The following is a 105,327-nucleotide window of genomic DNA, read 5'->3' on the forward strand; positions in this document are numbered from 1 at the left end:
TGCTTGCAACACACAGACTTCGCGAGCAGCTGAGCAGTGATGAATGCTGCTGCTCGAATGGCAGTTCCAGCTCATGGTTCACTGCTGAGGGCCTCCTCCTCTTCCTCCTCCTCCTCTGAATCCGGCCTCAGCAGCCACCACTCCCACCAGGGTAAGTCACATTAGGAAGTGTCAGAACCAGGCAAGCCCAGCAGCCACCCACACCAAACTGGTTCTGCAGCAAGAGCGACAAGCCAGGACAGGCTGGCCGGAGGGTCTTTGGAATCAGACCCTCCTGGTTGCTAGTCCACAGCCCTCCCTGGGCCCAGGAGAGAGCTCCTGTTCTGCACAACCTGAGCCCAGCTTGCCTGGCCTCTTGGTGCAAGGCAAGGCCCTGAGAGTGTGGGTGTGAGGAGCTGGTAGGGGGAACCATGAGCCCCCCCTCCCACACCTCTGGACAAGCCAGTTTTCCAGGTAGTCATCCAACTCAGCCACCCAAAGTGCTGACAGGAGGCCCTGTCATCCAGGCCCTGGAGGATGGAGGGCTGCACCTGGCTGGGATGCCCAGACAGGCCCACAGGTGACAGGCAGCGCCTTATGCCCAAGCTTTCTCCAGCAGCGTTTGCAGAGCCTGCGCTATTTTCGGTTCCTTTGTCATCACTGCAGGCAAACTGGACTGGAGGAGATTGATTAGAAGGGAAAGAACCGGTTTAACAGAGCCGGGGCGTTGGGAACTGCTTCCCCGAGTTGGCACCGTAGTGCCAGGCAGAAGGGCCTGATATCAAGGCTTCTGAGGCTCGGGACTGAGTTAGGAGCAAGCATCTTGTCAGACCAGAGAGACCAAGAGAGGAAATCTGAGGCTCAGGGGCTCACGCTGTAATTCCCGTCCCAGGAATAACCATGACAATAATAATACCTTGTTATAAAGGTGCTTTATGATATCTAAGATACCTCCATAGACATGACCTCATCTGTTCCTCACCGCAGTCCTATCAGGCAAGCAGATACTCCTCTCCCCATCTTAAATAGAAGGACTCTGAGATACACAAAAGTAAGTGACTTGCCCAAGGTCACAATCTTAAGTGACAATGGCAGAGACTGAATCAATTGCCAACAGGGGTTTGGAAACCCGGACTTGCACATCTAGAAGTCTCTGTTGGAAGAGGGGCACTCAGGGAGAGAAGAGCAGCCCTGGGCTTCCGCTGTGGCTACAGGAAATGTGGGCTGCAAGGGTCAGGGGTGAGGAATACCCCTCCCCTCCCCCAGATCCTGCTGGTGGTCTGGCACTCCAGGGCGACCCAGCAGGCACTGGGGCAGCTTCAGCTCCCCTCTTCGTTAGTGGGTGCGAAGGGTTTTTCTGTTTCCCTCCGACCGCCCCCTGAGTCAGCTCTCTGGCATTGCCCTGGCATGTCCTGGGCCCCACGCCCAGGCAGTGAAGAGGTGCTGGCAGATTGCCCGGGAAATGCTGCTGTCTTAACTCAAGCCAAGTCCCAGCGAAGACCCCCTTCCCAGCGGCAGCCCAACAATGGCTGCATTGGGAGCTGTGGCTTGCAGGCACAGGTGAGTCTCCCTTCCCCTTCGGGCTTCCTGGCAGAGGTGGCCTTGGGCATATGCCTCCACCTCAGGGCTGCAGCCCAGGAGGGGATGCAGGGACCAAATACATTTTCTAGACTGGCTGAGCCAGGCTTCCACCCCAGAACCCTGCTTGGGTTTCTGGTCACATCCAAATGGCTGGGGAGGGAGTTGCTTTTGGAACGAAAAGAAGGAAAGAGAGCCAAGACTCCAGCCTGAAGCCACCTCAGCTGTTTCTGGGGCTCTGACTCAGAAGCTGCTTCTCAGGAATGTCGAGCACATGGGCCTCTGAGCCTCTTGTCCAGGCACAGTGCAATGAGCAGCTGGGGGTGGGGCTGCTCCACCCTCCGCTCTCTTCTCTGAAAATACTTCTCCCAGAGGAACCCCACCAGGGGCAGATCCAAGGGAAGGCCCTGCTCACCTCCTCCAGGAAGGAAACCTTCCCAGACCACCTCAGCACCCAGGGATCCACCCCAGCAACCACTGTCTGTAGCAACCCATTTGCACTTATCAAAATGCTACATTTCATGGGTGTCTATCTGTTTCTACCCCTCTCTCTTTAAAAAAAAAAAAAAACTTTATTATTATTATTATTATTATTATTATTGATTTCAGAGAGGAAGGGAGAGGGAGAAAGAGATGGAAACATCAATCATGAGGGAGAATCATTGATCGGCTACCTCTTGCACGCATCTGGGCATATGCCCTGACCAGAATTGACCTGTGGCCTCCTGGGTTGACGCTCTACCCCTCTCTTTAGTGATCTTATCTCCTCAACTCTTGTAATTTCCTTGGCCTCGTGCTTCTGGGGGGCGGGGGGGGGGGGGGGGCGGGGAGGATAAAAAGGATGCCTTGAACGGAAGATTTGATAAGTATTTCAATCAACTGATAATCTGAAAAAAGGGAGCAACGAAGAGAAGGCAAAGAGAAACAGTGAGGAGGCCAGCAGCCTGGGCCACACCCCCAAGTCTGGGGACCACTTGGAGAGAGAGCAGAGAAGCTGTGCGGGGTGGCCTGGCACCTCCTTGCTGCCAGCACCCACGCCAACCCCAGAAGCCCTCAGGTCTGCGGGAGCCTCTGGGAACCCTTCCGTTTCAGAGAGCAGGGGGCTCTGCAGCGATTCTCTGAATGTGGGCAAGGTTCTTTTTTCTGCATCTCACCTTTACTTAATTTCTCTAAAGCAGGTAGCTATCCCAGGGGCTAGTCCCCAGGGAAATGAGAGCCAAGGAGAACCTGGGTCAGAAATCATGTCAGCAGCTTGCCACACAATACGCTAACTTTTTGTTTCATTGCATGCTTCCTTAGATCATGAGAGCTGGGAAGGCACAAACAGAGTCTGTCTTGTTCTCTGAGCTCGTCCCCGAGTTTAACACACCACGTGGTACACAGCAGGCGCTCAGTGGGGTGCTCCGTGCTTGCTTGTTGATTTGGCTAATTGAGGGGCATCTGGAACCTGCCCGTACACTCCTGCTGTCTAGCTCTCATCAGCGACTTTTATTCTGGCGCTAACTCATCCAAGATCCGGGAATCTGGTGGTCTATTGGAAGAACCTGAAGCCAAGGATACTGAGAGGCTGTCTCTGGGGCCTTGGGTTCTAGGGCAGTCTTGGGGTTGAAAATGACTCCTGCGGGGAGTCAGCTGAGTAAGCCACAAGCCTGTTGGCTCTGTAAAACCGGACCTACGGCGCCCTCTAGTGGACAAGCGGAATCACTGCCCTTTGGGGTGGAGGTCCAGCTTCCTCACCTGTGCCCCAAGGACCTCCAGGATCTCCATCCTTGGGCCCAGGGAGTACAAGATGGCACCGCCAGCAAGATAACGGACCATATAGAACAATAGAGCAGCCACCCAACAGGCCAATCCGTTCAAGAGCACCCATTATGTACAGTACATAGTACTCTGATGAGATCTAGGAGGAGAGGGGAAAGGGAGATACAAGAATAAGACAAGGGCTCTGCCCTTAAGAAACCTATGATCTAGGACAGAAGTTAGAAGACAGAACCTACACACAGAACCTAGACACAGAACCTACACAGAACCTAGAGACAGAAGAACTTTGCTGGAGAGAACATGGCAAAAGATCCTGGACAGAAACTGGCCTCAGAACCTAGCGAGAGAACATGGCTGAAGAACCTAGAGACAGAACCTAGCGAGAGAACATGGCAAAAGATCCTGGACTGAACCTGACTACAGAAATTGGCAAGAGAACCTGACTAGAACCTGGTGACCGAACCTGGCTGGAGAACCTAGCAAGGGAACATGGCTACAGAACCTGGCTGGAGAACCTAGTGAGGGAACATGGCTACAGAACCTGGCTGGAAAACCTAGCAAGAGAACATGGACACAGAACCTGGCTGGAGATCCTAACCAGAACTTCACTGGAGATCCTGGCTAGAGATCCTGGCTAGGCTGCTGATCAACTGAACGCTGTCTCCGTGTCATTCCTTCTTCGCCGACTCCGTCCACACCTTTGGGGACCCCTGGACCTGCTGGGGTTGGACCCCAGCAGTGGGGGACATGCAGGAGGCAGCTGATAGGTGATTCTCTCTCATTATTGATGTTTCTGTCTCTCTTTCCCTCTCCCTTCTTCTCTGAAGTTAATAAAGGTATATTTTTAAAAAAAGAAAAGAAACCTATGATCTAATTGAGAAGGCAAAACTAAATTTTGAAAAATCAGACAGCAAGCCTGACCAGAGCTGAGCTCAGTGGACCAGCACAACCTCTCTGTGCCTCAGTTTTCTCATCTGTGAAATGGGGTTTATAAAATTTACCTGCAGGGTTATATGGAGATTAAAGTAAGATGATGGGGAGAAAATATCCCATTATTATTGTTATTCAAGCAGTCTATGTTCATTATTTAAATATTTAGAAAGCTGGTTTGAGGAAGAGAAAAAAATTCACACTACCACCACTCTCAGAGATAAGTTCTATTAATCTAACAATGTACATTCGTCAGCATGTTGAGCATGTCTGCAGAAGCAGGGGCGTTCTGGGAGTGGTGCAGAATCACAAGATTGACTAGAATTGCAGAGGATCCAGACAGTTCTACATGAGTGAGCATTCACACTTCATTCTGAAGGAAGCAGCATTTCAGCAAAGATGTGACCTACTGAAAGTGATAGTATTTCCTGAAGATCTCTGCCTCCATGTTCCCTTAGCAGAGGGGCCTCCCCTGGCCTCTCTATATTACATAGCACCTCCGTCACCTTTTCCTGTTTTAATTTTCTCCATAGCACTTATCACCAACTCACATATTAAATATTTGTTTATAGTTTGTCCTCTCAACAGGAGGTAGCTTCTTGAGGGCAGAGACAGTGCCCTGAAAAGAGTAGGTGTTCAATTAAGAGAGGGGGAGGAAGGGAGGGAAAGGAAAGGAAATATAAAGTGGAGTTGGCCAAGTTAAGAGGGCTACGGCAGTAACTGGAGGGTAAGGAGGCCGAGTCTAGGATGGTAGGAGGGAAATGGAAAAGATGGAATAAATACAAAGACATTTAAAGGAGAAAATATACTGGTATTGGTTTCTAATGATACACAAGATGATGATAATAACAACTACCATCTATTTAGCATCAGTCATTGAGCCATTCACTTATAAATATTATCAGTAAATTGTTTTAACAGCCCTATAGTGAAAGTTAAGACATCTTTATTTTCCCATTGAAGAACATGAAGCTGCCCTAGCTGGTTTTGCTCAGTGGATAGAGTGTTGGCCTGCGGACTGAAGGGTCCCAGGTTCGATTCCAGTCAAGGGCACAGGCCTGGGTTGTGGGCTCAATCCCCAGTAGGGGATGTGCAGGAGGCAGCCAATCAATGATTCTCTCCCATCACTGATGTTTCTATCTCTCTCTCCCTTCCTCTCTGAAATCAATAAAAAATAAATTAAAAAATTTAAAATATATATATATATATACATATATACATATATACATATATATACATATATATGTGTGTATGTGTATATATATATGAAGCTTATAGAATTTAAGTAACTTGCCCAAAGTCACACAACTAGTAAGTGGCAGAATTCAAACCCGGCTCTGCCCGCTAAGTGAGATAAAGAATGAGTCAAAGTTGACTCCCAGATTCTGAACCTAGGTCATTGCCAGGATAATGATGTCACTGTCTGAGCAAAAGAAACTGGACAAGAAAACGAGTCAAGGGTGTTTTGGGGAATAATTATAATAATTAATGTTTATTGGGCCCTTATTGTTTTACTCTTCTTACATGTTAATAATTTGCTTTTTCTAAAACCCGATGAGCCCTGGCCAGGGCTCAGTTGGCTGGGCATCATCTTGTGCCCTGAAAAGTTGCTGGTTCAATCCCAGGTTAGAGCACATGCTGAGATTGTGGGCTTGATCTCTGGTGGGGTGAGTGCAGGAGGCAGCGAGCCAATCAATCTTTTTTTCCCCTTAAGTTTTTAAAATGTTTTTATTGATTTTTAGAGAGAGAGGACAGGAGAGGGATAGAGAGATAGAAACATCAATGAAAGAGAAACATCATCAATGGGCTGCCTCCTATACGCCCCCTACAGGGAATCGAGCCCACAACCGGGCATGTGCCCTGACCAGGAATTGATTCATGGGTCAATGCTCAACCACTGAGACACACCAGCCAGCCCAGCCCATCCATCTTGATCAATATTCTGCTCTCACATCAATGTTTCTCTCTCTCTCTTCCCCTCCTTTTCTCTCGGCCTCTCCCTCCCTCTCTCTCTCTAAAAATAAAATAACAAAAACAAAAACCTGTGAGGTGAGTCCTATCATTATCCCTATTTTGCAGATGAGAAAACTGGGGCACAGAGAAGTTAGAAAACGGGCAGGCTCCCACAGTCAGCAAGAGGCAGAGCCAGGATTTGGCTTCAGTGTTCTTAACCACTGTGATACTGCCGCTCAATCGGATTCATTTGGATTTGGATCATGTTTCATTTGAGGGGACAACGGGACATTCAAGTGGGAATATCCGGTAGGCAATATCTTTAGTTCAGGTCTGGGATCTAAGAGCCTCTGGACCAGCTCTGGAAACCAGAAGGTCGGGCATTGGTCCGTCCTGGGGTCCACCTGGCCTATAAGCGCACCCACAGCTATTTACGTCTGGATGGTCCCCAGCTCATGTCCTGTTTCTCCACTCTCTACACCCTCCTTTCCCACCCCCCTCGCCACCCAGTTTTCCTGCCAAGCCCTCTGTGTTTCGGGGCCTGATTCGCATTCTCCTTTCCACCAGCAATGCCTTACCTGACCTCCACCTCCGCTGCCAACATCCCCCCTCCTTCCATTTCCTCCATGAGGTCTCTTCGGATTATTCCAACTTCTCTGACTGCTCTCCCTTTAAAATTCTCCTCGTACTTTGCCTTTACCTTCCATGAATTGAGTCGTGCGGGGGAGGAAGAAGCTTCCCTCTGCTGATCTAGTAATTAAATTTTTAAAAAGACGTTAACAAGAGAAAATTACCAAATTTAATTACAGACATACATCTGGGAACCCCACGTACATGAGTCAGAGACCCCACCCACACGCAGGGACAGAGAGTTAAAATGAGGTACACATGGCATTCTGAGCTGCCGATGAGGTAAGGTGCCCGGGGGCTTAGAGGGCCATTGCAGGAATGAGAAGTTTGCCCTACCCTGTAGCTGTGTCAGGGAGGGTTATCTCTGATCATCTCTTATTATGAGCAAGTCCCCTACTTCAGATTCTTCTAGGTAGTTAAGGGGGTAGGGACAGAAGCTTCTCTTGAGCCTGCAGGGTCTCAGTTGCCTTTGGCTCTGAATGATCCACGTGCCACAGAAGCACATCTTGGAGTGGCCATTCTGAACCCCTGCGGTACCTACTACGTGCCAAGCGCATTAGACACGGAGGATACCAGCATGACCGTGAGCAGGCGCAGACCCTATCCGCGTGGGCAGTGCTTGAAACAATGGTGACTGGGACCTTCAGGGCTGTCAGTAGAAGGACTTGGTCTGGTCAGTATGCCAGGGAGAGCTGCTATCGGAAAGTGACACCTGAGCAGAGAACTGGAGGCGAGGCCCTGGGGGGGGAGGTATGATTCAAGCAGCATTTGTACAAAGATCCAGACACTGTCTATGTTACTAATCTGTTGTCTTGTACTGTCATAGCATTGTAAGAAGCTAGGAAAATTCCAGAACCAACGGGATGGGGAAACTAAGACAGATAGTTAAACAGCAGTTTGCAGCCACCTAGTGAATCCTATCTTCCCTAAACCAAGGATACTTAAGAGTGAATGGTTTGCCCTTCTTCTCGCCAACCAGAGGGAACTAGCTTCAATCACCCTACAGGTAGCAGAAATCCAATTAGTGCCACTTGCCAACCACACCCAAGGACAGATAAATTAAGAGAATAAATCTCAATTTGGCGCATCAGCAAAAAGTTGATGAATATTCTATTGATCTGCCCCTAAGATCTCCCCTAAATGCCCAGCCTTTAAAACCCCTGAAAATGGCCCAGCCAGTGTGGCTCAGTGGCTAAACGTTGACCCATGAACCAGGAGATCAGGGTTCGATTCCCTGTCAGGGCACATGCCTGGGTTGTGGGCTTGATCCCCAGTGAGGGGCTGCGACTCTCGTCGTCGTTGATGTTTCTAGCTCGCTCTCCCCCTCTCTCTGAAATTAAACCAACAACAACAAACCTGAAAATGGAGGTCCCAGTGCACTCTCCCTCCGGGAGCATGCCCATGCCAAACCCTCCCCCCTCTCCTTGCCCCACTGGCACTCACTGGTACCTCCTAACCTCTAAGGGACCCCATGATATTTTGCTGCCATCAATAAATTATTTCTTGCTTTGCTACACTTTGTCTCTTGATTGAAATCTTGCCCTCAAGAGGTCCCTGTCTTGCTGGTAACAGTACCATTGTTCTATTTTCAGGCTTGTCTTCTTGCCCCCAGTGAGTAAAGCTCCTTTAAGACAGGGCAAGATGTGATTTCATATGATCTTACACAAGCCTGAGCTTCTCTGACCTGTGTAATTGTGTCTCTCCCTCCCCTATAGGAGTTAGGGCTGAAGCTTACCCAGAGCAGGGAGATGGTTGTCTAACAGGACTAAAGGGGCACCGGCTGTTTCTGCAGAACCCCTCGGCACGCCAGCCCCAGAGTCCCCAGAGCTCTGGGAAGTCACCCTGAGTCCGTCTCCCCTCCCCTCCTTGTGTTAGCCAAGGGGCAGCGCCGTTCCCTGCCCCAGGCCCGGATCGATGTCCGTCCTTAATAAAGGTATCTTCTGGCAGTGAGCTGGGTCTCTAGTCTCACGCCTTAGTGGGCGTGGAGGCGGCCTGCCCTTGTGGACGCCCTGTGGCCCGTGGAGTTTGGAGTCAGCACCAAAAGGTGGTTGTGCAACGACAGTGGGTTTACTAAGGCCTCTCAGTCCCGTTCTCCTACTGCTTCCTGCCTTGCCCACTCTGCTCCTGTCACACCAGCCTTCTTCCCACCCCTCAGATACAACGCGACTATTCTCATCTCAGGCCTTTGCTGCTGTGCCTTCCACCAGGAATGCTTTTGTCCCAGATCTTCAAATGACTACCTCCTTGTCATCATTTAGATCTCCCTTGAAAGTCACTTTCTGAGAGCAGCCTGTTTGAGAACTTCAGTTAAAGTAATTCTGTATCTCCCCCCAACTCTCTGTACCACTGTTTTATTTTATTTTCTCTGTAGAATTTAGTCTAAAATGACCTCTTTCTGGGTCCATTGCCTGCCTACAAGAATGTAAATTCTGAGGGCAGGCGTTTTATAGGATTGTTCTCTTGTTTCCTAAGTGACTGGAACAAAGGAGGTGCTCAATAAAATGACATTGAATGAATGAATGAATGAATGAATGAATGACCTCTAAGTGAGTGCCTGGATTTGGGACTGGGACTAGATTGGGATAAATCCACTTTGGGTTTAAGATTCCAATCTAGATCCCATGGGTGGTAGAAGCGTGTCTGAATTGAACCTCCACACCATTTACAACAAAGATCCAGAGGCTGTCTATGCTACTACTCTTTATTCACTTCCTGTCCATCGGTCATCCACGTACTAGTATGAGCAATTTGCCCTTAGGCAAGCCCCTCCACCTTTCTAAACTTCAGTTTCCTCTTCTGTAAAAGGGGCTGAGGCTCCTTACTCTCACAGGGTGATGGTGAGGATTAAAAGGAATAGCTTATGTAAAGTGCTTAGTGCCAGTGTCTAGAATGTAGCAAGCTCTCCCTAAAACTCTAGCTACCATGGTGGTTTTAAGGATCTTCACCTCCTGCTTTCCCTTTGCTCCTTAGCAGCACGCTGTGTGCCTCCGGTCTGCCCACCAGGGGGCCCCACACACTGCTCTTCCTGCCCTGCTCTTTCCTGCTCCTATAGGCAGCCAGCCCCCAGCCTCCTACCTCTCCTTTTCCTCTGATGACAGCTCTGTCACCTCTCCACCAGTGCTCTCTCTCCATCCCAAATATCTTGGTCTCTTGCCCCAATTCTTCATTCATTCCACAAATATTTACTGAGCACCTACCACGTGCCTGCCAGGTTTCATGCTGGGTGTTGAGGATACAAGAACCATCAGATACCCTCTGCCCTGAAGGCGTGCACAATCTAAAGGGGCTTGGTGGAGAGTCGGAGGCCAGGGAGCCCTGGCCTGGGCTTGGGGATGAGAAGGCTGGAACCACACTGCTCTTTGGCGGGAAAATGGGAGTTCCTCACATGACATACTCCTACAAGTCACTTGAAAATCTGAAAATGTTAAGATCCACAAGAAGCTAATCTTTTCAGACAACTTCATCAATGCAAACACCTCACACCATCTGCTTCAGGCCTCACCTCAAATATCCTCAGCCTCTCACCCCCATTTCTCATGCCCTACGCCCAGCCCTTTAGCCCTTCACCTTCATATCTCAGCTTCTCTTTTAAGAAATACAGCAGCCATTGATTTAATCTGCGGTTCTTAATCCTTTTTCTCAGCTCCTTGACACGGGAGGCGTGGGATCACATGTCTTGGTGGGGAGTAGGTCCCATTGGGGATGGGTCATATCACCTTTTCCGTGGTTGTGATTTGATGTGCCTTCCAGGAGAGAGAAGGGCGTCTCTCACCCCCTCCTAAGTTTGGGAGTTGCTTATTTAAATTTTTTTCATTTGTCTTTCCTTCTCTCTCTCTCTCTTTTTTTAATATGGATATTTTTATTGATTTCAGAGATGAAGGGAGAGGGAGAGAGAGATAGAAACATCAATGATGAGAGAGAACCATGGATCGGCTGCCTCCTGTGGATGGAGCCGGAAACCCAGGCATGTGCCCTGACTGGGAATCAAACCGTGACCTGGCTCATGGGTCGATGTTCAACCGCTGACCCACGCCAGCCGAGCTCCTGCTCTTTTCTATCCCCGTCATAACATTTCTCACTCGTTTCAAATGCCTCACCACAAATGATTTTCTCAGAGTCCTTGGAGAGAGGCCATGACCTCATCATCCCTAATTCTCCAAAATTAGTCATAGAATCTTAAAGTTGGAGGGCACCTCAGAAGCCACTGGTCCAATGAGTTTCACACTTCTCTCAGGGACTTTTTTTTTTTTTTAAGTCAGGGACTCTCAACAAAATCTTATGTGGAACCCCAATAGATGCTGAGCAACTGCTAGGGCAGTTGTAGGGTGCTGTGTACTGTGTCTTGGAAAACCCTTCATGGGCACAAAACTGAATTCTCTTCAAATTTATTTTACAACGTCCCCTAACAAGCAGGTAACTAGTCTTTGTTTCCAAGAGTGTCAGCCCCCTTGCATGTAAGCACCTCATTTCCAACTGCTCATTTTCCTCATGTTTGAGGAATAAGTACTTTCATTCTCTAAAACTGCATTCCAAAATTAGGGAGGGAAGCTCCCCTCATTCAGGGCAGTCCCAGGGTGTAATTTTCAGAGCCTTCAGGGAGAAAGATCGGCAGAATGACGGAGGGTCCACCCAGTGGGCCCTCCAGTGATTATCAGGGCATCTATTTCCTGTGTCATTCCCAGCTCCGGCTCAGCGCTGCGGTGTGGCCGGAGTGCTGGTGCTGCCCAGGGGACTGGCTGCAACCGGAACAGCGCAGCTCCCGGACCCCAGGAGGTTGCCATAGATACTGAGGCGCAGGGAGCCAGTGAACTCGTCATTATTTAAATGTATCTTCCCTCTAATTGCTGTGGGGTAGCTGGAGGTTGTGTGGGTGCTATAGCAATGGGGATCAAGGAGGGTGTGTGTTTGTGTGTAAGAGAGGTAGTGAGAGGGGGAGAGAGAAGGGAGGGAGACCTGGGAAGGGAAAAGGAGAGAATGATTTGAGTTTCCTTCTAACTGTGTCAATTCTAATTGTCCACTTTATGTGGAGGTTTCACAAAGAGGCAGTGCCGAGCACATAGTAGGCAGTTGATAAATCGTGTTGAAAGAAGGCTGGGTCTCCTTACTCAGGACTGTGAGGCATCCCTGAGGCCCCAGCCCAATATTTTTCTCACCACTCTTACTGTTACCCAGAAACTCGATGCGAAGCGCTTTATACGGTTCCTCTAAAACACCTAACATGGCTATCCCCTCGCACAGCGGGCGCGTGGGGAAGGTCAGGATGCGGTCCTGCTTGACGGTTCCCCCCAGGGTTCCCTCCGGAACTCCAGGGCAGCCCTGAGTCTGTGCTTGTGCCTGTGCTTGTGCTGACCTCCCTGTCTTTTCACTCCACCTGGTGATAATGGATCTAAAGTTTCAGCATCTGGAGGTCAGGCTTGGGAAAGGCACATTGATGATTAACCACCAGGCAGCCCCTGCTTCGGAGTGCACGCTGCCTGCTGCCTTTACCGTGAACGGCAGGAACTCATGAATGACTGTCATTCCCAGGTGTACACTCTCACTGCCCCGCGCTGGGACTTGAAACCAGGCTCTCACCCGGGTTCAGGAGAGGAAGTGGCCTTGCTCCCCAGCGCCGTACTTCCTGTTGCCTGGGGAGGGGTGGGGCATGGTGTGCTGTCCTCTCTGCCCTCCTCCCAGGCAATCTGCTAAAGTGTCCCTCTCCTGTTTGCTTCATCCTCCCCACTGGGCAGGCTGGGTTTTCGGACTCGCTCCCAGGACTGTTGGGTAAGGATAGGAGCCCCCCTGGGGAGCTTTGCTCCACCCACCCCTCAGGGAGGTGGCCGAGGAGGCTGGGAGGACTCTCAGCCTCCCAGCTGCCTTCTGCAGGCCAGCCAGCCTGCTGACAATGGAGGCCTGACTCCCAGTGGGCGCCCTGCTGTAATCAAGACTGAGCTGCAGCAGTTGGCTGAGCTCTGCCTGCCCAGTTGGGGCTGGCCCCTGACTTGGGGTATAAAGGTCCCGGCAGGTCAGGAACCTGCCCAGCCAGTTTCCCCTCTACCTAGACCAGTGGTTCTCAACCTTCTGGCCCTTTAAATACAGTTCCTCATGTTGTGACCCAATCATAACGTTATTTTCACTGCTACTTCATAACTGTAACGTTGCTACTGCTATGAATCGTCATGTAAATATCTGATATGCAGGATGGTCTTAGGCGACCCCTGTGAAAGGGTCGTTCGACCCCCAAAGGGGTGGCGACCCACAGGTTGAGAACCGCTGAGAGGATGTGCCTGGGTCCTACCATATTCTGACATTGGGGACAGAGGAAGGGATGGTAGCTGCCTCTGCCAGGGCCCCAGGGAGTTCATTCCACAAATATTTACAGAGGTCTGGGGCTGGGTATACACACACTGGTGAACAAGGGAGGCAGAGACCCTGCCTACCGGAGCCTACAATTTAGTGGGGAGGCAAATACTAAACAAATAATTACAGCTGACACTTCTAATTAAGTGCCAGGTACCATTCTAAGTGCTTTACGGTGCCTTAGTCCCTTTAACTCTCACAACACTGTGAGGTGGATTCTATTATTCCTCCCGGTTTTCAGAGAATGTACTTAAAGTTGGGAACGATTGCGTGACTTGCCCTACTTCGCAGAGCTGGTCAGAAGTAAGCGAGTTGCCCAGAAGTCAGAGCCAGGCAGGCTGACCTGAGTTCACTCTTCAGACAACCTTGCTCTAGTTCTCCCAGTAAACAGATCATTGCAAAGCGTGATGCGGGCATAAAATGAAACAGGGTGTCCTGCAAGAAAATGGGGATGTTTTCTCCTCCCGTCCACGGGCTCTGCAAGCCCACAGAGCACGGAGCCCTTCCTGTGCGCCTCCATCGCATCCCTTCCATGACCGGCCTGGGGAGGAACGGCTCCCATCTTCCCGGGTGGCGTGCAGTGCGGCCGCCTTCCACCTGCATCCTCGGCCCGGCCTGGTCTCCCGGAGCCAGCTGTGCCCGAGGCTCTGCGCTCAGACCGACCCCGGCGCGGGCTGACTCCGGTCTAGACCGTCAGCTCCCCGAGGGGAGGCCGCGAGAGCTGGTCTGCAAGGCGGGGGCGCGCGCAGTCCGACTCGGACTTTTGACCTTGGCCTTCGCCCACGGCGCTGGGCACGGGGCTGGGGGCTTGGGATCGCGTGCGGGGCGCCGCTGGAGAGCGCGGAGGTCCAGATCCCTGCCCGCCCCCCGCACGCACACACCGCCCGCCCGGGGCAGGGTCCACCCGGGGAGGAGCCCGGCGGTCGCCACCCGCTCCGTCCCCTCCCGGCGGCCGGTGCAGGGACCCCTCCCCTCCGCGCCCGGCGCGCCCGGCCCCGCGCGGGCGGCTCCCAGGCGGGGCGGGGCCGGCGGCAGGAGGCCCCTCCCCGGAGGCGGTCCGGGGGCCGGGCCGGGGGGCCGGCGGGGCTGGGGGCGGGGCGGCGGGCGGCGCGGGGGTGTCACTCCCTCCTTCGCTCTCCCCGGTAAAGTCTCGCGGTGCTGCCGGGCTCAGCCCCGTCTCCTCCTCTTGCTCCCTCGGCCGGGCGGCGGTGACTGTGCACCGACGTCGGCGCGGGCTGCACCGCCGCGTCCGCCCGCCCGCGCGCCAGCATGGCCACCACCGCCACCTGCACCCGCTTCACCGACGACTACCAGCTCTTCGAGGAGCTCGGCAAGTACGGCCGCCCGCCGCCCGCGCGGCCCCCGGCCCGGCCCCCGCCGCCCGGCGCTCTGCGGCTCCTCGCCCCGCCCCCCAGCCCTGCACCGGCCGCTGCGGCGCCCCCTCGGCCCGCCCCACCCCCCGCCTTTCCCGCCCGCTGCCTCCGGGGCCCCCGCGCCCCCAGGGCCCCGTCCCGCAGCCCCCTCCGCGCCCTGCAGCAGCTGCCCGGGCTGCTGCATCCCGCGCCGCCGCGGGGACTGCAGCCCCCGGACCGCTCCCGGGCGCCCTCCAGCCCCGCCCCTCCCGCACCCTGCAGGCGCCCCTCGTCCCGAACCCGGCTGCTCCCCGTCCCCTCCCCACCCTGCGCAGGAGCTCACACAGCGCCCTGTCCCACGTCCCGCGCGCCCGGCACTCAGGACCCTCCCGGCCCTGCAGCTCCAGCCCCGCTGCGGCGCCCGGGGGTGGGGGGATGTTGGGGGCCGGCCCCGCCCCCCGCCGGTGCCGCTTCCAGGATCCCGGCCCCGCTGCGGGGCTGTGCTGCAGTCCCCCGTCCCCTCCCCCCATCCCTGCAGTGGTCCCGGGAGCCGCGCGCGCCGCCGCCGCATCCCCCTCCCCTCCGCACTGAGCTGGCCGCTGCAGCAGCCCCGGCCCCCCCACCCCCACCCGCAGCGCCGAGCCGGCCACTGCAGCCCCCGCCCTGCCCGCCCCCCTAGACGTTTCCAGAGCTGGAGAGTGCGAGCTCCCTTTGGGAGGGGGAGACTCGAGGCAGAGATCACGGGGAAGGGGCAGGGGGGCTATGGATGAGACCCACGACGGCATCCCCTCTTCCCGGGCCGGCAGTGGGGCCGGGATGCAGTGGGCTGCAGGCGGTGGGGGGAGATCTGAGCCTCACTTTTGCACCTTCCCGGATGGTGGAGGGAGATTTCTCTCTCAGGGGGTTGTACCCTCTTTCTAATCTCTCCTTCCCCTCCCTGCAACTCTTGGTGCTGAGAGCAGGGCAGGGTCTCTGTTCCCTGCCCCGGTTCTCTTGGCCGGACTGCAGGGCTGCCTTGTGATGCAGCAGGTGTGTGTGTGAAGCGTGCCCACCAGCTCCTGATGTGCAGCCTGAGGCTGGGGCTGGGGCTGGGCCCAGTGACTGGACGTGGCGGTGGGAGTGGGGTGGTCCCCCGCACCTCTGTTCAGCGTCATGCAGTGGCCACATCTCCTGGCCCATGTTGGATAGTGATGGTCACTGGGCTGGTGTGTGTATGTGGTTTTGAGGAAAGGTGGATGGGCGCGTCCCTGTCCTCAGACCTGAAGCATGTCTGTGTGACTCTACCGTGCTCCGTGTCCCAGCTCTCTCCCCCTTCTCCCTCCAGGGGTGCTTTCTCTGTGGTCCGCAGGTGTGTGAAGAAAACCTCCACGCAGGAGTATGCAGCAAAAATCATCAATACCAAGAAGCTGTCTGCCCGGGGTGAGTGTTGCCCAGCTGGGCCTCTCCCTGGGGTGTCTCCAGGGGTTATGGCTTCTTCCGAAGATGCTCTAGGAGTTGGGGTTGAGCATTTCAGCACTTGGAGGAGAGTTGGGATTTCAGGGTGGGTGGACGGCGAAGGCCGGCAAGGAGTTGCACGGGAAACCTGAAGTGCTCAGGTGGAAGAGTGAAGCGGGGGTAAGAGATGTAGGTAGCTGCAGGGAGGTGCAGTCCCTGAAGGCTCTAGGAGCTTGGTTTTAAAGAGAGGGGAGACATTGGGAATGTCGGGCGGCATGGAACGGCGAGCTCTCAATTGGGGGCATTTGGAGTGTGTGTGTTTGGGGCAATGGTAGCCACTCCGGGTCTGTCCCAGGCCCTGTGCCCCCGTGGTGACTTAGGATGGAAATGCAGCAAGTGAACAGCTCTGACAGATCAGCCTCCCCCTGCCCACCAGGCGGCAGAACAGACTCCCAAGGGAAGGGAATCTGTAAACATCAGAGGAGGCAGCTCCTGGCGAGGGCTTCTGGGAACAAATCCTGCCAGATGAACTTGATTGCTTTTTTGATCAAATTACAAAGTTGGTGGTGCAGCAGCAGATGCAGTCTGTCCTGGGTGGAGAGTGATGCCTCATGGTCTGGAATTCTCAATGGCCTGGTCTGGGTGGGAGCCGCATCGCCTCAGGGTCTGCGGGTGAGGAGGGGCCAGGCCTTAGAGCCTAGCCTGACTTGTGAGGTCCTCCTGAGCACCTGACCGCACCTGAAGCCAGGAGGGTCAGGCCCTGGCTTTCACACCTCGCACCTACACTCCCTGAACCTTGTCTTGGGTGCTTGCCAAACTCACCTCATCTGATAGGTATAGACCCAGCCGTGTGTGAAGTGCTCTGTGAACAGGTCTGGTGAGTACAGAGGTATGTAGATGGGTTGGGTCATCGAGGGCTGCCGGGTGCAGCAGGGGGACACATTTTATGAGATTCAGAGCAGGGAATTTAGGGCTGGGCAGTAGGATGCCTTAAATACATTAGGAGCCAGGACAGATGCCTGGGGGTAGACAGGGGAAGTCTAGGCTACAGCTAGTCATGACCCAGGCATCTCTAGGGTAAGAGATGTAAGAGATGTCCCCAAGCATTGGGGAAACTATAACATTCCAGAGAGAGGACAGTGGGCTTCTGTCATGTTGACAGTTGTCCTGGGACCTAGTTAGCAGGGTGTCTGCCTCCTGGCTGGGAGGGCCCCTCGCCATCCCCACAGGCAGAGCTCGTCTTGCTTTCGCCCAGCCCCCATCTCTTGCTGCTCCTCTACGTTGGCTATAAAGTTGACTTATTTGTTTGTTTTCTTTCTCTCTGGGTACCTTGAATTGGAGGCAATGGTTACCATAGAGATATGTGGGCAGTCAGATGCACTCCTTCCCTGGGGTGCAGGGAGGGGAGGGTACAGCGCGGTGGGCTGTGCTCGTTGGCAGACATCCTCTGGCCAGGGATGCAGGGCGCGGGCAGAGATGACAGCCTGAGAGTGCGTACCTTCCCGTGTCCACACGGCGTAGCAATGGTGTAGTCTGGTGTCTCCAGTTAATCATGTCATGCTTTGCTTTTCCTCATCTCACCAGTGTCCTCTGACCCAGGGGTGAGGGACGGAGAGATGACTGGGCGCCCAGCTCTGGGGTGTGGGCATAGCTGGTGAGGTGACTTTGTAGAGCTGCCTGCCTTGGGCTGTCGTTTTCTACTCCCTCCCTACCCACCTGAACTTCTCTGACCTGTGTAATCATGTCTCTTTCCCATCCTCACCTCCTCTCAACCTTGCCCTGTCTTTCCCAACTGATAATCGTTCTCTCCCTGCCCAAACTGGGTGAGGTTTGATTTCTCTTTGATTTTTTTTTTCCCCTCAAGAAGGAAATTCTTGTGTAAGATCATATGCTTCAGACAGCAACTCCCCCTCTCTTGAGATGGTTATGCCAAGGCTGGGGCTCTGTTGTATGGCTTGTGTGCCAGGTTGACTTTGGGACAGAGGCCTGCTCCTGGCTGATCGGCACAGATGCCAGCAAGAGGGTCAGGAATATGTAAGTGCCAGCACTGTCTGGAGGTGGGAGAGTGGGAGGGTGTTGTCTTGGAGATGGAGGGAGCAAGCCAGGGGCTGTGCTGTAGGTGTGGGCGTCAGGGATGTGAGCTTTTGGAGAGGGTTGGGCCAGGGGGCCCACGAGGCTGGTGCCCATGGGGTTAGGGAGTGAAGGCCGTGGCTTCCCGCAGCCTCTCAGTTTACGCTGTATATTTTATAAAGGTGCAGTAGCTGGGGCTGGGTTTCATTCGTCGCTGTCTGTCTGTCTAGGGCTCCGCAGGTGTTGGATTTCTGTGTTTGGGAATGTGGTGGGTCCACCAGGGTCACTGTAAGGGTCTGAAGGGGCTTGCGGTGTTTGCAGAGTCTCCCTGCCTGTTCTCTTTCTTGTTTGCGATTCTCTGTGCTGCAAACCGAAAGGAAAGAAAGCGGGCATCGAGCTGCTTCTCCTTGGCATTCATGATGAGGTGGCCCAGGAGGCACGGGGAGAGATCACCTGGTCTTCTGGTGGGTGGAATCTGGATGGAATCCTTCTTTTGCCCTGTTGTTTCTTGTCATTGTGGCCTCGGGCCCATGTTGGTGGCTGGGTTGCAAGGTGGGGAGTTCCTGTGGCTGCACATTGTACACTGTCCTTGTGGCCCTGGCTACGTAAAGTCTCTGAAAGTCACATAACGTCACTCCGTTTGCTTTGGGACAGCAATCGGTGTGGAGTTGGGGCTCTTAAGGGAACCCGTGGCTCCAAGCTGAGCTCTCTGCTGGGCTGAAGGAGGCATTTAAAATAGGCTTGGATGCAGGAGCTAGTGGGCCAGGTGATGGCAATGATAAGTCGTTATTTTAAGATTTAAGAGCACCCCCCACCCCCAGGAGCCTGAGCCCTTATGTCTTTTTTTATTTTTAAATCTTCATATTCCCTTATCTTTATTCATATGCATATAGATTTTCACCTCGTGGTGCATAACATTTTATATCCTGCTCTCTTGCTTACATCCAAAACATTGCCCCATATTGCTACAGTTGAAGGGCAAATGGTCCTTCCTTTCTTCTGCATAGTTTAGGATTTATTCTCGGAACAATTAGCATCTAAGAAACCTCTGTATTTGGACCATTTATCTTCATTCCAATTGCTTTTACTATGATGGATACTTGGCCTTACTATGAGAAGCTACCAGGAGCAAATATTTGAAATCTGTTACAACACTTGCTGTGTGTATGTATGTATGTATGTATACATGTATGTATGTAGTCTGGCTCAGTGGATAGAATGTCAGCCCATGGACTGAAGGGTCCCAGGTTCAATTCTAGTCAAGGGCACGTACCTCAGTTGCAGGCTCGATCCCTGGCCCTTGTTAGGGTGCATACGGGAGGCAACCAGTCGATGCGTCTCTCTCACATCGATGTTTCTCTCTCTCTCTCTCTCCCTCCCCCTCCCTTATTTCCTTCCACTCTAATATCCTCCGATGAGGATTAACAAATGTTTCTCTTTAGTCTGTGTATCCTATGGGAAGTAATTTCTATTGAAGCTAAATGTAAACCAAAAGCTTTCCTCTTCCTAGCGACCTGGGAGGTCACTGGAAGGACCATATCTGTTTCTTTACTACTGTGTGGGCAGGGCCTTGCCAAGTGCCTGAGACATACAGAGCATCTGAATGTCTGAATGAATCGATTATAAAAGGACTACATGGCCCCTCATGGTTGCCTTTTGGCTTTGGCTCTGGAACCTCATAGCCAAGTTGCTGGAACCCTTATACCCTGGTAGTGTCTCGGGTTCCCCCTTTTTGCTCCATGGAGCCAGCCTGTAGGCCTGACAGAGCTGTTGGGAGAGGACGGATGAGAGCAAAGACCTGTGCCTGGGACATAACGCAGGTCGGAGAGGTAGGGAGACAGGGTAGCTTAGGATTCCCTGTCATGAACGGCCGTCTCGGGCAGTGTGGGAACGTCTCAGAGCAGCAGTTGCCAGTTTTAGAGTCTGTAAGGACCACCTTGAGTGCTGGTGAGGACGCAGGTGCCTGGCTCCAGCCACAGAGGTTCTGCTTCTGGGCGTCTGGGGTGGGGTTCTAGAATCCACATGCAGGTGGCCCCTGAGCCGTGCTCGGAGAAATGCCATCTGAAATCAGCGACAGCAGTGACAATTGCTCTTGCCATGCTTTCTGTGATTTACCAGACACATGTTAACCCAGCCTTCTCCAGGTGGCGTCTCTGCCGGCCTGTGGCCATCTGTGCACGAGGGCTGCTCTGTGATTTGGGGCCTCCTTCTGAGCTCCCAGATTGGGGTGTCGGTCCGTGTTCAAGGCTGTGGCAAGCTGAGTGCCTGGGGTTGTGGTATGCTGGCCACCAGAAGGGCAAAGGCTGTCCCTTTCTGGGTCCAGCTGGCCCTGGGGACTGAAATAGGATCCCCCCGGGTGGTGCCAGCTGAGAGTCCCCACCCCCTCAGTGTTGGCCTGAGTAGCCCCCATGACATTTGTGTCCCCTGTGGTATCTCCAAGTGAGACTTTCCTGTTAAGGATCTGGGTGAAGTGAGGGGAGGGTGAAGCAGCAATGGGCGGGGGAGAAGGAAGAGAAATCTAGGCAGCACTGGAATGCTGGGGCTCGGGAACTGGCGGAAGCATTTAGGAGGTTGTACGCAAAACCATGCTTTCCTCCTAAGGAGAAAACAGGCCTTTTTGTGTTGTTTTTTTTTGACAGAGAAATGGACATCCTGTATATAAGTGACTGAGCTCCCCTAACTCTTCCTCCCAGGTGGATTAAGAAGCAGCCTGGAGGTCCCTTCTCTGTGCCAAGGCTTCTGCCGGGCCAGTTTCGTACCGTCATGCTGTGAGCTGTGTGACTTAGCTCATGCAGCACTGGCCTGCCACCTGCCCTCCCATCCACCTTCCCAGAGTGACTTTGGGCGCTGGCATCATGGGGTGGGGCTGGAAGTTTGAAGGGGGTCCCGTCCCGTAGGCAGGGCCCCTGCTTTCTTCCAGCTGCTTGTTCTGGTCCCTCGTCAGAAGCTGTGCCCAAGCTTCGAGGCTGTGCTGAAACCCTAGAAGCGAGCGGCTGACCCCGTTCTCTGCTGAGGCTGGAGACAGGCAAGGAGAGGAGTGGGTGTGACGGGCTCTGCCCCCATCTCTCCATTTGCTCCTCTCTGGGCAGCCCTGGCAGGCCAGCAGGGCCTGATCCCATGGGTGCCAAAAGCGTGGTGACAGGAGGAGATGGGCACTTTGCACCTCTTGAGTGCCTCTCAGCGGAGGGCCTTCATCATCTTCCCATGGACAGACAGATCTGCCCCTCCCTGGGCCAGTGGGGAAACTGAGGCACAGAAGTGTTGTTTGCTGTGAGGCGTTAGGTACGCCAATGGTTTTGCCAGTGTTCAGACCCCAGCATACTCAGGTGATGTGGCCTTCACTTACCCGTGGCTCCTCCCTTTAAAACACAGTTTCTGGGCATTTTGTTCCGTGTGATGAATCCTGATATGTCACTTCCACCCTCTCCAGCTAGGCCCAGAGCTCTGAGCCCAGTGGAGCAAATCTCTCCTTTCTGCTGGTTGAGGCCTTGCTTTTGGTTGTACCCACGTGTCTGGGTACAGACCCCTCTATGGTGGGGGGCGTTCCAGCCACTCCCCCCAGCACCATCTCTACTTCCTGGGCCCCAGCAGCTTCCCATCTGCTCCCCTCTTTTCTCCTCCCTTTCCCCTCCCCCCCTGCTTGCTGCTGCCCTGGGAGGAGCTATTTTTAGGGGCTGCTTCCTGGGATGTTTTACTTGGGGCTGGTTACCATGAAGGAAATGTCACCGAAACAGTGGGCAAAGGCTGCCGGCACCCAGAGCCTTGCTGGGGGCATGGAGAACTCGGTGGCTGACCCTGTTCTGGCCCTTCAGAGTGTCCAGAGGCAGAACCTTGCCTTCTTAGGGCTTGCTGGTGACCCTGTGGGGATTTTCTCCGTCCAAGCTGGTTTGGGAGACTTTTGTTGCGGGACACTTCTTGGCACCTCTTTCCTTTGCCTCCTTAGTTAAAGCAAAGTGGGGCTCAGGTCTTTGTGTCGCTGTTTAAATCTGCTCCAGTTCGGACTGAAGAGAAGGGAGGACAGAGCCAGCTTAGAGGACAGAGCCTGGTGCTCACGTGGTGCTCACGTGGTGCTCACGTGGCACATGCCAGGCCTGGCCTCTTGTATTCACAGCCCTCAGCCAGTTCCCGGGTGTGTGGGTGTGAAGGAAATAGAAGCCATGCCCCCTGCTCTTACATGGTGGCCGGACTTCGCTTTTAATTGGAGACTTTGCACCTTTATAGTGAGATCCAAAGAGGAAGGGGGGTGGCGTGGCAGTGTCAGGGTGCGGTCAGTGGGATTGTGGTGTGGGATTCCCTCCGGTCAGTGCCCAAGGCCAGGGGCTGTTTACAAGTAGCTGGAGAGTGGGGATTATGACACCAAATCCCTACACTGCCCTTGTTTCTACTTCTCAGAGTAGATGCTAGGGGGCTAGGAAGAAGGGGAGCCAACCCCCAAATGGAGCATCTGGAATTGACGAGCATCTGGAATTGACGGGGCTGTTAGAAAGCTGCTCCCAGTCTTGTGAGGGCCACAGGCATGACCCTTTGAAACACCCTTTGAAAAGTCAAGGGTGTCATTGAGATTGGACTGAGGAGGGTCCTCATAGTCGGGGCGAGGGCTCTGGGTCCTTTCCCACGGACAGGAGGTTGTGTGTTTCGGTGGCAGCAGAGTCTTATTTGAAACTAGTGCTGGCATTTGTGGTTTTAGAGAAATGTCACTACATCAGCGGGCAGGTCCCTGCAGGGATGGAGAAACGGTGGCCAGCCCTCCCTGGCCCCTGGTTCTGTGGGGGAAGGAACGTGCACGTGGAGTGGGCTTCTCTCCCGGGGTCCTGGGGAAGAGATGGTTCTCGGGCTCTGCACTCCCTTTTGCTGCAGACTGTCTCCTCACTGCCTGCTCTCTCTTTTCGGCCCTCCTTGGCACATCTGATCACGCTTTGCTGCCCTTTTTGTGAAGGGCGCCTGCCTCTGGAGCCCTGAACCAAGTCTTGAAGTGCTCGGGCAGAAGGCAGGAGAGGCCAGGCCAGCAGGGACCCTCCGCCCTAGGTGTGCAGCTGGGCGGGGCCTGAAGCTGGTCCCTGATAACAGCTGCTTCTGCTTTCTGCTCCTGTTGCCACCTCTGCTCTTGGGGGGGAAACCTTGCAGAGGGCTGTGGTTGGAACTGGGCTGAAGGCCGGCAGGGGTGGGCCTCTCCATGGCAGTAGCACACAGGCAGGCAGGAAGTGGCCCTGTGCAAAAGCGGGAAGTGGCTGTTGTCAAACAGGAAGGGGGGGCTGGGCCGTGGGGAGGGGGCGGGGACCAGCCTGGTGGAAAGGTGGGCGGGAAGGTCAGCCGGGGAAGGTCGAGGCCGTCCCCTAGGAGCAGCGAGGTCAGCGGTCACTGGAAGGAGGTGTGTCTCAAGGAAGAAGGCTGCTTTTGTGCCCAGAGCAGCTGGTGTGCTACCACCTTGGGTAGCTGAGCCAGAGCCTGGACCAACCCCCATGGACCAGGACAGTTCAGGGGCCTCGTCCCTTTTGAGGTTGGGGATGCTGTGTTTAGCTGGGACAGCCTTTGCCGTTGGGAAAGGATGCTCTTCCCACCATACTTGTTCCTGAATCCTGCTGCTGCTTTTCCCCAGACGTGGCCCAGCCCTGGAGGGGATTACAGGACAGAAAGTGTGTGGAAAGGGGACTGGAGACAAGAGCTGGAGAGGCTGGGGTGCTGGCCGGCTGCGCGTGGTGGGCGGAGGCAGGGGAGAGTGTGGTAGGCAGAAACCGCGGCTCATTGAGCAGAGCTGGATGGCAGGGCGCCACAGCTGGAGGCTGGAGCTGCGGAAGAGGAGGGATCCGCAGGCAGCGGCGCTGCCTGGGCTCTGCGCTCTGAAGGGCCCTGTTGCTAACCTTCACCTGCAGGCTGTGGACCCCAGCGAGGGGTGGAGGAACACCCCTCCCCCAGGACGGCTGCTGGAGCCTATCAGAGGGCTCAGTTGGTGTGCTGTGTGCCTGGTGCCTAAGGGAGAGTAACTCTCTCAGTGTCTCTGGTACTAGCCGTGGCCACCAAGCCCTGTCCGAAAGGCCTTCCTATCTTGTCACCTTGCGAAGGAGGTGTGTGTGCCCAGCACCGTGCCTAGCACTTACTCAGTGACCTCATTTAATTCACCTCTGTTTTGTTTTATTTTTATTTTTGTAATATATTTTTATTGATTTCAGAGAGGAAGGGAGAGGGAGGGAGAGAGAGAGAAACATCAATGATGAGAGAGAATCATTGATCAGCTGCTTCCTACACACCCTCCACTGGGGATCGAGCCTGCAACCTGGACATGTGCCTTGACTGGGAATTGAACCGTGATCTCTTGGTTCTTAAGTCGAGGTCGACGCTCAACCACTGAGCCATACTGGCCGGGCATCTCCTCCATTTTATTATTTTTGTTGTTGTTGTTATTACTGTTTTTAGTCCTCACCTGAGGATATTTTTCCATTGATTTTTTAAAGAGTGGAAGGGAGGGGGAGAGACACAGAGAGAAAAGTATCGATGTGAGACACATCGATTGGTTGCCTCCAGGGCCGGGATGGAGCCTGCAACCAAGGTACGTGCCCTTGACCGGAATCAAACCTGGGACCCTTCCAGTCTGCAGGCCGATGCTCTATCCACTGAGCCAAACTGGCCAGGGCCGTCACCTCCATTTTAGCACAAAATAACATGCTCTTACTCCTTTGATCCTCATCAAATGCCGCCTCCTTGCTGAGGCTTTCCCTGACCGCCCTCGACACTCTCCCCTTCCCGCTTTTATTTTTCTATGTAGCCCTTGCCACAACGTCGGCCATGCCATCCACTTCTTATTGTCTGTCCCTCCCTCCGACCCAGCCCCACTCGAGTATCAGCTCCATGAGGGCACAGGTTTTCGTCTGTTTTGTTCACGGCCGTATCCCCAACATCTAGAACAGCGCCTGTCACAGAGCAGGCCTCAGTGCATATTTTTTGAATGAATGAATGGGGGCTCAGGTGGGTTAATAACTCGCCTGACAAGGCACCACCACTGGGACTCGATCTGGGGCTGTTGGACTCCAAACCTGATGAGTTAGTGGCGGGATTCCACGGCCAAGGATCAGAGCAAGGACCAAGGCTCAGCCCAGGGTTGAGAGAAGACACAGGCTTCCTCCAGAATGGGGGGGCCTGGCTCCTTGGCGTTCGCGCCAAACTAAGTGACTAAGGGGCCCTCTGGACCCTGGGCAGCTCCTTCGAGGAGCTGGGCGCAGGAATCTGCCTCGCTGCTCTGCCCACTCTGCGTCATGAGCAAGCCAGAGCGCCCTTATTTTTAGTGCTGTTGCTGTTGTGGGACGGTAACCGTTAGCCAGTAAGAGACTTAAGGGAGGAGATAAACATTAATCTGCCGGGCCTCCCCTCAGCTGCCACCTCCGCATAGTAAGATGCTCTTCTGCACCTGCCCAGGCAACCACGCCCAGGGGTTGGGGGTTGGAGGGTGGTCAGGTGAGTGGTCAGAAAGAGAGCTGGTAGGTCTGCAGCTTTGGGGCCGGCTGGCTTGGGACCTCCAAGCCCGGGTCCGGGGGCGCAGGAGGAAGGTGGGTTAGTGCTGACATTCTCCCAGACAGATCTGGAAGAGGCAAGCCCCCCTGCACCAGGCAGGGCTAATCGCTGTTTCCTTGACGACCTCACCTTCTGAGGGTCCCCGGGACAGAGGGATCCGGGCGATGTGGGAGCAGGGGGTTACCTGGGGTTCTCCTGGCTACAGCCTGGTCAGTGTTCATGCCGAACCCGAGGATGGGAAGGAAGGCCTGACCCAGATCTTTGGGCAGCTGGGATGGATTAGCTGGGCAGCAGGAACTAATCTCTGCCTGTCCCTACCTCCTTCTTCCACAGAGCAGAGCTGTCGTTACAGGGAACATTTTGCACAGAGCTGGGGGTGGTTGGTGAAACAATACATATGAATTCCTTCTAGTCTAACATCCCTACCTTATCTCAGAATACATTGTCTCATGGGCTATAGGACCTCAGGCAAGTTATTTAACTTCTCTGGGCTTCAGTTTCATCACCGTAGCCCCTCACCAGTAGGAGGGTAGTGAGGGTCCGGGAGGCCTTACAGGGGCTCTTTGCTGTTTAGTAGAGGTGGGTGGGCGGAAGCCCCTGGCAAGGGAGGCAGCAGTCGCTTGACAGGTGTGACTTGAAGGCATCTGCCTGGCCCAAGAGATGTTGGGGTGACCTGGACTGTGTTCCCCAAAGCCTGGAGTTTTTACTTGATGTCCTCACTTTTCTTTATCCTGTCGTCATAGCATAGCGATGGAGAAAGGGGGCTCAGACCCACTGCCCGTGTGACCTTGGGCAGTTACTTTAACTGTTTAAGCTTCAGTTTCCTCATTTGTAGTGTCATGGAGCTAATCAGGTCCCCTGCCTCACAGGGTTTTTGTAAGGATAAAATGAGATAGTCCATGCCTCTGCCTGGCGTATGGTGAATGCTTAGTAAATAATAGTTATTACTACTAGAGTTGATGTTATTGATAAACACTTATTAAGCCCGTGTTGTGGTAGGAACTCCCCAGAAAGCACCACTCAGAAAGGTCCTACCCCTTGCCCTAGCTGGATAGCTCAGTTGGTTAGAGTGTCATCTGTCATCCTGATACACCAAGGTTGTGGGTTTGATCCCCAGTCAGGGTACAGACAAGAAGCAACCAATGAAAGCATAGAGAAGCAGAACAACAGGTAAATGTTTCTCTTTCCTCGATCTCTCTCGAAAATCAATCAATCAATCAAAAGAGCCTGGCTGGTGTGGCTCAGTGGATTGAGTATCATCCCATGGACCAAGAGGTCCCGGGTTCGATTCCTGATCAGGGCACATGCCCAGGTTGCAGGCTTGATCCCTAGTAGGGGGTGTGCAGGAGACAGCCAATTGATCTATCTCTCTCTCTCCCTTCCTCTCTGAAATCAATAAAAAAAAATATATATTTTTTTTAAAAAAAGATGTATCTGCCAGCTCTGGCCAGTGTGGCTTAGTTGGTTAGAGCATCATCCCATGCATGGAAAGGTTGCAGGTTCGATTTCTGGTCAGGGCACATGCCTGAGTTGTAGGTTCGATCCCCGGTCAGGGCACGTGTGGGAGGCCATCGATCAATGTTTCTCTCTCACATTGATGTTTCTCTCTCTCTCCCCTTCTTCCCCTCTCTCTGTAAAAAATCAATAAAAACTTATCCTTGGGTGAAGATTAAAAATAAAAAAGCTGTATCTGCCTGGTGTAGACGTGAGCTCTCAATAAATGTTGCCTCTTAATTTTTTCAAATCATCATCACCTTCGTTGTCAGCACCATTATGCTTTAGGGTTGCTTTGAAGACTAAAGTAGGAAATACATGCAGCTCCTAGCACAGTGCCTGGTCAGATAGTAGGTGCTCAATAAAGCTTAGGTATTAGTAGTATTTCTAACAAGAAAAAGGTTTTGGACACCCCGGCCCGATGAAAGCCCTGCAGTAGTGGAAGGAGTCCCAGAGCTTAGTTGAAAACCTGGATTCAAATCACTCTCTAGTGGGCGGTGCTTTCCTAAGCCATTTCCTCACCTGGGGAAGGTGCTCATAATGCCTGTCTCCGGGATTGCTGTGACTTGCTGCATTAATTCAGCAAATTGTAAAAGTGCATAGTTGGTGCCTAAGAATTGAACGAGTATGAATAGCCAGGGGGCCACAAATAGAAAGTGTGGTTGATGGCTTTTGGTTTTTCTCCTCTGCTTTTAGATCACCAGAAACTAGAACGTGAGGCCCGGATATGCCGACTTTTGAAACATCCAAACATTGGTAAGTGCACTTATATACGAGTACTCTATTTTTGGGGCGTTTTGTAGCAGGGGCTGGAGAATGGAGGTTCGCTGCCTTTTGTATATGGAACTACTTCGGACCCTGGGCCTTGGCCTGCCTGGTGTCTTGTTTTTCCCAAGCGGGAAAGCAGCCGTGTCTTGCTCAGAATTCTGGGGCATTCTAGTTTTGAGGCCTGGGTGTCTTCATGCCTGCAGTGCCATCTCAGGGCTGGGATGTGCGATGTCGGAACAGGCTTCACACCCCGTTTCTTCCCTCCTCCTTCTGTCTTGGGGCTGAGGCCCAAGGTCCTCAGCCTGTGAGGCTCTGGGCTGGTGTCCCTCACCAGGGCCCTCCACGGCCGTCAGGAACGGGTCCGGATTTTGTTTCTGGACTTGAAAGAGTTTTGTTCCTGTGGCGGTGTCGTGCACGCTCTGGGGGTTTCCATGGTGCTCCTGTTTGTATTCCCCAGAGCCAGGGAAGCGAGCCGCCCACCCGCCTGGCTTGTCTGGAGAAGGGGTGGCAGGAGCCACTTGGATGGGGAAGGAGAAAAATGCAGAGGATTTCTCCCTGCTCCCACCCTGACTTGGGGGACAAGAGCACATTGTTGGTTGTTCTAAAGCCCGAGGAGGTTTGCCTGCCACAACCCACTCCGGCTCAGTTTTACATTGTTCAGCTGAAACAGTCTCTGCCAAGAGCCTTGGCCCCGATCGGGCGCTTCTCGCAGCGAGGACAGAAGCGGGGCCGGCTGCAGCGTCGGAGCAGAAACCCCGGTCTTGGCTTGAGGCAGAGCGGGGAGCATCTCCTAGGTTCTCCCTGAAAGCCCTGAGTCATCACACAAAGCATGTGTTCCGTGCTCCTCGGGCACAGCCTAAATATCGGGGCCCCCACAGCGCCCCGGAGGCCACCCGCTCCCCTCTGCCCTGGCCAGGCTCGTGAGGCGACCTGCCAAAGCGTGATGCTTCCTCAGCCTCTGGCTCCCCAGATCTGGGGCCAGAGTGCTTCACGTGAGCTATTGCGTGGGAGAGCTGAGGTCGTCCTCCCGCCCAAGGGGAGAGGAGCCGCTCCGAGGTAACCAGAACCCCAGCCATGCAGGGCTTTATAGATCACAATCGGCAGCTTGGGTTACACCCGAGCAGATTGGCATAGCCCGCGCTCCGCTCTGCCTGGCGCAGGGTGCTCCACGGAGCCAACACCTCTCAGCCGGCAGGTCCTGGGCGGGGAGCGGCTGGGGCTCCTGGGCGACCTCGAAGGCAGGCTCACACCTGAGAACAGATGGTGCAGACACACACCTGGAACAGCAGCCACAGACCCAGGCGTGTTTTGGTTGGGCTGGCTCTGTGGTCTAAAAACATGTTTTATTATTTGCCAGTCAGTATTTAAGCATGAGATTTTGCATCTTGAAAGAATCCTCTTTCCTAGTCTTTCAGATCAGGAGGCTGGGTTCTGCTGAGCCCACTTCTGTGCGGGCTCAGAATCAGCTGGGGGGCTGGGCAGTGGTGGCCCCCTCGCCCACTGGCCGCCGGCCTTGCCACTCCCTGTTAGCTCCCGGGCCACCACCTGTGGTGTCTGTGGGCGTTGTGAGCTTGTGACCTCTGCCCTAGAAGTTCTAGAACAGGAAGAAAAAGCCCGTGGGTAACTAAAGCCACGCACAAGCACAGAGCACTTTGGTGTTCTAATTCCGGGCCTCAGGGTCTGTGCACAGCAACTTCCTCTCCTGATGCTCCTGGTGACCAATTCGTAGAACAGTGACCAATCGCCCTCAGGAGGAAGGAGAACCAGGGGAGGGGGAGATGAGGCAGGAGGCAGGGCCAGGTCTGCAGCACCGCGGCACAGGCGTGGTTGACCACATGTTCGGGGCAGGGCGAAGACAACCGAGAAACAACCACGGAGGAATCTAACCCAGCTGGTGTGGTTCAGTGGTTGAGCATCAACCTATGAGCCAGGAGGTCACAGTTCGATCCCCGGTCAGGGCAGGGTACACGCCCTGATTGCGGGCTCAATCCCCAGTGTGGGGCGTGCAGGAAGCAGCCGATCAGTGATTCTCTCATCATTGATGTTTCTATCCCTCTCTCTCCCTATCCTTTCCTCTCTGAAATAAAAAAAAATTTAAAAAAATGGGATTCTAGTTGAAAAAAACTTCTAACCTTTTAAAAATGTATTCCTAGAAATTAGATGTATACTTTTTGACCTTTTAGACTATACTTGGTTTGATAGCCCCTGCTTTGTACCACCTGCCCCCAAGTCAGAATTAAGGCAGATGGAGAGACCATCTACCCTAGCCATCTGCTCTGTAGGGAGACAGCAGGCCCCAGGAAAGGCCGGGCGAGCCATATACACTTTGTTAGCAGCTGATTGCCTAGAACTGTGCTTGCATTTCATGACTGCTCCCAGGTCCTGAGGGATGTTGGTCTGAGGCCCTATTCTGGGGTCAAGGGCAGGGGGAAGAAAAGGTGAGCCAGCACTGTGTCCTGGGAGAGCTGGCTGGCCAGGCTGTCCAGCTTCCGGTGGGAACCAGGCCTCCTGGAGACAGGGCAGAGCTGTGGGCCCAGGAGGCCGGGGTTGCCATGGATCTGACCTGGCTTGTGGCAAGAGAGGAGGCAGTTTTGTCCCCCTCATTCACTATTCCTCTCGTCTCTCCACTGTTCCATCCTTCAGAGCTGTGGCCCTTTTGGCTCCAGCCTCTTTAACTCCATCCCGCAGGGACACAAGTGGACCAGCCGAGAGTGGTGCAGAGTTGAGGAAGCTGAGAGCACTGAGCTCAGGGTCAAACTGACTCGGAAGGGGACTTGGTGCAAGGGGTGAGGCCTCCCCAACTTTATCTGCTCTGTCCCAGGAGTTAAAAGCCTGTCGGAAGAGGGAACCCTAATGTAGACTATGGACTCTGGCTGATCATGGCGTGTCATTGTAGGCTCATCAGTTATAACGAATGTGCCGCTCTGGTGGGGGATGTGGAGAGTGGGGGAGGCTGTGCATATGTGGGGACAGAGGGTATGTGGGAGCCCTGTGCACGGTCTGCTTGGTTTATCTGTGAACCCAGTCGCTCTAAAAAATAGTCTGTTAATTTTTTTAAGCCTGTTGGCGATGAGGTGTACTGCAGAACCAAAACCAGCCCCAGGAGGGTGGCCGGGGTGTGGAGTTGAGACGGGGAGACTGCAGGAGTGCTAACCGGCTAGTTTGAATGGAGTGTGTTCCGCCTATGATCTGCCTGCTCCCTGCTCTAAATTCCTCTGATGAATAGACTCCGTCTTCCTTCGTGCTGAGCGGCCCCGGCAGTGTCCCTCCCAGCCCAGCCCTGTGGTTTAGAGCAGCACTTCTCAAACTTCTTTGTGCCCATGGATCTCCTAGGGATCATGTTAAAATCAGATCTGATTCAGGAGGTCTGGGGTGGCCCTGAGCTTCCTTGTCTCCAGGTGATGCTCACGGTGCTGGTCTGTGGACCATCTCCATGGAAACGCAAAGGTCTGTGGCTTTGGCGTCAAGTCCGGGTTTGAATGGGGGATTTGCTGGCTAGTAGCTGTGATGTTTTTCGGCACATTATGTAGCCCGCCTGTGCCTCCGTGTTGTCATTCGTGCCTCTTTGTGGAGTTGGGAGGGTTCGGCGAGCAAAGGAGGCCCAGGAAATAAATGGGGATGAAAACACATTCTAACTGCCAGGAGTGATCTCTCCCAGACTCCAGCCCCAACTCGGTTCGCAAGGTATTTAAGCCCGGCTGCCTTGGGCTCAGGGCCCATGCAGCTACCAGTAAGTGCAGCAAAAATAGTAGCAAAGAAAATGAAGGAAATGTTGAATCGTGACTGAACAGCTCTAAATCCCTACCCACCACTCCTGGGGGCAGCCTCAGGCTCCCCCTGAGCCCCCAGTCTCAGGGCCTCCTTCCGACTGTGTTTCTTGCTGTGGGCGTTAAGAGTGACACTTTTCCAGTACTTTCTGACCACGGTTTGTTAGTTAAAATATGGCATATTGTTGGGTGTGTCTTTTTTGTATTTGTTTTTTGTTAATTCTCACCTGAGAATATTGATTTTTAGAGAGTGGAAGAGAGGCTGGGAGGGAAGGAGAGAAACATTGATGTGAAAGAGACTTAGCCAATGGTTGCCTCCCACACACAGCCCATCCCCAGGAGGGGGGCAGGGATCGGTGATTCAACATACACCCCAGGCACATGCCCTTGCCTGGGAATGGAACCTGGGACCCTTTGGTGTGTGGGCCGACTCTAACCACTGGACACACAAGCCAGGGCAGTTGGGTGGTTTTTAAAGAATTGGAAATAGCCACAATATTTGGGTTGTGGCTTTGTCAGTCCTTGAAGATATGAAACATATCAAGTAAGAGTATCTGAGTGGTTTTTGGCCTGTTCTTCCTTCCACCGTTTGTAAAGAACAATAATTAGTCTTATCACTGCCCTGTCATGAACACTACAGTCCTTTCCCCGCTCTTCCTGTCTGTAGACGTGTCTGGCCCTCCTGGGCCTTCCTGCCCTCTCGTCACTGTGGATGGGCGGGGTGTCGGGTTATTTGATTGCACGCACTTTCCTTCTGCCTCATGGCCCTCCGCGCTGTCGTGCTCAGTTCCATTGTGGGGTGAGTGCTGGTTTGAAGGCTGTCTTCCCCACTCCCCCGGAAGCTCTTGGTGGCAGGGCCAGGTTTCTTGTCTTCACAGCTGGGTCCGTGGCATGTACGGCCACCCCTGCTTCAGAGAAGGTGCCGAATGGACGCTGATGAGCGAATCAGAATGGCCAGGGCTAGTGGGGACAGGTTGGAGCTCCTGTGCCTAAGAGGATGGAGAAGGTGACAATATCAAGGGTCTGATGCCCGTTGGTTTTGGCTTCGAGTCTCAGTTCTGCCACTTGGCATGACCTTGAGGGGGTTTCTTTGGAGCCTCAGTTTCCTCTCCTGTTGGATGGGGGTGAGCAGAAGTTCCTGTCCCCCAGAGTTAGTGTGAGAGGTCAATAAACCCCGGGGGTAAAGCACTTGGCACAGTGCCCAGGCATCGAAGCAGCTCACGTGTTGGTTGTTACCATTTGGATCATTAGGAGGAATCCGCTCGGTGGGCACTTAGAGCGGTGCAGCCGCGTTTCTCCCCTTGTTCTCATTTCCCTTTTAATTTTCTTTACAAATGGAAACCAAGCATCCAAAACGATAGCAGTCTCGTTCAGACACGGGCCTTCCACACCCGCCGGCACCCTCACCGGAGCCCTTCTCTGGGCTGGGTGGCCTGGGAGGGTGAGTCTTCCGCTGCGGCTTCTCCTTCCTCCCACCTGGGCTCTGTGTGTGGCCTCACGGAGAAGGGCAAGTGCCAATGACTCCCTGTCTGGGCATAGGCCCGGGTGCCCGCCCTGCTCTCAGCCCTGCTTTGCTGTGCGGGGGGGTGCAGTGGGGGGAGGGTCCGGGCAGGCTGGCTGGGCGGCAGGACTCCCGGGTGCGCTCGTCAGCACGGAGCCTGCTGTCCTGTGAGCTGGCCGTCCAGCTGCTGTTCGTCACCTCCCTAACAAAGCTGGTTTTTGGCTTCTGGGACAGCTGATTTCCAGGGGATTATTTGTATTACACACTTTAATGCTTTTTAATAGCAAATTTCTAATTAAATGGAAAGTCCTTTTGGAAGCGAGGGAGCAGCAGCTGCAGCAGGACCCAGCACGCAGCACTGACTGAGCCCAGAGGAGCGCAGTGAGGAGGCGGCGGCAGGGCTTGGGGGCTCGCGTGAGCGCCTGGGTGAGTGGGGCGGGGAGGCACCCGCGCAGGCACCCGCGCCTGGCTGCGCCCCTTCCTTCTGTCACCTGCGGGCTAGAGAAGCGGGCTCCTGTTTGCCCGAGGACAGGAGAGAACGGGTTGGGAAGTACTGCTGCCTCTGGTCCCAGTGGTAAATCACAGAAATACTGAGTTTGGGGTGGAATTTGGGGTTGAGTAACCAGATCCGATCAAATAAGGTAAGCAGTAAGAAGTGTAAACAGTCCTTAGGCCCTGTTTCAAACCTGGCAGGCCTGAGCCCTCGTGTGTCAAGCGAGGGGAACCATGGCGCCCTAGTGATGGCTTAGTGCCTGGATTTTAGGTTCTGGCTGGTCCCGCTTTGGTGGGGAGGGGATGTAGGGAGGCACCTCAGCCCTGATAAACTGCTCTGACACCAGAAATGGAAGCTGTCGTTTGGAGAAGAGAAAAGGTGGTTTTTCTGTGTCCGAGAACTTCACTGGTTGGCTCAGTGTCGGGCCATTCCTGAAGTGCTCTGTGAGGTGCTCCTGAAACTGCCGAGGGTTGGAGCGAAGGTCAGGCAGGGAACTCTTTGGAACAGAGGTTTCCCATCCAGAGAGTTCAGGTGAGGGAAGGGACAGGAACCGTCAGCCAGACCGTCAGCCAAAGCATGGAGCTGTGTTTGCATTAGAATGATGCTCGGAGCTTGGCATTTAACCCAGAGGGTGGCTCTGTGGGCAGAAGCTTGTAGAGAACTCAGACATTAGGTTGGTTTTCTGCCCAAGAGCTCTGGAGGCGGGGAGTGGGAAGGGATTCTGCTCACCAGCCTTCTCTTGCAGTTGGTGGGTTGCCATAGTCGGCTCCACGCAATGGCCTCCCAGACCCGTCGATGCTGTTGTAGGTACATTCGTGAATGGTCTCTCTCCCGGGCTCCGTTATTTTGTTGCCTGGGTGTGTGGGCCACTCCGCCTGTCTTATAGGAAACAGTGGTGTAGACGGGTCTTTGGAGACAGATAGAGCTGGATTCACGTCTTAGCCCACCATATCTTTGGCCTTTGGCAAGATATTGTATGTTCCTGCCCTAGCCAGTCTGGCTCAGTGGATAGAGCATCAGCCTGTGGACTGAAAGGTCCTAGGTTTGATTCCATTCCAGGGTACATACCTTGGTTGCAGATTCAAGCCCCGACCTCGTGTTATTATATGTTCCTGAACCTACTGTGTCCTCATCTGTAGAATAGGAGTAATACTCATCTTACGGTGGTCGTCAGAAATAATAAACTCCTTGAAGGCAGGCACGTTGTCCTTCCTAAACCTAAGCCCCCTAGCACAGGGTCTGGCACAGAGTAGGCACTCAGTAAATGCCTGTAGCATAAGTGGTGTATGCCGAGGGCTTACAGAAGGCCTGCACATAATAAGCACTTAATGTAATGGTTTTTGTTGCCTTCGCGGATTGCCTCCCATGCTCACCATCATCATCTTCGCTCCACATGCCTTCCTGCTGGGCTCTCCCTCTCCCACTTCTCCCTTGACTCCTCTGAAAGGGCTCTGGGCTCTCCCATCTTGCCATTCTCTGCACGGCCCCCCCCCCCCCTCGGTAAGCCTGGTGCCCCTCACTGAGCATCACATTGTCACTCATCCTGTTCCAGGACCAGCTTCTCTCAGACCAGCCCCTCCGACGGTCCCTGCTTTTCTCCATCTTCTTAGTTGTGTCTTCTTAGCTGCGAAGCTTGTCTGAGGTGGTGACCAGGGCGCTGAACCTGGGGCCTGGGTGTCTCCGCGCCGAGACTGCATCACCTTGGATGGGGGAGCACTGGGCACGCAGTGCTCCTTCCGGAGAGAGAGCCCTGCGAGGCTGGCAGGAGGGGCGAGGCTGGCAGGAGGGGCGAGGCTGGCAGGAGGGGCGAGGCTGGCAGGAGGGGCGAGGCTGGCAGGAGGGGCGAGGCTGGCAGGAGGGGCGGCGGGCTGGGGAGGAAGGAATAGGATCTGCAGGTTCCCTCTGTTAATGTCTGTCCCGTCTCCTCTCTTGCAGTGCGCCTCCACGACAGCATTTCTGAAGAAGGGTTTCACTACCTCGTGTTCGACCTGTAAGTGCACTTTCTGAGGATGCGGGGCCTTTCCTTCAGCTGGTTCGGCAGGAAGGCTCGGGAAAGGCCTGAGCCAGGCCTGAGCTCTGCCCGAAGGGAAGAATTTGATTTTGAGCTCCCGCTGGTCGCGGCGTGTTGCTGAGGGGTCTCTGCTTGCTCGGGGTCTCCCCCAGAACGGCCATTGCTGTCGCATTTCTGTTCAGCAGCTCATCTCGTGCAGATGCTTTTTTCTTGTTTCTCGGTGTGTGGTCCTTCGTGGAGAAATAGAATACAGCTCTTTGCATGACCTGAGAAATTCTGAGAATTCGTAGGTAGCTTTTGTTAGTGGTAAACGGGGCTCTAATTGGTCTCTCCTCCACTTGGTTGTAGTTTAATATCTTAACAGTGGCTCTTCACCTCCGGAAGTGCCTCTTTGGTATTTCCAGGGTTGGGTTCTCTGTCCTTAGTCTCATCATTCTTCAGCTTCAAGGAGTAGGTCTGTTCTTTTTGGGCCGCTGCATCTGAGTGTTTATGTTGGTCTCAAAACGATGCCTTTCTGAGTAGGTCGATTATTTTCTCCTCGATCCCGGTAGAGTCATCTTTGCCAGAGGATTAGCTATATCTGTAGGTTAGGAAAGCAAATGTGAAGGCGGAAGGGAAGGCCCATGGTACCCCAAGGAGAAGCCCCATGTCATCGAAGGGTTGGGTGTGTTCTGGGCTCTCGGATGAAACGCACATACAGAGTTAGGGCTTCTTTAAAAGCTGTTCTACAGGATGACTTGCTACCTGTTGGATGCTAGGGTTGATTGACTAACCTGCCTCCTCTGATCCTCTTTGTCTGTTGGTTGCAGTGTTACTGGCGGAGAGCTGTTTGAAGACATCGTGGCCAGAGAATATTACAGTGAAGCTGATGCCAGGTGAGACGGGGACCCTGTCGTTCAAGGGTGAATCGTGGCCATCTTAGGGGACCAGGCACTGTGTCTACTTGAAGAGTCTTTGGGGAAGATCAGAGAGCTCTTGTCTGGACAAACACTCTGTAGAGCTGGACTCGGGTGCATTTTGTGGGTGATACAAAAAGCTAAAAATTCAACACTTGCAGACCGGATTTTTTCCAAAGCGCTTACGAGCCTCCATCTCCATCACCCCCAATACCTTTCCTTTGCACTCCCATGTACTTGCAGGCATGCCCAAGGGTTGTCCCTGCCCCTTTTCTTTCCTTTGACAATTTCTACTGTGTATAAAGCATCCTGGGGGTGACCCAGAGATGGAGAAACGTGGTTTCTGTCCCAAAGGGTTAGTAATCCAGCCAGGAACCTTTCTGCGGGACTTCAGCCTGGCCCACCATAGCCAGCCCCGATGGGCTCCTCAGCCCCGATGGGCTCCTCAGGCCCGAGGACCGTTCTCGGCCACACCTCGCAGCCCCAAGCCCCGTGTGGAAGCCCTGGCAGCTCCTTCCTGTGACACAGCAGATTCCTCCCACACCACAGCTCTGGGCGCTTGTTTGGCCTGCCTTTCCCTCCCGGCTCCTCCCCCAGCCCCTATTTTGCTCAGAGGGTGATGTCCGTACAACCTGGTTTTGATCATCCTGCCTGTAGCTTATCTGGCACATGTGGCAGCTCTAGCTGCCTCTGGAGAGGCAGGAGCACAGCTTCCTCACAAATTCTCAACTCAGGAGAGGCCATTGTTTGCTGATCAACTTCAGATGCTTCAGCCTCGGGAAGAATTCTCAAGTGGGGAGATGAATTCCAGTGCCAGCAGGGGAGGACCAGGCCTTGGGGCGGGAGGAGGTGGTGATAGCTCAGGGAGCTGGCCGGGAGGAGGGAGAGCTTGGGGGGATGACTGTACCAGTGGGCTTGGCCTGGCTCTGCTGGGACACTTCGCACTTTTGCCATTTTTGGCCAGAAGGCTCTCCCTGCTAGCCGGGCTCTGTTCTAATTATACATTTCTGTGGAGACTCGCCTCTTCAGCTCAGCCTTACAGTCTTTTTGGCCTCCTCTTGGGCTGTGTCCTGTAGGGCGGCCTGAGCCCCCAGGAGCCTCATAAGCCCCTTTGGCTCTGGTGGAAGCCCCAGTGTCAGATTTTAAGGAAGGAGTCGTAAGTCCGGGTCACCAGCCCAGCACTCCCAGACCCTACAAGCCTGTTCCATATGCCTGGTAGTACTGCTGGCGGGGGCTCCGTTCTCTCAGCCATGTTGCTTCAACCTCAAGCTTGGGGCTAGATTTTTTTTTATATATATGTTTTTATTGCTTTCAGAGGGGAAGGGAGAGGGGGAGAGAGACAGAAACATCAGTGATGCGGAACTCACAAGCGCTTTCCTTTTCCTCTTCTGGGGATGGTGACTTCGGCCATTCTCTGTGGCCCAGCGTTTGGCATACCGTCGGAGGCTGTCCTAAAATGCAGCCTTTAACAAAACGAGGCTGTCCCGAACCCCTGGCAATAGAATTATTTGCTTCGATACCAAGAAGGTTAGGAAAGCACCAACATCTCCATGTGGCGTGTGCCCAGGCCGACTTCGCGGAGCTCGTGCTGTGAGACCTGAGGTTCTAATGAGCCCGTCTAAAACGACGAAGCGTGTCAGCAGGGCCTCTGGTGGGTCCATGTGTGCCAAGTGTGTCTGTGACAGGATCACGCGTGCTTTCCTTACTGGGGAGCAGAAAATCGCTGTGAAAGTATTGAAGGCACAAGCACAGAGCCAGAAAGCTAAATAAATTTAAAAATGAAGCTTTCTTTGAGTAATAAAAGCAATTAAAGGGCTAAAAGAAACATGAGTGATGATAGAGAGTCATTGATCGGCCTCCAGGCCCCCTACTGGGGATTGCGCCCGCAACCCAGGCCTGTGCCCTGACTGGGAATTGAACCGTGACCTCCTGGTTCATAGGTCAACTCTCAACCACTGAGCCACGCCAGCTGAGCGGGCCAGGTGATTTTTTTGTTGTTGTGAGGCGCCCTCCTGTAGGTTGTAGAGATTTAGAAGCATCCCTGGCCTCTACCCACTAGATGCCAGTCGCAGCCAACCCCTCAGTTGTGACAACCAGAAATGTCTCCAGGCATTGCCAGATGCCCCTTGGGTGGCAGAATTGTCCCCCAGTTTTCATCGCCGCTCTAGACTGTCGACACTCTGCCAAGAGTTTGACTGTAAGTGGGGCAGAATGGTTGGGAGTTGGGCAGCCTCATTCAAGAATCAGCATGACTGTGACTGTCTTAGTTTGTCTTTTTCTTAGCAAAATTATGATCAGAAATGCTCCTTTAGCTACTCTGTTTTGTTTGTTAAAAATTTTTTTTTATGAGTGTATTTGAGCAAAACTGACAACAGTTGCCAGGAAGCAGAATCTCAACTGGTTGAGAAAATGCTCTAGAAAATGGCAGTTTTACCACTTACGTTATACATCAGAGTCTAAGGGCAAGCCGAAAGGGGGTTACATTGAAATCCATTGGTGATAGATTAGGGAGGTAGGAGAAACCAGAGGAGGAAATCTCTGGGGTTGGATAAAAAGTAAACCAAACAGACAAGTCCTTCTTTTACATTTGTGGGTATAGTTGACATGATAACAATGAAGGAATTTGTGGTGCTCTGGGGGGGTGACTGTGCTTTGAGAAGTGGGGGAGAGGGGAGCGATTGTTTTGATATCCAAGGCTATGTAGTCATGTATGCTATTTTAGATGCAAAAAGATGACCGGCTCAGTTAAGGTGAAGCTTGGCCTTTGTTGGGAAAAATACTGCCTTAGGACACAGCTACCCTCCATGAACTGCTTTTAGTTTAGACAGTTTTCGTTTCAGACCATCCTATGTGGTTACTTTTGGTCTCTGAGTTTGTAAAGCTGCCACGCAGGCCTCCCCTGAACTTGTCAGGTTTAGTAGGTGGTCCCTTTTTTGTCCACACTTCCCCCTTTTGTCATAAGTCAATCCAAAGGATGCATTGATGACCAGCCTTTTGGTTGGATAATGTGGTCCCACGGTGCTAGGAAGGCTCATTCTTAGGAAGTCTTAGTGTCAGCTTTTTCTCGCTGATCCATGGACCATTGGGGATGGGACAAGACCGTAAACCTGAATGGAAGTCAAGGCTGAATTTTTCTCAAAAGTGAAAAGCAGATACAGTGGAACCTCGGTTCTCGAACATCATTCATTCCAGAAGGCTGTTCGAGAAGCGATTGGTTCGGAAACCAGTCATTTTTTTCCCATTAGAAATAATGTAAATTAAATTAATCCTTTTTTTAAAATCCATTCCGGACCCCCAAATGATTCCCTGGGTTGTGTGTGTGTGTGTTTAATATTTTTATTGATTTCAGAGAGGAAGGAAGAGGGAGAGAGGGGTAGAAACATCAATGATGAGAGAGAATAATTGACCAGCTGCCTCCTGCACGCCCCCCACTGGGGATCAAGCCCACAATCTGGGCATGGGCCCTGACCGGAATCGAACTGTGAGCTCCTGATTCATAGATCATTGCTCAACCACTGTGCCACCTTGGTACTCTTGATGGCCTCTTGATGTTTTAAAATGTCCTAATCTTTGCCTTCCCCAGCCACAAAAGCGTTCTCTCCTTTGCTTGTTGCTTAAGATATGTTTTTTTTGTCATGCTGAGGTATCCGCTTGAAAGGGTTGTCAATTCCAAAACCCAGAGTTTGGTTCCACAACTGAGACATTTTTCCTGTGACAACTTGGTCAAGAACCGAATTGTTCGCGACGGGAGATTTTTGAGAAACGAGGTTCGACTATAAATGGGAGGCAGTCAGGTCCTATGGGCCTTCATAAAGAAAACCCGTACAGACCATTTTTAACCTATAAGCGCTCATGATCCGAGTTTTATTGGTCTCGCTTTTCTATATTTTGCATCTAGTATAACATTTATGTATGGTTTGAGGGCACACTATATACTTAGGTGCTGTGGGCCCCTTGGGGGGAAATTGTTTCTTAAAGGTGTCTCTGTACTGGTTTGATCTCCCCTGCCAGATGACAAACCTCAGGGCAGGCACTGGGCCTTACTCGTCTTTATAGCCTGTGTGGCGCCTCTAGGTACCCAGTCAGTGTTTAAATGAACATGCGTGTACCTACCCCAAAACAACTTGGGTTAAGTGGACTCTCCTTCCCAAGTTGCCACCACAGGCCTCTTCTCCTAGGACAGAGTTACGAGAGGGGGAAAGAGAAGAGAGGAAGAGGTTTCCCTTCCCAGGGGTCTGGGGTGTCCCCAATACCTTGGAAACAAACTGGGTTGCGTTGGACCTTCGCAGTCTCAGGAGGCATGGTGGACGCTGTTCTAGTTGCTCCTTGGCGGCTATCTACCGGGAGACTCTGGACAATCCACTTAATCTGCCTGGGACTCCGTTTCTCCTTCTGTAAAATCGGTTGAGCGAGAGGATGTCCACAGCCCAAGGTTATGTCTTCCTGTTCAGTGATGTTCTGTGAGCCCGTGACCCAGCTCCGTGAACCCGTGCTACAGGTTTTACATGCTTCAGTCCACAGCGTGTGGCTGTGAATGAGGTGGTTTAAACTCTCGCCGACATTTCTTTTCCTTCTGCTTTTGCAGCCACTGTATACATCAGATTCTGGAGAGCGTTAACCACATCCACCAGCACGACATCGTCCACAGGGACCTGAAGGTACTCCTCCGGCTCCCCATTCGCTTCCTGCTTGTGAAGTGTTGTCGCCACCTGGTGCCGGATGGCGGTACTACGCGGGCCCACCCAAACTGGGCTCCCTCTGGGCCGAGGGGTGGGTGCCTCACAAGGTTCTGTCTTTTTCCTTACGCAGCCTGAGAACCTGCTGCTGGCGAGTAAATGCAAGGGTGCCGCGGTCAAGCTGGCCGACTTTGGCCTGGCCATCGAAGTCCAGGGAGAGCAGCAGGCTTGGTTTGGTAAGAGTGACCCCGTCTTCCTGGAATGCAGCCCCCGCCCTTCCTCCTCTTCCTGATCTGCCTTCCTCCTCCAGAACTAGCAGCCAGACCCTTAATGGTCCTGGCCTCCTCAGGGACCGGAGGAGAGGGAGGGTGTAGAGCTCCCCGCTGGCCCTACATGACTCAGTGCAGTGAGCCTGGCTGTTGTCAGCACTGTGTTCTTGCTGCCTCTGGGGAGGACGCGAGTTCCTGGTAGGCACATGGACTTGCCCTCTGATTGAGATTCCGGGCACTACAAGAAGCCCAGCCTGTCACCTCTTGCTGCCCATGTCCTGGGAGCTTGGGTAGCAAAAAGCAGCAGAAGTGAGAAGGGACTCGGGGAAGATGGCTGATGTGGATCCAGTGAGAGAGAAGGTGGGTTCAGCGTGCCTCCTCCCTCTCTCCTGCTGCAGGTTTTGCTGGCACCCCGGGTTACTTGTCCCCTGAGGTCTTGAGGAAAGATCCCTATGGAAAACCTGTGGATATCTGGGCCTGCGGTAAGCCCATTCCACACGCACAGCTTCTCGGTGATAAGGGCCCCTGGCTCGGAGCGAGGGCGAGAGAGAGGCATTGCTCTTCTCCGCGGGGCCCACAAGTGTCTGGTACATGTGAAATCACGGCGTGTGCTCCAGTACCCCGGGATGGCCGTTCCCACCACGCCCTGGTCCCAAGTACTTTCCGTTCTGTTTACATCTCCTTGAAGAGGGATTTGTCCACGCCTTAGAGCAGTGGTTCTCAACCTTCCTAATGCCGAGATCCTCTAACTCTTTGCGGTCCAATGTTATTTTTGGAATTCAAACAGTCTGGTGCAAATTAATTGACGGGATTGAATGTTGAACTTTTTAATGTTCTTATTGCTGAACGTTGGACCGGAAAGGATTAATACAGTTCCTCATGTTGTGGTGACCCCCAATTTCATTGTTACAAATTGAACATAATTAAAGCATAGTGATTAATCACAAAAACAATATGTAATTATATATGTGTTTTCCAATGGTCTTAGGCAACCCCTGTGAAAGGGTCGTTCGACTCCCAAAGGTGTCGCGACCCACAGGTTGAGAACTGCTGCCTTAGAGGATGTGCTGTGCCTCAAGAAATCCCTGGCGTGGCTTGGTGTCACGGGGAGTGAAGCATAGCAGGAAGGGCTGGAGGCCCGGCATCGTTGGCCAGGATCCACTTCTACCTCTGCTGTGGCCCTTGACTCTCTGGGTGGCTCTGAGTCCTGTGTGGGTTTTCCTCAGCAAAGAGAGCGACTCACCCCAGTGACCTGTGTTCTGTCTCGTAGGAGTCATCCTGTATATACTCCTGGTGGGATACCCCCCATTCTGGGATGAGGATCAACACAAGCTGTATCAGCAGATCAAGGCCGGAGCCTATGATGTAAGGACCCATTTGTTCCTACCCCATGGTCTCTTCCCAGGGAGGGGGCAGGGTGCCAGGAGGGGGCAGGGGGCTTGGAGGACTCAGGGACTGGCATACAGGTCTCCATTCTTGCCACCACTGTCCCAGGGAGTGACTTTTTTGCAGCCATTCTTGGTGTCTGTAAAACCAAGGAGCCCGCTGAAACCCTTGGGCGTGGAGGGGTGGTGTGCCGTCTAACACAGGGACAAGGAGTCTGGCACTTCCTCCGCTGCGGTGGCGCCTGGGGCACGTTGCTGAATCACTGCTTCCTCCCAGTAGATAGGCAGGGTTGAACCAGAAGATGTTGGAGTCCCTTTCCTGCTCTGAGCTCGTATTCTAACCATGATTGCTGGCTTCCTGTGCTGACACAGGTGCTGGGATACCCCAGGGCTTCCCTAACTCCTTCCCGGGCAGCTTTAGGTAGCACACACTACCCCTCTGATGAAGATAGAGCCTACCTTTCAGGGTGTGAGGCTCGCCAATTTCATATCCCTCCTGCCCCTTCTTCTGCTCCTCAGTTCCCATCACCAGAGTGGGACACGGTGACCCCTGAAGCCAAGAACCTGATCAACCAGATGCTGACCATAAACCCCGCAAAACGTATCACAGCCGACCAGGCTCTCAAGCACCCATGGGTCTGCGTAAGTGTCTTCACCCAGGATGGAGGGGATCAGTGTGCCCTCGCACCCTCCTCGCCCTTTTTATTAACGAGCAGAGAATAATTATTCTGGGCCCTGAGCAAGGACTCAGCAGAGAGGGAGGGGCCCGGAGCTTGGAGGGATTCAGGGAGGCATAGGGGGCTAATTGGCCTCTGTCCGTCTCTCTCCCATTCACTTGTCAGGTGTGAGTTGGTTCTGATCTTGAACGAGGGCTTTTCTGCAGACTCTAGGTCAGTGGTTCTCAACCTTGGCTGCACATTAGAATCACCTGGGAATACTTTTAAAATCCTGATTTCTGGGCCTCATCCTCCGGAAATTCTGTTTCTTTGTTATGGGGTGGGGCCACAACATTAGTAACAAAGAAACAGAATTTCCGGAGGATGAGGCCCAGAAATCAGGATTTTAAAAAGATTCCCAGGTGATTCTAATGTGCAGCCAAGGTTGAGACCCGCTGCTCTAGGTAGTTGATGAGAGAAAGCAGCTGGCACAGCCCAAAGTGAATTGCCAAACTTACGGTGCGCATTCCGACTTTAGCTCTCATACAAACTCTAATGGAAATGTAACCAAGACTCAGCAGTAACAAAGGGGGGCTCTGAACAATTAAAAAGAGCACCCTGAATTCAGTCATAAAGCTCACCCTAGGAGAGCCCTAGGGGCCTCTCAGTATGGGTGAGCATACTCTCGTTTCCACACACAGTCCTAGCAAGCTGAAATCATTGGTTCAAGCAAAGCAGAGGGTTTGCTACAGCTAGGCCATCTGACAGCCGTCTTGCATTTATTTATTATTCCTGTGTTTTCTGATTGCCTCTTGGGTGCTGGTCACCATGTGGGTGCTGGAGATACAAAGATGAATGAGGCATGGTCCCTCCCTCAAAGATCGCAAAGATTATCCAGGGGGACGGGCACTCAAATACACAACCACTCTGTGATGTGACAAGTACATAAAAGAATCTACTGAGTGCTTAGGTGCCCCTGCAGTCTCTGAGGGAGGTAGGATTACTGAGGGCTGCATGGAGGAGGTGACCAGGAGTTCCTCGGGATGACAACCTGCAGACAGGTTAGCTTGGGCCAGGGTGAGAGGCCACGGGAAATGGTAGTGGGTTTAAGGAATGTTAGTTTGCAAGAGAATGAAGCCCTTACAGGTTTCTGCCTAAGGAGTTTAGATTTTATTCTGAAAACATGGGGAACCATTTGTAATTAAGAAAAACCACTTTGGAGGCTGTGTAGAAAATGGATGGAAAAGGAAAGAGGCTGGGGGCAGAGAGCTCAGGACGCTTGTCATTGTCTCGACAAAGCCAGGTGAGGTCTCGGCTAAGGATAATGATACAGTGGGCAGTGTGGCAAGAAGAGGACAACTTTGAGATATTTGGGAGACCGAAAGCATCGAAAGAATTGAGTAACTAGTTGGATTTGGGGAGAAGAGAGAGGGCTCTATGGGGGCTGCCAGGTGTTGAGTTGATAACTGATGGAGGGTGGTACCATTCATTGACCCAGAAGAAACCCAGGAGAGAAGCCAGTTTGTGAGAAAATACGCTGATTTTAGTTTTGCACATATGAGTACGGTGTTCGAGGGCCTCCGGCTGGCGACGTTCCGAGGGTGGTTAGAAACACGGTTCCAGAGACTGGAAAAGTGAAAAGTTGGAAATGCAGGTTGTAGTCGTTTTTGTATAGGTGCCGTTGAGGCTGTGGAAATGGGTGGGGTTGCTTCTTTGCTAGTTGACTTTTCACTGTGGGCTTGTATAAGAGAAGAGATGGCCGCTGAACACGGCATGTCGCGCCGGAGTTAGAGGAGCCTGCAGAGGGACCGAGAATGAGAACTGCCGTGTAGGAGGAGCAGGAGACCCTAAGAAACAGGAGGTCTTAGTAAGGGAGTGTCTGTAATCACACGCTTTAGAGCAGCGGTCGCCAGCCTTTCAGACCTCACAGACCACCGGTTGGCAACCGCTGCTCTAGAGAGTCCAGTAAAGACAGAAAAGAATCCATTGGTTCTGACCGATTAGAAGCCATTGTTTCATTGTGTTGCTGATGGAGGCAGGGGAGTGGGATAGACCTGAGGAGCCTGTTTTCTGTGAGGTGAAGAGCGAATGGGGCTGAAGGGAGAAAGAAGTGGTACTACTTAGAAAAGACAGGTGGGTTAGGCCAGGGGTCCTCAAACTACGGCCCGCGGGCCACATGCAAATACAAATATTGTATTTGTTCCTGTTTTGTTTTTTTACTTCAAAATAAGATATGTGCAGTGTGCGTAGGAATTTGTTCATAGTTTTTTTTTAAACTATAGTCCGGCCCTCCAACGGTCTGAGGGACAGTGAACTGGCCCCCTGTTTAAAAAGTTTGAGAACCCCTGGGTTAGGCCGCCGTGGTCTGCAAACCGCGGCTCTTTGGCCCCTTGAGTATGGCTCTTCCACAAAATACCACGTGCAGGCGCGCACATACAGTGCGATTGAAACTTCATGGCCCATGCGCAGAAGTCGGTATTTTGTGGAAGAGCCACACTCAAGGGGCCAAAGAGCCGCATGTGGCTCGCGAGCCGCAGTTTGCCGACCCCTGGGTTAGGGGAGTTTTAAAATTTTTGTTTAAGGAGAGGCTTGACTACAATATATAGATTGTAGAGAAGAATATAATCTGGAGTAAGGGGTTAAAAATATTAGCTGATTGCGGAAGCAAAGGCCTGGATAGCTCCAAGCCCAGGGGGAGGGGTCAGCGCTGGACTTGGGGGATGAATGCTGCTGCTGAGACCCGGATGAGGTGCAGGTGGGTGACAGTCAGCCTGAGGGTGGGGGGTGTTGAACGTGAGGTTCTTTCTTGATGAGCCGTCCTTCCTCTTGGTGCGGAAGTTGACACTCTGGAGGAAGAGGTGGAATGCGAGAGGAGGTTGGGAGAGTTGCTCTGGGAACCAGGAAAGGGAGCAGCCCGGGGATGGGGGAGAGACGGCCGAGGGGCCCCGTGGGTCGTGGGCTCCAGGCGGCATGTGGTAGGATGTCTTTTTCTGGCAGGCTGGCCAAGACAGCAGCAGCAAAGGGAGGTCGCGATAACTGAAAATGGGCTCTCGGGAATAGGGGAAGTAGGGTGTCCCGGGGGTCGTGTGGCAGGCCCCACCTTCCACTGTCCTGTCTGTCTCGGTGGCTGCGAGGACATGGCCGGTCTGTGCTGTGTGGTAACCGATGCTTGTGCCGCTGACCCCGAGTCACCTGAGAGTGCGTATCACGTCCCGCGGCCCCTGTGTAAGGGGGGAGGAAGTTAGCACTAAGACGGTGAAGAAAACTTCCTTCCAGAATGATAAAGAGCTCCTGAGATCACAGCTTCGTTTAGGCCCTTGTGGGGGGCACGTTAAGAGGAGTTCCTTGGGAGGAACCAGCATTCTCTGTCGAGAGCAGGACCCCGGGCTGTTCTCACTGCTCGAGTCGGGGACTCGGTTGCTGCTCAGTCACAGCTGCTGCAGGCGGCGGGCACGAGGGTCACAGCACGCAGGAGCTCCCCGTCCTTCGCCTCCGCTTCCCAGAGGATGAGCGTGCTCCTCGGGCCCCCCCTCACGGGCGCGGTGTCTCGTGGTCAGATTCTTGTCCTTCCCTAACCTTGAGTTCTGGGTCGTGCTTTTGTTCTAAAAGCCGTTTTCATGCCCGTGACCTCATTTTCTCTTCTGAGCGCCTGTAGGGTGGCTTGAGTGCATGGCCGTCAGCGCAGGGACTAGGGTGAGGGGCAGAGAATCTCGCTGGGGACTCACGGGCGTGTCTGTCTGGCTTCCAGCAACGGTCCACGGTGGCCTCCATGATGCATCGTCAGGAGACGGTGGAGTGCTTGCGCAAGTTCAATGCCCGGAGAAAACTGAAGGTGAGTCTTGCCTTCCGGGCCCCCGGCGCCCTGAAACCGTACCTCTGACAGTGTACCCCCTGCCCCATCACAGAAGGAAGCTCTCCTCCCGGCAGGAGCTGAGCTGTGAAAGCTGCACCTGGAGGAGGTCCTGAGAGACCTGATGTCTTCAGGCTCCAGCCAGCAGCTGCCCTCTGCCTGGGACCAGGCACCCCTCTTCCGGGGTCCGGTTGGGTTCACAGGACCCTCTTCTTTCCACAGGGTGCCATCCTCACGACCATGCTTGTCTCCAGGAACTTCTCAGGTATGTTTTCCCAGCCGGGCACTCTGATTCCACTGAGGTGAGTGGGTCAGAGCAGGGCGTCGCCATGTGCTGCCGTCCTAGTGCTGGTGTCTCGGCCACCCCTGGACCAAGGTGACGAGGACCCTGCTGCTGCTGCTGGGCCCTGGGACCTGGTATCCGGGGGCTTTCCTCGGATTCGGGTTTATGAGCTCTGTTCCTGGAACCACCCAGGGAGCAGCCTGCCCGGCCTCCCACTTACCTGGTCCCTGGGAATTCTGATTTCATTCTCTGAAGAACCGGCAGCACTCTGAAGGTTTTAGCCCATCTCTAGGGTGTTGGAGGATGTGCCGGGGGAGGCCGAGATGAGAGGCAGGGAGGCTGCTCAGTCGCCACCAGTAATTTGCAGATTTGGGGACGCTCTCTGCTCCATTGTGTCCAAGTAGAGGTGACTGGTGGACATTCCTCCAGATGCGTGAGCCTTTTCAGCAACGGTGCTTAGAATGTTCTCTGCGCTACTAGCTGTGAAAGTGAAGAAACAGCGACCAGCAGGGCGGAGGGGGAGGCACTTGCTTAAATTTGCATGAGGAATGAGGGACCTTGGGACCAGTGCTTTGTAAATCACACTTGACATTTCTTTTTAAGATGCAAGACACTCCGCCTCCTCCCCACCCAGCCCCCAGCCCCACCCCCACCCCGTCATTGTTTGCCCTCAGCTGGGAAGCACAGTGGCTTTTCTGTGAGGAAAAGATTCATGTCAGGACTCCCTGAAGACAGAAGTCCTCTTCTCTGCTTGCCCTTTTCCCTGCTCTCCCCTCCCCCTGACCCCCGGACCCACTGCTTTGGTTCAAGACGCCCTGCTCTCAGTCCTACAACAGGACCCGCTCCCTTGCTTTCCTTCTGCACTGCCATGGAGAGGGTTGGCGGGGAGGCTGGCACAGCAGCCACTCTGGGCAGAGGTTGCTCCCTCGAGCCTGAGTCCTGGTGGGCTCATCCGTGTTGGTTCCGGGCAACCTGAACCCCTGGCTCTGCGGACATGGGGCCTCCAGAGCCGTAGCCCGAGTGAGAGCCACAGGGACTGGAGAGTGAGCCGAGAGTGTCCCCCAGGCCGTCCCCTTGACCCTGGCTGGGGGCTCGTCCCTGTGTTGTGGACACCCACGAGGGGAAGTCCACCATCCACAGGTGGGAGCAGGAGGGCAAGTCCCACCTCGTGCCCCCAGTGCTGCTGCTCATTCCTCACAGCGTCTGCGTTCTTGGTTTAAGAGCCTTTTGTAGGACGCTCAAGGGCGTTTCTGCGTTGCCCCTGGAACGGTGATCCGTTCTCTCTCTGAGTGGAAGGAATGTGAAGACCGGCCGCTGGGAAATCAGTAGCATGTGCCCGGCCCCGTGGCCTCGGGCCTCTGCCTCTTTCCAGGCAACCGGTGGCCTGGTCTCGGGAGGTCGGTCTCTGTTAGGACAAAGCACCTCCGCTAACCCTAAAGCGCCGCCTGCCCTCGCTGCCCGGCCTCCTCCAGCCTTTGCGTTCCCTTCGCCCTGGGCCAGAGGAGACCGACAGCTGAGACACTGCAAGGCTCAGGATGACCTTCCTGCCCCGCCTCTGGGCAGGTGAGGACAGGGCCCTTCTCAGGAGCCTGCAGAAAGGGGTGTGCAGGTGGAATCCAGAAGGAAGGTCGCCAGGGTGTTTCTTTAGGAACGAGCGAGGCTGTGTTCTGAGTAGATCCCAGACAGGGCGTAGGGTAGCCCGGAACCCTAGCGCAGTGGTTGACAAACTGCGGTTCGCGAGCCACATGCGGCTCTTTGGCCCCTTGAGTGTGGCTCTTCCACAAAATGCCGACTTCTGCGCATGGGCCACGAAGTTTCAATCGCACTGTACGTGTGCGCCCGCACATGGTATTTTGTGGAAGAGCCACACTCAAGGGGCCAAAGAGCCGCACGTGGCTCGCGAGCCGCGGTTTGACGACCACTGCCCTAGCGGGTCGGCTGGTGGCAAAATCAGGGCTCCTGCCGTGGATTGCTTGGGCAGCGTGGACTTTCTGTCTGGGCCTCGCTTCTTGGCATCTTCACCCTCGGAACCCTGAGGAACACAGGCTGCGAAAAGCTGCCCCTCTGGCTCCCTGCCTGAGAGGGAGAGCAGCCCCGTCTCTAAGGAGCCAGGGATGTGGGACGTCCGTGACCTTCCCGGGCCCCGAGTGCTCGTCTCTCCACTGTCCAGAATGCGGCCAGAGGAGCGGGCTGCCCTGTGCGTGGGGCTCTCTGAAAATGTCCCCCTGGGGAGAAAGGTTGGGAAGTGGGGCTCAGTGTCCTCACAGCCTCTCACCAGCCAGGCTCCTCCCTGTAGCCAGACCCTCGCCCGAGGTGGTCACAGGACACGTGCTGGGGCCATTCCCCCGGAGGGGAGCCGTGGCGTTCCCTGCGCCCCGGCTGAGCCCAGTCCTCTCAGGTCCCCAGACTGCTGCCGGGCTGGCTGCACCTGCTCCTCGGCCTCCCCCGGCGCCTTCGCTCCCCCAGCTCGGCTGGCTTGGCCACGCCGCCCGGACCCTGCTGTGCGCGGGCGGCCAGCGGGCTCCTCGCTGGGCATGCTCCTGCGGACTGGCCCCGTGGCTTTGCGGCAGCTCTGTGCACTGAGAGACTGTATCCCCTCAGTTGGCAGGCAGAGCTCCGCCCCCGCCTCGCCTGCCGCGAGCGCCGCCGGCCTGGCCGGGCAAGGTACGTGGCATGAGTCCTCCCCGACCGACCGCCTGCCTCGGCTCCCTGCCACCCCACCAGGAGGGCCAGCATGCCAGGCCCACTCACCAGGGAGGCGAGTCCCATGCTTGCGGGCTGAGATGGGCATGCCGATGGACCACCTAACTTGGCATCTGCGAGCGCATTGGTGTTACGGAGCCCCCTAACCAGCCATGCATGCTGGGCGCTTGCCAACTCTCAGGAGGCAATAGCCTGGGGACATGGAGCGGGGCAGCAGGGGGCTTTAGCCTGGCCTCCCTGTGCGGGCCGGAGGACTGGGCTTCAAGGCCCTGTTGGAGACCCCACAGAGGAAGGCACGCCCCTCGAAATGGTGAAGCCTGGCATTTCAGGCCTTCAGTCTGCAAGGCTAGAGAGTGCTGCGGTGGAGGCAGCGTCCTGGGTTTGGATCCTAGCCCTGCCACACCCTGAGCAAGCTGCATCCGCTCTCCCAGCCCTAGTTTTCTCATCTCTCCGGTGGGGCTAACAAATATCATGGCGGTGATTATGATCATATATGTTGAAGGCTCTCAACCCTGCCTGTACATGACAGACAGCTTGTAAAAAAATGCCCATGCTGGGACTCCACCCCAGACCAAAAAAAATCAGAATCCCTAGGGCATGGGGTAGTCTTACGTAAGCATTTTTTTTTAAAGCTCCCCAACTGATTCTAATGGGCAGCCGGAGTTAAGAATTCTGATGTATGTAAACCATATAATATAGTAGGTGGTCAGGCCTCGTAGTAAATACGTTAAAAACGTAACTTTTGAATCACCCCATCATGCCTAGAGGGAGGTTGGGCCAAAGGCCATTTTGGGGGGTCAGAATTCTTGTGACGGAAGGACCCCTGTTCTCAGTGTAGAGAGGTGGGACTCAGCGTGGGCTGAATGACCACCTGCAGGCACGGGTGGCAGCAGCTAACACTGGCCGAGTACTTGCCATGTGCCAAGCACTCTGCTTAGGGCTTTTCCTGCATGATCCCTTGGGATCCCATCACTGTCCTGTGACCCAGGCCCTGTTTCACCCCATTTTGTGGGTTGAAAAAAGCTGAGGCTCAGATGGGTTCAGTACCTCCCTCCAGGTCACACAGCGAGCAAGTGGTAGAACTAAGATGCAAACCCAGCGAAGTCCAGGGGATCAGACAGTTGAGCTGATTCCATCTCCCTGTGCCTCCCAGACTCTCCCATCTCCTGTCTGGTCCCAGCCATCCTGCACAGAGCTCATCAGCTTGAGCACCGCCCTGTGCTGGCTGGACTCTGTTTAATGCCTTGTCCTTCTGCCCGGTCCTTCTGCTCAGTGGGCTCAGAGAGTGGACGCGGGAAAGGGTGGCAGACAGGACCCAGTAAACCTGGTAAGGACCTGCTCCGTCAAGGCTTCACCCCCCCGGCAGAACCCTCCTGTAGGTGGTCCTGGTCTCTGTGTCTGTGTCTGTCTGTCCTCACGTCTGATCTCCTTCGTGAACTGTGACACTCCCGTTTCTCGAGAACACTCAGATGTCTTGCATCCTTCCGGCTTGGCCATCCTGAGAATCTCCGTGGCACCTAGGGGCGGAGCCCTCACCTTTCATCCTGGCGCTCTGCTCTGGGCCCGGGTGGAAGCTGTCGGAGGCAGAGTGCCCAGCGCCCCGGGCGGCTCCGGTACTGAATGTGGTTTCTCCTCCTAAGCACAGTGTGTCCCTGTTTCTGCCGAGCCGTCTTCCATGGCAGAGGAGACCCTGGGGTCCCACCCCGAGGGCCTGATGCTGCTTGAGATGTCCTTCGTGCTTTGGGGCTGCCGGGCAGTGCTCTGCTCCCGGGGGTTTCCGGAGACTCCGGCCCCCTTTGCAGACACGGCAGTCTCTGTGGATCCAGCTGCCAGGCGTCAGGTTGAAGACAGGGTGCAATGCGAGAAACTTGATTTTCCTCTTTGTTTTCGCAGCTGCCAAAAGCCTATTGAACAAGAAGTCGGATGGCGGCGTCAAGGTAGGTGTCTCCACCCTTGTAGCCGGAGACCGGCCTCTCTCTCCTGCAGCCATTGATGGGGATTCTTGGCCCCTTATTCCCCCCTTTCCCTGGGACCCTTCCTGTCCTTGCTTTTCTGCTTTAAACCAGAAACCTGTGTGCTCGGAACAGCAGGTTCCACTGGCCTGAGAGGGCAGAAGGCAGGTGTGTTTCTCCTGAGCCTGCCTAGCTGATCCAAAAGACTCCGGGGAACCGATCCAAACGATGGTTTGACTAAAGCTGAATCCTGAACTTGACTTCCAGACAGGTGCCTCATTTGCAGGGCTTTTGACTCTCTGGTGTTTTTTTTTAAGTCATTTTGGTTAATTTTTTTTCTTTCTTGTTCTTTCTGAAGCACAAACCCTTTTTTATCAAATGAAAGCAAAGTTTGCCTGAAGCCATAATCCTTTTGGTCTTTCCTTCCCTCAAAGCACTTCTGGGACCCAGCTCAGCTACCTCTAAGTGAAAGTGTCTTAAACTCTATCAGGGCGTAGGCCCCTCAGAAGCAGGCGAGGGACATGGTGTGCACAGCTTTCCCGTTAGGTAAGGGAGCTTCCCTGTGGGGCCAGGGAAAGAGGAGAGACTAGGGGCCTGCAGGGACCAGCGGGAACCCCTAGAGTGAGTGGCTGCTCGGCCAAAGTGGAGGAGAGGTGGCTGGGGGTCCTCACAGGGCCCAAGGTGTCCTGTAGATGCCTTGGGGTCGGAAAGGGCTGGGGACAGGGCATGAGATGGGAGTTCATGCTATCTTGAAGCCTATCAGTTTACACCACGGAGAATTTCAAACTGAAATTATCCAAACCTTTAAATCCCAGCAAACGTTTAAGCTACGCCTTTCCCCAGGATCCTCTGTCCCCAGCTTAGATATACACATGTGCCCCATTTCCTCGCCTGCCCACCTTCCTCCTCCTCTCATTCTCTGCGTGCTTGCTGCTGTGTACTCCTGCCCCAGGGAGCGGAGCTCGGGCTCTGCGCACGGCTGCTGACATGGTGCTGGGGTTGACCGCTGCCCCCTTCCCGTTATGAGGACATGAGCTGGATGTCATGGACATGGGCTTGGACATGAACCAAGATAGGAAAGGTGGCAGGTGTAGTCGGAGAGAGATGTTGCATATCTCTATTTGGGGGAATAGCTAGAATCAATCAACCTTTAGGGAGTGTGTAATAAGTACCTATCTGGCCCAGGGCTGCACTCAGTTCTAGGAGCACCCAAGCGTGTAGAAGCTGATGCTTTAGAAAGAGGTGATGCTGTCTTCTGGCTTTAGGAAGCGGCAAGGTAGTTAAAGAGGAAAACGGACACACCTGGAACCAGCCCAGCACGGAATGGCCTGTGGTACTGGATCCTACCCGAGATGGTTCTGTTTAAGAAGCTTCTAGGAAAAGCTTCTTGGAACCAAGTCAGTAATTGCCTCTAGGGAGTGGGATTAGAGGCGAGGACAGGGTAGGGAACACACCTTTTGTTCTTTAGTATTTCCTTTGAAATGAGAATGTATTCTATAACATAAGAACAACAGGAAATGTTTTTATGGTCCTGCCCACCTGGAACTTGGGGTGTGTGGCTCAGGGATGTCAGAGCTACAGCTGGGTTGGTCTGGTTGAGCAGAGGAATTGCAGGGCTAGGTCAGACCACAGGAAACGCTGAAGGCCACTGAGAAGGAAGCTACAGTGAGTGGGATGGTTTTTTTTAAAGACATGGCTGAGGGTGTTAAGGACAAATAGAAGAGTGTAAAAGCCAGACACAGAGGTATCGACTAGGATTTGTTACAGTCTGGGTGCAGGGTGAAGAAAAGGTGATTAGAAGTAGAAAGGGGTAATATTCAAAATACCCAACCATCAGAACAGGGGTTGCCTGTGGGCAGTGGGTCTAGCTGTGCCCATGGATGCTGGGGTCTGATGAGATGTTAGTTCTGCTTAGAGATGTGTCAAAGGATGGGTGTGGGGAGGGTTAAAAAAGGACCCATCAAAGATAACATAAAAGTTCTGGAATGTTGAAAGAATTGGTGGTGCCTCTGCTAGAAATGGGGTAGTGGGACGGGAGGTCCAGGGGAGGGAAGAGAAGGTTGTTTTGACCACCTTGAGATATCGAGGCGGCGGGGATTTGGGTGGAGAGGTCTTTAAGGGGCTGGCAAGACTGGGGGAGGAGGGCCGCACTGGACGTACAAATGGGGACTCGCATGAGTGCATCACCACTCCGCCCACTCAGCCAGGTCTGTGCCTCGGGAGTTGGGGAGCAGCAACATAGTCCCCCCTTGAAGTGCTCGCGGTGGGGGAGACAGGGAAGCCACCAGTCCTGGTGCGGCCTGGCGAGGTCCGTGAGGGGGTGTGCATAGGGCTGCAGGAGCGGGGCCAGAACAGGAAAACTTTCTGGAGGAGACAGCCCATGAACTGAGTTTGAAGGATTCCCTGGATTTTGCCAGGTTAAGGAGAGGAGAAGGAAGAAGAATATTCCAGACAGAGGGAACAGCACGTGTGGAGGTACATGAGTTTGGGCAGCACGATGATTCTGGGAACTTGAGTACCTTGTGTCTGGCTGAAGCAAACAGCGAGTGCGCCAAATAGGAGCTGCAACAAAGCAGTGACGGCTGAGATGGCGGTGAGAGGGTGAATCAAAGAGCCATTAAGGGGCACATTTCAAGCAGAACTTCCTAGATCAGTGACGGCGAACCTTTTGAGCTCAGTGTGTCAGCATTTTGAAAAACCCTAACTTAACTCTGGTGCCGTGTCACATATAGAAATTTTTTGATATTTATTTTATATATTTAAATGCCATTTAACAAAGAAAAATCAACCAAAAAAATGAGTTCGCGTGTCACCTCTGACACGCGTGTCACAGGTTCGCCATCACTGCCCTAGATGCTGGCCCGATGGATGACCGTCAGGTGTGGCCATGTAAGATTAGCCTAAGGAGCTAATTAAAACTACAAATTCCAGGGTAACCTAGAATCCAGATTCAGAAAGCCCTGGGTGGGAGGTAGAGTCTGAATTTTAATCATACTTCCCCTCCCCCCATGTGAATCTATGAAGGATTAAGAGACCGGTAAAGACAAAACTTGGGGGTTGTCTGTTATTAAGGGGCTGGAAAAGAAGAGGACTCAGCAAAGGAAATGCAGGACGAACAGGAGGTGGGGAAAGAACGGGTATGCAACAACATACCTTCCAGGAACACGGGAGGATGAGAACTCGGGGGACAGAATCACTAAACTGCTCTGAATGAAAACGGGGGGGAACCCAGCCAGCGTCTGACCTGATGTGCCCAGTAAATGAGTCTGACTCTTGAGGAAAGACTTTGGACATAGTGGTGGGACCCCAGAGGCTGAGATGCTGCAAGTGTTTGCGAAGAGGATGGCCAACCCAAATTAAAAGGCCAGCAACAGACCTGCTTGGGGAAACCAGCACAGCAGGTGTGATGGGAAGAGTTAATGTTTTTTTTCTACAAAAGAGATTTCTCTAACAAATCAGAATCCTCCCTAAAACCCAGCAGATCATGGTCAGAGGAGATGAACTGACAATCTGTCTGAAGAGGAGGAAGAAGTGGCTCCCATGTGGGTGTTTAGGTTTAGCCTCACTAATATCAGAGAAATGCAAGTCAGAACAAAGTGCCATTTCTGACTCTTCGAGTTAGTGAAAAGTCAGGATGACCTTTTGTAAAGCAGTCTGCGTGTCAGAAACGATAAAAGTGTGCCTGCCTTGTTTACCCTTTACGTCTACTTCTGGGAATTTATCCTAAAGAGATCATTGAAAATGTGGAAAAAACTGAAAGCGAGAAGATGTTCAGTGTGACGTGATTTGTAGCTGTGAAAAGAGTGGAGATGATCTCAAAAGCCAGTAGGTAATGACTAAGGAATGATGGGAAACCCATAATAGACCATTATAAAGCTACTAATTGTCATGACAGTTATGACCGAGATGTGATACAATGACAGAGATGCTTTATATTAAGTGGGGTGTAAAGCAGTACATACTCTACTATCTACATTTGTTTTTTTTTTAAAAAAAAACAATGTGTTTATAGATCATATTCAGTATATGGCAGGTGGATAGAAAATGAACTGGAAGGAAACCCACTGACGTGTTAATAATAACCTCACTGGGCGATGGGAATTTAGGAAACTTTTATTTTATACCTTTTCCTGTATGTCCTGCATATTTCAGCTAGATGATGCAGTATGTTGATAACCAGAATAAAAATCAAAATACTATTTCTTTTCAAAGTAAAGCATAAACTTGTATATAGCTTATAATGACACTTTTAAATTGTATAAGAAAAGACTGGCAAGAGTGATAGCATTATGGATTTTTCCCCCTTCTTTTCTGTTGCCCAAATTGCTTGTGATGTGGCTTCAGTCCTTTTATAATCAGGAACAAGTAGATGACAGTGACGTGGTTGGATGAAACCAGGATGTGGGGTTTGGTTTTCTGAGAGTGAAGGCGATAACCTGGATTGTGAGGGAGGCTGTGACGTTGCTCAGAAGATGCTTTCATACCCTATCCTCCCGCCCCAGTTCCTGCTGCCCCAGTTCCTGCTGCCTAAGGCCCATCGAGTGGTTTCCTTCTCACTGTCCAGAAGCTTCCACCACAAGATGCTCGAATAGCATTAATTTGAGCAGCAAGTTTCCTTTGTGGTCTTGAATATGGGGACTTCGGGTTCTAGTTAGGTTTCTTTGAATGTGGATGCCTGTGACTCAAGGTCTATGGAAGAGTGAGAGCCACTTGGAGGGGCCACCAACTCTCAGATCCCTAGAGGTGCCTAGTTGAGGGCCACTCATGGGTTCTGCTAGTCCCAGGCCAGAATGGCCATCCAATATTTAAGAAGAGAGAGAGAACAAAAGGATATAGATATTTCCTTAAGTACTGTTTGAATATTTGTTTAAGTATGGAAAGGAGGCTGGAACCCTTTTCTGGTTTGAAATTTTAAATAAATGTTTAATTTTTAAATCTAAGTGGGATGTAGTTCTTGAGAAATGACCTGGTATTGAAACAGTGCTGCCATGCTGGCTTTGCATGGCTGAGGGCAAAGCCCCAAAAGGATGGAGAAAGGAATGGAAAGAAAACAGCTCACCTAGAAGAAAATAACACTTGAGTAGAAAGAGATTATCTCGGGATTTCATGAAAGGCCGTTTAGGGAAAGGACAGCCAGCGGGGAGCAAGTTGGGAACGTACTGCCCGTTAAGTGAAGCAGACAAACAAAGTGCAAGGCCAGGCCCGGGTAGAACAACCCGCTATAAACAACCTGCCATGACAGCTCCCCAAAACCACCCGCACCCAGACTGGGCCTGGATCGGCCCCCACAGAGTTCCACTGATCGGATTCTGGGCAAGTCGGACGCCTGTGCTCTGCTTTTGCCTGGGGAAAGTCAGTCAGCGAACCCAGTGCCACTCAGTAAACGTTAGCTGGTTGCACGATAACTTTAAGGCGTTCCATGAGGCCCCATGGAGATTACAAAGATAAAGGAGATATGGACCGCCTTCCAAAGATAAAGGAGATATGGACCGCCTGGGCAAAGGTGTCCTCTCCCCGGGTCTAGTCCCGTGGTCGGCAGACCGTGGCTCGCGAGCCACATGCAGCTCTTTGGCCCCTTGAGTGTGGCTCTTCCTAAGCCTTAGGAGTACCCTAATTAAGTTAATAACAATGTACCTACCTTATAGTTTAAGTTTAAAAAATTTGGCTCTCAAAAGAAATTTCAATCGTTGTACTGTTGGTATTTGGCTCTGTTGACTAATGAGTTTGCCGACCACTGGTAGTTGGATGAAGTGAAGGGATAGTGTGAATGTAAGGCAACTCCCTCTTTTTGAGGGGTGATTTTGAAAGTAAAATCTCGTATTGTCTTTGGCAAATATGAGAGTCCTCATTATATTTAGGCCTTCTTTTTCTTTAGATCTAATTCCTAATTGTGGACCATTCTTTTAAGTATTTGTATTCCCAAAGATGCCTTCTAAAGTAGAGTGTCAGGATACCCGGCAGAGCCGAAGGCTCTTCCGTTCTTTTGGTTTTGGGCTCGGAGGAGGCGTACCATCCTTCGGTCACCCCGAATGCGGTTCCTCCTACACCAGCCGCCTCCACCACGTCACTGGAGCTCGAACCCAACAGATCCAAGCTGTACCCTGAGGAGCACCGGCGGGGAAGGCAGTGCCACGAGATCGGCCCCCTGGGTTTGTCTCCAAAAAACGTTGGTGATGACAGCGCCAGAGCAACCAGTGATTGGAAGGGTCTGAGGATTACGGTAAAACGGACCAATCAGAGCAGTCAGGCCCAGGTTGAGTTTAGTGCCTTCTCCCTCTGCCCTGATCATCAAAGCCTTCACAGAACCACCAATAGACAGGAAGAAGCAAAAAGCATGAAACGCACTGGAAATATCACTTTTGATGAGATTGTCAACATTGCTGGACAGACGCAGCACCGATCTTTAGCTAGAGACCTCTCTGGAACCGTTAAAGAGATCCCAGGACTGCCCAGACTGTGGCCGCCACCCTCTTGACATCATAGAGGACGTCAGCAGGGGTGCAGTGGAATGCCGCTAGTTAAGAACCACAAAGGAAAACATTTCACTTAAAGATCATGTGACGACAGCACCACACAGAGTGCCAGCCTCCTGAGGGCAGGAGCGTTTCTCGGACTTGCTCACTGTGGCCAGAACAGCCCTCCGGGAGTGCTTGCGGGGTAGCGTTAAACGAACATGCAGTAGTCAAACAGCAGACAGCCGTGGTCCAAGGGGACTTCCGTCTCCCAGCCAGCTAATTAGAAGGTTCTTAATTACCTCTCACCTTTCAGACTCAGTCTTCTGAGATGTAATTTCAGTGTTCCGTGTGCTCTTTATTTTTATGCTCTTGTTTCACATCTGAACATAAAGTCCGTGAGCATCTGGTGAAGGCTGATCAGTCACTGCTTCCAGCATTCCCCATGGTTTACATCTCTGTCGTTGTGATTGCTGTACTTCTGATCACCAACACGCCTCTATCTTTCCATTTCCCAACTCATTGCAAAATGAAAGAAAACATTGAAATCTTACCAACGAGGGTGGCCACGCCGATAAAAGGGGTGCCAGATTTTGATTGTCAGATAATTTTTAAAAGCTCAACATCTTCATCCAAAAGCAGTTTGAGGTGGGCAGCAAAAAGGAAAAAAAAAAAAAAAATGGCAAGGTCCAGAAGTCAAATGTGATTAACCTGAGGATGGTCTGAGTACTTTCACCACCTACCTGGTAGCTGCTCACCCGAATTTCAGGCAGACCTAGGAATGAGAGAAAATAAGCCCAAAGCTGTAAATTTGCATGGAAATGTTACTCACCCTCCCAGACTTGTGACTTAATCTCCTCTAGCAGCTTCCTCTGAGCAAGGCCGCGGCCTCTCTGAACATACTAAACCTGTGTGTGTGCGCCTGACGGCAGAGGCGTTCTCCTCCCCCAGGGTCCGGAGCCCGTGTGTGCCGGACTCCGGGTCTCCTCCTCCCGCTCTTTCCTCCCGAGGCAGAGCCTACGCTGGCGCCCTAACCTGCAGCGTCTCTGTGCTTCTCTTCTTACCTCCTCTTTCCTGTTCTTTCCCTTTTGCTGTGGTGTGTCCAGAAAAGGAAGTCAAGTTCCAGCGTGCACCTAATGGTGAGCCTTGCCTGCCCACCCATCTGCCCACTCCATGCTGCCTGTGCCCGCCTGCCGGCCACGCAAACCCATTCTGCCATGTGCGTGCGCTTCACTCATCCTCACTGCATGTCTGTGCTGTGTGGGCAGGTGTGGCCCGTCCTGCGGGGCGGGGGCCATTGCCCAAGGTCCCCCAGGAGCCTAAAAGGTGGGCATTGCAATGTGCCTGCCGCAGCCCAGGGCAGCGGGTGAAGCTGGCAGGGACCCGGGGCCAGGGGCAAGCACAGGGAGAGACCCTCACTCACTGCTGCCCAGGAGGCGAGGCCCTGCTCCCCGGGCACGGGCAGCGACTTCCTGCAGATTGGCAGCCGGTGGACGTCTGGTGGGCAGAAGAGCTGGTTGAAGAGCCTCACTCTCCCGGCCTTTTCCCCTGTGCAGCTGCCCATTAGCAGTGCCCAGTGTTTTACCCTTCCCACCCAGCCCTCGGGGAGCAGCTGAAAGACAACAGGAAGCACGTGTAGTTTTATCCTCACCTGAGGACATGGTTTCATTGATTTCGGAGAGAGAGGAAGTGGGGGGAGAGAGAGAAAAACATCGATCGGTTGCCTCTCGCACGCCCCACCCCTATGGGGATTGAGCCTGCAACCTGGATATGTGCCCTGACCAGTCATCAAACCCGCCACCTTCTGGTGCCCTGCACGATGCTCCAACCAGCTGAGCTCACCGGCCAGGGGGCCAGAGCAGGAACGCATCTTCTTTCTCATGGGACGCGGGGCACCAAGAGCAACACGGCAGCCTGAGTCATTATGAAACCGTCCATTAAAGCCAGAGGTGGGGCAACCCGGGGGGCATCCCAGCCCTCTTCAGATAGGACAGGTTTTATGAACACCCTGGAGTCCTCCCACTGTGCCAGGATCTATCTCAGCTGGGCTTTGCAGGCAAGACAGCCTTGGCCAGGCAGCCCCCCCAGAAGGTCAGTGTCATCGCTGAGCTAGGAGGGCCCTGCTCCTTCCCGGGGGGAATGGGAGAGAGCAGAGCTCCTGTGAGTTTAGACCCACGTCCCGGCTCCTGGGACCCCTCTTCTCAGCCTGCAGCGTTCAGTGGAGTCTTGTAGCACTTGGTTCTGGTTTGAGGTTCCATGCCCAGACCTGGGTTTGGGATGCCTCAGCGAGCGAAGGGCGGATGGCTTCAGGTCTGGTCCTCGGGGCTGGGGAAAAGGCCCCCAGGCGAGAAGAAACCGTCTGGGTAGCTTTTGGCGAGTATCCTCATTTGCGCCCGCGCAGAGGTGGTAGGCACGCGTTTGTCTCTGTGCCTTTTGAAGGACTTGCAGGCATCAGGCCCCTTCTCAGGGGCCGCCAGCTCCACTGGACACTCGTGAGACTGAGTCCACTGGTTAGGGGATCGTAAGTCCACTGGGAGAGCATCGCTATGACGCCCTGCCTCCTTCCTTCCCGGCCACCCTCCCCCCCCACCTCCCTTGCTGTGCCGCTCAGTGTGACATTTTGAAAGATGAGATATCCCGGTGGTCTCTGCGGTAGGAGTGCTGGCCTGCCCGTCAGCCTCCTCTTTCCTGGGGGCTGGACCTGGGACTGCAGCCACAGCCCCCAGCAGGGTTCACCGGCCCCTCCTTGGAGCTCAGTCCTTACTGGCAGCTGACCCCGTCCACGAGCCGTCAGGCGGCAAGGCCAGCAGCGCGCTCCTGTCTGCTCCCTGGGTCAGTAGGTGCATATTCTAAGCAAAGCCAAATCCCACCCCTTCCTCTCGGACACCACCTCCTGGACCAGGTTTCCTTTCTCTTCTGTTCCTCTTCTTTCAGGTCAGGCTTGAAGCTGGTGCTGTAAGGGAAGGGAGTGCAGGTGGCAGGTTGAAAGGGCACCAGGAGAACACCCACAGATAGGAGACGCAGCGTTTCTGAATTTTGTTCTGCTTTCTTATAAGCCACCCTCCTTTTCCCCTTGTGAAATGAGAAGAAGCTCCTGCGTTTCTTTGGGTGACTATGGTTGTGCAGTGACATTGCATCTGGCTGAAGCAGAGAGTTCTGGAGAGATGCCCTAAACCAGTCTTTGGAAGGCTGGCCCCACCTTGAGGATGCTTCCAGAGCTAAATCTCTGGACCCCCCTCCAACTGCTCCCCTCTTTCGATCATCTCTCCAGCCATCGCTCCCGTCCGCGTAGCGTTTTGGAGGCCACCTGCGCCCTAGCTCCTCCAGGCCAGGCCAGGGGGCAAGGGAGGTCTGGGAGTCGAACCTGAGCTGCTTTGGTGACTCTAGAGGAACTAAACCATCTGTTTTCTTGTCTCAGCCACAGAGCAACAACAAAAACAGTCTCGTAAGCCCAGCCCAAGAGCCTGCGCCCTTGCAGACGGCCATGGTACCTCCTGACTACGGCTTCTCCGCCCCTGCCCCCGGCTGCCTCCTGCTCCTTCCCTCGTCCTCTTCTTGCCCTCCCGCCCAGGCCTCTCTGGCTCTCTTCCTTTCTGGATTCCTGTAGATCAGGCTGCTTCGTGTACTTCCCCACAGACCCCTTCCCCCTCATTGTCCCGGCTGACCATGCTCCTTCCTGCACGGCAGAACTGCTCCTGCTCCTTTCACTGTTGGGGGAAGAGTGATCGGGGCTCTCGGCTAAACCTCCCAGCCCCAGGCTGGGCCCCCAGGGTGTCTGCTTTGGGGGCCGGGAAAGTCAGTTGCTTGTAAAAGGAGAGGGTAGGAGCTTTCTCTGGACCTGTACGTCAGTTCTTGGAGGCCTCCTTATAAAATCTGCCTCAGCCTTTCCTTTGCAATTCATGAACAGGACGGAGGGCTGGGGTCCCTCCCCCCACCCCGATGGTGCTGAGCTCTGGGTTTCTGGAGAGCCCGTGCTGCTTGTGCCGTCGGAGTTCTCTCTGGCTCTTCGGGGGGGCATCGTGCGCTCCCAGAGCTCCCTCTGCTAGTGCAGGCTAAGGAGGTAGCAGGGGATGACTAGGAGAGAGGGAGGGGTAAACGTGCCTGCTGCTCCTCCTGCTTTCTGTGGACCCTCATGCTGCCTGACATGCGGATGTAGGGACGGGACCCCGGGGAAGGCAGAGGTGGGTGAAGCAGCAGCTCTGGGCTCAGCTTGCTGTGGGGGCACCCTGGGTCTTTCTGGGACACCTTAGTCCGCTCTCCCTTTTTCCAGCCTGCCCCTTGTGAACAGTGTTGGTGGGGTCCAGCCTGTGCCCTTAGCCCCCCAGCTCACCCAGTGTACTTGTCCCGTGGGGAGAGGAAACTCAGAAGGGGCAGGAATCAGCGTCAGAGACCCTCTTCCCCTCCGCTCCCCTGGTGCCTGCTTCCATGGCCAGGCCTCTCTTTCTTACCAGCCAGCGCTGTCCCCTGATTCTGGGGCTCCCGGCTACCTAGGACCCAGTCATATCAGGACGTTTTGTCTTGTGAGAATGGCTAGTGGGGAGGCCCCAGTGGTCATTATAGAGGTCTCTGAGGGTGCCTGGGTAGGGGTGGGGGTCCCCCAGGGAAGAACAGTAAGTCTGTCTCCGAGGTCAGGAGGGTAATTTTCATCTTCCCTCACAGGAGCCGCAAACCACAGTGGTGCACAACGCTACAGACGGGATCAAGGTGAGTGGGTCCTGAGCTGCCCCCTGCTCCGTGTCAGCAGGAAGCCGGTGGGCTGCGTCGCGGGGTCCGAGGGTCCCACAGATGGCAGCCTGCAGGCTGGACGTCAGGGCCAAGGTGTTTGCAGAGTCTAGGCCAGTGGTTGGCAAACCGCGGCTTGCGAGCCACATGTGGCTCTTTGGCCCCTTGAGTGTGGCTCTTCCACAAAATACCACATGCGGGCGTGCACATACAGTGCGATTGAAACTTCGTGGCCCATGCGCAGAAGTCAGTTTTTGGAAAGGAGATGGATGAAACAAGTATACAAGATGAGTGTGGATGGGGGAGGTGGAAGGGGTCGACCTCAGCGAACGTACCTCAATCAGATTGAGGACGTTTTTAGCAAAGGCCAGCTTAGGAGTACCCTAATTAAGTTAATCACAATGTACCTACCTGTATAGTTTAAGTTTAAAAAATTTGGCTCTCAAAAGAAATTCCAATCGTTGTACTGTTGATATTTGGCTCTGCTGACTAATGAGTTTGCCAACCACTGGTCTAGGCTGTTGGTTACTCCCTTCTTTTTCTTTTTTTAATACATTTTTATTGATGTCAGAGAGGAAGGAAGAGGGAGACAGAAACATCAATGATGAGAGAGAATCATTGATCAGCTCCTGCACGCCCCCTACTGGGGATCGAGCCCACACCCAGGGCATGTGCCCTGACCAGGAATCGAGCCGTGACCTCCTGGCTCATAGGTCAGTGCTCAACCACTGAGCCACGCTGACCGGGCAGTTACTCCGTTCTTGGTGATGCTGAGTTCAGGCTCTTCAGTCGGACAGGCCTGGGCTTGACTCCTGGCCCTGGGCCGCCGGACAAGACACTCGACTGCTCTGCCTCTCAGTTACTTTCTCTGTGAACTGGGGTAATAGTCACAGAACTGTCTTCCGTGACTGGCGAAGTGTAAATGAGAATAAACGTCCCCTCAGAAAACAGAGCAAGAATATCATCAGGCCCTGGGACATTCTCCGTGGCCTCAGCTTTATGTCCTCAATAACCTTGTCTCCTGTTCACTCCCCGTCGCAAATATTCATTGAGCCAAACCGCCCATACTTCTGTTTTATAGAAGTGACAAGACAAAATCCCTCTCCACGGGTGTGGGGAAGGCAGACAATAAACCAAAAACCAAATAACTAAGAGAAAGTCTAGTTGTGAGAAGTGCTATGAAGGAAATGGCACAAAGTCAAGAGTGAACAGGGCCTTTGATTACATGGTCAGGAGGTGATATTTGAACTACACGATAGGAGCAAGGCAGCCAGGCAAACTCAGGGGCTTGGCATGTATGCAGAATGAAGAAGTAGAAGAAATCAAGCAGAGATCCGAGCACGAAGAGCAAGGGGCCAGGGAGCAGGGTGGCAGGGAGGGTGGGGGAGTTGGAGAGGCGGGCAGGGCCTGCCCGCGAAGGACTCGGGTTTGCATTTTATTCCAGCAGCTGCAAGAAGCTGTTGGTGATTCTCAGCAGGGGGGTCACACAGTCCGAGGGACTCTGAAAAGCCCCTCTGGCCATGTCATAGGAGGCAAGGGGGGGAGCAGGGAGACCAGGAAGTGATTGTAGCAGTTCGGGTGCCAGATGTGGGTAGCTTAGACACATGTGGAGGTGAGATGGGATTTATTTTGGAGGTAGAATGGACAGATTTGATTTTAGATGGCATAACTGAGATATGAGAGAAAAACCTAGGAGGTAACTGTAGGTTTTCTCCCAGATGGCGGCATTGGTGGTGCCATTTACTGAGTTGGGGAGGGAGTTGGGACTCCTGAGTTTTGTGAGAGCCAGGCGGCCGGGGCAGGCACGGAACTGCCTAGGATCCCTCCCTGCGCGAGCACGGGCTCTGCTTTTGTTCTGCTTGGCTGCTCGGGTTTCCCAAGGGCCTGCTTAACTACAAGCATGTTCTTTCCGGCCTCCAGGGCTCCACGGAGAGCTGCAACACCACCACGGAAGATGAGGACCTCAAAGGTAGGTGCTGGCCCTTGGTGGGGAAGGGACGCCAGCCGTGTCCCAGGTGCCTCGGCTCCAGTGGAACACCTGCCTGTCTGCCCCCCGAGCGGAGATTGGTGGCTTCGTCTACTCCAGAGGAGGGCGTGGCCTAACTCTGCTCTCCGTGGGCCGCGATGGGAGGCTCCTGTCTGTTGTGGCTGGGCTAGGCAAGAGGCCTGTCTCCTCTGGCCTCAAGTCTGGAATAGCTGAACTAGAGTTATTTCCGAGCCTGTCCATGGCCAGGGCTCAGAGACCTGTACCTGTTGCAGAGAATGCTGTGTCATCCCACAGCAGGGACCCCTTGAGTCCCTACAGAAATAACCCACAAATATTGTGAGTTGTCAGTAGGGTAACCAGTTGTCTCAATACCCCCAAGGACTGAGGTGGTTCCCAAGATGTGCAGCTTCCTGTTCTAAAACCGGAACAGGCCTAGGCACATGGGGGGGAGTGGGGCACTCTCGTCACAAAGCCTTGGCACCAACCGTGGAGTCGGAACCCCACTTGGCGATGTCCTGGTGATGCTGTAAGGACCACCGGCCTAAGCATGGGCCTGGCCAGAGTGCCAGGGAATGTGGGAGGCATGGCGGCCAGACCACTGGGAGTCTGTCCTGCTCTTTGGTTTGGCCTAGAGTCGTTCCCTTTGCCTCGCTGGGTGACCTTAGGCCAGGCTTTCAGAAAACAGGGAGGAATGTCGCAGGACAGAGCGGAGAGAGCATGCCCAGGGGTAGCCAGGGGGCACCAAACCTTTGGGGACCCAAAAAATATAGAAGCATAAATGTGTACGACCGGAAAGAACAGTTGCTCAGGGCTGCTGGGGTGAAGGTCAGGTCAGCTCAATTCTGGTGATGCCGGCAGAGTACGTGGCTCCTTCGCTGCTGGGCTCTTGACCTGGTAGCCTAGCCCCCTAGAACATCTCCCCGGGGAGCAGGGACCCTTGGACAGGCTGTGTGAAGGCCCCTCTAGAAGCCAAAGCCTAGGTCAGTGCACTTTCCTGGGGCTCTTGGCTGGGAGGCCCAGTGTCCACAGCAGCCCGAGGCATCGCCTTGCCCAGGCTCCGCAGGGCCACGGGCGCGGGTCCTGTTCGGCTTGCTCGCTCACCTGCCTTGTTCTGTTTGTTTTGGCTGCTCTGCCTTGCCCTGCCCTGCCCTGGCTGGCTAGCTGCCCCGCTCCGCACTGGGAATGGCAGCTCGGTGCCCGAAGGACGGAGCTCCCGGGACAGAACAGCCCCCTCTGCAGGCATGCAGCCCCAGCCTTCTCTCTGCTCCTCAGCCAGTAAGTGTGAGGGAGGCACAACCTGGCGTCCGTTCCCTGGCTCCTCCTGAGGCCCCTCAGGGATCCCCCCAGAGCTGGCCGCCCAGCTCCGCCGTCCTATTGAGTGAGCTGTGGGAGCTCGGCCCCTGCTGGGTGGGGGAGCTGATTGGAGGCGCTGTTCACCAGGCCGGGGCGCCTGAGACCAGGGCCCAGAGACAGCGTCGGGGGGAGAGCACTGCATGGTGGGAAGGAGTAGAAAGTCACTGGGTTATGCGTTGGGTCTCACCTCAGCCCTGAGCCAGGAAGAAAGGCCAAGTCAGAAGTCAGAGCGGGTGGGAGCCGGGGGATGGGGAAGCTGCGATGGCTGAGAAACCACGTTGGGATATGGTGTTTCCTGGGCTCAGCATATCCTATGGAGAGCCTGGGGCTTGGGTGAGACAGACCTGAGTTTGAATCCCAGCTACAGTACTTTCAGAAATGTGTGCAGTAGATTAAACCTCCCAGAGTTCGTTTCCTCATCTGTGGAACGGGGATACAATGACCCCTACCTCATAGCATTCTGATGAAAAATAAATGAGGTGGTAGAACATGTTGACACGATGCCTTGCTACGTTAATGGCAGCTGGTATGGATATTTTTAGTGGTGTCTGTGTAGATCATGCCTTTGTCTGCTTCTTTTCCTCCTATCTGTCCTGTTAGAGTTTCTAAACACAACCCTCTTCACCCACAGGGCCCCAGTCAGGTCCGACAGATGGGTTTGGCGGGGTGGGAGAGGGTGTGTGTGTGTGTGTGTGTGCGCGTGTGCGTGCCTCGAGAACCTGGATAGAGCTCGCTGTCCCGCTAACCTGCTGCTTACCTGAAGGTGCTGATGGCGGTGGGCCCCCATCTGGCTGTCCCCTTGGCTGCCCTTCCCTCTCCCAGCTGTGCCACTGGGCTGTGCTCTTCTAATCGCTCACATGTGTCTTGTAGCCTCTTGCTCCTGTGAGGAAAGGCATGAGTCCTGGGCCAGCCCAGGTTCTGGTCAGGGTTAGCCCAGGCGCAGTCTGAGCCCTCCCCCAGCAGCACCCTCTGCTGACAGTGGTGCTCCCTGTAAGTGATCTGGCCCTGAGCCCAGGATGTCACCAGCAGTCCCTCGGCTTGGCATGGCTGGGGGCTCTGAGGGCACCAACTCTGCTTGCCTGTCAGTCTGTGCCTTGTCTTGATCTTCCTGAGGGACACATCCTGCCATGAGATTTAGAGCTTTTCAGGGCTTGTCCAGGGTAAATGGAGCTGTCTTTCTGGTGAGAGGCTCTGTTTACAAAGAGTGTTTATAGTTCCAAGATCCTTCATCTCAGAAAAGCCCTGTGGAGATGAGCAGGGGGAAGGGAATTAAGCATCCATCCTAACATTCATGCTTTGGGAGCCCTCATCCCTGGCTGGATTCTGCTCTCAGGCTGGCTGTTGCCTGGGGTGAGGTTCTGGACCACTGAGTGGGGGCTGGGTGGAAGTGGGGGGCATGGTAATTGAGACCTGACTGAGCCCCTTCAGGTGAGAGACGTCAGCCACACCTTGTCAGGAAACAGCCTTATCGGGAGAAGCTTCTTAGAGAAGCTGAACCTGCTGGAGATGGGATGCACACCTCTGCACGGAGTATTCATGATGTGCCAGGCTCCTCAGCTGTTAAAGACGAGTGTTTTCTGCAGCCTGGTTGTTGATGGAGAGGGAGACAAAGGCCAGAGAGCCATAACAAATGGGTGGGCCTCAGGAGGAGGGGGTCGTTAGTTCTACAGATGACAGGGGAGGGATGGAGACAGAGGTGGGCTCACTCTTCCTGCAAAGGGCCTTAATGACAGAAGAGGGCTGTCTTTGTCAGAGAGATCACAGGGGATCCTTGAAGACTGGGGAGGGCTCTCCGCCACTCAGGAGCTCCCCAGTCCCACGCAGGTAAAGTGCTGGATTTTTCCCCCCCACAGTGCGAAAACAGGAGATCATTAAGATCACAGAACAACTGATTGAGGCCATCAACAATGGAGATTTTGAGGCCTACACGTGAGTAGAGACCTAATTCACTGAGGCTCAAGTTTCTCAAGGCCTTTCCCTCCTCCCCAAAAGCAGCTAGGACCCTGGGGAAAGGGAAGGCTGGGCCTCGGGCCCAGTGTGCGAGTTAAACATCAGGCAGCTAGGTCGGGAGCCCTTCCAGGCAGATACCCTTGGTTGAGCCCTCCTGTGGTGTGCTGGCGGGCAGCAGGCTGAAGGGCAGGGCTAAGAGGCCTTAGCAGGCGTGCCCCTCAGATCTCAGCCATCTTGTCCGGCCTGGCCCAAAGCTAACCTGCAGGATAGACCCACTAATGAGGAAGAAAGACGAGTCATCCCCGTGGAAGACTGACAGGCTGCCTTTTCTTTTCTGCAGGAAGATTTGTGATCCAGGCCTCACTTCCTTTGAGCCCGAAGCCCTTGGTAACCTCGTGGAGGGAATGGATTTCCATAAGTTTTACTTTGAGAATCGTGAGTGGGTTCGTGCTGCTGATATACTCCTGCCTGCCCCTTCACCCCCTTTGCCTCTGTCCTCGCTCACCCTCTCCTCTTCCCCGCTGCCCACTTTCCTCGTACTTGACCTGCCTGCTGCACCCTGGTCCGTGTGCTTGCCTCCTTGTGCTCTGAGAATGGCCTTAAAGGGCGCCGTTGAAGGCCCTGCTCCAGAACCTGCGTGCCCCTTCCCTACTGCAGCTGCCTCGTGGCAGTGGTGGTTGCCACAGTCAAGGTCACTGTATTTCTTTAAGCCTCACTTTTTCTTTTTTTTTAAGAGAGAGGAAGGGAGGGAGAGAGAGAGAGAGAGAACATCAATCAGTTGCCTCTGGTACATGACTCAACCAGGGATCAAACCCACAAACTGGGTATGTGCCCTGACCGGGAATAGAACCTGCCACCTTTCCGTGCATGGGACGGTGCTCCAGCCAGCTGAGCCACAGCGGCCAGGGCAAGCCTCATCTCTTTTCAAGATGATTGGAAACCATCTGAGACGAAGTTAAGGTGGTCTCAGCGAGTAATACTGCTCTGTGTCTGCAGATGTCACAGTAAAGAAATTAAAGCCAGGATGAGAATGTGCAAGCAAGGAACAGGCACTGCTGGTGACTTGTGAGACTGCACGTTGTGGCTAGGGTCTTCCTGAGTATCGAGGGAGACGGGCGTCCTGGCTGGGGGTTGTGCACTAGACAGTCCACGAATCCCAGGGGACAAGAAGCTGAATAGTCACCTCCCGTCTTTCTCTCCACTCTCTAAGGCCCTCCTTCCTCCCTCCCTTCTTTTTTATTTCCTTCTCACTCTGTCCTGGGGCTTCCCCATCCTGCCCTGAATTTTATTTTGTTGCTGTTTTCTCTACTAACTACCATCCTCTCCACGTCTCAGCTGCAAATGTAAACCCTAGGCTCTCTAAGAAATTCTATTAGCCAGAAGCAATTCCAGGGTTTATAGAAGCTCTAGGGAAGTTTTCATGTAGCCCCTACCTAACATTTGAACTAAGATGTGAATCTCAATAAAAGTAACACAGTTGACAGTGTTTGCTGATAATGGCAATCTTTTGGCTTTCCCCCAGAGGATCCTGGGAATATCCTGAGCTTGGTGCTTTGATGATTCAATTTGAACTTTGGACCTTTTTTTTTTTTTTTTTTTAAATCACAGATCCATTTGGAATATTTTAAGTTCTTGATTTTACTCTATAGCCTTAATTGGCAACAAGCCAACCCTTACGAAATCTAAACATCAGAGGAAAGAGAAGAGGCTTTAGTTAAGAGTAAGATGGTCCTGAGCTCAAATGTTGTGTGATTTGGGGAAATTACTTAACCTCCTTGAGCCTGTGTCCTTACCTTATAATGAAGAAAATGGTATCAACCAAAGAATTACAGCTCATGCATGTAAAACCCCCAGCACAATATCTGATTAAAACAGTAGCTGCTGTTATCATTGTTCCCACCTTCCTCTTCCTTTTGGGTAACTGAGACTAATGTGATGAGGTTGCCTGGCCTCTGGAAATATATGGGGGACGTGGAGAACTCCCCGAGTGGTTGCCGAGAGAGGGTGAGACTTAAGTGCAGGCTGAGAGGAAGTGTCAGTGCGCGGGCCTGGCACCTTCCTACCTAACTCCCCCTGCCCTGCCCCCTGCAGTCCTGTCCAAGAACAGCAAGCCCATTCACACCACCATCCTGAACCCACACGTCCACGTGATCGGAGAGGACGCCGCTTGCATCGCCTATATCCGCCTCACCCAGTACATCGATGGGCAGGGCCGGCCTCGCACCAGCCAGTCGGAGGAGACCCGGGTCTGGCACCGCCGGGATGGCAAGTGGCTCAATGTCCACTATCACTGCTCAGGGGCCCCTGCCGCACCGCTGCAGTGAGCTCAGCCACAGGTGCACCTGGTGGGGGGTGGGGAGGGGCTGGGACAGGTGGGGTCAGAGGTGGTGGAGAGTTGGCCTTGAGGGAGGAGATAGGGGCCGCCCCGGAGGAATGGCAAGGGCTGCACGGTGTGGTGGTAACAGGTTCTGCTCTTGAATCAGACAGACTTGGGGCTAGTAGCTCCAGGCCTCCAGATGGGGTGGCCTTGGACAGGCTACCTCCTCCCCCTAAGCCTCGGTTTCCTCAGCTGTCAAAAGAGGGGCAGGGCGGTGCCTGTCTCATGAAGTTGTGAGAATGAAATAAGGCTTAATGAGTAAAGCATTTAGTCAGTGCTCAGCAAATGGGAGGCGATGTTATATTTCAATACTGGCTTCTCCCCCAGCCTCCACCTCCTCAGGCAGACTTGGCCACGTGTGTAGTGTAAGTTCCCGGAACTCATCTGTGTGTGTATTGTCTTCTGTTCTGTTACTATGTCTATCCTGTTTGACAGGGGCATTAGGAGATCCCAGCTGGAGGTCGAACCTTTGCAGCCAGTGGCTCTGGAGGGCCTGAGTGACAGCGGCAGTCCTGTTCGTTTGAGGTTTAAAACAATTAAATTACAAAGCGGCAGCAGCCAATGCACGCCCCTGCATGCAGCCCTCCCGCCCGCCCTTCGTGTCTGTCTCTGCTGTACTGAGGTGTTTTTTACATTTAAGGGGGAAAAAAAGAAAAAAAAGATTGTTTAAAAAAAAAAATGGAATCCATACCATGATGCGTTTTAAAACCATCAGTAGCCCCTGGGCTGGCAAGAAGGCAGGAGTTTGTGTAATGCCCATCTTGGCATGAGCAGCGGGCTCACTCACCAGCCCTGAAGAGGTGAGGTTGGCCTCTGGCCTCCATGGACTTAGGAGACCAGGCAAGAACTCTGACAAAACTTTGGGGGCCGTGATGTGATCGCAGCCCCTGAGGTGGCCTGCCCGCCCCAGGTCTAGGAATGGACTTCTTCAGAATTTGCATAGGCACCTGGAACGAGGCTGAGGAGAACACTGGCCATCAGACCTATTGGGAGCGAGTGCACAGCTCCCAGCCTGCAGCGGAGGCAGCTGAGACACAGTGGCCTCAGGACTAAGGGCCCGGATGTTGCTGTCCTATTCCACTCAGCGTAGAAGAGAAGAGAATTGGTGCTGCAGAAGTGTGTCCGCTACGAAGCCGACGAGAAACCTCGTGTTCGCCTGACATGTCCTCACCGACTCATCCATTTCCATGGGATGCGCAGTGCATGCGGGCCCTGCTGTTGAGGCCCAGTCCCTGCAGTGGGAAAGGGGGAAGGGTTGCGCTTTGCTCCGTCTTTGTTTTCTTACAACTGAGCAAGGAGAGAGCCAGACCCTCGTCAGCGCTCCCTTTGCTGCCTTTGGCAGTTTTGTTTCTGTCTTGCCTTTTCCTGGCGGTGGTCCCCGTGCTGACCCTCATCTGGGCCTGGGCCCTCTGCCAAGTGCCCCTGTGGGATGGGAGGAGTGAGGCAGCGGGATTGAGTCGATGGTTGTCTCTATGCACTCAGGCTGCCCTGAGGGCTGCCTCCCTTCTTCCTATTCCCTTGCTGCACGTCCATCTCTTTTCCTGTCTTTGAGATTGACCCGACGGCTTTGGCAAGAAGAAGAGGCGTCCTCTTAAAGAGGTCTCTTTACTGACCAACTGAAGTGTAGACTTAACTGCTGGACAATCTGCATGGGCATCACCCCCACCAACAACAACTGCATGTACCCCAAAGAGGTGTTCAGAACCACGACTCCTACCTACATTCATTGTCCCTCCTGTGCTCAAGGAGTTCCAGTCCAGGAGGGGAAGATCTATACTCTAAGCAGATAGAGAAGACAATGGAGGAGCAACTGGTCATGGCATTGGTGTCCCCGAAACAGCTGTGCAAACTGGTCTGCGCAATTATTTGCATTGTTGGGGGGGAAAGTGGGTAGACCCCAGCCGCCTGGACTACCTTCAGGAGGCAAAGCTACAGATGGACCTTGGAGCCAGCTGAGAAGAGAGCAAACCCGCAGGTGCTGGTGCTTGGACGTAGCCAGGCTCCTCTGAGCACCTCATGCATGCCCCAGCCCCTGGCCTGAGCCCTTTGCCGCCCTGCAGCCTGCAGTACCAGCACGCAGACACCTTCACCACGGGGTTTGGTTTTGCTGGCTTGAAGACAAATGGTCTTAGAGTTCATTAAGACCCATAGCTTCATGTGGCTGCTCCAGCTCCACTTCTTAGCATTCTTACTCCTCTCTGGGGCTAATGTCAGCATCTATAGACAATAGACTATTAAAAAAAAAAAATCACCTTTTAAACAGGAAATGGAAGGCATTTGATGCAGAATTTTTGCATGACATAGAAATAATTTAAAAATAGTTAGTGTTTGTTCTGAATGTTGGTAGACCCTTCATAGCTTTGTTACAATGAAACCTTGAACTGAAGATATTTAATAAAATAACCTTTAAACCGTCCACTGTGTTACTGCTGGTGGAGATGTATGGCCAGGGGCTTAGATTTTAGCAGCCTGGGTTACAAGGTTTCCACTCACTCCCTTTGGGCCCATTTTGGAATAAAACTTCATAAACTCATCCACCTGCTTACAGTTCACCGGCTGCCCAGGCGAGTTTGGGAGGGGGAGGGGGCATTTGGGCCCTTAGGTGTTGGGCCAAGGCCGGGCCCCGCCCCCCGCCTCAGTGGGCCGGCCCGGCTCCCCCCCCCGCAGGCGGAGTGGACGCGCTCCAGGCCCCGCCCACGCCAGGGGCCGCCCCCCCCCCGCCTCTCGGTGGGCCGGCCCGGCTCCCCCTCCGCAGGCGGAGTGGACGCGCCCGGGCCCCGCCCCTCGGCGAGCCGAGCCGGCGCTCCGCCGACTGTGCCAAGCGGCAGGGAGGGGGGGGTGCCTCTCCGCGGGTGGGGCGCGGGCACGCCGTCCAGGAGGCCGAAGCTCGGCGGGTCGCCGCAGAGGACCGTCCGGTCGCCCGGCGTTGAGCCGCGCCGCTGCCAAACCCGCCGGCGGCGGGGACCGAGCGGACCGCGCGGGCGCGGCGCGCCGCCTCCCCCGGGGGAGCGCTGGTTGGGCCCGGCCGCCGCGGAGCGTTCGCTCGGAGATGGCGGAGCCGCCGCGGCGCGGCCCGAGGCCCCGAGAGCTGGGAAGCCGGGCGGCCCGGGGACGCGGCGGGGCCCGGGGACAGCGGGGACGCCGCCCCGTCCGCCGGGTGAGCTGCCCTTGAGGACACCCCCGCACGGCCGCCCGCACTCCCTCCCCTCGCAGACTTTCCCTGTCGCCTCCAGACCCACCGCGGGTCGTCCCGGCGGCGCCCAGCGCGGCCCTGCGCCCCCGCCCGGCGTCCCCTCCACCCGCCGCCCTCGCCGTGGCCTCGGCCCCTCCGCGCCCGCAGACGGCTCCTCCCCGGGGCTCCCCGCCCAGCCCGGCCTCGCTGCACCCCGGCCCCTTCCCCGTCTGCTCACCTCGGTGCTCTCATCCACCTGTGACCCCCCCCTCCCGCCCCCCGCAGGGCCCTCCATCCGCGACCCGCGTCGCCTCTCGGGGCGTCCTCCCCCGGCGCGGGCCCGCCCCCCGTCCCTCTGGGCCCGTCACGGAGGCCCTCAGCCCGGCCCGATGACTCTTCCGTCTCCCGGAGAACCTCCCGCCGCTGCACACACGCAGCACCGCCCTGGCCCCGCGCCCCTCCTTCGCAGGCCGCGCCCCGACCCCAGCCGCCCCCCCCCACCCCCTCCCCTACATGTCGCCGCTTCTTCCAGGTCTGAAGCTGAAATGCAGGGGTTACGCGCACGGGCCATGGAGCTCGACAGGCCTGACTGCGACTCCCAGGTCTCCACCGACGGCGCTGTGTGATGCGGGGCAAGGTACTCGGCTTCTCTGAACCTCCAGCCACGTGCATGTACAACGGGGGTCACAGTATCTGCCTCACCTGCCTCGGGGCTGGCGTGAGCAGGAAGTAGATGGGGAGCCCTGACAGCGGTTCTCAACCTGTGGGTCGCGATCCCTTTGGCGGTCGAGCGACCCTTCCACAGGGGTCGCCTAAGACCATCCTGCACATCAGATACTTACATGACGATTCATAACAGTAGCAACATTACCGTTATGAAGTAGCAACGAAAGTAATTTTATGGTTGGGGGTCACCACAACATGAGGAACTGCATTGAAAGGGCCAGAAGGTTGAGAACCACTTCTGAGAAGGCTGTCTGGCGAAGATCAAGCTCTCAGTTAATGTTAACTGTTGTACGTAATCCATCCTCAGTCTCCACTTCCCCTAATGGCTTCTTCTCGCTGCTGTATCTTCTCCAAAGAGTGCCCTCTAATTCTCAGAATTCACACCTTCCCATCACCTTTTGATCCTCTCCCAGTTGTCTTTTCATGTCGGCTCGCTTGCTTTACCCGGGCTAAGGCGGAACTGTTCCAAAACCATCTCTCTCAGTTCCCAAAGACCCTGTCTCTGCCTCATCTTTCCCAAGATGGGTGCGCCTCGGGGTGGGTGGTTGGAGAGGAATTCCAGCCCCTGGCCTCCCTAGGAGCAGCAAAGACGGGGAGAGCAACAGTAGAGCTACTAACTAGAAGCAGTCCATCTATTTCAGAAAAAAATCTCCAAAACTAGGTCTCCTTCAAACTGTTTGCCCGTCACACTGACCTGCTCCTCCTCTCTCCCATGGGTTGGATGTGACTTACTAGCAGTTCTCTCTGGCATCCAGTCCCACTCAGTTTTCTCCGTTTTTATAGCAGGACTCAGCCCCCATGTCCCCAGGCTAGCTGAGGCCTTGCTTCTGAGCCGTTCATGGGTAGGGACGGAGCTCCACCGAGGCTGGCTTAGGGGTGGGGAGAGACTCGGACTCAGCCTTCAGGTCTTCCCAGTGATGTCGCCGCTCTGGGGTGAAAGGCAGAGGATGAGTAATATTTCGTAAGCAGTGGAGGAGGAGTCCCCAGTTTCTGGTTTGGGGAGCGAATAGAATGACTAGCTAGCACCATTTCTCTTTCCTCTTGAATAGTGTCCGCCTGACTAAGTCTGTTAATGCTGTTGGCCTGTGATGTTGAGTTTGATTGATGAAGAAGATTATCAGACTCGTGCGTTTCCTTATCGGATGTTCCGTTGGAGCACGGGACTTGGGCTTTCTGTCCCTTTCTCACAAGACCAGAGCTCCTGCCGGCTGGCCAACTGCTTGGTCATGGGCTGGGAACTCCTTTCAGAGCAGGGTCATTTTCAGCTTCCTGGGCTGTTTGGCCTTGAATATACTGCTCCAGCTCTGAGCTTAGCTCAGGGAGGAGAATTTAGATGGTAGACTAAGACAGGAATCAACCTCTGAAGCTAAGGTATGAGACTCAGATTGTGTTCTTCTTCTACAGGAGTTTTTTTTTGTTTTTGTTTTTGAACAAATCATCCTGTGAGCAGAAGGTAAGAGAGATGGGGTGAAGAGGGTAATGGATTAATGACACCGTTTCAAGGAAGAAATAATCCATCGATTTCTCTGTCTTGCAGATAGGAAGGGCAGAAATCGTGAACTTCGCTGACCTCTGATGTGAGGAGCTCAAGTGGGACCAAGGGTGGAGCCTGCCTAGTTGTGCATCCTGAAGCTATGGGCCAGGGGGCCATGGTCACCTGACATCGTGGACTCTGTCCAGTTGCCCCCTGTTGCCCCTTCTCCCTCCCCACCCTGCACTAAGAGAACTTGTCTCCACCTCTTCAGGGAACTGACCCTGAGGGAATCCTTTTCCCCTGTTTTCCTATCCTTCCATCCTTCCACCCTCCCAGGAGAGCCCTAACCTGTACAATTCCTACCTCCTTTCCCAAGAGGTAGTCCCACCCCTGCCTCCCCTCCCCCGCCATGCTCAAGCTGTGGAAGGTGGTACGCCCAGCTCGACAGCTGGAACTGCATCGCCTCATACTGTTGTTAATCGCTTTCAGTCTGGGCTCCATGGGCTTCCTGGCTTACTACGTATCCACCAGCCCCAAGGCCAAGGAGCCCTTGCCCCTGCCCTTGGGAGACTGCAGCAGTGGGGGGGTAGCTGGCCCTGGCCCTGTACGGCCTCCTGTCCCACCTCGGCCTCCCAGGCCTCCAGAGACAGTTCGAACTGAGCCTGTGGTCCTTGTGTTTGTGGAGAGTGCATACTCACAGCTGGGGCAGGAGATCGTGGCCATCTTGGAGTCTAGCCGTTTTCGTTATAGCACTGAGCTGGCCCCTGGCCGAGGGGACATGCCCACACTAACTGATCATAGTCGTGGCCGCTTTGTCTTGGTCATTTATGAGAACCTGCTCAAGTATGTCAATCTGGATGCCTGGAGTCGGGAACGGCTAGATCGGTACTGTGTGGAGTATGGTGTGGGCATCATTGGCTTTTTCCGAGCCCATGAGCATAGCCTAGTGAGTGCCCAGCTCAAGGGCTTTCCCCTTTTTCTATACTCAAACCTGGGGCTCCGGGACTACCAAGTGAATCCTTCTGCCCCCCTACTGCATCTCACACGCCCCAGCCGCCTGGAGCCGGGGCCATTGCCTGGTGATGACTGGACCGTCTTTCAATCCAATCACAGCACATATGAACCCGTGCTGCTTGCCAGCCTTCAGTCAGCTGAGCCTCCTGTGCCAGGACCAGTGCCTCGCTGGGCGCGGCTTCCCACTGTGGTACAAGATCTAGGACTTCACGATGGCATCCAGCGGGTGCTCTTTGGCCATGGCCTTTCCTTCTGGCTCCACAAACTTGTTTTTGTTGATGCTGTTGCATATCTCACTGGCAAGCGGCTCTGCCTGGACCTTGACCGCTACATCTTGGTAGACATTGATGACATCTTTGTGGGCAAGGAAGGGACCCGCATGAAGGTGGCTGATGTTGAGGTCAGTCTTTTTCCTTACAAGTTGTCTCAAGCTCTGACCTGTCAGACTCCCTTGATTCTGAGCCTGCCATAAGTACGCTCCCTCCCCTTTCCAGGTAGGAAGAACACTACTCGTTTTTCTTCTGTTTGCTGTCTCCTGACTTCTCCTGTCCCTGCTACTCTTCCCAGGCTCTGTTGACCACCCAGAACAAACTCAGGACCTTAGTCCCCAACTTCACCTTCAACTTGGGCTTCTCGGGCAAGTTCTATCATACTGGTGAGCTTATTTCCTTGCTCCTTCAGCATGTCAGTCTTAGTTTGATCTGTCTATTCGCTGTCCCACTTTCCCAGGTAGACAAGTTGTAGAAAAGGGGTCCAATTTGGGGCAAGACTTGGGGTCCGAATGATGTGAGGAGCTAGCGGTGGGTGTGAATTCAGGTTAGCATGGGTGACTGGAGGGCAAGTTGGCAGGTAGGCAAGTAGGCAGCCTTAAATGGACACATGTCCCAAGGATGGAAGGTGGTCAGTGCTACAGAACAGAGGAGGGCAGAGGGGCTAATTGACTGTGTTCAGTGGTCAGTGTGTGGTCACAGGGACAGAGGAGGAGGATGCAGGGGATGACATGCTGCTGAAGCACCGCAGAGAGTTCTGGTGGTTCCCCCACATGTGGAGCCACATGCAGCCGCATCTGTTCCACAATCGCTCCGTGCTGGCCGACCAAATGAGGCTCAACAAACAGTTTGCTGTGGTGAGACCCTTGGATCTCTTACCCAACTTTTTCCCAGAGATAATGCTTCCTTTTCAACCTTCCCCTCATGGGGTACCCTTTCCCTACCCTTGCCATTTTTCTTTCTGTGTAGGCATCCCCACCCTCTTTACCCTCTACTCCCTAAACCTCACCAGGTCCTGGTGAGAGTCTATGCCATTCCCAGGAGCATGGGATTCCCACGGACCTGGGGTATGCTGTGGCCCCCCACCACTCGGGTGTGTACCCCGTCCACACGCAGCTCTATGAGGCCTGGAAGTCTGTGTGGGGCATCCAGGTGACCAGCACTGAGGAGTATCCTCATCTCCGCCCTGCCCGCTACCGCCGTGGCTTCATTCACAATGGCATTATGGTGAGGGACTCCCAAAACAAACCTGAACTGAACTCCCACGTTTTGACAGCCTCTGACCTGCATTGATCTATGTCCTGTTAACTGCCAGTCCAGTTTATCTATATAAAAGTGGGTAGAAGGGTGAAAATTCTTAAAGTACGTGACAAGAGCTTTCTTGCTGTAACTTCAGGCTGAGTGCTTAGTACTTTCTCCTCATTTCACCTTTCAAACCTCATCTCTCCTATTTCTTTTCCTTCCAGGTGCTGCCACGGCAGACGTGTGGCCTCTTCACTCACACCATCTTCTATAATGAGTATCCCGGAGGCTCTCGTGAACTGGACCGGAGCATCCGAGGTGGAGAGCTCTTTCTGACAGTACTGCTCAATCCGGTAAGGTGCCAAGAGGAAGGGCTGGAAGATTGGAGAGTCAGAGTGTTTGCAGGTTGGACCTTTGCTCACCACGCCTGATTCTGAGGTGGGTAGTAGGCTCTCCAGCTCTGACATGCAGGCATCCCCTTGCAGATCAGCATATTTATGACCCATCTGTCCAATTATGGAAATGATCGACTGGGCCTGTACACCTTTGAGAGCCTGGTGCGCTTTCTCCAGTGCTGGACCCGGCTGCGCTTACAGACCCTTCCTCCTGTCCCTCTTGCACAAAAGTACTTTGAACTCTTCCCTCAAGAGCGAAGCCCCCTTTGGCAGGTATGGGTGGAACAGGCTGACCAGAGACATGATGGAGGTGGGGGTTGAAGAAAAGATTAGGCCTCATCTGACTCCTGGCCTCACCTTCAGAATCCCTGTGACGACAAGAGGCACAAAGATATCTGGTCCAAGGAGAAAACCTGTGATCGGCTCCCCAAGTTCCTCATTGTGGGACCCCAGAAGACAGGTGAGTCATTCTTACCCATTTCTCTTGCCTTGCCTTAAACTTAAAGGATTCTTTGGCCAAGGAACTCCCTTCTCATACCTGTCCCCCATTCATCCAGCCTCTTGAGACAGTGATTATTAACCTCAGTTGTGTATCAGAATCATCTGTGGAGTTTTGTTTTAAAAGATCAAAGTGGTTCAGATGCAGTCAAGGCTGAGCACCACTATTTTAACCCTCCCTGGGCCTCTCTCGGATGTTCCTTCTCTCGTCGTAGTCTGGCTCTAGAGGATTTTATTACCCAGAGTGGTTATTTTCTCACCTTCTTTAAGCTCATATTGTTGAGCTGGCTTCTCTCCCACAATGGCCTGGACTCTCTCCTGTTTAGGGACCACAGCTGTTCACTTCTTCCTGAGCCTGCACCCAGCTGTGACCAGCAATTTCCCTAGCCCCAGCACCTTTGAGGAGATTCAGTTCTTCAGTGGCCCTAATTACCATAAGGGCATTGACTGGTGAGAGTGGGACCCCTTGGAATACTTCTCAAGAGGAACACTCCCTTCCCCCAGAATACCCTCTTCCAGCTTCCACTGCACAGACATCTGGCTTTTCATTCTGCCTCTTTTCTCTGCTGCTTCCTAGGTACATGGACTTCTTTCCTGTTCCTTCCAATGCTAGCACTGACTTCCTATTTGAAAAAAGTGCCACCTACTTTGACTCAGAAGTTGTACCACGGCGGGGGGCTGCCCTCCTACCACGAGCCAAGATCATCACTGTGCTCACTAACCCTGCTGACAGGGCCTACTCCTGGTACCAGGTGAGCCTGAAGCTAGGCCACAGTAGGTTTGAGGGTGGAGTTGTGGTGACTGCTAGAAAGACAGGAGTAAGGGTAGGGAAATTAAACTAGTGCCTTGGGGTGGGGTGCCTATGCTATCTGTTCCCCAGACCAAGAGTATGGCAGGTAATTCTGTTAAATCACCAATCCCTTCTCTGCCTATTCCTGTCCTTCAGCACCAGCGAGCACATGGAGACCCAGCTGCTCTGAACTATACCTTCTACCAGGTGATTTCAGCCTCCTCCCAGGCCCCTCTGGCACTTCGCTCCTTGCAAAAGCGCTGTCTTGTCCCTGGCTACTATTCTACCCATCTACAACGATGGCTGACTTACTACCCCTCTGGGCAGGTATAGTACCCCAATAGATCTCATTGGGGTTCCCCCCGCCCTTTTCCCTTCAGCCCAGACTTCTAAGAAATACAGCAGTAACCACATCCCTGTCCCTAGTTGCTGATTATGGATGGAGAAGAGCTGCGTACCAACCCGGCTGCTTCAATGGAAAACATCCAAAAGTTCCTGGGTATCACACCCTTTCAGAACTACACACAGACCCTCAGGTGGGAGATCATGATCCAGGAGAGGATTAGGGAGGAAATGGGGAAGCAGGTTGGCCATGTCTGTTTGGAAGAGACATGAATTTACCCTGTCTCTCAAGGGAAGACATATGTCCCTATGGGCAGGGAGAGGTTGTATAAATTTATGGGGCTTGGATTTCTTTTTTCTCCTGCCCACTAACGGCCTGTTCCTGTTGAGCAGGTTTGATGAAGGAAAGGGATTCTGGTGCCAGGGACTTGAAGGTGGTAAGACTCGCTGTCTAGGCAAGAGCAAAGGTCGGAGGTACCCAGATATGGACAGTGAAGTAAGTAAATTCTGGGACAGGTTTTCCCTCTACACCACTAAGATCTGATTCTATGTCCTTACTGTTTATGCCTTCATTTTCCTCCCCAGTCCCGACTTTTCCTTACGGATTTTTTTCGGAACCACAATTTGGAGCTGTCGAAGCTCCTGAGCCGGCTTGGACAGCCAGTGCCCTCATGGCTTCAGGAAGAACTGCAGCATTCCAGTCTGGGTTAACGTCACTGCCTCTGTACCAGCAAAGAAAGCCCGTTTCCCTAAGGGGCAAGCCCAGAGAAGGGCCCATAACGGGGATTTGAGTTGGCCCCTTCCCCTTCTACCTCAGTGGCCCCCAGTCCTGGGATGGCTGAGAAGGGAAGGGCATCCCTTTCCCATAGTTCTGGGGTCTGATAAAGGGGCTTCCCTTGATAATCCCACATTATGGTACTAGCCACCTTTGACCCATGGTCTTAGGAGGTAAGGAATTAGAGGCAGGGTATAGAGGAATGTTTTAATCAAAAGATTACCCTCTTCATCCCCCCCCAGTATGGCTATACCTGGCTACCTGGCTATGGGAGGGACCCCTTACTGTGGGATTAATGGGATCTACCTGTGGCCCGGCCTCCCTAATGTCATTCACATTGAATGGGGATGAGGTCCGACAGTGGCTCATAGAGCTGAGTATGAGCCCTAGCTGTGGGCTAGAAATGTCCTTAATAAACATCCTTATTTTTCTGTTTTGTCTACCTTACTGGAGTGGGAGAAACATAGAATAAAGCAAGTTTCAGACTTTTCCCCACTACAGTTCAAGGTTCATCTGCTCATCAAGGGAAAGAAGAGAAACACCCAGGCAGACTAGAGTAAAAAAGGAGTTTATATATTTATAAATGCCAAATAAATACCAGAGGCCACCCAACGCCCCCTCCCAGACTGGGCTGTTTCCCCCAACCCTAGGCTTCTAAGGTCTGAGACATCTTGGCCCCAAGCTATAGCCCAAGAGCAGCTGCCAGTCTGGGCTACGAGGGAACTGGGTGGGGATGATCTGTCCAGCCAAGATTCACTTCCCCTGTGTGAGGGGCCTCCATGGCCACAGGCTTGTCTCCCTGTATAGGGCCCTAGGTTGGCCAGACTCAGGGGGAGAAGGTGGTCATCTCGAGTGAGACCCGCTGCCACAGCTCCTTGGTCTGTTTGCTGCGCTTGAGGTTCTGCAGGATGTCGTTGAACTGCATCATGCCCATGGGTGTCAGGCAGAAGGCGCTGCGGGCACTGCGGATCGCATTCACAAAGTCGTCGTAGTCGGCAGGGGTCAGGTGAATCAAGCGGTGGTGGATGTACTGGAAGAGGATGTGTGGAGAATGAGCTACTGAGCACAGAACCAGGCCCCCTCTGCACTTACATGCTGGGTGATCTGTTCCATGCCTGCCCAGGAGGTGCTCCACCCTGCTCCATACTTCCTGGGTTGTCACCTGCATGTATGCCTGCTGGCAGCGCTGCACCAGTTGGTGGAAGGCCGGGGCACGCAGGTGGTTGTGGGCATGAGCAGGGCTCAGCCGCTGCAGCGTCTCCATGACGATCTCCTGCAGCACAAACGGGCTCAGCACCCCCTTGGCTGCCCCCACACAGAACTGGTGCACGTAGTTCACTCCTGGGGGGCAGGGGGAGGGGCATGAGACGGGGGTGGCCACCTTTGCCCTAGGGACCCAACTTTTATCTCAGCTCTGGCCTGGCAGAGAGCCTCCCTCCACCCCAGGAGCTGAGGTAGCCCCCCGTCCCCCGCGCACGCACACATACCCGACCAAGGCCTCAACTCTGAGCAAGAGCTAGGAAGGAGGTCTGGGATAGGAAAGTGGGGGAAGCAGGTAGGGGCGGACAATGGTCCTGGGGAGGGGAGGTGTTACCCAGCTTTGCTGCCAGCCCCAGCAACCATTTGACATCATCAGTGTAGGGGGGGGAGCGGGAGAAGTTGTTAGGGTGATCGTTGTGTGCCCGGCGACCCAGCATCTCCAGTGCCAGCATTCCTGGGAGAAAAGAGTGGGCACATGGTGGGGTTGCATCTTCGTCCTCTACCCCAAACTGGTACCTGACCCCACAGTAAACAAATTAAGAGGTATAGGAGGGGTTGTCACTGAAGAGCCCCTGGCATGGGGGTACAGAAAGGGTCCTCTCACCAACACGGTAGGCAGCATGCAGGTGGTGTAGGCTGTGTGGGTTGACAGGCTGGCTGTGCGTCTCTTCCTCGGGTGGTGGAAAACCCCCGCTCACCAGAGGGCTGGGCTGTGTGGTCAGGGCAGGCAATGAGGCACCCTGGATGGCTGGAAACGTGGATGCTGGATGGACACTGCTCACTGAGGGATGAGAGCCACGTGAGAAACAGCCCCAAGAGGGGCAGAGGAAATTCCCTCCCTCCTGCCCCTGCCCAGTGTACCTCCCCTCCATTCACCTGTTCCCTGTCCCCACAACTCACAGGCCACACTGGTGGGCAGTGGGAGCCCTGGCTCTGTGTGATAGGGATGTACTGTGATGGGTGCCATGGAAGGGACGGGGAAAGACACAGCAGTGGCAGCAAGTGAGGGGGGAGTCACCGAGTAAGGGTACTGAGCCCCCAGGAATGCAGGATGCACACCCTAGAGGCAGAAAGAAAAGAGAAAGAAGATACCAAATTATATTAGTATGTAACTTTCCCCCCTTCATCCCACAACTGGGTATCCCTACATTTCTTTCCTTAGTTGGGCTGGGTCCCCCAGACTCCCACCCATCACCTCACTGAGGACTCCTGGACAGCTCTATTCTCCCAGCGTACCCCATGCCAACCCCCATGAACACCTTATGTTCTCCCACATGCCAAACCCCTCCCCCCCCCGCGCCCCCCCCCCCCCCCGCGCCCCCGGAGAACACCGGTCTCACCTGTGGGTATGCAGAGCTGGGCACAGGGAAGACGGCAGGCCGGGGCATGTGAGGCATGGGGTGGGCGGGGTGGGCTGGGTGGGTGAGGTACTGAGGGCTGCAGGGCAGGTGGGGCTGTAGAGCAGTGTAGGGGTGCAGGCCAGGGGAATGACCATGCCCCAGTCCTGGACCTGGATATAAACTGGACCCCACTGAAATGACTGGCACCACTGTGGCTGCTGCTGTCACTGCTGCTGCTGCCACTGTAACCGGCTCAGTCCCTGGGCCCCCCCTGCCCTCAGGCAGCCCCCGCCCAGCCTCCCCAGCTGCCCTGATCCCACTGGCACTACAGCTTGTAGCCCCTTCACGGGCTGTGGATGAGCCACCTGCTGTTTGCTCATATAGCCAGAACCACTGGTGAGCAACCTCAAACAGCACTTCGGGGTATACGCCCCCACCCTTAGCCGCCTCTTCCACCGCCATGCAGGCTTTCTCCAACATCAGGTTATCCTAGAAGGGAGGGGCACAAAGGGTTAAGGGGGAAGGGCTTTATTCAGGGATCACATTCCATCTCCCCCAGAGTTGGCTGGTTCCCAGGGAAGCATTAGAGGTCAGAGTCAATGCTCAGAGTCTGTCAGAGCAGTGAAAGCTTCACAAAGACACTGAACAAATATTTGTTGACCAGTAGAAGTCAAAACCCGGGTTATAGTCCCAGTTCCAAACTAATTTAGCCACTCTGTTCCCTCCAAGTCCCATCATGTCCCCAAGGCCTTCCCTAAGTGATCATCTTGGCATGTAAACTATAAGCCTCTATTTCCTTATTTGTAAAATAGGAACAATCCTAACCTCAGAGATGTAAGCTAAAAAGTTATGGTAGCGAAAGAACATCAATATGTTGTGTCATCATGAGAGGACAAACTGGATAGTTTGTGAATTCCAGGATATGGACTATAAGCTTTCCCCATGCCCAAACACCCCAAAACAGGTCCCCACATAGCCCACAAATACCTGCTCCTTGCACTGCACCAGGGCCCTCTGGATCTCATTGGGGTTCAATGCATGGGCATGAGGCAGACAGCTTAGGGCTAGCTCCGCAGCTGCCCTCACCATATTGGAGTCTCGTGCCCGTGATGCCCTGTCAGCCAGGGATGCAACCTCGGGAGGCGTCAGGTGCCCATCCCAGCATTCTACCAGTATGGTCAGGGCTGCACTGCCAATCTCCATTGCCTGGCCTTGGGGAAGGAGGAAAAGCAGAGCATGAGCACCACTGGGGAGTGGGAATGGTGTCTATCACCATTCATCACTAACTCCAAAAGGATAAGGCTCTTCTCTCCATCAATGAATCCCCTTCCCACGCCCAAATCAAAACATTGGATTTACCTGTAATCCAGGAAACGTGGGAAGAATAGGTACGTGAGAGCCAGTTGGGAGAAACAAAATTGTGCAGGCCAAGGGCATAAAGCCCAATCTCAAAGGCGCAAAGGTGCAGGTTGCGGTGAGGACCCTGGTGGCCCCCTGAGGAAGACGGATGTGTGAAAATGGAAGTGCTGCTGTTGCCCCCGGCCTTGATCAACACCGTCTTCGCCAGTTCGAAGTAGAAGTGTGCGGCTGCCTCTGACGGCTGATTGGGTACATGGGGGGCATGACTCTCAGGACGGCGGCCCTTGTACCTGAAGGGGCAATGGGGGAGGGATGGGGATTGGGGTTTCTCTGAAATGGGTGTCCAGGTAGGTTGGGAAAGACCAGGGTAAAGACACTGGGGGGACAATATTTGGATTAAACTAGGAATGTGGCTCTGAGGATGAGCCAGATCAAAGATAGGTATTTCTTCCCACTGACCTGCCAACTTCAACTGTCTTCGCCCGGGCCCCTCCACTGGCACTGGCCCGGCGACTTCCACTGGAAGACGAGGAGCCCAGGGAATCTGAGGAAGAGCTGCTAATGCTGTCACTGTCCTGTCCTCTACCCCAAGAGGTTGGGGCCCAGCCCCCTCGAAGTGGCCTCCGGCTTAAGGTAGGGGAGCTATCCGATGTTGTTTCAGGGGCACTGCTGTCAATGCTGGCCATGCCTAACCCCCAAAAAGACAAGTCAGTCTCAGAAACTCCAGAAGTCAGACTTCAGGGATATCCTTCCCACCGCATCATCCCATGGGCTGTCATACCTGTGTGCTTCTTCTTAGGCCGCCCTGGGGAGCCCCAGCCACGTCCATTGTAGCCTCCACGACTGCCAAGTGCCAAGCGGCTGGGAACCTTCCCTTCTGGCCTTGAGGTCAAAGCTGCCTCAGATGGGAGACTCTCACAGGGAGAATGTGGGGAACTCTCTAGGTGGGAAAAATAGGACATTGGGATTAACCCAGGAAAGGGGATCCCAACATGATTCCATACCATTCATCTCCCTGCCCAGTGCCCCCACCTCACCAGGCACATTCTTCTCTGTGAAGCCCTCAGTGGGGCCTGGCCCAGCCCCTGCCACACTCCCTGGCTGAGCAGACCCTGCAGAGCCTGAGGTCAGTGGTTGCAGGGCCCCCGGGGCAGACGGGCCCCCATGCTTTGAAGGAGACCTCTGGCTGGCTGTGGCTGGGCGGCTAGATGAGTAGAATGAACTCAGGGTCTGTGGCTTATGTGTCTGGCTCTCTCGGTCCAAGAGTTTGTCTAAGATCTGGAGGATAGAGAAGAGGTGACAGGATGCCCTTTATCTCCAGACTCCAATTACTTTCCTATCTCCTGGAAACAGCTTAATACTACCACCTCAGGAAGACTTCCCAGTTGTAACGCTAGGAAAACCTTCTAGAACAGCGATTTCAACCTTTTTCATCTCATGACACCCATAAACTAATAACTAAAATTTTGCAGTACACCAATAAGTAACTAAAACTTTGCAGTACACCCATAAATAACTAAAATTTTGCAGTATTGTTGGTGTTAGCTTTATCATTTATTTTATTTGACAATCTAAAGGAAAAGACATCAGTGCCCCTGACTAAATAGTCAGGTATTGCAGGTTTTAAAAATTCTTGCAGCACACCAGTTGAAAATAGGGGCTGGCTTAAATATCTTGGTATCCTCTTTAACACTTAGCGCAGGGCTGAGTATACCGATATTCGGTAAGTATTGAAACAAGTGAATGAATGACTGACTTTATGCCCTCTCTTTTCTTCTTCCGCACTCCTGCCCAAGCGCTCCCGTAAGAATCATTGGTCTCTCCTATTCTTTATGAGGTGTTCCCAAGATTCCCCACTTATCTTCTATGGGCAGAATAACTCTTCTCATTCTACTGGAAACCCAAGACAAATGGTGGAATCTACTGTCTTTGCCTGTCAAATTCCCAGTACCTCAGTCCCTTACCTTTTTGAGCTTGGACTGATCATCCTTGTAAGTGATCATTAGTGCCAATGCCAGGTCACCCTTCTCCCGACGTGTGCCTTCACACAGGAGGGGATGCTCTGCCTCACTCACTGTTGTCTTCATGCCTGTGAGATGGAGCGGCTCATAGGAATTGAGAATGACCATAACTCCCAAGACAACAAAGATAAAGAGGCCAGGGTTGCTCAGGCACCAGCATGTGAGGTGAGTTCTGGTCCAACCCACATCCCCTATGCCAGGTCCCCACTGCCTATTACACCCAGCCTAGCTAAGATCTGGTCTGCTTTTCAAGACCTTCATAACTTGGCCCTCTCTACGTTCCCAGCACATCCATCACTTTAGGGAAGTTGGGCTCCTCACTCTCACGAAGACTTGATTGCCCTAATATATTCTGTTCCCCTACTTAGAACTTAACTCATTTTTTTTAAATATATTTTATTGATTTTTTACAGAGAGGAAGGGAGAGGGATAGAGAGCCAGAAACATCGATGAGAGAGAAACATCGACCAGCTGCCTCCTGAATACCCCCCACCAGGGGTGTGCCCGCAACCAAGGCACATGCCCCTGACCAGTGTCAAACCTGGGACCCCACAGTCCGCAGGCCGACGCTCTATCCACTGAGCCAAACTGGTCAGGGCTTAACTCATCTTTTAAGCCATGTTCCATATTCTACCCCCTCCCTGAGGCTTTTCCTTAGATTTTTGTTTTACTGCCCTTTTAACACTCAAAACCCAGAGCAAACATTTTTACCCTAAATTCTTAACTGTCTTTTAGGCACTACTTGGCTCATACATGTCATTCTAGCTTTCCCATTACCGTAGAGGCCCTCTGGAACAAGGCCCATGTCTCATGACCTTCAAGGTCTGGGCCAGGCTTAGCTCAGACATGCTCAGGACATTGACATACTCACCCAAGGCAGCAACTGCTGCCTCAAATCCCAGCTCCTCATCCCCAGGCATCTCATTGTTCCAGTTGCGACTTGGGGGCCGGGAACCCGTGGGAGAAACCACTGGATGAAAGTTGGGGTAAGTCAGGCAGACAGAAGTATCATGGGGAAAAATGAAAGGGAGAGAACCCAAGACCCTCATCATTCCAGACCCTGCCAAATGGGTTTTTCCTTAGAGAAAGCTGCCCCTGCCTCAGAGTTCCCCTCTTGCCGTAGAGTCAGACACCGTACCTGGAGCACAGAGAACATCAAAGATGAAACTGGCCAACATGAGAGGCAAGACAGGCCGATAGTCACAGAGTGTCCCCTCCCGAAGCTCCTCTGCCCGGCACCGCATGGTGCTCATCTCACTTGGACCCAAAGGAATCTTCTTGAGCAAAGCAGCTACCTCAGACTCTTGATATGCCAGTTTCACCTGAGGGCACAGGAGGGAGATCAGTCCTCTCACACCTCAATGGGGATCAACATGTAAGGCTCTGAGATTAGAGCACAAGGCTCAGATAGAACCTCTGACCTCCAAGGCCTTGGTAGAAGCTGGGGGCCGCTGTAGCTCCAAGGCAAACATGCCGACGCGAAAGGCCAAGTTGTGGTGCTCTGGGCGCTCACTTAGCACTGTTAACAGGAAGGCCGCCTTGGTCAGGGTGTTGGTAGCCACCCAGGTCTGACGGCTGGTAGATACCTTGTTCTTCTTGCCCTAAGCAGAGAAGCACAAGGAGGCAGGCAGATGAGTCTGGCTCGCCTTGGTGGAGGGAGGAGGCGGCTCTCACTTGAGGTGGGGCATGGGAGAGAGTTAGGGGTAAGCAGGGAGGGGGAGGGCTGGGAGTCTCTCTCACCTTGGCAGGGGGCGGCTCTACCTTGAGGTCGGGTGGGTTGGCTAGCAGGTCCTGGGCAAGCTCCACGGTGAGGCGGGAGGCCTCATTGCTGTAGCCATGCGCATGCAAGGCCTCAGCACAAGCAAATAATACCTGGAGAGAGGACATGGGCACGAGACAGGTTGAAGCCCCAACTTCCAAGGGCAGGACACCATACTCACTCATGCAGCAAATACCCCATAAGTACTTGTTATATGCTGGGCCCTATGCTGGTCCTGGGTATAACACAGGAACTCAGCCTGGTTACCGAAACAAACACACAAACCTGTGTGAAGCTGGCTACCAGGAAAGGTCAAGGAGATACAGGTAGGTAGGATATCTCATTGGGACTTGGGGTAAAGGGACAGACTCAGAGACTTCCTGGAGGAAGTGATCTCTAAGATCTCTGAGACCTAAACAAGGGACAGGAGCTCCACCAGTGAGGTGAGGGAAGTCCATTCTCTGCAGAAAGGCCAATCTGTGCAAAACCACAGATGCAAGAGAGCATGGCAAGCTACAGGAATGGTTCGCATGACTAAAGTACACACTACAGACGAGGCTGGAGAAACATGCAAAGATCAGACCAAGTGAACGCTCATACGTCATGCCAAGGACTTTCATTTTTTAAACTAAGGGCAATGGGAAACCACTGGAGTTTTAAGCAGCATAATAACACAATCAAACATTTCAGGAAAACTAATATGGAATCAGTAAAGAATGGACTATAGGCAGGGAGGCCTACAGGAACCTGCTATAGGATTCTAAGTCATGCTATGGTCCTGACATTCACAACTAGAGCCAGATGGCCCCTCTCCCCGCTGTGGCTCAGCGGGCACCCCTCAGAGTCTCCTCACCTCCATGCGGCTCTCCTGTTCCAGTGGCTTCAGTCCGGCAAACAGGTCGTGCTCCTCCCCAGTCCCACCCTCGGCCTTCTCTTCCTCGCCCCCAGCCCCGTCTTGGGCATTCAGATAATATGCCTGGTAGTCATCATCCTCCTCTCCAACTGTAGGGGCTGCCTCTTTGGTTTTGGGGAGCCCACTGCCACTCTCATCTGTGGAAGGGAGGTCGTCCCGGGTACAGACCTCCCCAGGTAGTAGGCCAGGGGGGCCAGCAGAAGCTGTGGGAGCCTCAGGCCCTTCTGAGAAGTACACGCCACCATCTTCTTCATAAGTATCTGGGGGTTCAGGAAGGAAGGCAGAAGGGCCTCGGGAGCCACCAGAGGAAGGGCAGGGTGGTGGGCTTTCAGGGAATCCACCAAAGGTGCTGGCCTCTGCACCTAGGGCCAGGCTACTGTCATCCAGGCTCATCTCAGCCAGATCAGGCTCCAGGGAGCTGTCTTCACTGCTCAGCCGTCGCTTGCTCCCGCCACCTGCTGAGCCCTTGCCCCCACTGCCAGCCCCACCCAGCGCCTTGGCTTTGCCCCCACCTGGACCCATCTTATGCAGAGCCTTATCTCCCCCCTCAGCCGAGAGGCGGCGGGGACCCCTCTGCGATGAGGGGATCCCCTCAGCCAACCCCTTGCGCTTGGCCCCAGGCTCCTTGGGCCGTGCAGCTGGCTCAGCAGGAAGAGGGCGGGGCCGCTCCCGGGGTTCCTCCAGGCCCCCAGATCTGGAGGCACTTGGCCGAGGGGGCAGGGCTCGGGCCCAGCACAGGGCCAGCTTGCGGTCAGTGCCGCTGTAGGTGACGCCGGGAAGCGGGTAGGCCTCCTCCCAGCTGAAGTAGCAGGCCTCCACTGCTGGCCGGAAGCCCGGGAAGAGCCGCTCCAGGGTTTTCTTGTGCTGCCCCCGCTTCACGTTCTCAATCACCTTCAGCTGCCACTGCCGGAGCTGCGCACACAGGTCCCGGCGGCTGTGCAAACAAAGGGGCAAGGGCGCGGGGTCTGCACGCTGCACTGGGGGTGAAGGGGCCGGCCGGAGGAGGTGCACGCCAGGGGGCACAGGGACGGACCCACGGAAGAACTCCTTAGGCCAGCCCCGCCCACAGACATCACTCCAGCACCCAGGGGTTTTGGAAGGCGGGTGCTATTAGGGGAGCGAAGGAAGAAAGCCTCTCATTAAGAGGATTCATAAGTCGACTAACCCTAATGCCAGCGGTTCTCAGCCTGTGGGTCGCCACCCCTTTGGCGGTCGAACGACCCTGTCACAGGGGCCGCCTAAGACCATCCTGCATGTCAGATATTTACATGACGATTCATCACAGTTGCAACATGACAGTGATGAAGTAGCAACGAAAATAATGTTATGGTTGGGTCACCACATGAGGAACTGTATTAAAGGGCCAGAAGGCTGAGAACCGCTGCTAATGCTCAGCACCCTCACTTCCCTAGCACTAGAAGAATGTGTACAAGGAGACGGGCTCGGTCTGTCCGGGGCTGGCCCAGGCTCCGGGCTGTGGTAAGCATAAGAGGAGACTCACCGCTGGGGGCTGAGTGCAGGGTCCAGCACAGCCAATCTCCACAGTGTGACCATCTCATCGCACATGCTGGCACACGCATGGGCTGCCACCTCTGACTGCCCATTGCTACGACCTGTGTGCCCACTGGCGCTGCTGTGTGAGGCTGAGGTGCGCACACTGTACCACCAACCTGTTATCTGGAAACAAAAAGAGCTCTGAGATGTGCCTAATAGCTTGGAGAAAGAGAGGAGATGAGGTTAAAAGAAGGAGAAAATGAATCATCATGGAACTACCCAGCTCTGGGGAATTACCTGTTCGTAGGTGAGGCACTGGTCAGTGAGGATTTCCAACAAGGGGGCAGCATTGCTGTCCCTCCGTTTGAACATCTCCCGCACGATGCTAAGCAAGTTCCAGACACCCTCTGGCTCCCGACCCCTCAGAGGGCGCAGCAGACATGCCCATTCAGCAGCGGCTGGAGGCTCCGTGGAAGACAGATACATGGAGTTCACATCACTGTGAAAGTAGTAGAGCGGAAAGTGATGACCAGGGAGTTGTTTTCACTGCTCAGCCCTCACTTGCTCCTGCCACCTGCTGAGCCCTTGCCCCCACTGCCAGCCCCACCCAGCGCCTTGGCTTTGCCCCCACCTGGACCCATCTTATGCAGAGCCTTATCTCCCCCCTCAGCCGAGAGGTGGCAGGGACCCCTCTGCAATGAGGGGATCCCCTCAGCCAACCCCTTGTGCTTGGGACTGAATAAAGCAGATGAAAGTGCAATAGGGCTTTGACATAAAAGGGGCTCTAACCCAAAGTACAGAGTACACAGAAGACAGGATGTCCATGACAAAAATTCTTAATCTCTCTCTGCTTCAGTTTCCCAACCCCTCAAAGGAAGAAAAATAACTTCTGCTCTACCTAGCTAAAAACAGACCACTCCATGACTATATAAACCTATCATCATCTATTGATTCATCAGTGACATGTGTGTGCCAGGCACTGTACCGGTGCAGGGAATAAAAAATGGGAGGTGCAAGAATTAATAGAACAAAGGATCTGTCAACAGCCTGAAGAATGCTTCCCTTCTACCAGACACAGAAATGGAAAAATCCAATTTACCTGAAGACCACAGGGGAGGGGCCACAGAACTTGTGCAATGTCTTCTTGATGTTGTCAGTAAGTGTTGATTCATCCAAATACCAAGTACTCTGGTCAGAGGCCGAGGGCCCTGCTGTGGGGTCTGGGGGAGATAGGCAGTCAGTCACCTAGAGATAGGCGCCTGGATTTGCCTGACAACAGCAAGCCTTTAGTAAGCGGCGCTCTGCACTACCAGCTTTCTGTCTTCCTACTGTCCTTTCTTCTCACCACACTCACCTGGGGCTCCACACACTGTATTGATGGCAGTTGACTGGGAGGAGAGGAGTTCATCCAGGAGACGCTGGGCGGTGGGGAGGATCTGAGGGGAAAAGGAACACAGGCCTAGGTGACCCAAGGAGGCCTGGGCCTCACAGGAAGGCTAGTCATGCAGTGCTGGAGCCAGCTGGAGGAGGGTGTGCCAACCTCACTCACCTGCTGAGGGAGCTCACTGATGAGGTACTGAGCAAACTTCTGCAGCTGGTCCCTCTGTAGCCGAGACAGGGACTCTGAGACTGGGGCCCGCAGGCAGACTGCAGAAGCCTGGAGGGGACAGACAGAGAAACAGAACAACCTGAGAAAAGGCTTGCTGATGCTGGAATTAGAGCTAGAGAGGCAGAGTAGGGGAGGCAAGGGGGCTCACATGGTGGCCAGGCATGCAGCAGAGAAAGGGGGGACGGAGCGTAGGATAGGGCCAGGATAAACTGGGAGGGCCTCACATTGTGGATTCGGAAGAGGCAGAGTGCCACGACATGGGTGCACCATTTGGCCCCAGCGCCACAGGTGCAGCTGCAGGAAGTGACCCGGCAGCGGTCAAACATCACAGCCACGTTGTAGGCCCCTTTGGGAGGGACCATCTGAGGTGGCACCACCGTAGCACTCAGGTGGAACCCTGAGGAGAAACATGGGTACGGTCAGGAAGAGCCATCAAGACATATCTTTGCCCTCAACTCTAGTCCTGCCGTTATTCAGACAACCTGCTCCAGCTTCTTGCAGTATGCCTTCATTCACAGCAGAGGGATGGGAGGAGCAGGGAGTGCCGCAGGGCATGAGGGGACTCTTACCTATCTGCAGTGGGTCCTTCACGGCCCTCATGCGGAACAGCTGGTCCCCTCGCTGGAACTCATCTGCACTGCCATTGGCCAGGCATGAATACAGCCTGGGAGTGAAGAGGGCGTAGCACAGCTCAGCAAATAACCTCGACAGACCCTGTCAGAGACCACAATGCCCTGGGCCCTCCCCCCCAGGATCACTCCCTCTTGGGAAAAATCCCAGGCACTCCTCCTCCCCTTGTCTTCTAACTACAGCTCCAAATACAGTGTCTCCTTTGTTCGGTGGAAAGCCCAGAACACTGTGTGAAATAGCAGGACCCCACTCCCACCACCCGTCCTGTAGGCTCACCGAATATCCTCTTCATTCTCAGGGAAGCTCCAAAACGCAATCCGGAGCTGCAGCTGCTCAGGCACCGGGGGGTAAACTTTCTCCACCACTTCAAATGGGATATGAAATGCCACCTGCTTTGCTGACAGCTCCACCAATGGGATCACCAGTCCATCTTTGGTAACCAAGGTTGAGGTGAGGGGAAATAAAGAGCCATGATCATTTGGTACCAATGCCAGTGCCACATCGTGGGCCCGACCTTCACTATGAAGGACAGGGGAGAGCGGGATGAAAACCAAAGGGCCCTCCCGTCAGGATACACTGACGCTTACAACTGCACCTGGGGAAGGGGAGCTACACAACCCAGCCCACAGCCTGCTACCTAAGGTCTAGACCAGTGGTTCTCAACCTTCTGGCCCTTTAAATACAGTTCCTCATGTTGTGACCCAACCATAAAATTATTTTCGTTGCTACCTCATAACTGTAATGTTGCTACTGTTATGAATCGTCATGTAAATATCTGATATGCAGGATGGTCTTAGGCGACCCCTGTGAAAGGGTCGTTCGACTGCCAAAGGGGTCGCGACCCACAGGTTGAGAATCGCTGGTCTAGACAGAAGATACAAGGGATATCCCAGAAATTCCTGGTCAAACAGGTGTGTTTCAGGATGCTAGCAAGTAACACCTTTCACAAGCTTCCGCATTTAATTTCCCATATACAATTTCCCACAGACTTAGCCCTTTCTTCGGATTACATTGTTAAGGTCTCTCCTCTGACATGCTTTTCTCTAACTGCTTTTGTACTACCCCTTTTTCTCTAGATGACGCCAGGCCTCCTCTATTTAAGGAGGGAAGACAGACCAGAGCCCAAACAGAGGGGCCTTAAGAAGCCAGAGAGGCTGCACTTCTTTGGGGCACCAGATCCCTGGCTTCCCACAATGGAAGCCCTGGGGCAGAGGGAGAGCAGGCAGGCTCTCCCCCGGAACTGGAATCACCTGGAGGCGGTGGAGTTACCACTGCAAATTTTCCCATCATTTCAATCAAACAGCAGTGGAATACAACAGACTGCATGTCTCACCAAATTGTTAGTCAGATTAGAAATAAGATCAGAAATCATGGAGCTGGAAGGAACTTTGAAAAAAAAACAACAACAACACATGCCCAAGCCGTTCTGGCTTAGTGAATAGAGCACTGGCCTAGGGACTGAAGGGTCCTGGGTTCTATTCCGGGCAAGGGCACATGCCTGGGTTGGGGGCTTGGTCCCCAGTGGGGGGCATGGAAGAGGCAGCCAATCAATGATTCTCTCTCATCGATGTTTCTCTCTCTTCCTCTCCCTTCCTCTTTGAAATCAAAAAGCAAACAAGCAAACAAACAAAAAAAACCCATGTTAATCTCCTTATTTTGCAAATAAGCAGCTGGGGGTAGCCTGGGACACAGGAGGGTGGGGGAATGACATGATGTCCTAGATTTTAACCTGTTCAAGATGCCAGTATGTTAAAAATTTTCCCCACCAGGACTTCCTACTTCTTTCAGAGCGAGGGAGCTCCAAGTCTCCAGGCCACCCACACGTGCAAGCGGGAAAGAGGCAGAGAAGCCATGTAAGGCCCAAAGCGATGCTATGACCTGAGTGTACACGTGTGTGCGTGTGTGTGCGCACACAGAGCACATGCTCTCTCGCCCAGTGACGTGGAATACCGCCACTCCTACAAAGTAACACAGGGACCCGTCTCCTTGCCCCAAGGGGGTGCAGAAATCTCTGTGGGGCGGCTGGAAAACAGGACTCCTGCGGTCGCCAGAGCAGAAGCACAAGCCAAACCCCTCAATTCCAGGAGGCCCAGGACACAAACTGTGCCACGAGAACGGCCGAGAAAGGATGTGGCGAGTCCTGAGCTGCTTTTCCCGTCACTCTTCTCTCCAGCCCCTTTAAGGCAAAATTCTTCCCAGCACAACCAGTTCGCTCCCCGCCAGACCCCAGGATGAGAGCTCGGTGAAAAGCAGGAGGAGTGCTCGCAAGGCGACTCGGGAGCCAGTGACCCGCCACCTCCCCCCGGGCCCGGGCGACGGGAATCTAAGGCTCTGATGCAGGTCCCGGGCTTGGCTGGTGACAGATGTTCAATGTGGCCGGGACCAAGCGTCCGATCGAAACCTGTGCAACTACGGCATCGCCTCGCGCGGACCAGTCCCGCTCCACTTTCTTCCGAGCGTCGCCCCTTCTCGGTGCCGCGGGGCTCAGAGGTCGCCACCCTCACCAAGAGGCCCCCGACGCACTTTGCAGCGGGGTGACCGCCAATGGCCACGTCCTCACAGCCCACCCCTCGCCACGCTCCCCGTGGGCTGAGCTGGGTGAGTATCCCCAAGTCCCGGAGGGCACTGCCCACCTCTGAGGCCAACGAACCACAAGAGATCTACTTCCTGTCGCTCATAATCCTATCCACCGCAGGGTTTCCCAGCCATCACCCCAAATCTCACACACACACACACACACACACACACACACACACACACACGGACACACGGACACGCCAGCTGGTGTGAAGAAGCCACCCCAGAAAGAGCAGGGAAGCGAGTCCTGAAGTGCGTTCAGCGCTGGGAGCAGCGCGGTCCGGGACAGCTCCCGCCGGGCCCCGAGGCCGGCCCGCGCCCCTCCCCCGCGCGCCCTCACCTCGCGTTCGGGTACCGCCGCTGCCACCTCCGCCGCCGCCGCCGGTGGGGGAATTCGGCCCCGCCGACTGTTTGCGCCATCCCCGCCAGTTCTGGCAGAGGCTCTCGGCCTCGGAGATGAAGGAGCAGAGCGAATCCTCCTCAAAGCGGTCCGAATCCTCGAACGAGAAGCGCTCTCCGTCCTCCCACTCCGCGAACATCAGCTCCATGGGGCCCGCACCCCCCGGGGCCGGGTCCCCCCCCGCCGATCCGGGGCCTGGGCCTCCGGCCGGGGACTGAGGGGAGGCCCCGGGCCTGAGGGGCGAGCCGGGGCTGGGGGTGGCCGGGGCGCTCAGGGCGGCCGTGCCGGGCGAGGATCTCAGGCCTGGGGGGGATACGGAACCGGGCCTCGCCCCACTGCGAGGTGCGAACGGGGATCGCGGCCAGCCTCCGAGACTCAGGGCCCGGACGAAGCGCTCGGCAGCCCGGGCCTCTCGGTGGCTGCGGCACCGCCTCCCCCATCAGCTGATCTGAACTTCCGGCCGCGCCGGCCACCACCACTTCCGCCCTCGCGCGCCCGTGGACCGGACCGAGCACGGGCAGATGTTGGGGCCCTGTGTGTTTAATTGCTGCATTTCCTGCTTTTATCCTGAAACCCACCCACAGATACAACAAAAGGAAGCCAACCCCGACAGGTAAACAAAACGACTACAGATCCCAGCAATAACTCGGCGTCCATCATGTCCCCAAGGCATAAGCATTCGCCAAGCACGCCGGGAATCGTAGGCTGTCAAACAGCACAGCACCATTGGGTAGTTATTGTCCTAACTCCGGATAGGGCCCTGGGGCCGCTTCGCCTTCTGGGAATTGTAGTCCAGAAGCCTGTATTCCAGAAGACTTTATAGGCTCTAAGAAGCACCAGGAAAAGAAGGCGTTAGATTTCAGGAAGTGGTTGTACTTTTTGTCAGTGGACTGTTGAGTCTAGGGGTTCTTAACCTTTTTGTGTGCCCCGGACCCTTTAGCAACCTGGTGAAGCCCCTGAACCCTTCTCAGATTGTTTATAAATGCACAAAAGTACAAGAATTATAAAGGAAATCAATTGTTGAAATACAGTTATCAAAATACTAATAAAATTTGTAACACAGTAATATTTATTTGCACATTAAATAAGATCCAGCAGCTACCATAATTTTGAAGCTAGTGATGAGCATGATACTGAGGTATCTGTAACAAACTATAATATGATTTGAAAATACTGATTTCGTGTGGCATTGCTAATGACACTGTGGTTTATTTCCAACTCTCTTAACTGAAATGCTGTATCAGTTGTGATTAAAGATAAAATTGTTTTCCTGTCCATGTTCACAGAAATCTTATTGGGCATCTATTGATTCTAGGTTAAGAACTCCTAAGTCTAGTCCAGTAGTCGGCGCGGCTCGCGAGCCACATGCGGCTCTTTGGCCCCTTGAGTGTGGCTCTTCCACAAAATACCAACTTCTGTGCATGGGCCACAAAGATTCAATCGCACTGTACATGCGTGCCTGCACGTGGTATTTTGTGGAAGAGCCACACTCAAGGGGCCAAAGAATCGCATGTGGTTCACGAACCGCAGTTTGCCGACCACGGGTCTAGTCTAAAGTGCCTAACCACTGAACTTCTTCCTATTGCTGAAAGCCCCCGCTGGCAGAACCAGACAATTGCTAGGTGCTCTACCTATCTGGTATGAGAACTATAGGAAGAGGTAGCTCTGGGGGAACAGGGAGGCAAGCAAGACTCCTTTATCATAATTACCCCACTGGAGCTTTAAAAACCCCACTGATCCTTTTGTCCATGTAATAATGCTGGAAGGTACAAAGAAAAGGTTACGTCAGTTATGGACAGAAAGGGCAGAGTATACATAAAATGCTATACAGTTGTTTCTAATATCGGGGGTGGGGTGTCACAAAGATGCTTTCAGCAACTAGGTAACTTAATGAGACGTAGACAGGTGACACACAAAAGTACCAATTAAGTCACAGTTTCACCATTTGGAGGAGTCTAGTGGACAGGTCCCTAGAAAATGGAGATGAACGATAATTGATTATTGCCATGTGGTAATGAGAAACTAGGGTTACCAGATCTTTTCTTTTTTTAAAGAAAAGCTAAAAAATTTACTTCTATGACATTAAATTTTTATATATTTTTAAAGAATAGGGAGAAGAGAGAAACATCAGTGGGACAAGGTAACATCCATCGCTGCCTCCTGCACCCCTTACTGGGGATGGAGCCCACAGCCCCTGCTTGTGCCCTGACCAGGAACCTTTTGGTGCACAGGACGACACCCAACCAACTAAGCCACACCAGCCATGGCACATTTTTCCTATTTTAAAATGTGATCAGCTAGCCCTAACTGGTTTGGCTCAGTGGATAGAGTGTCAGCCTGTGGAATGAAGGGTCCCAGGTTCAATTCCGGTCGGTGGCATGTGCCTTGGTTGCGGGCACATCCCCAGTAGGGGGTGTGCAGGAGGCAGCTGATTGATGTTTCTCTCTCATCAATATTTCTTTCTATCCTTCTCCCTTCCTCTCTGTAAAAAATCAATAAAAAAGATATTTTTAAAAATTTGATCAGCTAATATAAAAACAAATGTTTAACTATGTGGACCAAATCAAATACAGTACCTTGGGTCACTAGTTTGTGAAGTTCTGATATCCTGGGAATACCTTGCAGGGGCTATGCACAAAGTAGGTAGGCACTAAATATTTACAGATGATGGCAAAAAACTGTATTGTAGGCAGACTTCAACACCCTTACTGCATCCAAAGGCAAGGGCACTAAATGGTGGAAAGGAATTCAAATGCAGGATAAGACAAAGGTTTTTGTCCTGTTCCCGAGGCAAATCAGAGAGCAAAGAACTTCCAGGGGGGAGGATACAGGATTCAAGTATGGAGGGAGTAGCTAATCCGTAACAAAGGCCAAGTTCTCTTCAGAGGAGTTTATTTCAAGATAAAGCATAACTTCCACCCAGACATTAATTCCAAAGGGTGAAAAAAGTGTTTCGCCACCTTTTACCCTTCAAATAGAGCATGGCAGTGCAGATGTCTCTAAAACGCCTCTGTATATTCTCAGAAGCTACAGTCCAGTCATTGAAAATGCTTCTCCATTTTCAGCTGAGATGTGATTTGTTAGGAAACCTCTGTAACAACATATTCACTTTCTGGGGGGGTAAATTCCCATACTCTTCCTGAATTGATCTCATCTTTCGGGCTGCCTGAAAACACAAAACAAAAACAGACATGACAGCTCTCAAGTCTGTTCTGACCTTGGACAATGGTTCTCACAAAGCCCCAAAACACATGACGATATGAACCACCCTGGAGAGCTGTGTCATCTTCCCAGTCCCCTTTCAACAAAAGGGACATGGGACCGACACATGACGGCAGGGTCTGAAGCTGCCATGCCAGCTAGCAACTAAGCCTAGGCTGGAAACCAAGCCATCTGCCCACCATCTTTCGTTCTATTTCAGAGAATGTCTATTTGAGCAGCAATTTAAATTTTGCAAATTGGTTTCCCATTCATTCCTTCATTGGACACTCACAAAAATCTGTGCGTATTAACATTTAACTTCTTTTTACGTCTGGTAAAGCTCAAGATGGCAATGCCTTCAAAACCTGACCTTCCCCACTTTGGCGCGGGTGAAATTTCTCCCAAACCTTTCCTCGCCTTTTAGAATGAGAGGGGCTTTCTTGCCACCTAGCAAGAGGCAGTTGCATCTCCCGCTCCCCAACCCCCGCCCCCCCCCCGCCCCCCATTATCCTCTAGAGAGGGCACTCCAGGAGCCTCTGTCACCTCGGCCTTCGAGGCACAAGCGAAGAAGTCCTGGATCTCTTTCCTGCACGCTTCGTCGCGGAACTCATTCTGCTTCCAGCAAGCCATCATCACCGACATCTCTGTGATACAGGTCGCCTCTGCAGGGTCACAGCGGAGGGGGGGCGGGGAGACTCAGTCCTAAGGAGACCCTTACCTTCCAGCCCGCCCACCCAGCCGCCCCCCGCACCCCTCGGCCTCCGCTCTGGAGCCCCCGTGGCTGCGGTTGCTCACCGCCCCTGTTCCGGCGCCGCTCCCCGATACGGTTAGCTAGGATGAGGGGCTTGCTGGGCTTCAGGATGGGCTTCCGCGGGTTTCCCAGCCGGGCTAGGCGACCCCGCAGGCTGGGAGTCGCCATTGTGCGCCAGGCTCCCGACAGGCTCTGCGGCGCCGTGCGTGACCCTGCGTGACCCCTACGCGGTCGACGAACTCGGCGCACGGCGGGCGGAAAGCTGGGCGGCCGGTTTGGGTGCACCTCTGTGTTTTCGCGGCGGGTCGTCCGGTTCCGAGCTGGGACACCGGCGGGCCGGGCCAGGGTGCAGGTCAGGGGGTCTTTGGGCGCCTACGCTAACCGGGGCCACGCCTTCCCAGTTCCTGGCAGCGCTGGGCCAGGATCCCCGGGAAGGGCCTCGTCAACGAGCTCACTGACCGCGCCTGCCGGCTGCTTGAGCGGTGGGCACAGGCGGGGCCGGGGGAGGGAAGCGTCCCGGAATACGAGGCTTGGAGATGGTCATTTGGGGAAGGTTTTTGCTGTTTTGTAAGCCTTCGATAACTCTTGGGTTTTGACTCTCTTTAGAACCACCTCCAAAGCCGCACAGAGAAATCCGGCTCATTTATTTATAAACAGGTGCTCTACTTAGATATATCATTTGCTCATTTGTAATCTCATTGGGTGGGGTGACGTTTAAGCACTTTGGCATTCACGGCCTTCTGTAATCCTCTTGCCCACCTTATGAAGATACTTGGTAGTATCATACCTGTTTTTTTAAAAATGTCTTTATTGATCTAACAGGAAGGGAGAAGGATAGGAACATCAAGGATGAGAATCATTGATTGGCTGCCTCCCAAACGCCCCCCATTGGGGATGGAGCCGCAACCCGGGCATGTGCCCTTGACCGGAATGGAACCCGGACCCTCCAGTCTAAACCAGTTAGGGTCCATCAGTCCTGTTTATAGACTCGTCCCTTCGGTTGTGACGTCTAGCTTCATCAAACTTGTTCTAAGGGACTTGTTTACAAAACATTCCAAAGATGTGCCATGGATTCTCAAGGAATTTACGAATTAGCCCCCCCCCAAAATATTTCTGGTAATGGAAGCATAATTTGAACAATCTTGTAGTTCACAAGTTGACTACAGGGTGTCCCCAAAATATATACACATTTTAATAGCTGATAGCTCAATTTTGAAAATGAAATGTATTTTAATAAACATTGCCTGTATAATTATTCAAAGTGTGTGTAAATTTGGCTGTGTAAATTTAGTGGCTACAATAGTTTAACACAGATGTTTGTAATCTTTCCATTTATCTCTGCATGAATGGTTCTTTTTCCTGTTGAGTCTCAGTTCATGTCAGAGAGGCCTTCCTTGACTTCTCACACCCCCATCACCACAACCTGTTTTATTTTCTTCATAGCTACAGTCTGAATTACTTTGTTCATTTATTGCTTGTTTACCCCCTTACTACCAACACCCATTTGAAATGTAAGCACCATGAGAGAAGGGACCTTGTCTTTGTTCATTGCTGAATCCTCAGTGCCTAGTGTCAATAAATACCTGTTAAATGAATAAATGTTTGAAATATCCAACTTTATCTTGCTCACCACAGAACTATAACCAAGCAGAAGACACTGTTTAAAAATAAGCCATTTATTATACAAAAGGAAACCTGAGGTAACAGAAAATAGCAATACTTGCAGTAATAAAAGTATCAGCCCCATGCTTCATCCCCTCCAGCAGCATAAATAAAACTGATTCCTATTAGAAACGTCTACCGCTAATAACCCCAAGCCTGCTGCTGTATATAGAGCAGGCTGTGCCCCAAACCAGAGAAAATTCACATTGCTTGCTTTCTCCATAGGGAAGGTGAAGCCTTTAGTTGATAAGTGCCATGTGGCTATTCCTGGTTCTGCTTTCCCTTATGGAAATGTAGCACCTGGTTTACTCTGCTCTTTTGTGAATATTTTTTATGGCAATAGGAATAAAGGAAAAAAGTCTGTAAGTACTGACCACAAAGCAGGCGTGAGTCTCCAGCCACAATAATTCATAAACAACTAGCCCACTTTGTACATAAAAGTGCTATAGGAGTGCCAATGTGAACTGTTGTGAATAGACAGGAAAGGTAAGGATGATTCTACACCTCATGTAACTACGATCACTTACTCTTTTTACTGCCCATAATGAAATTTAAGTCCTAATTTTAGTTTGTACTTGGGTACTAGTATTTTGTTTTGTTTTTCATGTACAATAAGTGCCAACTAGTTGGAACAATTACTTTTGAATTTTAATGAAGTACCAGATAAGAAAGGCAGTTAATTTCTACCTAGTGATCTGATGTGGTCCTTGGAGCCACGCTACAGCGCGCATTGCCTTTATTGAACAAGGCGCTCAGTATTGTCTGACCATGTGCCTAGCAAAAAGCCATTGATTCAATTACGGGCTGCAGAAAGATATGGTTACATAGTCGTTTTATAGCACTCAATTTCTAAACTATGGGGAGAGATTAGGAAAATAACAATGATTATTTAACAGCAGGAAAGTCAAAATTTTAATATGTGTGCACAGAGAATTCACATAAGCATGAAAGCCAATGATTTATTTTTAAAGAGACATCTAATTGGGTGAAGCCAATTCTATGGAGCTTGGATATGAACAATAAATATGTACTAAGTAGGTTATAGGTTTCTTATACAGTTGTCTAGGGAAAAACCCTAGATCACTTTTCTGAATAGTGGCCCATTGTGGAAAAACAATAATATATACTGTAATTTCTTTAATGTCATCAGTTATGCTTGTCATCAAAAGATACTTTTTTATTGGCCATATATAATAAAATATACTGGATAATTCTCGAAGATTAAACTTTTTTTAAACGTATGTATTGATGAGAGAGAAATTTGTTATTTCACTTTTTTTTGGTCTCATTAGAGTTGTTTTTATTTTGTTTTTTATTACCTCCTCCAACCTGCCCCTATAAGTCAACATTTGTATTTGAACAAATTGCAAGCTTAGAAATCAGTCCTGAATTTGACTTCAGTTGTGGATCCCTACTGTATCAAATTTTAACATAAGTATCTTTAAAAATTTCTTTACAATTTATTGATTTTGGAGAGAGAGGGAGAAGGAGAGAGAGGAAGGAAAGAGAGAAACATTGATTTGTTGTTCCATTTATTTATGCATTCACTGATTGGTTCTTATATGTGCCCTGACGGGGGATTGAACCCACACCTTGGTGTATTGGGACGATGCTCTAACCAACTGAGCTACCCAGCCAGGCTAACATAAGTATACTTGAAGATCTAGCTTTACCTCTTTTTCTTTTCTGCAAAAGAGCAAAAAGGTTAAGCAAACTTTCCAAGCTATTACAGATGGTATTTTTTAATTAAAGAATAGAATGAAAAAAGAAGCACTCTGACAGTGAAATCCAGCCTAAATAATAGCTTTCCTTAGCCACATCCTTAGATGTTACAATATTAAGTGTAGGACCTTCGTTGTTGAGGCATCTACATATATTTGTATTATTAACTCTGATAGTAAAAAAATTTATACATACATTCATAATAATTTACCACCTGATATATTGATAAGCTACGGAACTTCTCTGGTGATAATTCATTAATACAACTTTACAACCAGGGTAGCTCTAAGGGCCAAGATATTCTTCCCTGTTTCTCTGCTCCAGAAAAGGCTAACGACCTCTCTGCCCATTAAGCTAGCTATTCAGATCATAGCAATAGAAAGGTTTGGCTCTACCCCCAACTGGACTCACAGCTTTTTTGTTGTTGTTATTTTGTTTGGTTAATCCTCTCGCAAGGATATTTTTCCACTGATTTCTAGAGAGAGTAGAAGGGAGGGGGAGAGACAGAGTCAGAGAGAAACATCGATGTGAGAGAGAAACATGGATTGGTTGCCTCCTGCACATGCCCGACCAGGGCCAGGGATCAAGCCTACAACCAAAGTACCTGCCCTTGACCAGAATCGAACCTGGGACCCTTCCGTCTGTGGGCTGATGCTCTATCCACTGAGCCAAACTAGCTAGAGCTTGACTAACAGCTTTTTAAAATATATATATATATTTATTTATTTATTTATTTTTTACAGAAAGGAAGGGAGAGGGATAGTTAGTTAGAAACATCGATCAGCTGTCTCCTGCACAACCCCCACTGGGGACGTGCCCACAACCAGAATCGAACCTGGGACCCCTCAGTCGGCAGGC

General features: G+C 53.4%; 4 protein-coding genes and 1 pseudogene across 33 annotated transcripts; 3 read left to right on the forward strand and 2 right to left on the reverse strand.

The window, feature by feature from the left end:
- The first annotated feature begins 14,258 nt into the window (after positions 1 to 14,258).
- Positions 14,259 to 73,490, forward strand: CAMK2G (calcium/calmodulin dependent protein kinase II gamma). Of its 29 annotated transcripts, none has more exons than XM_081104835.1 (23): positions 14,265 to 14,504; positions 15,847 to 15,941; positions 27,720 to 27,779; positions 35,488 to 35,542; positions 36,373 to 36,438; positions 41,045 to 41,117; positions 41,269 to 41,371; positions 41,803 to 41,886; positions 42,675 to 42,769; positions 43,309 to 43,431; positions 47,194 to 47,277; positions 47,518 to 47,560; positions 50,180 to 50,242; positions 52,175 to 52,218; positions 59,792 to 59,824; positions 62,104 to 62,172; positions 63,345 to 63,389; positions 65,328 to 65,376; positions 66,556 to 66,669; positions 68,601 to 68,676; positions 69,038 to 69,132; positions 70,789 to 71,033; positions 71,510 to 73,490. In XM_081104835.1, exons 1-22 carry the CDS (start codon positions 14,440 to 14,442, stop codon positions 71,019 to 71,021), a joined length of 1,767 nt encoding a protein of 588 aa, XP_080960961.1. In that variant the 5' UTR covers positions 14,265 to 14,439; the 3' UTR covers positions 71,022 to 71,033; positions 71,510 to 73,490. The 29 variants fall into 29 exon arrangements, with proteins under 29 accessions (XP_080960986.1, XP_080960961.1, XP_080960989.1 ...); XM_081104846.1 differs by having other exon boundaries at positions 14,371 to 14,504; positions 15,871 to 15,941; XM_081104860.1 differs by lacking the exon at positions 62,104 to 62,172 and having other exon boundaries at positions 14,259 to 14,504; positions 15,871 to 15,941.
- LOC308529128 (large ribosomal subunit protein eL34-like) lies at positions 37,357 to 38,229 on the forward strand (annotated as a pseudogene). Its single transcript has 2 exons — positions 37,357 to 37,368; positions 37,885 to 38,229. The product of its transcript is annotated as a large ribosomal subunit protein eL34-like (transcript).
- A 3,074-nt stretch (positions 73,491 to 76,564) lies between the features above and the next one.
- Positions 76,565 to 82,382, forward strand: NDST2 (N-deacetylase and N-sulfotransferase 2). The gene is made up of 13 exons (XM_081105320.1): positions 76,565 to 77,860; positions 78,028 to 78,115; positions 78,432 to 78,586; positions 78,771 to 78,956; positions 79,196 to 79,324; positions 79,457 to 79,639; positions 79,730 to 79,826; positions 80,191 to 80,314; positions 80,442 to 80,616; positions 80,811 to 80,981; positions 81,081 to 81,190; positions 81,390 to 81,492; positions 81,582 to 82,382. Exons 1-13 carry the CDS (start codon positions 76,856 to 76,858, stop codon positions 81,705 to 81,707), a joined length of 2,652 nt encoding a protein of 883 aa, XP_080961446.1. The 5' UTR covers positions 76,565 to 76,855; the 3' UTR covers positions 81,708 to 82,382.
- ZSWIM8 (zinc finger SWIM-type containing 8) lies at positions 82,324 to 97,281 on the reverse strand (the record flags this gene model as incomplete). The annotated part of the gene is made up of 26 exons (XM_081105193.1): positions 82,324 to 82,801; positions 82,934 to 83,112; positions 83,366 to 83,485; positions 83,636 to 83,812; positions 83,932 to 84,091; positions 84,372 to 84,860; positions 85,359 to 85,582; positions 85,731 to 86,020; positions 86,190 to 86,418; positions 86,512 to 86,670; positions 86,768 to 87,008; positions 87,695 to 87,819; positions 88,623 to 88,721; positions 88,890 to 89,073; positions 89,173 to 89,352; positions 89,492 to 89,623; positions 90,364 to 91,357; positions 91,925 to 92,100; positions 92,215 to 92,416; positions 93,017 to 93,137; positions 93,272 to 93,353; positions 93,467 to 93,574; positions 93,751 to 93,923; positions 94,096 to 94,190; positions 94,433 to 94,586; positions 97,074 to 97,281. The coding sequence occupies 26 exons, from the start codon at positions 97,279 to 97,281 to the stop codon at positions 82,598 to 82,600; spliced, it is 5,505 nt and encodes a 1,834-aa protein (XP_080961319.1). The 3' UTR covers positions 82,324 to 82,597.
- Positions 97,282 to 100,008: 2,727 nt separating this feature from the next.
- CHCHD1 (coiled-coil-helix-coiled-coil-helix domain containing 1) lies at positions 100,009 to 101,757 on the reverse strand. The gene is made up of 3 exons (XM_081105321.1): positions 101,130 to 101,757; positions 100,878 to 100,996; positions 100,009 to 100,299 (listed from the first exon to the last, which is right to left on the reverse strand). The coding sequence occupies exons 1-3, from the start codon at positions 101,251 to 101,253 to the stop codon at positions 100,195 to 100,197; spliced, it is 348 nt and encodes a 115-aa protein (XP_080961447.1). The 5' UTR covers positions 101,254 to 101,757; the 3' UTR covers positions 100,009 to 100,194.
- Between the last annotated feature and the right edge of the window lie 3,570 nt (positions 101,758 to 105,327).

This window comes from Myotis nattereri (assembly GCF_964212035.1).
Source record: "Myotis nattereri genome assembly, chromosome: 13".
Lineage (NCBI taxonomy): Eukaryota > Metazoa > Chordata > Mammalia > Chiroptera > Vespertilionidae > Myotis > Myotis nattereri.

Coding starts and splice junctions, on each gene's coding strand:
- CAMK2G (XM_081104835.1), top strand. CDS start 14,440: ATGGCCACCACCGCCACCTGCACCCGCTTCACCGACGACTACCAGCTC. Junction 41,372..41,802: donor AGAGCAGCAGGCTTGGTTTG/GTAAGAGTGACC, acceptor CTCCTGCTGCAG/GTTTTGCTGGCACCCCGGGT. Junction 47,278..47,517: donor ATGCCCGGAGAAAACTGAAG/GTGAGTCTTGCC, acceptor TTCTTTCCACAG/GGTGCCATCCTCACGACCAT.
- NDST2 (XM_081105320.1), top strand. CDS start 76,856: ATGCTCAAGCTGTGGAAGGTGGTACGCCCAGCTCGACAGCTGGAACTG. Junction 77,861..78,027: donor TGAAGGTGGCTGATGTTGAG/GTCAGTCTTTTT, acceptor TACTCTTCCCAG/GCTCTGTTGACCACCCAGAA. Junction 79,827..80,190: donor TGTGGGACCCCAGAAGACAG/GTGAGTCATTCT, acceptor TCTCCTGTTTAG/GGACCACAGCTGTTCACTTC.
- CHCHD1 (XM_081105321.1), bottom strand. CDS start 101,253: ATGGCGACTCCCAGCCTGCGGGGTCGCCTAGCCCGGCTGGGAAACCCG. Junction 100,997..101,129: donor GCGGCGCCGGAACAGGGGCG/GTGAGCAACCGC, acceptor GTGACCCTGCAG/AGGCGACCTGTATCACAGAG. Junction 100,300..100,877: donor CTTGTGCCTCGAAGGCCGAG/GTGACAGAGGCT, acceptor TTGTGTTTTCAG/GCAGCCCGAAAGATGAGATC.